General features: G+C 37.7%; 1 long non-coding RNA gene and 4 other non-coding genes across 6 annotated transcripts; 2 read left to right on the forward strand and 3 right to left on the reverse strand.

The window, feature by feature from the left end:
* Positions 1–54,451: 54,451 nt before the first annotated feature.
* Positions 54,452–58,755, reverse strand: LOC112722199 (uncharacterized). 2 transcript variants are annotated; one of them, XR_003162503.3, is made up of 10 exons: positions 58,626–58,755; positions 58,506–58,549; positions 58,256–58,336; positions 57,906–57,969; positions 57,428–57,500; positions 56,715–56,822; positions 56,130–56,261; positions 55,710–56,055; positions 54,974–55,043; positions 54,452–54,749 (listed from the first exon to the last, which is right to left on the reverse strand). It is a non-coding gene; the product is annotated as an uncharacterized lncRNA (long non-coding RNA). The 2 variants fall into 2 exon arrangements; XR_003162501.3 differs by lacking the exon at positions 58,256–58,336.
* Positions 58,756–60,224: 1,469 nt separating this feature from the next.
* LOC112724749 (small nucleolar RNA R71) lies at positions 60,225–60,331 on the forward strand. The gene has a single exon (XR_003163897.1). It is a non-coding gene; the product is annotated as a small nucleolar RNA R71 (small nucleolar RNA).
* Positions 60,332–65,626: 5,295 nt separating this feature from the next.
* LOC112724589 (small nucleolar RNA R71) lies at positions 65,627–65,734 on the reverse strand. Its single transcript, XR_003163744.1, has one exon. It is a non-coding gene; the product is annotated as a small nucleolar RNA R71 (small nucleolar RNA).
* Positions 65,735–77,662: 11,928 nt separating this feature from the next.
* On the forward strand, positions 77,663–77,770 carry LOC112724221 (small nucleolar RNA R71). Its single transcript, XR_003163395.1, has one exon. It is a non-coding gene; the product is annotated as a small nucleolar RNA R71 (small nucleolar RNA).
* A 6,779-nt stretch (positions 77,771–84,549) lies between these two features.
* LOC112725295 (small nucleolar RNA R71) lies at positions 84,550–84,656 on the reverse strand. The gene has a single exon (XR_003164412.1). It is a non-coding gene; the product is annotated as a small nucleolar RNA R71 (small nucleolar RNA).
* Positions 84,657–144,179: the final 59,523 nt, after the last annotated feature.

Here is a 144,179-nt window from a genome sequence, read left to right on the forward strand (position 1 = left end):
CTGCTGGTTGATGCTTCCTTCCCTAAAGCCAGTGGTGCATCTTTAACCCTCTAACCGTGGCGTTCTTCACTTAATATACCATTCACCGTGCACCATGAAGATGACAACTTTTGCTTCTCTTTCTTCTTCTTCTTCTCTCCCACTTTTCTCTGGCACTTGATTGTGTATATATATGTGTGTCTCGACCCTAACTAGGGTTTCATCCCCTAGTGGGTGCTTAAATAGAAAAAAATAAAAAATAAAAAAAAGAAATGGAAAAAAAGAAAAAAAAAAATGATAGACAATAATTCAAAGAATATGACATTTTAAATGAAGTTCTAAATCGCAATTTCAGTCAACATTTTCAAGGTTTGGTTGGAAATGATCCGAATTAGAAGTAGGCTTTTAGTGTTGCCATTCTCAAAAAGTCTATCGGATGGAATACTCATTTTCTCTTTTACCTTTGTCTCTATGATCATTTTGTATCAGTTATCTCATTAATACCCTATTTTCTTACTTCAATATGCTTTTTTTATTTTGATACTAAAATGTACAAATGTCACAAAAAATTCTGCACTTTTCAAAGGAAATACAACGGAGATAACATGTTCCTTTCTCAAAATAAAATTCAAGAGAAAAAGAAAAGAAATGCTCTAAGTTCATTCTTCGTTAATGTGATAAGGATGTGTATATAAAAAAAAAAAAAAGAAACAACAATAACTAACAATAATTATGCATCAATATCTTTCATGCAAAACTCACTTGAACATATTGAGTTATGTTTTTAAAACTCATCATCGTACCGTCATCCATAAGTAGTTTATTTTATTAATGGATAACCTATTTTCTCAGGCACCCGTCCTATTGACACTAAGGCCCGTTTGGAAAATTCTATAAGTAGCTTTTTTTAACTTTTGACTTATGAAAAGTGGTAGTATTAATGTCTGGTGAAATTTTCAAAATTAAATTGCAACTTTCTAAGAAGCTATTTTGGAGCTTATAGAGAAGTTAAAAAAAATGACTTCTCTCATAATACTTATACTTTTCATTACATTTTTATAAAATAAGCACTTTTAGAGTTAAAAATCCAAATACAAAATAACTTATTTATAAATTACTTTTAATAGAGTCATTTATTGTTTAAGTTATTTTATCAAAAGGAGCTTAATTAAGTTGGTTATCCAAACTGGACCTAACTCGATAGTATTTAGCCTGTCTTTTCATTTCTATGGGGGCAATTTGATGCGGACTTTAACGATCCACAATTCGAAAAATGTACTGAATTGTATCAAATAATACTATGGTAATGGATTATCGTTTCTACGAATATTAGTGGATTAAGCAACAATGATTAGTGAATTATTCTAATTGGACAATTCAAATTTTGAGTGAGATTTATTTAACATTGTAAACTAGAATTTAAATGACTTGACGATTAAGTAAATAAAACCAATCAAAATGACAAAAATCTAAATAACAGAAAACTAAATCAACTGAAAGTAGTAAATGAAACCAATCAAAATGACAAAAATCTAAATAACAGAAAACTAAATCAACTGGAAGTAGTAAAGAGCAAGAAAGTAATCAATGTAAATGTGCATCCATTAAAGACAATTATAAAGCAAGATAAAGAGAGTAATGATAGTGAGAGCATTGGGGTTCAGAGATGTTAAATTTTCAAGAGCAATAAATCTTATCTCCTCCTCAATCATGTAACTATTGATCTCTGGCAAATGATAAGTAATTGAATCTAATTTCTTAGTAATTCAATTTCTCTTAATTTAATCAATTGCCAATTTCATGTTCAACTGCTCATGAGAAGAGATAAAGTACATTCTCTGATTTAGCACTACACAATTCTTGAGATCTAAAAATGGTTGATTCAATGTCACTTATCAAATCCAATTTCATGATCATAAGAATTGAGAAAGTGTGTGTTCAAGCTTGATTCCTCTGATTCATTCTTCTAAATGATCATGAAACCCACTTCAGAGTCAAACTATTTTCCAATAGATTTGAATCCTTGAGATGAAGAACAACATTCTCCCTAAAGAAACAATTAATACAAGAATTAAAGTAGAGAATCAATCACATTAATCTCTTAAAATTCAACAGAGCTATTCTCCCAATGGAAGAGAGCTAGTGACTCATGATTCCAAAGAGAGTTACAGAAATGAGTATGAAGTAAAGTGTGTCAAAATTTTTCAGTCAAGAAAAGAGAGAAGATCCTAATTAAAAGAAAAACCTAATTTAAAAAATCACTCTTTGCCGCTTCTCCTCTGTACGCCGCCGGCCGCCGTCAATAATTCTTCTTCGCTACTTCTCGCCGGAGCTCATCGGTGGTTCGTCGGACCTCTGCCTCTTCGAGTCTTCACTTTAATTCGCGACTTTGTCTCTCTGCCTCGACCTCCCATTCTTGCCGCCGGAGTATCTCTCTTTTTTGGTTCTCTTCTTCTTTCGTCGGTGGCTCACCGGAACTCATCAATTGAGGTAAGTCTACTCTTTACCTTTGGTTCTGAGTTATGAGTTTTCTCCTGAGTTTGTTACCTGGGTTTTTTCTATTTTGTAGATTTGTTCAGTTTTTTTTCTTCATTAGTATACTTTGGACTTCTTCATTTCAATGGATTGAAAATGTGCATATTTTAAAATCTCTCAGTATTAAACTCTTCATTTCAATGGATCCTGCTGTAAGTTTCTACTTTACTGTGGTTCACTTTTTGATTGGTTAGGACTTAATTTATTTGTATGAATTGAATGGAAAATTGTTGTTCTAATTATCTGTTCTTCTTCATTGTGGTTCACTTTCTAATGTATGAATATAATCTATGGTATCTGAACTGTATTGTCAATGTCGTGGATCATACCCCTAGTACATTCAATATGTTGAGCTTTGATTGGTTTACCAAAAGAAATAATATGGATTTTTGTTCATCTCCTTTAATTTTTCTTTTGGTGTATGTGATGAGTGTTGCCACCAAAAGTTTAGAAAAGTAATTATTATTTACAATGGAAGAGATTTTATTATTTACAAATGTTACTCATATTATTTAGAAAAAAAATAATTTTTAGACTAAAAAATTTAATTTAAAAAAAAAGGTAAAAATTTGGGTTTTGTAGGTAAAAAAATTAATTTTTCTATAAAAATTGGTTTTTGGGTGTAAAAATCAAAATTTTGGTATAAAAACCAGTTTTTTGATGTAAAAATTGGGTTTTTATGTAAAAACTGATTTTTTTAATTTAAAACCGGTTTTTCTATATAAAAATCGATTTTAAATTTTATTAACCGGTTAATAACCGATTTTATCATGTAAAACTAATTTGATTAATTAACCAAGATTATATTTTCGGTTAACCAAAAAACTGGTTTGGTTTTTGGATTAAGCAAACCATGAACACCCCTACTTAAATGTCCTATATCGGTAGGGCTGGCAATGGGTAAGGTAGCTAGGGTAGGGTTTGGACCCTACCCTAACCCTAACCGCGGGTTGAAAATTTCATTAAAATTCTACCCTACCCTACTCGTAGGTTGAGAATCTCTCAACCCTAACCCTACCCGCACCCTAAAGTTCTAAACCCTACCCGCAAAAATATAAATTTTTTTCAAAACAAATATAAAATTCAATCATTCCAAATTTCATACATATTAATAAATGCTCTAAATTACTAAATTAACTAACTAGTTTAGTAGTTGATCACTTATTGCAAGTCATTATACGAGAGAGATTGTGGTTCAACTCTTACCTCCTCACTATATACCTAATTTTTATAAAATGTATGTTATATATGGAGTGCGGGTAGAATAGGATAGAGTACGGCCGTACTCTACCCTACCCGCAGATATACCCAAATCGATCTTTACCCTACTCGCAGCGGATTGGATAACCTACCCTAATCGAATGGATTAGGTATCTGCAGATAGAAATATGTATTGTGAGTCCTATATATCAGTTAGCTATGTTTGAGAAATATGAAAGGAGTCTTTAAATATGAGAACGAGTCCTAAATCAATTGGGTTAAGTTAGAAAAGCTTGAAAAGAGCGCTTATATTTAAGAGCAAGAGCAACGTGTGCTGGAAGTCCAGTGGACTTTCTTCCATGGTTACCTTCGATGTCCTGTTTTGTTTATTGGTTCGATGCGAACCGACCACTTTTCAATGAGTTTGACTGTCTTTGACTGGTTCAAGTACATAACTATCCTAATTAGAATTGATTGTCCGATATTAATAATTGTCCATAGATATCCACCTTTTCTGTGGACAATTTAATGAAGATCTATAGCAAGAATATGGAAGGATCGGGTTTTTTTTTTAAACGAAGGTGAAGAGACTCATTGTCATCCAGACATAAGACTAAAGAAATTCTTGAAGGATTATTCATTTGTTCTTGCCGTTTTAGTGAGATTAGAGAGGCTTTCGAAAAGACTACTCATTTGTCTAGACTTTTTAGATCCTAGATTTGGGTTTTGTTTTGTTTTAAAGATTTAACTAATTTGTATGGTAATAGTACATTTCAAAAATATAATAATAAAATTTTTAAATATTTTTGATGTATTTAATGTATTGAAAATATATTTAAAAAAGTTAATTTTTATAATAATTTTTGTAAAATACTTTTTTATAATATACTTAACTTATATACTTAGCACACAAATTAGCAAAATCTTTATTTTTTTATTTGGTGTCTAATAAAAAAAAAGATAAAGAAAACCCAGACCTCTCTTCACTTAGCCTAAATCACAGAATATTACCAGCATATTGCTTTGACCCCTCTTTGGCCAACCAATCAGCCACACGATTTACCTCTCTTAGAACCACCTTGAACTCGACCTCTCATTACTGTAGAAGAAGTTCATATTCATAGATTTTCAATAATACATCTCCATCAACCATTTGATTCAGATGGACTTAGTTACCATAAAAATTTTAAAATTTTACCATTATGTAATAGATATTAAATGTAAATTGCATTAAATTATGCATATTGTGGTATCATTTTCTTCATCCCTTTTTCTGTGATATTTTCTATGCACTTTATAAAACAAAACGAAATAATTTTTCCATATAATTTTCTAACAGTTTAGATTATCTTATTTTTAATTAAAAAGAAAAATCACTGATTTTAACTCCTACGTCTGACTTAACTATTATTATATCATCAGGACATCACTAATTTCAAAAGCATATTTCTCTTATTTATTAGAGAAATATTATATAAAAATCTAATTCTTTAAAACTATAATTTCAGCTAAACTACAAATAAAGAAAATATGTATTTTGAGTTTATCAAGTAAAATTTATAATACATTTCTCTTGTTTTTATATCGTTGTCATATATAATTGTTAAAATTAACTATGAATTTTTTTAAAATAAATAACAAAATAATTATTTTTTAAAATAAATTTTTTCATCTTTATTTTTTGAAATTCGTTTTTTTTTTTAAATTGGAACAAGTTTACCCATTGTATCGACGAATTTGCAGATTTTATTTAAGTTCGTCCAATGCATAGCAAACTTCATTAAAACTAACAAGTTCGTCCATTGGTACGATGAACTTGCTCCTATTTCCGTACAATTTGGATCGTATTGATATATTTTTAATATTTATAACTAATTCACAGAATTAAAATTTAAATAGATGTAATATAAATTAATAATTTAATTTAATCTGATAAAAATAAACGTAGTCGTATTATTGTACTCATATGATTAATTATGTTTATTTGATTTTGAAAAAATTTACTATTTAAAATTGATAATTTTAAATTAAAAAATAATGCATCCGCATTATTTTTAAATTAAAAAATTATCAATAAAAGTAATATTATTATTTTAAATTTTTAATTTAGATAAACATACTCATATTTTTTTAAATTATTTTAAAATTAATATGAATAGAATTTTAAATAAATATACTTGTCTTTTTTCTAAATAAATATTCTCGTATTAGTTTTTTCAAAAGGGACTTCAGCGGTCAAATATGGCGTTTAAATATCTCAACAAAAGAGATGGATGTATATAATCCTTCAAATTAATAACATTAGAGTGTATATGTATAGATAAAGGCCATATTTAAAGGATTATATATATATATATATATATCCATCTCTCTTGTTGAGATACTTAAAAGTTATATTTAACTTCCGAGATTCTCTTTTAAAAAAAATAATACGAGAACATTTGTTTAAAATAAGACGAGTACGTTTTTTTAATTTTAAAATTTTAAAATAATAAGTGTTTTTATTTATAATTTTTCAATTTAAAAATAATACGAGTACATTAATTTTTTAATTTAAAGTTACTAATTTTAAACAATTAATTATTTTGAAATCTAATAAATATAATTAATCATATGAGTATAATGATATGACTATGTTTATTTTTATCAGATTAAATTAAATCATTAATTTAATTTAGGTTTAATTACTCTGTTGGTCCCTATAGTTTCACGAAATTTTCAATTAGGTCCCTATACTTTTTTTCCTTTTAATTGGGTCCTTATACGTTAATTTTTTTTTCAATTTAGTCCCTATCGTAACAAAAACGTTTAAAATAACGGAATATTCTGTTAAATAAACGAATATTCTCATATTTAAAAAAAAACTAATCAAAGATACCATTATATTTTCAAAATTCCCAAAAAACCCTTTATTATTTTGTCCCACTCCCACACTCACCCCGTCCTAACCCAATACCCCTAACTTCTTGAGCTCCCGCTGGATCCACCATAAGGTCCCCTCTTGCGGCATCTCCTCTGCTCGGCGTCCCTCCCATGCTCGTCGCCACTAGAAGAAGGCCATTCATCCACTACCAGCAACAGTCGACGGAAAAAAGATGAATCAAGGTTGGAAGTGTTGGCGACAAATCTTGGAGCTTCGATGCCGTAACAAAAATCACTTGAGCTGTGGTTCTTTCTCCTTCAAATATCTCAGCATTCCGAACTCTCCACAAGACCCACACAGCGTTGCAATCAACGTCAGCTTTCTCTCTCCTTCTTGCCCCAAACCCATCAATGCGCACACCGCCAGCCATAGATCGGCAAAATTTTCAAATTGCTGCTGCTAGTTAATGGAGTCGAAGCCTGATTCAGCAGGGCCGCAATTAAGCAAACAGTTTCCGAAGAAATTCTGCATCTTGAACTTAGGTAGGGGCGAAATAACCTTATTTTTCCTTACTCAGAATCTATATACACTTTTTATTTTAGAAATTTTCCTTTAGATTTGTTATCAATAATACTAAGTTGTTTTTTGATGTTGCTGCACCATTGACCTGTAATTTGGAGGTCTTAGCATGTACCCCCCTAAAAAAAGCTTCATACTTGCTGATGGAAACATGCATTGGACAGATACTTTTGTTTTATCTTTTTTTTTTAAATTTTAATTCTAAGCTTTCATTTTGGGATTTGGACTGTGAATGCAAGCCTGAGAAATTAAGAGCTAACTAATAGTTTGAAAAAATGATAACATTTTGAGAATGGGGTCAGTCGGGATAAAGCTAAGAAAATTTCACCATTGCGGCATAGCACAGTATATTAGATTTTTCTTTTTTGTCTTTTGTGATGTTTGTTTCATCGTCATTGCAGTACTTCAATCAAATTCTGACAGTTGTGCTTGAGGTGCTGGATGATTCAGATTCCTCAATCAGAGAGCTTGCTCTTTCAATGGTTGTTGAAATGCTTAAAACCCAGGTTCTTACCCCCTTTTATGCACTCCACTTTGTTTCATTGTGCCCTTGCCTATATTGGTAAATGCAACCATACATATTTCTTTTATGGGCTTTTTGGAATATAATAAGAGGTTGTTATATCTTTCTGTTTATTCTTTCCAGCATTGTGATGTTCTTGTTTGTCTTCTTGTTAATTCTTCTCCTAATTTCAGCAAATTTCATCCTGTTTTCAGGTCTCAAATGAAGCAGAGCACTGCCTGAATATTGTTTTATCCCAGCATGATCCATTCAGATGTTTAAGTGTATGTATTTCTTGAATTTTTCACTTGTTGGCTCTTCTTGCTTGTAAATGTATTTCAGATGAATGGGACTTGGGTTACTTTATTAACTTAATAATGATATCAATAATTAAAATATTTCAGTTCAGGTTATTGTCCCCCTATTGGTTACTGAGGATGAGAAAACTCTTGTTACTTGCATAAATTGCTTGACAAAGGTAATGATCAAGTTTTGCTGCAAATGATGGTTTCCTATCATTGATGTCTTAAATGAATTCTACTTTGGCATACTTATTTTTTAAAGCTTCTTTCTGCTTGGACTCTTAGTAGGAGCTAGGAAGTATCCCCATCCCTATGATTTAATTTTGCTGTGAACATCGTTAGCTGTGTGCATCCAGATCATTTTGTATATACAAGCTGAAACTAAGTTGTTGCAGATTGAATGGACCAAGGGTTTTGTACAGTGTGAGGATGCATTGTATTTCCTGCTCACCTTTGGTTGTCGACGGCCTACGTCACTTGGCATCAGTTGCAATGGCAAAGATCATATCCAAGGGAGATGGAATATCTGTTTATGCTAGAGCAAGCAGCCTTTAGGGATTTCTTTCTGATGGTTCTTGTTACCATAAGGAAAATTCATTTCTTCAATATACTTGATTTTGAGTTTTTGTCAGCCAAATTTATTCTCTTGTTTGAGGAATTATATAGAACTCAATTTTTGTAAACAATTTTAGTTATTATTCTATCAATGATTCTTGTTACCATATGCCATATGCAAGTTCTTTCATTATGTTGGTCATAATAAATACTTGAGTGATGAAAATTGAATTTTATATTATACTTATTACTACTATTTCTCTATTTTATTTTATCCATTACTTTTTTTTGTATCTTCTTAAGACAAGGTATTTTGAAAGTCAAAAAAATAAAGAGACAGTATTTTTGGTACAATTTGTATATAAATAAGAAAAAAATGATAGTCATAAAATAAAAGGGATTATAGAAATATTTTTTATGTCACAATTTGTATATAAATAAGAAAAAAATGATAGTGATAAAATAAAAGGGATTATAGGAATATCTTTTATTGAATATTTATAATTTTTCTAAATTTTCAATTAGGTCCCTATATTTTTTTTCTTTTCAATTAGGTCCCTAGGGGTATACAAGTAATTTCACAATTCACTAACATTTTTTTAACGTTTAACGTTAACAAGGACTAAATTGAAAAAAAAATTAACGTATAGGGACCCAATTGAAAGGAAAAAAAGTATAGGGACCTAATTGAAAATTTTGCGAAACTATAGGGACCAACAGAGTAATTAAACCTTTAATTTATATCTGTTATGAGGGTTACCTGAAATGTTGGATTTGAACGTAAGGTCTAGACTCTTTCTGAGGCAGTGTCCGACTTGTTCTTACGCTGAGGTACCGTCGTCCGAGTTCCTCTTGAGGAGGTGGAAGGTGGTACCTGCAAGAGACTCCGATGCTTAAGTCAGTAAGGGCTTTAGGCAGGTTTTAGTAGGTTAGAACATGTATATATCTGAGGGATATCTACGTATTTATAGTAGAGTTGTTAACCACTTTTGTTGGAGTAGTTCCACCTTTATTGATGGATAATCGTTCCCTTTATCTTAGAAATTTGTTAGAATCTATATTTCGGGGAAGATAGAGATAGTTGGAGAGATTCGCGGAGGCAGTTACTTGCTTGGACAAGTAGGGCTGGGCTTCCTTTGTTGTGCCCGACTTCTTTAAAGAGGTCGAGTATGCGGTAGAGGCTGCCCTTTTAGATGGGCCTTTTATCCTTGTTGGGCCCGACCTTTATGAGTTTGGACCATGGTATGAACAGTGCCCCTACTTGAGTCCAAGCTTTACATGAGGTCGGGTTCAAGCATTTTGTGGCTTCAGTTATGACGTCGGATACACTGCCTTCAAGAGGTTGAGTACTTGATGTGTTTCTGAAATTTTGAACATTGCCTCTTTAAATGAGGGGTGAACGTTTCGTGGCAGTTCCCTTGATATTCGTGCACGTCTTTAATAGGGGGATGAAAGGACTATTTTGCCCTTTCTTTCTTATAAAATGCTCCACGTTCTTCTTCTTCTTCTTTTCTCCATTTCTGAAAAAGCTTTTGTTGCTCTCTTTTTCACAAAAAAACTTTCAATTTCTTCTATCTGTTTCTTGCTTTCCAACCACTCTCAGCTCCAAGATTTCTCCATCTTGTTCCTTCTAAAGTTTTTGTTTTTATTGTGTGGAGAGGAACGTTCATGCTTACTGCTGTTTTGACATGCCCCTTTCCTTATTCGAATTCTTCATCAAGGTTGATTTTCTTGACTTTTGGCTTCTTTTCTCATAACTGTTTGTTAGTCTTTTTGAATCTGTTTGAGGTGACCTTTTGGATAATAGTAGGGTTTTAGCTTTTCTTGTGTCTTTGAAAATTTTTTGGAAAAATGGTTGACTGCTGTTGCTTTGTTTATATAAAAAACTCTCTTTTGTTTTGAGATTGTCTGGTGTTACTGTTGCGGGTGTTTGGTTGTGTTTCTGAAATTGTTTGGAAAAACTTGTTGTCGTTTGCGTTTGCGACTTGTTGAATGGATTTGTTTTGCCCCCAATGGCATCGCTGCTATTTGTTGTAGGAGGGATACCATTTCGGCACTTTCTTGTTTTGAAGAAGATGATTTCAAATTGATTTTGTCTTTCTAGTTTGTTTTTCCTGATTTCTTTTGCTGGTGTCCGAGCTTTGTACTGACGATTTCTTTGTTGTATTTGTACGTGTAGATTTTATATCTCGATCAGTCATAAAAGATATGTCGACAAAAGTCCCCATCTCTTTTTGTAAGGAGTATTGTGAGGTGTTCCATAAACATCATAGATTATGTTAGAATAGAGAGAATGAGAGAAATTACGAGATAGTGGTACCCGATCCCGAGGAGAGGGTGTGTTTTCCTTCTTTAAATACCTCAGGACGCCTGATGCGTGAGCATCTTTTCTATATTTCTCTTAGTATTTTAGACATGGAATTATTAAGTTTTAATGAGAATTTAGTGTTTTAGACCTGTTTGTATGCTACTTTGATGCGCATTTTGGTTTTATTAATTTTAGAAAAGATTTGGGTGAGTTTGACAGAGTTCTTGCAGAAGAAGAAGGACGAATTTGGATGCTGTCAAACTTGCGCTAAATGCCGCTACCTAGAGTTTAGCGCCAAACACTTCGTACTTAGTGTAAGCTTTCTGTTGAGCTGGCGCTAAATGCCACAACTTGGTGTTTGGTGCCATCTGTCTCATAACCAGTGCCCAGAACCACACGCTGGTGGCGATAAACACCAACCCTGGCGTTTAGTGCCACTAGCATGCTGGCATTTAGTGCTAGGAAGACAACAACTCACACAATTCTCTCTGCCTCAGTGGCACTAAACTCCGAACCTGGCGTTCAGCACCTGTAGCGCGCTTTTGGGATCCAAAGAAGGGCTCGTTGGATTTAGTTTTTTTTATTATTTTATTTTTTTATTATTATTAAAACAAAACACAATATTTTAGGTTTTAGTAATTATTATTTTATTTTATTTTCAAATCAAGTAGGTTAGATATAAAAGGAGAAACAATTCAGCCATTCGGGCTCTATTTTTCTTCTTGTTCCTCATTCCGCACTGTACACAATTTTAGAACCCTAGTTTTCTCTGAGCCTTGAACAACTAAACCTCCTTTGTTAAGGTTAGGAGCTCTGTTTATTTTGATGGATTAATACTATTTTCATTCTACTTTTAATTAATTTATTTATTCAAATTCAAGGATTGCTTTTGTTCTTCATCCTAGGAATTAGATTATATTGGAAGATAACTATTTTTCTACTTGAATTCTTGTTGAATCTTGAGAAAGTTAACTCACTTGAATAACAGCTTGAAAGAATATCCTCATAATTTTCTAATTACATGGACTTAACGTGATATGTGACATATAATCATCTTATCTTTGGGTATTTAGGGTTTATGTGGCTAATAAACTAGAATTAGACTTAAACCTTTAATCTAAATTAAGTGACCAAGGAATTAGTGGTTGATTAGGTTAGAGGAGATTAAATCACTAAGGAATTAGGGTTTAATCAATTAAAGTTTGCTATGAATTGAATCTTACATGATTAAAGTAGTTGGTAAGAATTGTTAATCCAAAAAAGTAAATATCTCCAAAGCCTTAACTGTTTTCTCATATTATTCTCACAATTCGTTTACTAATTGCTTTCTTAATTTCTCTGATTACTGTTTAATGCAATTGAACTTAAAGCGCTCTTGTTTGCTTGTCTGACTAAGTTAATCACTCAATTGTTGTTGCTTGGTCCATCAATCCTCATGGGATCGACCCTCACTCACCTGAGGTATTACTTGGTATGACCCAATGCACTTGCCGGTTAGTTTGTGGTTTTTGAAATCCGCACCAACGCCCCTTTTTTCTATGCATATGATTATTTTTTCTGAAAACTGGATGTCAAGCTTCCTTTATCTGATTTTGAAACAAATGTCCTTTGGGTTTATAATGTTGCTCCCTCCCAACTTCCCCCAAACTCTTGGGCTTTTTTAAAGATTTATCAGCTCTTATGTCGAGAATTCGATGTCCGACCTTCGGTTAAGGTCTTTTTTCATCTTTTTGTTTTGACCAAACTTGGGTCTTCGAAAGGAAAAATTTCTTGGCTTTCTTTTTGTTCCATTCAAGGTAAAAAGGTTTTTTTTTTCCATTTTTGATGAGTGCTTCCACAATTTTAAGAACTATTTTTTCAAAATCCAAGCTATAGAGGAGGTCCGTCTTTTCTTTTTGGACTAGAATGACGAACCTTGCTTCCCTTTATACTAGCAAGAAAAACCCGTTATAACCAAGTATAGCATAGATACCTTAGATGAACTTGAGAATGGTATGGTAGACGTGTTGGAAGAGTGCCAGGGCCGAGCTCCTCACTTAGATACAAAGAGATTCTTAGAGGATCCCGGTCTACTCCGATCTGAGCTAGGTAGCTTTCTTTCCTTAGCTTTATGACCTTGGTTGTATCATTTATGATTAATTTGCTTTTTTGTTTATTTTGTAGAGAAAATGGCTCCCAAGTCCGCAGCAATGAAACAGCTCTGCTAAACTTGGAAAACTGTTGTAGCTCTTGGTATTCAGGAAAAAGAGATCAGGGGTGCTTCTGCCCGACCTCCGCCGAAGAAGTCAGAATCAAGTTCTTATGCTCAGAAGCAGATTATTCCCACTCCGTCAAGTCAGTTGGTCTCTCCAGACCCGCCTCCAGAGAGCTCGGTTACCCCTCCTTCTCCTTCGTCTTCAGAACCTCCTTCTAAGAAACAAAAGACTGCGAAAGAGGCAAGCATTTACGATAAAGGGTTTGATGGGATTGCCTGGAGTGAGAGAAATATTATTTCTCATAGTCGCATCAGCATGGATGATGTGGCTATTCAAAACCATCTTAACCTTATGGCCTGCAATGGTATTTGGATAGCGGGAGTGTGTGCGTCTTTAGCTAAGGAGTTGAAAAAAGCTCCCCTCAGTGTCACTCGAAGCTCACTTGAGGCTGTCCGAGCTGAAATGGAGAGGCTTAAGGAGATAAAAAAGGAGTTGGAGTGGGAGACAGACGAGCTGACGTCCGACTTAGAGAGAGCTTGGTCTCGGGTAAAGAAGGCAGAAGAAGCTGCGACCATGGTGGAGGGGATAAAGTAAAAAGTGGAGGAAAGTTATACTCGGATTTACGAGGAGAAAATTGACCTTTAGGAGGATTTAAGAAATGCCAGAGAGGAATATGCTTCTCTTCAAGGGTCCATGGTCGAGGGGATAGACGAAATGTTTAACGATATGAAGGCTCAAAAGTCCTTGCCCCCGGGGTCGATCTTTCCTTTTTTAGTCAAGACAACATAGTAGTTGATAGAAAGATCGTCCTGGCCCCTGAGGACAGAGAAGAGGATCCTTTGCCCGAATCGAAGTCCTCAGGAGCGTAAGGCGGTCCAGCATCTCAAACCCCCGAGGTCCAGCCCGAGGTCGTTAATGCTGAACTCCCTCCTTCAGCTCCTGGTGCTATCCCAGCCGTGCCGATCTCTATTTATCCTCCGACCCCTCCTGCCCGTGGTTAAGACGTCATGACAGGGGAGGACCTTAACCCTCTTCATGGCCCCTCTTTGTAGCTTTTCATAGTTTTTCCTTTTGTTGCTGAATAGCCTGACTTGTGGGTTTTGATGGACACTTTTAATATGTAATAGTTAGTGATTTTTTGAACACTTTACCTTATATCCTTTGTTGTTTTGACAACTCTTTGCAGTCGTATTCAAACAACTTTGAAATCTATAGAGCCTTTTGTGCTCCTTATATAATAGAGCTAGACCTTTTTAGAATTTAGCTTTTATACAGTTGCTTAGTTTGGTATCATACCTTAGCAACTTTTTGATGCTGTTCTTTTTGCTTAATCTAAGCAATGAGTTTATTTACATGGATTTCCTTTTCAAGATCCGATTTCGTATAGTCAGACTTTGTTAAGTTACTTCTACACTTCGCTTTTGTTCCGCCTTATGGTTGAGGTCAGTTTTCACGAGTTGTTTATATAACTTCTTACATTAATTTGTACCTCGTTTCTTTATCTTGCCAACCGTTCTAGGTTGGGGAAAGATTTTCGCGGTTTGTGGAGTTTAAATTAATGCATTTTTTTAGGAAACTTTTAAAGAAAAATAGGACTTTTATTGATAAATGAAAAATTTCATTACATAAGCCTACTTACTAAGGGTTTGAGTACCCTTAGCCCTTGCTTTGGTGCCTCATTAAAATCCCCTTTTAGAAAAAAAATCCTTTTTAGGGAAAAATCTTTAAGGTTGGAAAAAAGAGTACATCAGGAAAAAAGGCTTACTTCCTAACTGTAGTATTTCTTTAAGTTATATGCGTGCCACGACCTCGGGAGTTTCCGTTGTAAATCCTGTGAAATTAGCGAATAATTAATCAATAAATTAATTTTAATAAAATAAATTAGAAATATGAATTTTATGGTTTAATAAGATAGAGCTAATTAAAACAAGAATTTTGACACTAATTTTAATGAATTTGGCCCAAAATTGGGCCGAACGGATCGAACCGGACCCATATTGGGCCCAAGGCCCAACCCACTTTCCCTTAACACAATGAGCTGAAGCTCATTTCTTCCCCAAACCAAGGAAACACGTTCCTGGGGGGAGAGCAACGGAGGAGAGCTTCCAACCCTAACATCCAATTCAATCCTCCATAACTTCTCGCTCCGAGCTCCGATCGCTGCACCGTCTGCGGCCACGCGACTACGATGTTGAGCTCTACAAAACTCAGTCAATAATTAGGTAGGAAAACCACTTCTATATTCTAATTTCTTCCTTCCAAATTTTGAAATTTATGAGCAATTATGTTGAAAATTGTTTAATTATGGTGTTTAGGCTCGAATTAGCTTGAGAGAAATGCTTAATCTTGTTTTATTGGTGCTTGAGTAAGGTGAGAATTCTAGAACCCTAGTGGAATTCTTGAATTATTGTGTTTGGGTATTAAGTGGTTATATTTGATGTGGTAATATGGATTAGGTAGTATATATATGTATTTTGGAGCTTGATTGTGAACATTGGAGGCTTGGTGGAGCTTTGGGTGTCTTTGCCTTGGAGATTTTGGATTCTTGGGGATGAGTTTTGAACCTTTTGGTGGTACCGCTGGGTATTCGAGGAAATCAGCCAAGGTATTATTTAGGTTTCTCGTATTTAATATATAATGTTTTGTGAAAACTTAGGCTAGATGACCATAGGATAGGTTGGAATGCGTGAGTATGTTGAATGCTTAGTGCTTTTGATGATCTTGTTGTTATTGATTGAGTTTTTGGCTGGATCATTATTGTTTTTGGTGATACTAGGTTGTTAGGTGAGGAGTTGATGATGATGATAAGAATGGATAGGAATGGATGGTGGTATATTGATGATTTTTGTTGACATTATTGGGAAATTTATGCATATGGTTGCTAAATTTTGAAGAGTGGTTGTATATGGTAACATGTGATGGATGTGGTGTTGTAATTGGTGTTGGGGTGCTGAATATATGTATAGAAGGTTAAGATTGGGTTTGGTTTTTAATGAAACTTGAGGTTTGAGGTTTTTGTGTATTTTTAGCCAAACTTCGGCGAGTCATAACTTGGTTTTCGAATCCCCAAATTGTAACAAATTTATTTCATATGAAAATGGGTCTGTGAAGTTTACGCCGTTCAAAGAACGGATGAAAAATGTTTTAAAACAAAAAGTTATGCGCATTGGAAGTTTGGTATGTAAAATTAAAATTTTGCAAACTTAGCTATTTTTGATCAAGTTGCAGTGTATGCATACGCATACCCCTCATTCACGAAGGGTCATTTCTGTTTAGTGTACATGCGTACGTGGACAAGGCTATGCGTACACGAAATGGGCTAAATTGCACTCCCACGCGTACGCGTGGCCCCTGTTCCAGCAAACATGAATTTTGTGTTTTGAATCTTAATTTCAAACCTCCAAACCTCTAAACCTCTATTTTCATTCCTTTGGCCCTAGATCTTGTTAGTAAGCCTGGTAATAAGATGAAGCTAGGGGAAAGAAGGTATCTTAAGGATGAAGTAAGGTTGGAAAAGGGATGAATTAGGTATGGGAGGATAGGAGGCATAAATATATATATATATATATATATATATATATATATATATATATATATATATATATATATATATATATATATATATACTACTTAAATTATGGAACTGGCTAAAGAAAGGAATAAATGTTACATCTGAGTACTCTTTCTTGAAAGTGCAATCTCAAGAGATGGTGGAAGGTGAGGATCCCCTTCCTTGTTCCTCCTGGTATTGTAAAATCGCCCCCAGCGAGATGGTGGGAGGTTAGGATCCCCTCCTTTGTTCCTCCTGGACATATGAGAACGTACCTCCTGGGTAGATGCAAGGGTTGTAGTTTTTTCCCACTTGCTCCAGGTTGGTTAGTATAAAGGCTCTCCGGATAGACGCAAGGGTCGTGGTTTTGCCCCACTTACTCCGGGTTATGATAAGTTATGTGTAAAAGTAAAATTATATGATGTACAAGTGATATTATGGCCATAATGAATGATTATGAAATGTTTATGAATGAATATAAAATGATTATCTGAGATATGAGTTTCCCTGGATAAAGTACTGTGACTTGCTACCACGTGTTCCAGGTTAAGACTCGTTACTCTGTTGACCATACAACGAAAGAGGTGACTGGGCACTTATAAATTCTCTGGAAGGTTAACCCCATTGAGAAATTTTATATATATGAGAAAAAGCTATGCATAGAAACTTGGGGATGCGCGTCGGGGGACAGTCCAGGGTTTAGCAGCCAGACTTATCGGGTTGACTTGATAACCGACAGATGAAACCCATCAGCCATAGAACAGGCATGCATCATATGTATATTGTTTGAATTGCTTGCTTGTGCATTAATTGGGATTGCCTAAGTGATTATAATATGCTATTTGTTATATTTGCTATCTGTATTACTTGTATTCTACCTGTGTTTGCCATTGTCTACTTGTTTGTCTTTGTAATTTCACTGGAGATGGAGGAACGGAGGAAAGGATGAGAGATTTAGGGTTCTAGTTAAGTTTTAGTTAGATTTAAGAAATTGGTTAAGTTTAAAAAGTCTTAGAGGACCACCCTGATTCATGGTTTCTATTTTAGTTCTTTTAGTTTTATAATCTTAGTAACGATACTCTAGGATTGCCTATGGCTTTCCCGAGACCTTATATCTTATGTATGTGACACTTTTACCATGCTGAGAACCCCGGTTCTCATCCCATACGATATTGTTGTTTTTCAAATGCAGGTCGAGATGCACCTCGCTAGGCGTTTGGAGTTTAGCAGCGGAGTTGATTTTTGGGGCTTTATTTTTTATGTATAGTTTATATATGATCATATGTATAGAACTCTCCTGATAACTTATTTTATTTTACACCTCTTAGAGGTTTATGGAGAACCAGGATTTATTATATATGTATTTCGGGTTTTAGGGTTAAGTATATATGTATGTAAATATTCTCCGGCCAGCCTTAGCTTCGCAGGCTGAGTTAGGAGCTTGTTATTTTGTACTCTTGACCCTCTACTCTTGCTTTCTGTATTTTTATGTTTATGAACCTTAGCTTTCTTCATATGCAAGTAATCTTTTTTCTAAGCGTTGTGCTTTTAATTTTATGATTTTGCTTTACCTATTCTTCAAGGCTCCTAGTATACTCCGTTCTTTCAATTATTATATATATATATATATATTATTTTAGAGGTCGTAGCACCTCGCCACCTCTGTTTTACATCCTAGGTGTAAAGCTCTGTGTGGTAGGGTGTTATACCCGTCCTCGCAGGTCGGACACTTTGTAGTAACCTTTCCCTAAGACCTCAACAATCTCGTAGGGTCCTTTCCAATTTGCTGCTAGCTTCCCTTCACCCGACTTCTGAGCTCCGATGTCGCTTCGAATCAATATAAGGTCGTTTATGGTGAAGCTTCTTTTCATCACCTTCTAATACCTTCGGGCCATCCTTTGCTTTAGTGCCTCCTCTCTGATCCGAGCTCGTTCTCGGACTTCTAGGAGGAGGTTGAGCTCCTTTCTTTGTGCCCGAGTATTGGCCCCTTCATTATAGAATATGACCCGAGGTTATTCTTCAATGATTTCTGTGGGAATCATGGCTTCAATTTCATAAGCAAGTCGAAAAGAGGACTCCGCCGTTGTGGAATGAGGGGTTGTCCAATATGCCCATAAGACTTAAGAGAGCTTATCTGCCCATGCTCCCTTTGCTTCTTGTAGTCAGTGTTTTAGCCCGACCAATATGGCTTTGTTTGCTGCCTCATCTTGTCCATTGGCCTGATGATGCTCCACCGACGTGAATTGGTGCTTTATTTTTAAATCATCCACCAAATTTCTGAAAGTTGAGTAAGTAAACTGGGTTTCATTATCCGTGGTGATGGAGTGGGGAACTGCAAATTTTGTGATAATGTTTGGTGCGCAAAATTAGAACTAACACAACTGAACCGGCAAGTGCACCGGTTCGTCCAATTAATACCTCAGGTGAGTGAGGGTTGATCCCACGAGGATTGTTGGATTGAGCAAGCAATGATTATCTTGCAAATCTTAGTCAGACGAATAGAAGAGATAGCTATTGTTGTTGTAGGCACATAAACAAAACAATAAAAAAAATAATACTGAATTGGTGTAGAAACAATGGTGGGAAATTAGTTAAGGCCTTGGAGATGCTTATTTTTCTGGATCAACACTTCTTATTGATTACTTTAACAATGAGTGATTCATTCAATGGCAAGGTTGTAAGTGACTAACCTTGGGGCTAGTGGTCATTAATCTCTTCTGATCCAGATCACATGCCAGTGCTAATGGTCATCCAATCTGAACGACGGTGAAGCTCACGCAATTCAATCTCTGGTGATCCTACTCAAAACACCACAGACAAGGTCAGATATTCCCGATCAAAGAATAATGCTCTGTATTCTAGCCTTAACGCCACAGAGACCTCAATTACCCATGGCTAACGAGATTTCATGTCACGTATCCCAATTAGCCCAGATACTCTCTTGGAACCTGTGATATATTCTCAAGCTGTAGCTCAATACTATCCGGCTAAGGCTTCGCAGGAGCTCATGTAGAATAAGGGGTCATATTCTCGTTCCACCCTAGATTCATAAAGATGAAGAACGAAAATACATCATAGAATGGAATAAAACATGTATTAAAGTAGAAAAGTAATTATATTAATCCATAGGAATGGGTAGAGCTTCTATCCTTAACTTATGAGGTTTAGCTGCTGATGCCAGGGCATCTTGGCTAGTTTCACAAGCCATTTTTAGTTTGTTTTGGAGTAGTTTCATGCATTTCTTAGACAATAAGTAAGCTTTTGGATGAGAAATTCATGCTTGTCTTGATTCAATTAAACATTGTTAATTTTGTGCATTTTCATGAGATTTATGCAAAGAATTGTTTGATGCTATGAATGATGCATTATCTTGTGATTAAGGCAATACTTTGATGCATTTTGTTTAGTTGATGATAGATAAGAAGATGCTAAGAAAATGGAAGGCAAAGAAGCAACAAGAAAGCCATGAAAGGAAGCAAAGGGAAGCAATGTTGGAGCCAAAGTTGGTGCTCCAACGTTGCTAGAAATGTTACTCCTCACAGCCTGAAGGGGTATACTTCAAACAAGAATAACTTGAGCTAAAAAACTCCAAATAAAGTGATTATAAAAGCATTGGAAAGCAGAAATCCATAGTTTTCCAAGAATATATGGCACTACATGGTGGACACTAAAATTGAGGGAGAAAACTGCCCCAAAAAGTGCATAAACGAATATGGTACCAACCTGTAGTAAGGCCAGTTGACCTCTGCAACTTCGATGGAGTATAACTCGAGTTGCAGATGTCCATTTAAGGTGATTTTAGTTGGGTTGGAAAGATGACATTCAGATCTTTCCAACCATATATAATAGTCTATAGTGGGCATGAAATTAGCAATGTTGACAAGAGGACAAAGTAACATCTCAAGGCTTGATGTTCAACATTCAGATTTGGAATTTGAGAATTTAGCATCCACGTGCACGCGTGGATGTGCGAACGTTGGAGGTCCAACGTTGCCTCAAACACTACCTCAAACATCCGTGATAATATTTTAGAAATGGGAGTTGGGAATTTTACATCGATGCGTACGCGTCAGTGGACATACTTTTTCAGCCCAACCACGCGCACGCGTGAAATGGCAAATTTGACCATTCACGTGTACGCGTAGGTCACGCGTACGCATGACTGCAAGAACGTTGGCACTCCAACGTTGAGTTAAATGTTGATGACAGCAAGAAGAACTGAATTTTCAAAGCGGCGTTTGATTCAACGTTTGCCCTCAAACGTGATCACCAACGTTAAGGCCAATTCAATTCCAAATTGCACCTATACAGAATACGAAAGTTAGTTGCCAATGGCCATCACTAAGAATCATTCCTCATAGCTTCAATCAAGGCCAAGTCCCACATCCAAGTACAAGATCCAATTGAAGATGGGTATAAGTAGAGGATTGTTGAAGATTGAAGATGAGCTTTCGGGAGGCCCTACGGGGGCTCTGGGAGTTCAGCACTCTGTTTATTTTTCATCTGCACTTTTTCCTTTTGTTTATGTACTTTCTTTTTCTTTTACTTTCTAGCTAGGCTTTAATTTTTCTCCACTCTTCTTCTCTGTAAATTGAATTGAGCTATGACTAACTAACCCCATTTTATTGGGTTAGGGAGCTCTATTGTAATTCAATGGATCAATATTAGTTTTTATTCTTCTTCTTCTTTCTTTTTTTCTCTTGATTTTGCTAGAAAGCTTTCCTTCTTCATCCAATTGGATAGTTGTCTTAGGAAAGAAGCTATTCATAATTGGATCTCCTCTGAACCTTGGAAGAGAAATGAGGAGATCATGCTAGAAATGCTTTCTCACATTGGATTAGATTGAGATTTGGATGGATATAGTGACATGTAATGCTACCAATACTTTGATCTATGAATTTGTGTGGTATAATCAGTGACCAAACTCCATCTCTTCCCATGAGCACTTAAATCAAGGAATTTGGCAATTGTTCATGCTTAGAGAGATTAGTTTGCCAAGGAATTGGGGTCTAATCACCTAAGATTGCCAAGGAGATCAATGAATGCATTGATTGAGGAAGAGATGAAAATGATTTGATCCGAAGAATTCAATATCTCCTGAAACCCAGTGAATCCCCATCTCTGATCGACCCATTATATTTTTGCTCTTTAATTTCATGTTAATCCCCATCCCCATTTAATTTCTTGCAATTTAAGCTTTTGTCATTTAATTTCTAGCAATTTAATTTCTGTTCATTTACTTTCTTGCAATTTAAGTTTTCCGCCAATTTACTTTCTGTGATTCTCAACCAAATTTGATTTCGCTCAACTAGCATAATTCTCCAATTAACATTGATCAATCTACCAATCCCTGTGGGATTTGACTTCACTCTACAGTGAGTTTTTACTTGACGACAATTTGGTGCACTTGCCGGTAGGAAAATTGTTGAAAGGCAAATTTTTGTGAATTAAGTTTATGGCGCCGTTGCCGGGGATTGGTTTTGTATTGATAATTATTAAATTGGAGGATAACTAGATTGAGCAATTTTTATTTTCTTTTGTTAATAGTTTTTGTTTCAGTTTGTTACTGCTATTTTCTGCACTTTGAGTTATTTTTCTTTGATCCATTTACTTTTTAGCACACTAACCACTAGCTGTTTGTGATATTGCCTCACTATGGAAATTCCAATGTCTTTTGGTGATTATTGTTTGAGACAGAGCATCTTGCAAGAAAGAAGAGAGCATCCATCATATTCTGGTCAATCGAATTTCCTGGGAAGCTTTCCACCACCACAGGATGATTCATATTATTATGCTCATGGTGGGTAGGAGCATTAAGAAGCTGAAATGGGGTACTTCTCAGAGCCACAAAATAGTCCATATTTAAGTGGAATTGATCACTACTCAAGTTGTGGCTGGGAAGATCAAAATCAAAGAGATTTCACTTATCCATACCCCATTCATCAAGAGCCATCACCTTTTAATTGTCCAACCTTGCCTCCTAGTTTTATATGTCCAAGTTCTTCATCACCTGAGTATGCATCAGCGCAAAATTCCTTCCCAGACCCATAGAATTCATTCCACCATTCACAAAATTCATTCCACTACACACAAGATTCTTTTCACAGTCCACAAAACTCAGTCCATTACCCACAAGAGCCATACCACTTTCAAAACACATAACTACAAAGCAACCAATTCCATTCACAAGCCCACCCTAACCAACCATCACAACTTACACAACCCCCTTTAGATCGACTTGCTAGGATAGAACTCCTCTTTGAAGAAATGCTAAAGATAAAGGAAGAGAATAAAATAGCAGCAAGGGAGTTCATTCAATGGTCCAGAGCAAAGAGGAAAGAACAAGACAGTACCTCCAAAAACATGGAAGCAAATGCAAATTACTTTGAAGGAGAGCTTAGCAAGAAAGATGAGAACCAAATGGAGGTCACAGGAGAGGAATCAGAAGAACAAAAAAAGAGGCATTCCTACCAAGTGAGATTCCTATGAAGAAGGAGGAGGTTATAAAAATATACAAGCCCAAAGCTCCATACCTACAGAGGATACTAGGAGTGACAAAGGAACATGAAAACTCACTCCCAAAAAACTCAATGTAACATCATGTAGAAGAAGGGGAGGAAGTCAATCAAGGGAGTTCACACTCCAATGAAATAGAGAGTTGTATAAAGGGTAAGTTCTGTGAACCACCAATTCAAAAAGCTCTTGATGAAGAGGAAGCTCCAATCATCCAACAATATCCAAATGCTGAGATCAAAGATGTGAAGGCAATAGAAACAAGCACCATAAAGAGGATTGTGACCGAGCTACCATTGACCATATCAAGGAAGAAGAGAAGGTCAAAAGACAAACCAACTCCTAATCCAACAAGCAAGTTCACTCACGCCAATCACAAAAGAAAGCTTGCTGGAAGGAGGCACTCACAACAAGGGGCATCAACTGGCTCCTTTTCCCACTCGAGGTCATTTCTCTTAACAATCTGGAAGAAGAGGAAGAAATTCATGACCAAAATGTCAAGCTAATGACAATTAAAAGAGCGCTTGTTGGGAGGCAACCCAACTAGAGGGCAAGAAACTAAGTTTGGTGTTCACACACTAACTTAAGTCCAGAAAATCACAAGCATACATGTATGATAACCATCTTTCAAGTGCTTGGGGAATAAGCAACTTCCAATAACTTTGTAGAAATTCAATCAATCTCTTAGAATGACTATACACCATCATCCAAGGAGACAAAGAAGGATGCAAAAGCTATGGATGATGATGACAAGGAAGAAACAAGAAGACACCAAGAGGTTGTATTGTACTTAACTGTCTCTGATTTGTAGTGCTTAAATTGGAAGTATAATTTAATCCTGTTCTCATGAACATTCATATTCTGCTTGTTTCTCTTTATTGACGTTTTGGGGATGCTAGTCTAAGTGCCTATTTCATTGTCATCTTACTTGAATTGTATGCTTTGCACTTGAGATCAATAAAAGAGTTTATGAGAATTTGCTATGAAAGACAAGAGTGAAATCTAATGTGCAGAATTAAGTTCTAGTGTTGTGGTGATAATTGCTAGCTAAGTTGATTCATCAATAAGGTACAGGGCTAAGATATCTCTTGAATTATGAGCTTGAAGTGCATTCTATGAGATTTAAATGAATTAATAAAGATCCTAAAAAGAGAAAAAGAGAATGAAAAAGAAAGAAAAGAGCACAAATTAAAGCTGGGCACCAATAGTTTGAACCTTAAGGCATCTCTCTGTGGTGTTTCTGTGCAAGGATCTGCTTGGATGAGTAAGTTCTTAGGAGTGCTTCATCACTTGATAACTTGGGTTAACTAACCCGGGATTATCAACTGAAAGTCCACTATCAAGAGCCACTTTGTCACAAAATATTTAGCAACCCAAAGAGGTGCTGGACACCAAGGTCTAAGGAATGAATAACAAATCATATGCCTGTGGTGTGTATGTGCTGAGGAGAGACTTGGGTGATTAAGTCCTTAGGGGTGTTTCAACACCTAGCACCTTGAACCAACTGGTTCGGGAGTGTTGGCTGAAAACCTATCCTAAAGAGTTGTCTCAACACAGAACACTTAGCTACAGAAAGCAATAAGCTCTAAAGAAGGAAAGAAAAAAAACACAGAGAAGCTAAGGATAAAAAATAAGAGTCTCATAGAAGGCAATAGAGTAGGAGTTCAAGAGCATATGAGAGCCTAGAAACCAGCATGAACATGAACCTAAGTTGCCATGCATGAAACTCCATGAGCCAAGGATTTGAATTCTCTGAATAAGGACTTGTATCTCTTGTATTTTCATGTTTTATCACTTGCTTGAGGACAAGCAAGATTTAAGTTTGGTGTTGTGATGCCAGGGCATCTTGGCTAGTTTCACAAGCCATTTTTAGTTTGTTTTAGAGTAGTTTCATGTATTTCTTAGGCAATAAGTAAGTATTTGGATGAGAAATTTATGCTTGTCTTGATTCAATTAAACATTGTTAATTTTTTGCATTTTCATGAGATTTATGCAAAGAATTGTTTGATGCTATGAATGATGCATTATCTTGTGATTAAGGCAATACTTTGATGCATTTTGTTTGGTTGATGATAGGTAAGAAGAAGCTAAGAAAAGAGAACGCAAAAAAGCAACAAGAAAGCCATGAAAGGAATCAAATGGAAGCAATGTTGGAGCCAAAGTTGGTGCTCCAACATTGCTGGAAATCTTTCTCCTCACAGCCTGAAGGGGTATACTTCAAACAAGAATAACTTGAGCTACAGAGCTTCAAATATGGTGATTTCAAAAGCATTAGAAAGTAGGAATCCAGAGCTTTCCAAGCATATATGGAACTACATGGTGGACACTAAAATTAATGGAGAAACCTGCCCCGAAAAGTGCATAAACGAACATGGTACCAACCTATAGTAAGGCCAGTTGACCTCTGCAACTTCGATGGAGAATAACTCGAGTTGCAAATGTCCATTTGAGATGATTCCAGTTGGGCTAGAAAGATGACATTCAGATCTTTCCAACCATATATAATAGTTTATAGTGGGCATGAAATTAGCAATGTTGACAAGAGAACAAAGTAACATCTCAAGGCTTGATGTTCAACATTCAGATTTGGAATTTGAGAATTTAGTATCCACGCGCACGCGTAGGTGATGCGCACGCGTGGATGTGCGAACGTTGGAGGTCCAACGTTGCCTCAAATGCTTCCTCCAACATTCGTTATAATATTTCAGAAATGGGAGTTGGAAATTTTACATCGACGCGTACGTGATGAGCGGATAATTTATACGCTTTTTGGCATTGTTTTTACATAGTTTTCAGTATGATTTAGTTAGTTTTTAGTATAATTTTATTAGTTTTTAAATAAAAATCACATTTCTGGACTTTACTATGAGTTTGTGTGTTTTTCTATGATTTCAGGTATTTTCTGGCTGAAATTGAGGGACTTGAGCAAAAATCAGATTCAGAGGTTGAAAATGGACTGCAGATGCTGTTGGATTCTGACCTCCCTGCACACAAAGTAGATTTTCTGGAGCTACAGAACTCCAAATGGCGCGCTCTCAATTGCGTTGGAAAATAGACATCTAGGGCTTTCTAGCAATATATAATAGTCCATACTTTGCCCGAATTTAGATGACGCAAACTGGCGTTCAACTCCAAGAGAAGCCTCTACACGTGTAAAGCTCAATGCTCAGCCCAAGCACACACCAAGTGGGCCCCAGAAGTGAATTTCTGCATCAATTACTGATTTCTGTAAACCCTAGTAACGAGTCTGATATAAATAGGACCTTTTACTATTGTATTAGACATCTTTGATCAGTTTTATGCTACTTAGACCTTTATGGGGGCTGGCCATTCGGCCATGCTTGGACCATTATCACTTATGTATTTTCAACGGTAGAGTTTCTACACACCATAGATTAAGGTGTGGAGCTCTGCTATTCCTCTTGAATTAATGCAAAGTACTATTGTTTTTCTATTCAATTCAAGCTTATTCCTATTCTAAGATATTCATTCGCACCCAAGAACATGATGAATGTGATGATTATGTAACGCTCATCACCATTCTCACCTATGAACGCGTGCCTGACACCCACTTCCGTTCTACATGAAGATGAGATAGAATGAGTATCTCTTAGGTATCTAATACAGGGGACCGAGTCCGAGATATTAGAATCTTTGTGGTATAAGTTAGAATCCATGGACGGCCATTCCTGAGATCCGGAAAGTCTAAACCTTGTCTGTGGTATTCCGAGTAGGATCTGGGAAGGGATGGATGTGATGAGCTTCAAACTCGCGAGTGCTGGGCGTAGTGACAGATGCAAAAGGAGCACTGAATCCTATTCCAGTATGATCGAGAACCGACAGATGATTAGCCATGCAGTGACAGCGCATTGGACCATTTTCACTGATAGGACGTGATGTAGCCATTGACAACGGTGATGCCCAACATACAGCTTGCCATGGAAAAGAGTATGAAGAATTGGATGAAGACAGCAGGAAAGCAGAGGTTCAGGAGGAACAAAAGCATCTCTATACGCTTATCTGAAACTCTCACCAATGAATTACATAAGTATCTCTATCTTTATTTTACGTTTTATTTATCATTTAATTATCAAATCTCTAAAACCATTTGAATCCGCCTGACTGAGATTTACAAGGTGACCATAGCTTGCTTCAGGCCGACAATCTCCGTGGGATCGACCCTTACTCACGCAAGGTTTATTACTTGGACGACCCAGTGCACTTGCTGGTTAGTTGTGCGAAGTTGTGACAAAGTGTGATTCACGTTTGAGAGCACCAAGTCTTTGACGCCATTGTGGATGATCAAAATTTTGTGCACCAGTACGTGTCAATGACGCGTACGCGTGGACATACTTTTCATCCCAACCACACGCACGTGTACGGCACGCGCTCGCATGAAATGGAAAATTTGACCATTCACGCGTACGCATAAGTTACGCGTACGTGCGACTGCGAGAACGTTGGCACTCCAACGTTGAGTCAAACATCGATGACAGTAAGAAGAACTGAATTTTCAAAGCGGCGTTTGATTCAACGTTTGTCCTCAAACGTGATCACCAACCTTAAGGCCAATTCAATTCCAAATTTGCACCTATACAGAATATGAAAGTTAGTTTCCAATGCCCATCACTAAGAATCATTCCTCTTGGATTCGATCAAGGCCAAGGCCCACATCCAAGTACTAGATCCAATTGAAGATGGGTATAAATAGAGAATTATTGAAGATTGAAGAGGAGCTTTCGGGAGGCCCTGCGGGAGCTCTGGGAGTTCAGCACTCTGTTTATTTTTCTTCTGCACTTTTCCCTTTTGTTTATGTACTTTCTTTTTCTTTTAATTTCTAGCTAGGCTTTAATTTTCCTCCACTCTTCTTCTCTGTAAATTGAATTGAGCTATGACTAACTAACCCCATTTTATTGGGTTAGGGAGCTCTATTGTAATTCAATGGATCAATAATAGTTTTCATTCTTCTTCTTCTTTCTTTTCTCTTGATTTTGATAGAAAGCTTTCATTTTTCATCCAATTGGATAGTTGTCTTGGGAAAGAAGCTATTCATAATTGGATCTCCTTTGAACCTTGGAAGAGGAATGAGGAGATCATGCTAGAAATGCTTTCTCACATTGGATTAGATTGGGGTTTGGATGGATATAGTGATATGTAATCCTACCAATACTTTGATCTATGAATTTGTGTGGTATAATCAGTGACCAAACTCCATCTCTTCCCATGAGCACTTAAATCAAGGAATTGGGCAATTGTTCATGCTTAGAGAGATTAGATTGCGAAGGAATTGGGGTCTAATCACCTAAGATTGCCAAGGAGATCAATGAATGCATTGATTGAGAAAGAGATGAAAATGATTTGATCCGGAGAATTCAATATCTCTTGAAACTCAGTGAATCCCCATCTCTGATCTACCCATTCTATTTACTTTTTGCTCTTTAATTTCATGTTAATCCCCATCCCCATTTAATTTCTTGCAATTTAAACTTCTGTCATTTAATTTCCAGCAATTTAATTTCTGTTCATTTACTTTCTTGCAATTTAAGTTTCCCGCCAATTTACTTTCTGCGATTCTCAACCAAATCTGATTTCGCTCAACTAGCACAATTCTCCAATTAACATTGATTAATCTACTAATCCCTGTGGGATTTGACCTCACTCTACAGTGAGTTTTTACTTGACGATAATTCGGTGCACTTGCCGGTAGGAAAATTATTGAGAGGCAAATTTTTGTGAATCAGCTGCTCATAATTTACAGAAAAACAAAGAAAAAATGTATGATAGGTTCAAAGATCCTCAACAAGGTTGATCTTCCTTCTATTTATACCAATAACTAGACCTAAAAAGATATTAATAATAATTAAAAATTACAAAAATGAGATAGACTAAGCTAAAAAGTGTGAAAATCCACTTCTGGGCCCACATGGTGAGTGTTTGGGTTGAGCTTGGCGTCCAACTTAGATGAGTGGGAGTTGAACGCCCACTAAGAGGTATCCACGCTGCCTTGTGCTCCCTTGGTGGCGTTGAACGCCAGTTTTGGGCGTTCAATGCTGGCCTTGATCCTTCTTGGGCGTGAACCCCAAAAAAGGGATAAGTTGGGCATTCAACGCCTGTTTTGGGCAGTTATTTCCAAAGAAAAGTATAAACTATTATATATTTCTAGAAATCCCTAGAAATTAGCTTTCCAATGCCATTAAGAGCGCATCAATTGGACCTTTGTAGCTCAAGATATACTCGTTAGAATGCACGGAGGTCAGGATTTGACAACATCTGCTATCCTTTCTTTGCCTCTGAATCAAACTTTTGTCAAAACTTACCAATTTCACGCAAAAATCACCTAAAATCATAATAAAAATATAAAAACTCAAATTAGCATCCAAAAGGTGGATTTTGCACTAAAACCTACTAAAACTTGATAAAATGTAACTGAAAACACTAAGAAAATGGTACTAAAAAGTGTAACGACCCAATTTTCAATACGCCTAGGACATACCCGAAACTGAGTGCTACCAATTTGTCATCTTAATTATTATCTATTATTTATTATATGAGCTTGATTCGTTGTTAAAAGCGTAGTTAGTTAGTGAGGTACTTTTTTTTTTTCTGAAAACATTTGGATTAATAAATATAATCATTTATAATCAATTCACAAATAAAAACAGATAAAACAGTTATAAACAATCACACATAAATACATCACAAGCAGCTAACAACATTCAGTGATCCAGCCTTTATTAGAGTATAGACTTTTAGTTAGAACACCCCTAGATATAGCTAGATAATAACTATATACATATACATACATACAACATCCCAGGTCCTAACCTGTTCAAGAGGTCCCTAAGCTGGCACCTAGGCTAGCCTAGACTCTATACTCGCCTAGTCCCTCTAAACTACTAAAGCGAGGGAAAGTGCGTTCTAAGTCTTCAAAACTCAATTCAGGTGGAACGTCACCAAAAGATGGAACATCATCTACTATTCCTCTGCACGATCAGACGTTGCCATATGACGTCTCTCTAGTACCTCATCAGGTAGTCACACAACAGGAGTCTCGTACACATGATTTAGGCTAAAGTGCGCATACGAACGGGGTGCAGACATTGGCTGGTCTCATAGTATATACATATAAACAGATAAAGAGATTCACCCTAGACTCAGAAGACTACCTAGAGCGGAATCCTCTTTGCGAAACGGTCATCAGTAGATTACGGAAGGGTACTCCTGCTTCCATCTGAACGGGGAAGGGAGAGAGAAGGGGTAAGAACTGGGGAGTTCTTAGTAGGGCCGGGGTTATTAGTTAAGTTCATTAATTTGTGTCGCTTAGCAGATATATAGCAGAATACCGAGAAGTAGTGAACAAAAGATACAGATAAATAAAGAAAAGAGAGAAAACAGAAAGGAAAACACAAACAAAAGAATACAAGAAAACAAAACACAGATACAATGAATAGAATACAAACAAAGAAAGCATACATTCATTCAACAATCATAACAGAGGAAATGCACAACCAAGTATGATGCATGTGTGTCCTATGCAGGCCATGAGCTCACGTGTCGGTTTACACCCTGCAGCCCGACATTACCCAGGAACTAGTCCTAGATATGGCTTATTCTCTGTAGGTGAACTTCGGCCTACAGAAATAGCACTCCCATAAGTGAACTTCGGCTTACAGGAATAGTTCAATCACAACATAACAACTTTCTATAGGTGAACTTCGGCCTATAGAAATGGCTACTCTGTAAGTGAACTTCGGCTTACAGAAATGACAACTCTCTGTAGGTGAACTTTGGCCTACAGGAGCAATACCCTGAGATACACAATTGATATTCACTGCAGGTGAACTTCAGCCTATAGGAATAACAACTCACTGTAGGTGAACTTGGGCCTACAGGACCTCTAGGGCCAATGAAAAAGCAGCAGATGAACATACAACAGAACATCATGCCACAAGGCTTAACTCTTTATTCTTATACTCTTCTCCTCTATTATTTTTGTTATATTACTCTTTTCTCATTGTCTCTTTACTCTGCTCTGATTACTCTGTTCTTTGTATCTCTCTACTCTGCTCTGATTTTTCTGTTTAACGTATATATTTAAAGCTTATGTAAATTTCGGTATGAATAGTTAGCATGTCCCAAGTATAGGTTCATTAAGTCTATACTGAAACAATTTTAACTTTTCATATAATACCTAACCCTAGTCGCGACTCAAGTACTAACTAAGTTGCCCTAGTTCGTTCACTAGTCTCTGTCTGTTTTTCTGTCGTTAAAACTTTACAGACTTTTCTTTCGATTTTTATCTTTTCTTCAACTTTTTATCTTTTATTTATCTTTGCCTCACTAATATGTTTTTACCACTCCCTAAGTATTTTATGAAGGTAATTATGAGATTCTGCACTTAAAGTTGTCTTTCTAAAGTTTTTACAGAAAACTGCATTTTCCGCATTATTTTATTATTTTTATTAAAATATTATTTTTAATTAAATATTATTATTTAATATTTTATTATTATTTATTATTTTAATACTAAATTTTCGAAAATTAACTTACCTTTTACTTTTAACCTTTAAAATTCACTTTTTACCACCCGTAACTTTTAATATTTCTACTTTTACCATCCTAACTTCCAGAAATTACCATATAACCCCTTAAACACCAAAAATTTTACTTCCTTGCCCTTTCTAAGATCTAAAAGGTGGTCTTCAATGTTCTTCACCACACTCAAAGTGTTCTTCATGTTCTTCGTATATTCTTCAAATTCTTTCTCTGTTTTTACCTGTTTTTCAGTCTTTTCAGCAACCGATTTTTACCAAAATTCAAAATAAATTAGCAGCCACTAAAACCCAATCTTTTCTACATGATTTCAACACAAATTGAACCTCAATTTAAGCTTAGGTTTTCATTTTTCCAGCTGCCCCAAGAACATGAACTTTAAAGCTTGAATTTCATCAAATTTCATCAAAATTTCACCAAATTTTCACCAAGAATCAATCATATAAGCAACCAATTTTTAGCACAGCCAATTTATACAACATTCACACAACTCAAACACAAATAATCAAGATTAATTTCGTGACACCCTACCTGGTTTTGCTGCTCCTAATTCAGTTAGACTTTCAGGTGGTCCTTTAGCACTTTTTCCTCCTAAATCACATCAAGAACAACTTTAAATCCAAAAATCCTCAACTAACCAAATCTCCCTCAGCACGTTAGGAGGTGATTTATAACCTTAGACTTGCTGGAAAGTCACGTTTCTTGGCCCTCAAGTCAAGTTAAGCATGATTCCTAAGGAAGAACATCAAGAAAACACATGTTTAAGCATGTTTCCTTGAAAACCGAATTAAAAGGGGAAAGGAACAGCCATCTCACCTTATTTCCATCCTTGATAAGTTACATGGTTATGTAGAGGAAGAAGAGAGGATCATTTTGGTAAAATCAGAGTTTTGATTTGAGTTTTAGTTTAGAAGAAATCAAGCTTTGAAGATTAAGTGTTCATGAAAGTTTCTCTCTTTTCTCTCTTGTTATTTTCATCCAAAATGAAGAAATGAGATAGCCTTGGAGTGTCTTGGGGGTGTAAGGTGAGTTGTGATTGGTTGGCTTGGAGGTGGGTTAAAATAATATTAAAATATCTCAGGTGTATAACTACTAAAACTAGATGTATCGGAACACTTGTGAAAACATCTCTAAAAATTATTTTCTGAGCTACTAGAATAAATGACACTAGTAACATATTTATTATGAGAATAGAACATGTATAATGAGGCCTTAGCATTGCTAAAGTCATCAGAGAGTGCTGGTGCTAAGCTGCACCAGTAAACCGTAAATCCGGTTAAACCGATTTCCTGTTTTTAACTAAAACAGACCAGGTAACCTTATAATATCATTCAATCATCTTATAATACTAATATAATACTAATATTATCTCTCTTCTATCATGAATCGAGTCCGGTTCGTCAAACTGAGACTACTTACGAAAATCAGAATTAAAACTCCTAACTGGTACGGTTCAAAAACTAGGTTCTTCATGATTGCGTTATTGAGCTTGCCTCAGAAAAGGTTCTAGCTTAAGGATGACATAATGACAATGAGGATCGAGATACTTGTTGATATAGAAGAGGTGTTCTCTTTACTGATCTTCCAGAGAAATCCGTGCCTTTAGAAAAGTTCTCGCGTACTCGAAAATCATGGTTGTTACAAAAAGGGTATAAAATATCCACTCATCATAACACCAAACTTAAACTATTGCTTGTCCTCAAGCAACCAAAAACAAGATAGGACAATTAGAAGAGAAAAATACAATAGGTCTCAGAGTTGTCAATGAAGATCAGTTCCAAATATTGAATGGGACTATTAGCTCTTTACTTCTGAACAGCTTTGGCATCTCACATTCCCTTGAAGCTCATAAATATTGACATCCCTTGGAGTTAGAATCCAGATGATATTATTGATTCTCTTCTTTTAGCTTTTCTTGATTCTTGAACACAACTTCTTTTTGGTGCTTTGCACCTTTGAGCCTAGCCGTGACTCTAAGTGTTTTGTTTTCAAGTATTACCACCGGATACATAAACGCCACAGGCACTTAACAGGGGGAACCCTTTGGATTCCAATTTAGCTTTGCTTAAATTTCCAGAGAGTGGTGCCCAGAGTTCTTAAGCATACTCTTTAGCTTTGGATCACGACTTTAACTGCTCAGTCTCAAGCTTTTTACTTGACACCTTCACACTACAAGCATTTAGTTAGGGACAGTAACTCATTTGAGTTTTTTTGGCCAATTTTGACCCTCCTAACCATTGATGCTCAAAGCCTTAGACCCTTTTCTTGGTTTTCTTCTCGGATAAATTTTTTTTTTGCTGTTTCTTTTGCTTCAAGAATCAATAATTTGGATTTTTCTGAGAACTAATAATACTTCTCTAAATTCACTGTTCTTTCAAGAGCCAACACCCTCAATTTCAAGACAATTATGCACAGTTAATTCATACATTCAGAAAATAAATGCAAGGTCACCACTTTGTGAATTAGAAGGAATGAATTTTAATCAACTCAAGAATTCTTGTATTTTACTACTTCTAAAAAAACAAAATTTTATTCTAGTTCAATGGAATGATGAGTGAAACATCTTAAATTTAAATGACAAAAATAAAAATTAACTACTAGAAAAATGGTAAGTCCTACTAGTGATCATGCAATCTTAGAATTGAAAACCAGGAAATAAAGTATTGAAATAGGAACTGGATAGGGGGTGAAACTCAACCACCTTAATCATGGTGGTAACTGCTCTCTCCTGATGATACTTTCTGGCACTTTAGCTCTTCTAATTTTTGCCCCTGCTTCTCTTATTCTTCAGGCAGCTTATGGAGTATGTGAGATTGGCCCTTTTTCTCCTCTCTTAGTTGGTCCATGGTGGATTGCAACTGTTCAACGGATGCTGCCAATTGAGTCCAAATTCAATTGGAGGGATACTCTGTTCTTGAGGTAGCTCAGGCATCTTCCTTTTAATAGGGTTAACTGATTGCTGAATCTTGTCTGGTACTGGTCCCTTGGTATGCTACATGCTCTCTTTGGTGATTGGGCTGTCTACTGTGATGCATGTGTCTCTGTCAATCAGGACTCCTGCCTCACCACACAAGCGCGAGATGAGGTGTGAAAAAGCCATCTTGGCTTGAGTTGAGGTTTTGTTTGCGAATTTGTACATCTCACAGGGGATTAGTTGGTGGACTTCCACTTCATTGCCCATCATGATGCAATGGATCATCAAAGCTCGCCTCAAAGTAACTTCAGAACGGTTGCTAGTGGAGAGTATGGAACGCCCAATGAAGTCCAGTGGTGCGCGTGTACGCAAAACCCACACTATTTCCTACAACAACAGTAGTACCAGCAAGTGCACTGGGTCGTCCAAGTAATACCTGAGTGAGTCAGGGTCGATCTTACAAGGATTGTGGCTTGAAGCAAGCTTGTGGTTGTCTTGCACGTCTTAGTCGGGCAGAATCAGAAGGTTGTGGTTGGAACTTTGAATGATTATATGTCATAAATGCTTGGATAAAATAATAGGAATTATATGATGGGAATTGAGTTGAGAGTTGGAGTTGCTTTGTCTTTCTGAAGTAACTTTGGTACTATCATCTTCTTTGGTTGTGAATGATCTTCTTCTATGGCAGGCTGTGAGTAATCAAAGCCATTGCCTGTGGTCATCGATCTTCTCTACTATAGAATGAATGCCAGGGCCCTTGGTCATTCAATCCAATAGAGGGTGAAGCTCTAGCAAGTCATCCACTTGGCGATCCTACTCAAAACGCCACAAACAAGGTTGAATCTTTCGGACCAGAGAATGCTGCTTCCTTGGATCTAGCCTATACCACGAAGACCTTAATCTCCCCGGAGATCAGCTGAACTGGTGTCTCGAGAAGTCCCCAACGAAATCGTGGATCAACCGTCTGAGAGATGTATAAACGTAGCTATTGGGTCATGCTTGTCTTCTAGGTACTCACACGAACCCAAGTAGACGCGAGTGTTTGTTAGGCACGTTCATCTTAATATGATGAACAGAGCTAATTTGTCAGATAATCCTGTTCATCACGATGAAGATCGGATATACATCTTAGAAATAGATCAAACATGGATCGAAGAAGAAGAAATAGTACTTTTATTAATTCATAGGACTCAGCAGGGTTCCTCCCCTCAACCTAGGAGGTTTAGAAAGTCATACTGAAGGTAAAAACAATGGAAAAATGAAAATAATGAGAAAAGTGATGTAAGTTCCCAAATTACATAGATCAAATCCTTTAAATACTAAATAAATGACTAGTAAGGTAAAACAGTCTATTTAGTGCTAAAATCCACTTTTGAGGTCTACTTGGTGAGTGTTTGGGCTAAGATTTAATGAGATCCATGTGCTATGAGGCTCCTTGTGTGTGGAACACCAGCTAGGGGTTCCTCTTTGTCCTTTGGACGTTGGGCTCTGCTCTTTGGGCGCTGGACGCTTGGAATGGGGCAGGAAGTTGGCGTTGGAAGCCAATTTTGGGCCTTCTAATTCGAAGTAAAGTATGAACTATTATATTTCTGGATAGCTCTGGAAGTCAGCTTTCCATAGCCATTGAGAGCGCTCCATTTGGACTTTTGTAGCTCCAGAAAAGCTCTTCCGAATGCAGGCAGGTCAGATTTGGATAGCATTTGCAGTGCTTCCTCTGTCTTTGAATCAGACTTCTGCTCCAGCTCCTCAATTTTAGCCAGAAAATACTTGAAATTTCCCAAAAATACAAAAACTCATAATAGAATCCAAAAATGTGAATTTAACACTAAAACCTATAAAAACTTAATAAAAACTAAATAAAAACTACTAAAAACTATATGAAAGTGATGTCAAAAAGCGTATAAAATATCCACTCATCATCCAGCCATCCTCTAGCAACCAGCTGGAGATCCATTCTCCTCATTTGGTTTGGTTGACCTTTCTTGTCATTGATCCACTAAGTTCTGGACAGACATATGTCCTTTAGGACTTGATCTAGCCTCGGATTAACTTGTACTCTCCTATTAAAAGAGACAGGGTCATCCTTTTGCGGGGGTAATTTGAAAATCTCCCTTATCTTATCCAGATTAAAATGCATAGTTTTTCCTCGGATGATGGTGCGCTGGTGAGCAGAAATTGTGATTACACTTTGATTATGTAAAATTCATGGTTCACATGATGCCAATACCATGGTTCACAACTTCGCACAACTAACTAGCAAGTGCACTGGGTCGTCCAAGTAATACCTTACGTGAGTAAGGGTCGAATCCCGCGGAGATTGTTGGTATGAAGCAAGCTATGGTCACCTTGTAAATCTCAGTCAGGCGGATATAAAATAGTAATGTGGTTTTCGAAAATAATTATTAGAATAGGGATAGAAATACTTATGTAATTCATTGGTGGGAATTTCAGATAAGCGAATAGAGATGCTTTCGTTCCTCTGAACCTCTGCTTTCCTGCTATCTTCATCCAATCAGTCTTACTCCTTTCCATGGCTGGCTTTATGTGATACATCACCATTGTCAATGGCTACTTTCGGTCTTCTCTCGGGAAAATGATCCAAATGCCCTGTCACGGCACGGCTAATCGTCTGGAGGCATCACCCTTGTCAATGGTTTCATCCTATCCTCTCAGTGAAAATGGTCAACGCACCCTGTCACGGCACGGCTATTCATCTGTCGGTTCTCGATCATGCTGGAATAGGATTTACTATCCTTTTGCGTCTGTCACTACGCCCGGCAATCGCGAGTTTGAAGCTCGTCACAGTCATTCAATCATTGAATCCTACTCGGAATACCACAGACAAGGTTTAGACCTTTCGGATTCTCTTGAATGCCGCCATCATTCTAGCTTACACCACGAAGATTCTGATTAAGATATCTAAGAGACACTCATTCAGTCGAAGGTAGAACGGAAGTGGTTGTCAGGCACACGTTCATAGGGAATGATGATGATTGTCACGTTCATCACATTCAGGTTGAAGAGCGAATGAATATCTTAGAAGCGAAATAAGATGAATTGAATAGAAAACAATAGTACTTTGCATTAATCTTTGAGGAACAGCAGAGCTCCACACCTTAATCTATGGAGTGTAGAAACTCTACCGTTGAAAATACATAAGTGAAAGGTCCAGGCATGGCCGAGATGGCCAGCCCCCAAAACGTGATCACAGGATCAGAATACAATCCAGGATCCAGAATTTCAAATACAATAGTGAAATGTCCTATTTATAATAAACTAGCTACTAGGGTTTACAGAAGTAGGTAATTGAGGCATAAATCCACTTCCGGGGCCCACTTGGTGTGTGCTTGGGCTGAGCTTTGAGTGTTGCACGTGTAGAGGTCCTTCTTGGAGTTGAACACCAGCTTTTGTGCCAGTTTGGGCGTTCAACTCTGGTTTTGGCTCCTTTTCTGGCGCTGGACGCCAGATTTGGGCAGAAAGCTGGCGTTGAACGCCAGTTTGCGTCGTCTATTCTTGGCCAAAGTATGGGCTATTATACATTGCTGGGAAGCCCTGGATGTCTACTTTCCAACGCAATTGGAAGCGCGCCATTTCGAGTTCTGTAGCCCCAGAAAATCCACTTTGAGTGCAGGGAGGTCAGAATCCAACAGCATCAGCAGTCCTTCTTCAACCTCTGAATCTGATTTTTGCTCAAGTCCCTCAATTTCAGCCAGAAAATACCTGAAATCACAGAAAAACACACAAACTCATAGTAAAGTCCAGAAATATGAATTTAACATAAAAACTAATGAAAACATCCCTAAAAGTAACTAGATCCTACTAAAAACATACTAAAAACAATGCCAAAAAGCGTATAAATTATCCGCTCATCATGCGCCATGTATGGAATCCCTGTCCCTCTTTCTTTTGTTTGTCTGTCATCCACTGGTTTGCATAAAACTCTCGGACTCTTACTATTCCAACATTGGTTGCAGGGTGGTTGGCCAGAACTTTCCAACCCCTTATTCAGATTTGCTCTTGGATTTTCGGGTATTCATCATCTTTTAATTCAAACTTGACTTCTAGAATCACTATCTTCTTGCATACTACATTATAGTAGTGTTCCTCATGAAGCTCGGAATAGAACCGGTAAGGTGTATAGGCAATTGTTGGTGGAGCACTTTCTTTCTTGTTTCTTGAGGTGAGTCTTCCACTCTTTGGAGCCATGGGATGTGAATATGTGAAAGAGCGAAGCGTTTCCACCTCAAACTTAAAAGGTTTGCTCATCCCGAGCAAAAAGAAAAAGTAGAGGGGAGCGTATGCCAAATGAAGGAGGGCGTGTGAGGGAGATAGAGGTTCGAATGTTTATGCACAGGGAGGGAGGGTGGGGTGTTCAAATTTTAAATTTAAAGGAAATAGGAAAAGATAACAAGTTTTAAATTTAAAAGATAGGATTAAAGATAAGAAAGATATGATTGAAGCTCTTTTAAATTATGAAATATTTGAAGAAGATTTGAAAAAGATTTGAAGAAGATTTAAAAAGATTTGAAAAAGATTTTGTGGAATAAAAGATATCCATAAAAAGATTTGAGATGATATATAAGATATGAAAAGGATTTGATTTGAAAAGATAAGACTAGAAAGGGGTTTGTTAAAAAGATTTGAATTAAATGGGTTTAATTGAGTTAATTACAAATTAAAATAAAAGAAAATATGATATGGAAAGATCTTTGATGAAAGGATAAGGTTTAGAAAAGATATGGTTTGAAAAAGTCAACCCCTTCTTCCTCATTTGCATATTCGAATTTGCCACCTCCCCCTCCTGGGCGTTCAACACCTAGGTCTGGCGTTGAACACCAAGGGGGTCTTCTCTCTCTTTTTTTTTGTAGGTGGGCGTTCAACGCCAAGAATGGGCGTTGAACGCCCATTGGAGGATCAGAAAATGGTCCTCCTCAGCTCCATAGGGGCGTTGAGCGCCCAGCCTTGTTCCATGTCTAGCGTTCAATGCCAGCCACTACCCCTTGGTGGGCGTTGGATGCCCAGAGTGCTTTTTCTCTGTTGTTCAACGCCAGTCCTGCTCTCCTGATTGGGCGTTGAACACCCAGCTTCCTCCTTGCCTGGCGTTCAACGGCAGCAAGGGACTCTCTCCAAGATGTTCTGTTTTCAATTCTAAATGTCTCTTTCTTTATTCTATGTGCTACACATGATCACAAATGTTAAAAAGCAATGTATAACTATGAAAATTAATAGAAAATAAACTAAAAATAAAATTAAATGAGAATGAACAAAAGAAAAAAAAAACAATAGTACTCTACTTATGGTTGGATTGCCTCCTAACAAGCGCTTCTTTACCGTCATTAGCATGACCTTACTGTTGTCATGTCAACAGTAGTGTAGAGCTTTCTTGCTCAATATGGTCCCCTAGGTAGTGCTTGACTCTCTATTTATTGACTGTGAATCTTTCATCAAAATGTCTGCTTTGAAGTTTCACCTGTCTATATGGTGATATCCTTGTGACCACAAAGGATCCTGTCCATCGGGACTTGAGCTTACCAGGGAAAAACTTTATCCTGGAATTGAAAAGTAGAACTTTCTGGCCAGGCTCAAAGACTCTGGATGCTATCTTTTTGTCATGCCAGTGCTTAGTCCTTTCCTTGTACATTTTGGCGTTTTCATAGGCATTACACCAGAATTCGTCCAATGCATTTAGTTAAAGCAGCCTCTTCTCCCCGGCCGCTCTGGCATTAAAATTGAGGAACCGTGTAGCCCAGTACGCCCTGTGTTTCAGTTTCACTAGTAAATGATATGCCTTGCCATATACCAGCTGGTAAGGTGACATTCCAATAGGGGTCTTGAAAGCTGTTCTATATGCCCAAAGAGCATCATCCAGCTTCTTCGCCCAGTCTTTCTTGGAAGTGCTCACTGTTCTCTCTAGTATTCTTTTAAGTTCCCTATTGAACACCTCAGCTTGTCCACTTGTTTGTTGATGGTAGAGTGTGGCCACTCTATGACGAACACCATATCTGTGCAGAATGGCATCGAGTTGTCTATTACAGAAATGACTACCTCCGTCACTAATCAATGTCCGTAGGACACCACATCTGCTGAAGATGTATTTTTAGAGGAATTTCATAACCACTCGGGTATCTGATGCAGAAGATTTATACCGGTTCAGAATTCCACAAAATAATTCCGTTGTTAGTATAGTCCAAACCAATAGTCAATTCTCGAATCAAATTAAATTTGGTTTGGTCACATGTACAAACCCCAATGAAAATTAACCGAAGTATTTAGACTCTGAGTCGTCTCACAAGGAATTACAATGAAGTGGTCAATTATTGGCTATGAACAACAAAGGGGGGGGGGTTTGATTTTATAAAAGAGCAAGAAAGTAAATGGGCAAGAAAAGTAATTCAAACAAGCAATTAAAGAAAGCAATTAATAAAGAGAGACATTCATGGAAAGGTTTGAGATCATAGGCTTTCTATCCTAGTCATTAATCATAACAATTCTTAACAAGAATTTATCTTATTTCGTTATCCCCAATGTTGGAAGAAGGTGTAAGTTATCTTCCATTAGAGAAAGTCAAAAAAGACTAGTTAATCTCAAGTCAAAAATCCTAATCAACTCACTAATTGAATTAGCAAGAGATTAGAGTCATTGAAAATGATATTAACTAACAACTCTAGATCACCAATCCTAATTGGGTATTAATGACTCAAGATTGCCCAATCACTCTTCCCAAGCCAAGAATGCTAAAAATCTACTCTATAGTCCAACCAAGCATTTTATCAAACACTTGGAAGGCATAAAAGGAAAGCATAGTAAAAATGCAAGAATAATAAATCTACCAACTACCAATTGCAAGAAAGTAAATCGATAACTCAATTCAACAATTATAAGACATCAAACATTAAAATTCATTAGAAGAAATCTAAATCCAACATAAGCATCCATGAACATAAAAGAGAGCATAAAAGGGAAATTAACAAGAAAACTAAGAGAATCAAAGTGTAGAAGCATGAAATTGTAGAAGAAACAAGATGAAAACAATAATCAAAACCTAGATCTAAGATGAAATTAAGCCTAAGAACCCTAATTCTAGAGAGAAGAGGGAGCTTCTCTCTCTAGAAATTAAGCTACATGATGCCAGAACTCCAAAAAATTGCTCCCCCTTGCCCAAGCTTAAATTCTGCATAAAATAGCATCAGAAATGAGTTGGATTGGGCCCAAAATGAGCTAGAAATCGCCCCCAACGAGTTGCTTAAAGTGGACCCACGCTGCTCCATCGGTGCGCACGTGTACAGTGCGTGTGCGCATCCCTAGACGTCAGACAACTATGGCAAATTTTATATCATTTTGAAGCCCCAGATGTTAGCTTTCCAACACGACTAGAACCGCCTCATTTGGACCTCTGTAGCTCAAGTTATGGTCGATTGAGTGCGAAGAGGTCAGGCTTGACAGCTTTGCGGTTCCTTCATTTCTTCATGAGTTCTCCCACTTTGCATGCTTTTCTCCTCACTTCTACCATCCAATACTTGCCTTATGAACCTGAAATCACTCAACAAACATATCAAGGCATCGAATGGAATTAAAGTGATTTGAATTTAGCTATTTTAAGGCATAAAAAGCATGCTTTCACATTTAAACACAAATTAAGGGAGAATTGCAAAACCATGCTATTTCATTGAATAAATGTGGGAAAAGGTGATAAAATCCCCCAAATTAAGCACAAGATAAACCACAAAATTGGGCTATATCAAATCTCTCCACACTTAAACTAAGCATGTTCTCATGCTAAGAATAAAGAAGGACAAGAAAAGGGGCATGAACATTTATTCAATGCAAATAAACTATGTGCACCTATCTATATGAATGCAACTAAATGCAAAATGGTTCTACCTACTTGGTTAAAAGTAAATCAATCTCCAAGAACACATATGAACAAGTAGGGATAAGATCATATGACGATTCATGAATCCTACCAATTTGAATATCAAAATAAAGCACAAATAGACTTGCAAGAAGAAAAGCTCATGAAAGCCGGGAATAAGGAATTGAGCATCGAACCCTCACCGGAAGTGTATTCGCTCTAGTCGCTCAAGTGTATAGGGTCGATCACTCAATTCTCTTCTAATCATGCTTTCCATGATTTGTTTTTCATCTAACAATCGACAATTATTCAATGCATGCATACATTCATCATGAGGACTTATTCATAGGTTGTAATGGGGCTAGGGTAAAGGTAGGGATGCATATGGTCAAGTGAGCTTGAAATTTGAATCTTTGATTAACCTAAGCTCTCACCTAACCTATATAACAACCTATACAATTCTAATACACAAGCTAGCTACCCATGATTCCCACTTTTTCACATACTCATGCATTCTTTTTAATTCACATTCCATATGCATTGATTTTTATTGAACTTTACTTTGGGGCATTTTTGTCCCCTTTTTATTTCTTTTTCTCTTTTTTTCTTTTTCTATATATATATATATATGTTCTTTTTCTTTTTCCTTATCATTTTTTTTCTTTCTAAAGTATATACAAACATATCAATGCATATGGTTTTACATATAGTGCATGAATATGTACCCAATTCCCAAAAATCTTCAACAAAATACAAAAACACATTTTTCTCTCAACCAATGTCCCAAGTTTCCCATACCCAAATGATACACACTCTCACTAGCCTAAGATAATCAAAGATCCAAATTAAGGACATTTATTGCTTTTCACTTAAGGGTAGTGATGTGCTAAAATTAAGAACGAAAGGGATTAAATAGGCTCAAGTTGGCTAACAATGGTTGATGAAAGGTAGGCTATTTGAGTAAGTGAGTTAAATGAAATGATGGCCTCAATCATATAAATGCATTCATACATAGAATAATGGACATATAGAATCAAACAAATCAAAGATTACAATCATAGAAAGAGAACAATGCACACAAGAATGGAAAATAAGTGGTTATAAGATGTAACCACACAATTGGACTCAAAACTCACATGCTTGTGTTCTTAGCTCAAAAACCATGTTCCAAAATACATTCTTCATGCAAGTTTGTCACAAAAATTTTTTTTCAAATTGGTAGGGTGCCCCAAAATAATTTTTCTTGGAAAAGAAATCATCACCCTAACCAAGTAGTCCTAACATAAAAAGAAGTGGTAAAATATGTACAAATTCTAACTATTATGCAACCTATCATGCAATGCAACAACTAACTAACAAAGGAAATTAAGAATTGGTGTTGAAAAAGGAAATTGTTAACCATGGAGATCGGTCAGACGACCTCTTCACACTTAGAAATTTGTACCGTCCTTGGTGTATGCAAAGAAGAGCAAGGTGGATGGGTTGCTACAACTTGTTGAGCTTCTTCAAAAGGGTTGTGTGGGCGGACTTGTTTGTTGCCCCATTTAGAAGCTTTTCCTTTTCCTCTTTTGGTGGCCAATCTAAAAGGAAAGAAAAAGAAAGTAAACTAAGCCTACAACAAAGACATCAAAGCAAGTAGAACATAGGCAGGGCTAATGCCAAATAAGGCTAAGGTTCTCACTACATGTTAGCTACGCATGTAGGTAAGAGAGCAATATAGGCAAAGGGCATATCAACTAATACTTGATGCAAGAACAAAGTTAAAGCATGAAGAGCACTCAAAAGCATCAAGTTTAACTAGAAAGAGTGGGTCATGAAAGGCATGCAAGTTCATATCAATACATAAAGAATATAAGAGCCATACAAGATTAAGCATTGATTTAAAAGTTTCATCACCCAAAATATCAAACAAGTCAAGAAGCGCCAAGATTAACCAAGAGATTCTCAACAATTGAGTAAGAGAATTCAACACCATTATTAAAATAAGAAGCTTAAAAAAGAAAGTACAAACAAGCTATAAAAACAAAATGAAAATGCAAAGAATAAAAGTATGTGAATGCAATGGACAAAAGAAAATGGAAGTTGAGAAAAAAAAACTCTTTTTTTTTTTCGACGCGGACGCGTCATGCATGCCCACGCGCCGATGCGCAGATTGGCAGAAGGGACAAGCGACGCGGACGCACACAGTACGCGTACGCGTGCTTGATGAAGTTGGTAACCGACATGGACGCGTCACGTACGCCTGCGCGTCAGTCGCGGGCACAGAATAGGCACAAAATTGGCATAACTCTCTGGTTTTTGTACAAGAGAGGTCAGAGTGCACAACCGACGTGCGCGCACAGTGCGCTTGCGCGTCGATGGCTAAGTTACAAGGGGCGCGTAGGCGTCACGCACGCTTGCGCGTGGGTGCCTGGAATGAAGTGGGCACAAGGTGGGCATAACTCTCGGATTTTCGTACCAGGAGTGTGAAATGCACCACCGGCGCGTGCGCACACAGCATGCTCGCGCGCGGATGCCCCCTCCCCCCCCTTTTTTTTCAAAAACAGGGAACTCTCCTAATCTACAAGCATTCTAAAACAATCACAAATCAAATTTAACAAAAAATCTTTTTAGTTTTTGAAAAATTTTCAAAATCAAACAAAACTTGTACTACAAGCAAAATGCAATTCAAAAATAACTATTCTAATCAAAGCATGAATCTAATAAGCCATCAGTCAAAGCAAGACATGCAAAAGTATGGAAAGAAGAAAACTACCTAACAATGGCAACTCAATACATTCATTGATGATATATACAAGAGAATAGAAAGAGTTTACCATGGTGGGGTATCTCCCACCTAGCACTTTTAGTTTAAGTCCTTAAGTTGGACATTTGGTGGGGTCCTTGCTAGGGTGGTTTATGCTTGAATTCATCCTTGAATCCCCACCATTGTTTGCATCTCCAATGTCCACCGGGATCCCAAATTAGGCGCACAAGGCCTTCAAGTAAGCTCAAGTAAATGACAAGGTCCCAAGAGTGTTGAATGTTGAAATGGATTCCAGGGTCCCAAACCTTGTTCTTGCACTCATCTTCTCGTTGACTACCATAGTTAAAATTGGGTGACAAGGCTTGTGAATTCTCAATTGAGAATCCAAACATTCTCCTAGACCCATGCAATTTGGTTCTACACCAACCATTGCTATTTAACTTTGAGCATGCAACCATTATAAACTTAGAGTGATGTTTCCAACCATTACACAACTCTTTCTTACTCCTAACTCCACAAAAGGCTCTAAGTTGACCATCATTTTCAATCAAACCATATTCAAGTGCGAAAGTGAATCTTAGGGATAAGAATTTTACCCACTTGAATTTTTTGTTGGATGATGGTGACTTAGGAAGGGGGACCTCCCCACACTTAGCCAATGTGAGGTCTATGCCCTTGTGCTCCTTTTTGACTACCTCCACCTCTTGGCAAGCTTCTTCAACTTCAATACCTTGCCCACCAACTTCTTCTACATATTCTTCATTGGTGGAGCTTGCTTCTTGCTCAACCTCTTCCTCTTGGTAGCTTCTTTCCAATTCAATCTCTTCTTCATTGCTTACCAAGGGTATGGGAGGTGAGGTATCTTCTTCTTCACTCTTTATGTCAAGCACAATGGGGGAAGGATTCAATTGTACATAAGAATTCATTAATGATTGAATCCATCTCTTGATCAACCTCTTCAAAGTTTTCAATCATGATATGCTTTGGAGGTTGTACACCCTCCTCAACATCAACATCAAGCATCTTGGAAGAGGGCTCTCTAATGCTACATTTCCATGGACTTCCAACATCTCCTAGGTTTTCAACCACTCCTTTCGGCTCAATTGTCTTAACTTCCTCCCCTTGTGACAATTCTTGCTTCAACTCCTCTTCTTCACCTTGAAGCTCTAAACTCACTCCCTCACTAAGCTCCTTGGTTGCTTCTCCACATTCAACAATGGGAGTTCCTTGATCGCATAGGCTTAGGCGGGAGGAGACCATATTGCGAACGGTTTTCACTATGGTAGCTATCTTGGCTTCCAACTCCTTGAACTCCTTTTAGTTCTCCTTTTGCCTTCGAATGTAAGAACTAACATATTCTTGGAGAAAATCATCCATTGGAGGTGGTGTGAAAAAAGAAGGTTCATTGTTTGAGAGGAAAGTTTCATAATTGGAAGTTGATTCATCTTGGTAATTGTATATTGAGGTGGTGTATATTGAGGTAGTTCTTGAGAGTAATTGTGTTGGAATGGTGGTAGTTCCATGTGTGGTTCATATGGTTCATAAGGTGGTTGGTATGGTGGATAAGAATTAGCGTCATAATGAGGTGTTTGGTGGTAGGGGGCTTGTGATTAAGGTGGTTCAAAGTCATGTTGAGGGGGTGGTTCATAGGCATGTGGTGGTGGTTGTTGACAATCATAATAAGGGTCACCACATCCATTAGATTGATATGCATTAGGAGTGGAATTATACCTATAAGAGATCAGAGGGGGTTGTTGCCAATAAGGTTGATCAATCCCTTGAGGCTCCTCCCATCTTTGATTGTTCCATATTTGATGCATGTTGTTATTATAGTTCCCATTTTCTACAACATAATTTGAGCCAAACTCATAACCAAAGTGAGGATGAGAATTCATAATAGCAAAGAGAAACAAAAACTAATAAAAATAAGCAACAAAGTCCTAAAGCTAACAAAAACTAACAAATAAGCAAAAGGCAAACATATTCACAATATTCATAATAGCCAATAACGAAGCACCATTGCAACTCCCCGGCAACGGCGCCATTGATGCGCGGAAAACTTGTCTCGCAACAAATTTCCTTCGGCAAGTGTACTGAATTCGTCGTCAAGTAAAAACTCACAATAGAGTGAGGTCGAATCCCACAGAGATTGATTGATCAAGAAACTTTAATTAAAGGAATGTTCTAGTTGAGCGAACCAGAATTTGAGTTAGGAATTGCAGAAAATTAAATGGCGGGAAAGTAAATAGTGGAAACAGTAAATGCTGGAAATAAAGAGCTGAATGTAAATGGCGGAAAGTAAATTGCAGAATCTTAAATGGGGATGGGGCAATTGCTCATAAAAGTAAATGGCAGAAATTAAAGAGAATGGGTAAGATCAGAAATGGGGAGTTCATTGGGCTCAGGAGATGTTGCATTCTCTGGATCAAGTTCATTTTCATCTCTTCCTCAATCAATGCATTCATTGATCTCCTTGGCAATCTTAAGTGATCGAATTACAATTCCTTGTAATTCAATCTCTCAAATCTTGATCAATAGCCAATTCCTTGGTCAATTACTCATGAGAAGAGATGAAGTATGGTCACTGATTATACCACATGCATTTCCCAAATCAAGTATTGGAAGGATTATAGTCACATATCCATCCACACCCAATTTGGTCCAGCATGAGAAAGCATTTCTAGCATGATCCCTTCATTCCTCTCTCAAGTTTCAGAAGAGATCCAAGTATGAATAGCTTCTTTTCCAAGATAACTACCCAATTGGATGAAGATCGAAAGCTTTCTAGTAAAATCAAGAGAAAAGATAGAAGAAGGAGAATGAAAACTAAAATTGATCCATCAAATTACAACAGAGCTCCCTAACCCAATGAAAGGGGTTTAGTTGTTCATGGCTCTGGAAAATGAAAACAAAGATGGAGAATACATGCTGAAAGTAAACTAGAAGTGCAGAGAAAGTAAAATACAGAGAGTAGTTCTAGGCCAAAGGCTCCCTAAAGTTTCTGGCTCACTAAACTAATTCAAAGCTACTCCTATATATACTACTCTTCTGATCTTCTAATTGGCTCTTCAAGTCTTGGGTATGGGCCCTTGGATCCTGAGTTTGAAGCAGTTATCTTCATCATTGGGCTTAGCTTTGCTTGCAGAGAGAAAGTGTGAAGTAGGCAGGACCTTTTAGCTCAGGACGTTAGTGGTGTTAACGTTAAGTGAAAGTGTAGGTTCGAGAACGTTAGTGACAATCACCTTTTTCACTAACATTGCTCACCCAAGTATGAGCCACGTTAACCTTAACGTTAGTGGCACAAACGTTACCACTAATGTTGCCTCTTGGTCCTTCGCACACGTTATTGGGACTTACCTTTCCCAATAACGTTGATAAACCTCCCCCTTTCCTACGTTAGAGTCCACGTTAACTAAGTTAACGTGGCTCTTAACGTAAGCTTGCCAATCCTTCGAGAACGTTAATGACACTTACCTTTGTCACTAACGTTCCAATGTGCCCCTCTTTCTCACGTTAGAGTCCATGTTAACTAAGTTAACGTGGCTTCTAACATAGTCATGCTAGCCATCTCCAACGTTAGTGACAAAGGTGAGTGTCACTAACGTTGGCTCATTATCTCTTTATCCATGCTAGCTTCCACGTTAACTAAGTTAACGTGGGAGTTAACGTTGCTCATGGTGGCTCTTGGTGGTTCACCCCAACGTTAGTGACAAAGGTAAGTGTCACTAACGTTGGTGACCAATTGCTCTCTCCACGTTAGCTTCCACGTCAACTAAGTTAACGTGGGAGTTAACGTGGCTTATGGAAGCTTGGCCAACGTTAGTGACAAAGGTGAATGTCACTAACGTTGGCTTCCCTTTTGCTTCTTAACGTTAGAAGCCACGTTAACTAAGTTAACGTGGCAACTAACGTGGCCAATTATGAGCTTGGTCCAACGTTAGTGACAAAGGGGAGTGTCACTAACGTTGGCCTTATTGTCTTCTTCCACGTTAGAGTTCACGTTAACTAAGTTAACGTGACTCTTAACGTGGGCTATGATGGCTTCGAGGACGTTATTGACGATTACTTTTCTCATTAACTTTGCAAGTTAGCTCCCATTCCACGTTAGAGGTCACGTTAGTTAGATTAACGTGGCTGCTAACGTGGTTCTTCCTTGCTTCTTTTGTCCTGAAATCAAGCAATAAAGTGCATCAAAGTTCTAATCCAAGTCATGGGAAATGCAACATCCAATTTGTCATTAAATTCATGCAAAATCCTCATGAAATCATGTAAAGTGTACAATGTATACTTGAATCAAGATGTAAGTGAATATCTACCTAAAAAGAGCTTATTTTCTAAGAAAATGCATGAAACTACCCTAAAAATAGTAAAGAAAAGGTCAGTGAAACTGGCCAAAATGCCCTAGCATCACAACACCAAACTTAAAGCTTGCTTGTCCCTAAGAAAGTACTGGAACAAGAGAATGATGAATGGAATGCCAAGAGAAATGAGTCATTCTTGTGGAAGTCATGTTTCTGGTTTTATGGTGGTTTCATGCCTAGCAACTTAGGTTTATTCCTTCACTGGCTTTCAGACCTTTATCATGTCCTAGAATACTCACTGTGATTGCATCCCATGAGACTTTTATTCATTGATCCTTTTGTTGTCATTTCAGGGCTTATTTGTGTTCTTAGGCTAAGTGCTCTGTAAGGGGGCAACTCTTTAAAATAAGCTTTCAGTCAACACTCCCGAACCAGTTGGTTTAAGGTGCTAGGTGTTGAAGCACCCCTAAGGACTTACTTCCTCAAGTCTCTCCCCCATACATACACACCACAGGCATATGGTTTGTTTATTTTCTTTCCTTGAGGTCTTGGTGTCCAGCACCTCTTTGGGCTACTAAATATTCTGTAGCAAAGATTGCTCTTGATGGTGGACTTTCAGCTGATAATCCCAGGTTAGTTAACCCAAGTTACCAGGTGATAAAGCACCCCTAAGAGCTTAGTAATCCAAGCAGATCCTTGGTACAGGAACACCACAGACACGTTCCTCAAGGCTCAAACCCTTGGTGCCTAGCCTCTTTTCTTGCTATTTTTTTTTCTTTTATTCTTCAACTTTGATTGTTCTTTCCCTTTTTCTTATTAGGATCTTATTATTTAGCTAGTCTTATGGGTATGTTCAAAGCATAGTATTCATGACAGATAGTTGTCTTCCCACGTTGTGGTTGAACTAACTTAGCTAACTTATGACCACACCACAAACTCAGGAACTTACTCCATAGTATGAACTCCACTCTGGTCTTTTATAAAATACTCATTCTCTTTTCATTTGATTCAAAAGGACAAGCATACAAATAAGTAAGGAGATGATGCAGTAATGACATTCAGACTAGCCAACACAGCCCTAATCAACAAAAAGTTTAGAAGACAGAATTGAAAAAGGTTCAAACTATCATGGAAGCATGTTCTATCTCATACAAGATCTTCCTTATTTAAAGCATAGTAAAAGATGGACCAAAGAAGAAACTCCACCACCTTTTACTCATGTGGTTGCCCATGCTCTCCTCCTTGCGTGTCCTCTTTGTGTCCCTCTTGAGTGCTCGTACTCCCACTCCCTTTGCTCTTTCCAATCAACTTCTTCCAGAAACCACCATCTTCCATCTTCTTCTTTAGTGTTTCCTTCTGCTGTTTCACTTTCCTTTCTTCTTGTTATACAAAATCTTTTTGAACCTCATCATATGTAGGGATAGCATATTGTATATGATGCATATGACTAGACATGTAGTTCAACTTGGCTTGAGTGTTTACGTTGAACTCCTCCCTATGTAGTTGCCGTCCTTCATTAAGTACAGTGAACTCATTGAATGCTTTCATCTGAGCTATTTGCCGCTGATTGAGTTCTTGCAAGTGCTTATCTTGACGTTCTTGCCTCTCAGTAACTTGGTAGATGGCTTGAGTGAGCTGGGAGTAGTGTTCCTGTTGCTACTCCATTTGTTGTTTCTGCCACTCTTCTTGTTGGCTCATCCAGTTGGACTGAAGGTTTAGTATTTGATCTTGTCCTTCCATATGCCTCATCCCCAAATCTTCAATGGCTCTTAGAAGGTGATTCATATTCAAGTTGGCTGGGTCATGATGTTCTTCTTGTTGATATTCTTCCTGATGAGATTCCTCTTGATGAGCTCCTTCTTTCGCTTTTTGCTTTCCTATTTGGGGTCTTCTTTGTTGTTGGTCGGGAGTAGTATAGATCAGACGCTGGAGTGTAACTAGCCTTCCAGGATTCACCCAGTCTGGATTACTATCCTTGAAGACTACCTTGGCTCTTGTACACAATCTGAGAATAGTGCTGGGGTACCAAAGCCTGGCACCCGAATTAACCTTCTCAGCTGACTCTTGAATCCCCTCAGCTATGAGTTCATGTACATTGATTTCTCCACCCTGTACTAGGCAATGTACTATAGTCGCTCGATTGATATTGACCTCTGAATTATTTGCAGTTGGGAGGATAGACCTCCTTACGAGTTCAAACCATCCCTTGGCCTCCGGGCTAAGGTCTCCCCTCTTGATGAACTGGGGTCTCCCATCTGCATACCTCTCCCAGTCAGCTGCTATAACACAGATATCAGTCACGATTTCTGTGAGCCCATCATTGTCAGGGCTCTTACTTATCCTTGCATGATAACTGAGCTCATCAAAATGTGGTGATTTCAGGTGAAGAGTTATTGTTATGGCATTTGGGCTGAAGTCCACCTCCTTTCCTCTTACGTAGCATTTGAAGGTTGGGGCCTTGGTTTTGTCTTCTCTAACCATATTTGCATAGAACTCTTTGATGAGGTTTGCATTGATCTTCCCCTCTAGATTCGTGAGCCTTTGCACCCTCTTTGTTCAATTTTCTCCCGAATTTGTGGGACTCGTCTTCATTGATTTGGAAGGTTAACTCGGGCAGTATCTTTTTGAGCTTTATCCGCTCAAATTCTTGTTCATGGAATGCAGTTTTGAATCTCTTCTCATCGAAAGGAATGCTCTCCATTGGTTCCTTCCTCTTTTGACTCTTGGAGCTTGATGATGCCATGAATTTGAGTTGCTGTGTGAGGATATTGGAAGGTACGGATAGATGAGAAATTTGGTTGGTTAGGACAAGGTGTGATGAAGGAATTTTGGATGCCGGAAGTGTGAAGTGTGGAGAGTGGGAATTTGAGTGTGAGGGGTAAGTACGCACTAGGACTCACTTATATAGGGAGATGATGAGGGGATGAAAGGTATGGATTGATATGGTGGTTGTTGGATGGACGGATGGGGTTTTGCAGATCATGAGCACAAGGATCATCATCTTTATGAGGGCTATTGGTTCGGTCTTCAAGGGTCTCCTTTCTTCAATGTTGCATGGCAACATTTTCCAATGCATTCCCCTTTGGGACACGTGTGTTGTATCCTCCTTTTGTGGTGTCCAAACCTTCTTCATTTAATTGTCCAATCAATCCTCTTCAATGCTCCTTTCCTTTTTCCTATAAAAATAAAGTAAGAAAAAAAATCAATATCATAAAAAAAAATTTAAACTTTACGGCTAGAATAATAAAGAAAAAGAATTAGATTGTTTATTCATGAACACCAACTAACTAACTAACTGTGTATCCTTATATGCATATTCGTGGCACCTTGGGTGACACCAAACTTAGTTTGGAGCACTGTGATGAAAAAGTCTTTGTTCAAAGCTCCAAGACTAGCATGCTCTGAGTTGCATTCATGCTTTCTTGGCATGTTTTGAACACCAAACTTGTTCTTCACTATATACTGCATAACAAGGATTTCACCAAGTGTTAGTCAAGTTTGGGTTGGAATTCATAAAAATTGACTTATTAACTATTTTCTAAAAGCATATAAAACATGGGTTGCCTCCCATGAAGTGCTTCTTTAGCGTCACTAGCTTGACGTTTTACCTTCATCAGGGAGGTCGATAGTGCTTCAAGTCTTCTCCTCTAACAGTAGACCTATATCCAGTAGTTGTATCAATAATCTCTACATGTTCCAAGGAGAGAACTCTGTTGATAGCGAAGACCTTAGGTAGCTGAGATGGTACAGTGGGGAGATCAGGGGGGATATCTGGGAAGTAAGCTGAGATCACTTTATCCCCTGGAGAGAAGTCCTCTGTAGGGATCTTTTTGTTCCTCCACCTCCTTGGTACCTTCTTCTTTGTTCCTTGTGATGTTGTCTTACTCTTCGTGGCCTCTTCTTCTAAAGGAATTTTGATGTTGTCTTCACATGCCTCTGGTGGTTTAGGTTCCTCCAGCTTTTCCTTGAGCTGTGACAGCTGCTTGTTTCCTTGTCCATCAACCAAGGGAATCTCCGGATGAGCTTGTTGTTCTTCAGTACTCATCTCTTCCTTCAGTATCTCATTGTGATCCTTCCTTGGTTCCTTGTTCTCTTGATCTGTTTCTTGTGAGTGTTTGAAAACAGTGAAGGCGAGCTGTTCATCATGGATCCTCAAAATTAGCTCCCCTCGCTCCACATCTATGAGTGCTCTGGCTGTAGCTAGGAATGGTCTTTCCAATATGATTGGGTGAGTGTAACTCTCTTCCATGTCCAATATGACAAAGTCTGTTGGGAGAAAGTATTTCCCAACCTTTACCAACACATTTTCCACCACTCCTATTGCTTGTTTTTGAGTTTTGTCAGCCAGCCTGATGACTACATCTGTGGGCATTATCTCATTGATCTGCAGCCTCTTCACAAGGGACAAGGGCATTAAGTTGATGCTTGCTCCCAAATCGCAGAGTGCTCTATCAAACATTGTTTCTCCTATGGCACAGGGTATGTGAAAACTCCCTGGCACTACAAGAAAAATCACTTTTAGTAGCTATTTATTTTACTTTTAGCGGCAATAAAAATAGCCGCTAATACATTTACCGGCAATTAGACATTAGCCGTCTTATGCTTCGCCGCTAAAAGGTTTTAGTGGCAATTATAAGATTTGCCGGTAAAGACCTTTTTAATGGCCGCAAAAAGTATATAACTATTAGTGGTCATTTTTTTGGCAATTTATATGGCCACCAAAAGTAATTCCAAAATTACAATGTTATTTACTTTTAGCGGCTATTACTATTGCCGCCAAAATCTATTTTACCGGCAATTTATATGGCCACTAAAAATATTCTAAAATTGTAATGTTATTCACTTTTAGTTGCCATTACTATTGCCGCTAAAATCTTAAGATTTTTTTTAGTTATATTATACTCATTTTCTTAGAAACAACGAACTAATTTTTTTTTCTAGAATCTCAATTATTTGTGCCACCAATTATTATTATTATGCATAATATAAATATACTGAAATTAATTACTACAAAATGAGATATTTCATTAAACTCAAAATATTGATATACAAATTTCTCTTAAATATGCACTTGTGAGCAAGTTGCAATGAATCATAAATGCAGATCACGAATAATCAAACAAAATGAAACCCAACATAAAAATGTATTGACCATAGTAACCTGACCATGAACAAGCCTATAAATATAATCCATACTTGTGCTTCCTGGATCTTCATAGGATTTCCACTGGCCTTGGCTTCTGACAGTTTTCCCTTCCAAACCTTATTAAGGCCTTTATATTCAGATCTTCTATCTCGAAAACTTGAACCATGAACCAGATAGCACAAAACCAAGGCTTAGAAGTTATAACAGAAAGCAACCAACCAATGGAACAAGGAAAATTAAGGAGATTATGTTTGAAGTTGAAGTTTAATGTGACAATATTAAATTTATGAACTTATATAATAAATATGTTCTATAGATTAAAAGAGAGCGGCCCAAAAAAATGCACTAATGAAATAAAGATGTAAGACAGCAGTCCTTACTTCCTCCCTGGAGAATCCTGTACAACTTGGACTCATACAGCAACTGAAGATGTCTTGTGTTGACATTTTCCTGATTTAGAAGGGCATAGAGCAATAAGTAACAGACATAAAAGACCAAGAAAAAGATATCGGCAGCACTCATATATATTCAACATAAACATGTCAACAGTGCCAAGCATAGTTCGAGTGAGAGACGAGTATTGCAGATTACAGAACAGAGAAGAAAAGGAGGAAATGTCTTAATAGAGACTACTGAATCATATCCTGACACCACCCAAGACTCTATACAAATCTTCCCATCTAGTTCAGTTCTTTTGCTCTCACTTTCATCCTAACATCATTTCCTCACTCAAGATTGTCCAATTTTAGATCTTATCAAGGGGACAGAAAGTTCCCAATAGATTGATACAGAACATTTTAAGCTTATATTTGAAATCATGATGGTCTTCCAAGTATTTTAAATATTATTGAATACACAAGATATTGATAACTAGAGACAAATTATGTGTAGGTGCCTGACATCTAAAATTATTTTTCAGAATACAGGAGAAAAAGAGTCAAATTTGAAAAAATAATTAAGTCCTAAAATTAAAATCCAAAACATGATACGTGCAGATCAAAGACCATAACAGGATTTAAATGCAAAACGAAGACCACATAACTAAGTTCTAACTAAAATATATAGTAATAAATACTGTGTGATCACATGCTTTGTGGGGTAGTGAGATAAACCTACCTCTAAGCCTGGATGCCCACACTGCCGTTAGACATATAAGGATAAACCAGAAGCTTTTCATTAGGAGTAGCACAATATCCAATTAAGCGGAGTAAATTGCGATGAACTGCCAAACTGATCATCTCCAATTCTGTTCGAAATTGTGATTCACCAGAACTTCCAGTAACATCCTTCAGTCTTTTCACTGCCACCATAGAGCCGTCACCAAGTTTTTCCCTATAAACATTGCCAAAACCTCCAGCCCCAAGTATGTTCTTGGAACTGAAACTATCTATTGCCTGTTGGAGCTCTCTGAATGTGAAAGTCTTAAGATTTCCCAAGCTAACAATTCCCTCTTCCTTATATTCTGCAGCAGAGCAAAAATTATAACTAACTATTTCTCCATACATAATCTAAGAACTGTTATGTTATGCTACCTACCACCAATAAACAGGATGGCCTGGTGCTGTCGTTTATGTCTATACCAAAAGATCCCAAAGAGTAAAACCATGAGAGAAGCACAACTAAGACTAACTCCAAGTGCAACTGCTATTTTTCTGGACTTGTGTTTTCCTAAACATGGAGATGTAAAATAGGTTTAAAATGTTGTATAAATAAAACAAGAGTCACAAGACAGCTAAATGTTCAAGATAGGTACCTTTTTGGTCAAAGGACCTCAATCATTCAAAGTTCAAACTTTTTGGTCAATTAGAGATATTCACATTCACATCAATGCATAATAACAATAAGAATGTGAAAGCAAATATTGATTTCCAAGAATTGAACCAAAATTTCATTAACAACTCGTTGAGGCATATTATCGAACATTAGGCGTGCAAATACATCAAACAACTCAAATAACACAACCAAGCATTCTTTCAACATTCATTCACAAAATCAGCATCAATTATACACAAATTAGCAATATATCTTAGTAATTCAGCAATAATATCAATCAATTCAGTCCAAACCAAATAAAATTCAAACTCAAAAAATATAATAGCATTATTAATGAAATTAACTTACGATGCCAGATTTCAGTGATGAGATTTGTGGCCCTTTGGAAGTTCCACCATACAAACAAACTGACTCCACACCACAAGACTTACCAGCATCACACATAACATCTGAAATCTGCAATACAAATATATTGAACTCATCATAGTATATCTTGTCTGAAAATCTATGTTTAAAATCAATAGTAGAGTGATAAGTAGTCAATATAAGAATTAATCACCTAGATTTGTTTATATTTTCTATTTTCAGCATCTGATCTTTATGTCTTAGTATATATCTTGAGATAATTATACTAATCAAACAAATTTCAAAAGACATTGGTTAAGGCTTCCAATAAAATGAATAGGCAAGACCTTAATATTTATTCCAAATGCAGACTTTTATGTTCAAATATTAACTGATGTCCATAGTACTTTATTAGGATTTTGCAAACAAATATTAAAAGTAAAAGTGTTATAATGAAAGGATAGGTACATTTATTTATTTATTTATTTTAAAATCTTTCCACTTTTAGTTTTGTTAGCAAAAAGACCGTCGTTAGCAAAAGCTCTATAGTTTTCTCTAATAAGTCTATTTAAGAATAATAATAGTTAAATAAAAAAATATTAATTATTAAGCTTATTCTTATTTGGTACATGATACAAATAACTAATTCAACACATATAAAAATATTATTTAACAATCATGCTCGGTGTATGTGAAGATTGGAGAAATAAACGTACCTTGAGGTGATCTTGAGATTGGTAGCATGCAAAATCAACGAGGTTTCTCTGATGTGGAACCAGCTCCCTTCCTCTGCAATTCAAGGGGAAAAAAAGACTTATTTGAAACAGATTGATTATTGCAAAATAACTAATAAGAATACTTATTTGAGTTTTTTGACATTGTGAAATTTCTTTGAGTAAACTATTTACTGAATTTAGGAATAATATATCCTAATTTTGATAGGTTGATCGATTTCAGATTTAGTAATTTTTTTTGTTAAAATTAAAGAAATGATTTCCCTTGAAATGATTCCCTCACGCTGGCCTTCTAATCACTTCTACTATATAGCTGCGACTTCATTGCCTCTAAATATTAATATTGAACAAAGATTGGGCCAGATTTAAGCATACTTTATTAGATTAGGTTCAACAAAGAAAGCAAATTACATGATTAGAAAATGTATTTGGAAACAAAGAGGTATAGAAAAGAATTCACCATTAGTAGTTCCATGAGGAAGGCTCCCACTAGAAGTTCTTGTAACCTTTTCCTTCCCCTTTTGCTTTTGGACACAGAAGAAAAGATCAAGTATCAAAATAACAGCCACCAATATTGAACCTATAATAATGCCTATAATAGCCCCTATGGTCAAGCCATTATTGCTATCAGAACTTTCATTATCAGAAACCCATGTTTTGTTATGGGAACCAGATCCAGAGCGACGGTGACTATTGTGAGACCTGCTGGATGGAGGAAATTACAGGGTGGATACCAGGACTGTGATGAATTTCAAAGAAGTTTGAAATATCGAAGGGAAAAATGATATCGCCAAAAAAAAATCAAATTACCTAAATCTAAAACCGATAACATCATTGGGTGAAGAAAACACTCGAAACTTTGATTCTAAATCAATGAATTACGAGTTCAACCTGCAATAAGTGCATGCGATAGGAATCGGAACTAAGAAAAGCGAAATCCAATGTGGGAGAAAAATTAACTCAGATAAAACTAAAAATTGATAAGAGATATGGTAAAAGGATGCAATAGAATATAAATTGGGAGCACAAAAATCAGAATTGAGAGAGAATTAACTCATACCTGATTACTAGAGCGCGATTGAGTTCAATCGAAATCAGCACAACCTTGTTCGAGAAAAAGGATTTAGAGCGCGATTAAGATTGAGATGAAAACTGGAAAGAGATTTGAGCGATAAAGAACCTGGAATAATGGAGAGCGAGAGCGAGAGCGAAATCGAGAAGAAGAAGAAGGAGAAGATTGGTGTGCGATTCTCACTTCTCATTGAGAATAAGGCACTGAGAGTGGTTTTGTGTAAGGAGAGTGACGAGGCAGAGAGTCATGTTTTTGAGTTTGGGTCCTTTTATTTTTTTGTTATTTTTTAAATTTTAACTTTCTTTTAGTGGCAATAGCTAAAATGGCCATTATAATTGATAGCATTAATGGTAAATATATAATTGCCACTAAATAATAGTTTTAAAAAGAGAAATCGTGGCAATAACATTATTGTCGCTAAAATTTTGTCGCTAAAAATCTTTTTTCTTGTAGTGTGGGTCCTTTCTTTTTGTAGGCAACTCTGGTTGAATGAGGGCGCTGCACTCCTTGTTCATCACTATAGTTTGGCCTCCCTTGAGTGAGCTTTTCCTGGGAAGCAGTTCCTTCATATACTTGATGTATGCAGGCATTTGTTGGATGGTCTTGATGAATGGTATGTTTACATGCAGAGATGCAAACAAGTCAAGAAATCTTGAGTATATTCTCTTCTCCACAGCACCATTGAGTAGTTGGGGAAAGGATGCATAGAGTCTCAGCAGCTCCTGTTGTGAGATTTTTGGTTCTTGGTGATCTTTTTCTTCTCCTCTGCTGAGGTATCTCCAGGTTGTTCTGACGGCTTGTCTGGCTTGTCCTCAGTCTCCTTATCACTTATAGTGACCATCTTGCAATCTTCCCATCTTACTTTCTTTGTTTCTCCTCTCAGATTTTTCTGTGTCACTTGGGAATCCATCTGTAGGTTTGGGAATCTGCTCAGAGAGATACCCTACTTGAGATTCTAACCTCTTGATGGTGTCTCCCTGGTTCTTAAAATTTGCTCGCACTTCCTCCTTGAACGCCTTGTTGTCTTGAATCTCTTTACCTATGCCTTCAAGTAGATTCTCAATCCTTGAGAGTCTGTCATCAAATGATGGTGGATTGGGATTAGAGGTGGAAGGATGAGGAGTGTTATTTTGGTTTTGATATGGATGTGGAGAGGTGTTGTTGTGGTGGTGTTGATATGTTCTCTGTGTGAATTGTTGGTGAGCTGCATTGTTGTTGGGGTTGTGACGTCTCTGATCTTGGCCTTGATCTTGTTGATTCCCCCACCCAAAGTTTGGGTGATTCCTCCAACCAGGGTTGTAGGTCTTGGAGTATGGATCATGGTTTTGCCTAGATAAATTCCCAATGTAGTTGGCTTGCTCCTGACTACCCTATGCTTCTTCATTCACTCCTTCTTGGGTTGCTGATGAAGTGGTGATTGCTGCTACTTGGTTCCTCTCTATCTTCTTGGTGAGGTCAGCCAGCTGCTTGGTAATGAGCTTATTTTGGGCCAGCAGAGCATCTATATTATTTAGCTCCATCACTCCTCTAGTGTTCCCTCTTTTAGAAGCATAGAAATATTCATTTTCTGCTACAGTTTTAATGACATCTATGGCCTCCTCAATGGTCTTCTTCTTGTTCAAAGATCCTCCAGATGAATGGTCTACTGCCTTCTTTGATTCATAAGAAAGGCCTTCATAGAAAATGTGTAGCTTCACCCATTCATTGAACATATCTGGTGGACACCTCCTTGTCAGGTCCTTAAACCTCTCCCATGCTTCATATAGAGTCTCACCATCTTGTTGCCTGAAAGTTTGGACCTCAGTTCTCAGCCTGTTGATTCTTTGGGGAGGATAGAATCTGGCTAAAAATTTGTTCACCACATCTTTCCAAGTTGTCAAACTCTCCTTCGGAAAAGACTCCAGCCACTTGGCTGCCTTATCCTTGAGCGAGAATGGAAATAAGAGTAGTCTATAGGCGTCAGGATGAACACCATTAGACTTCACTGTGTCACATATCCTCAGGAAGGTGGTTAGATGTTGATTGGGGTCTTCTTGGACGCCTCCTCCAAATGAACAGTTGTTTTGAACAAGGGTGATGAGCTGTGGTTTTAGTTCAAAATTGTTGATGTGGATGGTTGGCTTTTGAATGCTACTTCCACAGTTTCCTGGGTTTGGATTGATGTAAGAGCCTAAAACTCTTCTATCCTCCCTATGGTTGTGAGCCTCTTCTTCATGATGGTTTTCCATGTTTTCTTCCATGTTTGGTTCAAAGTATTCCTCCTCTTCCTCAGCACCAACTACTCTTTTTCCTCTTGCTTCCCTCCTTAATCTAAGGAAGGCCCTCTCCGGTTCAGAATCAAAGAAAGTTAAAGCCCCGCTTCTTCTCCCTGTCATACAACCAACAAAGCACAAGCAAGGAAAATAGATGCAAAAAGTATTTCTGTTAGAATTACTGTTAGTGTGAGTGATGCAATATATCGAACAGTTAGTGGGTTAGTGAACTGAATTGTAAATAACTACAAAAAAAAAAGACGAAAAAGTAGGTGGAAGGGAAGAAATTAACTAAAACTGAAAGTAAATTACTCAAACAGAAAATTAAATAAAACAAACTAAAAATTCTCAATCTAGTTATCCTCCAATTTAATCATTGTTGATTCAAAATCAATCCCCGGCAACGGCGCCATAAACTTGATGCGCGGAAAACTTGTCTCGCAACAAATTTCCTTCGGCAAGTGTACCGAATTCGTCGTCAAGTAAAAACTAACAATAGAGTGAGGTCGAATCCCACAGAGATTGATTGATCAAGCAACTTTAATTAAAGGAATGTTCTAGTTGAGCGAACCAGAATTTGAGTTGGGAATTGCAGAAAATTAAATGGCGGGAAAGTAAATAGTGGAAACAGTAAATGCTGGAAATAAAGAGCTGAATGTAAATGGCGGAAAGTAAATTGCAGAATCTTAAATGGGGATAGGGCAATTTCTCATAAAAGTAAATGGCAGAAATTAAAGAGAATGGGTAAGATCAGAAATGGGGAGTTCATTGGGCTTAGAAGATGTTGCATTCTCCGGATCAAGTTCATTTTCATCTCTTCCTCAATCAATGCATTCATTGATCTCCTTGGCAATCTTAAGTGATCGAATTACAATTCCTTGTAATTCAATTTCTCAAATCTTGATCAATAGCCAATTCCTTGGTCAATTGCTCATGAGAAGAGATGAAGTATGGTCACTGATTATACCACATGCATTTCCCAAATCAAGTGTTGGAAGGATTATAGTCACATATCCATCCAAGTCAAGTGTTGGAAGGATTATAGTCACATATCCAATAAAGTGCATCAAAGTTCTAATCCAAGTCATGGGAAATGCAACATCCAATTTGTCATTAAATACATGCAAAATCCTCATGAAATCATGTATAGTGCACAATGTATGCTTGAATCAAGATGTAAGTGAATATCTACCCAAAAAGAGCTTATTTTCTAAGAAAATGCATGAAACTACCCTAAAAATAGTAAAGAAAAGGTCAGTAAAACTGGCCAAAATGCCCTGGCATCAGCCATTAGTTTGATGCAGAAGATTTATACCGATTCAGAATTTCACAAAATAATTCCGTTGTTAGTATAGTCCAAACCAATAGTCAATCCTCGAATCAAATTAAATTTGGTTTTGTCACATGTACAAACCCCAATGAAAAATAACCGAAGTATTTAGACTCCGGGTCGTTGATGAGCGGATAATTTATACGCTTTTTGGCATTGTTTTTACATAGTTTTCAGTATGATTTAGTTAGTTTTTAGTATATTTTTATTAGTTTTTAAATAAAAATCACATTTCTGGATATTACTATGAGTTTGTGTGTTTTTCTGTGATTTTAGGTAATTTCTGGCTGAAATTGAGGGACTTGAGCGAAAATCAAATTCAAAGGTTAAAGAAGGACTGCAGGTGCTGTTGGATTCTGACCTCCCTGCACTCAAAGTGGATTTTCTGGAGCTACAAGAGTCCAAATGGTGCGCTCTCAATTGCGTTGGAAAGTAGACATCTAGGGCTTTCTAGCATTATATAATAGTCCATACTTTGCCCGAGTTTAGACGACACAAACTGGCGTTCAATGCCAGCTTCCTGCCCTATTCTAGAGTTAAACGCCAGAAACAGGTTGCAAAGTGGAGTTAAACACCAGAAACAGGTTACAAACTGGCGTTCAACTCCAAGAGAAGCCTCTACACGTATAAAACTCAATGCTCAGCTCAAGCACACACCAAGTGGACCCCGGAAGAGGATTTCCGCATCAATTAATCATTTTTGTAAACCCTAGTAACTAGTTTGATATAAATAGGACCTTTTACTATTGTATTAGATGTCTTTGATCAGTTTTATGCTATCTTAGACCTTTATGGGGGCTGGCCATTCGGCCATGCCTGGACCATTATCACTTATGTATTTTCAACGGTAGAGTTTCTACACACCATAGATTAAGGTGTGAAGCTCTGCTGTTCCTCATGAATTAATGCAAAGTACTATTGTTTTTCTATTCAATTGAAGCTTATTCCTATTCTAAGATATTCATTTGCACCCAAGAACATGATGAATGTGATGATTATGTGACGCTCATCACCATTCTCACCTATGAACGCGTGCCTGACAACCACTTCCGTTCTACATGAAGATGAGATAGAATGAGTATCTCTTAGGTATCTAATACAGGGGACCGAGTCCGAGATATTATAATCTTCGTGGTATAAGTTAGAATCCATGGACGGCCATTCCTGAGATCCGGAAAGTCTAAACCTTGTCTGTGGTATTCCGAGTAGGATTTGGGAAGGGATGGCTGTGACGAGCTTCAAACTCGCGAGTGCTGGGATTTACAAGGTGACCATAGCTTGCTTCAGGCCGACAATCTCCGTGGGATCGACCCTTACTCACGTAAGGTTTATTACTTGGACGACCCAGTGCACTTGCTGGTTAGTTGTGCGAAGTTGTGATAAAGTGTGATTCACGTTTGAGAGCACCAAGTCTTTGGCGCCATTGTTGATGATCACAATTTCGTGCACCAAGTTTTTGGCGCCGTTGCCGGGGATTGTTCGAGTTTGGACAACTGACGGTTCATCTTGTTGCTCAGATTAGGTAATTTTATTTTATTTTTAAGCTTTTTATTTCTTATTTTCGAAAAAAATACAAAAAATTTTTTTTCTTCTTTTTCGTTTTTTCCAAAATAATTTTCGAAAAAAAAAACCAAAAAAATTAACAAAATCATAAAAACCAAAAATTTTTTATGTTTCTTGTTTGAGTTTAGTGTCAATTTTTAAGTTTGGTGTCAATTGCATTCTTTTATTTTTCTTAAAAATTTTTGAAAAATTCATGCATGGTGTTCTTCATGATCTTCAAGTCGTTCTTGATGATTTTCCTTATTTGATTTTTGCATTTTTATATTTTGTGTCTTTTCTTGTTTTTCATATGCATTTTAGAATCATTAGTGTCTAAATATTGAAAACTTCTAAATTTGGTGTCTTGCATGTTTTTCTTTTCTTAAAAATTTTCAAAAATAAGTTCTTGATGTTCATCTTGATCTTCAAAGTGTTCTTGGTGTTCATCTTAACATTCAAAGTGTTCTTGCATGCATTGTGTGTTTTGATTCATAATTTTTATGTCTTGTGTCTTTTTCATGTTTTTCTCTTCCATCATTAAAAATTCAAAAATAAAAAAAATGTCTTTCCCTTTTCTTCTCATAAAATTCGAATATTTGACTTGACTTTTTCAAAAATTTTTAAAATCTAGTTGTTTCTTATGAGTCAAATCAAATTTTCAATTTAAAAATTCTATCTTTTTCAAATCTTTTTCAAAAATCAAATCTTTTTCACTTTTTCTTTTATATTTTCGAAAATTTCAATTTGATTCTCAAAAATCTTTTTCTTATTTTGTTTCATAATTTCAAAATCTTTACTAACAATCAATGTGATTGATTCAAAAAAAATTTTAAGTTTGTTACTTGCCTAGTAAGAAAGGTTCAATCTTTAAATTTTTAAATCATATCTTTTTGTTTCTTGTTAGTCAAGTAATCAACTTTAATTTTCAAAATCAAATCTTTTTAAATTTCTTTTTCAAATCTTTTTTAAAAATAAATTTTAATCACATCTTTTTCAAAATTAATTTCAAAATCTTTTCTAACTTCTTATCTTTTCAAAATTTGATTTTCAAATCTTTTTCAATTAACCACTTAACTTTTTGTTTGATTCTTATCTTTTTCAAAACTACCTAACTAACTCTCTCTATTTTTTGAAAATCCCTTCCCTCTTTTTCAAAATTCAATTTTAATTTTATTTCTTTTCTTATTTTCGAATTTAACTTTAATTTTAAATTAAAAATAAAAATACTTTTATTTTAATTTATTTAATTTTCGAAATTCTCTCCCCCTCATCTCTTTCTAATTATTTTATTTATTTACTAACACTTCTCTTCATCTCAAAATTCGAACCCTCTCTTCCTCTTGGTGTTCGAATTTCTCTTCTCCTATTCCTTTCTTATTCTACTCACATAAAGGAATCTCTATACTGTGACATAGAGGATTCTATATTTTCTTTTCTGTTTTCTTCTTTTTCATATGAGCAGGAACAAGGATAAGAACATTCTTGTTGAAGCTGATCCTGAATTTGAAAGGACTCTGAAGAGGAAGCTAAGGGAAGCTAAAGCACAACTCTTTGGAGAAAATCTGACAGAAATTTTCGAAAAAGAAGGAGACATGGCCGAAAATAATAACAATGCAAGGAAGATGCTTGGCGACTTTACTGCACCAAATTCCAATTTACATGGAAGAAGCATCTCAATCCCTGCCATTGGAACAAACAATTTTGAGCTAAAACCTCAATTAGTTTCTCTGATGCAACAGAACTGCAAGTTTCATGGACTTCCATTAGAAGATCCTTTTCAGTTCTTAACTGAATTCTTGTATATCTGTAATACTATTAAGACCAATAGGATTGACTATGAGGTCTACAGGTTTATGCTTTTCCCGTTTGCTGTAAGAGACAGAGCTAGAATATGGTTGGACTCTCAACCTAAAGATAGCCTGAACTCTTGGGATAAGCTGGTCACGACTTTCTTAGCCAAGTTCTTTCCTCCTCAAAAGCTTAGCAAGCTTAGAGTGGATGTTCAAACCTTCAGACAAAAAGAAGGTGAATCCCTCTATGAAGCATGGGAGAGATACAAGGAACTGACCAAAAAGTGTCCTTCTGACATGCTTTCAGAATAGACCATCCTGGATATATTCTATGATGGTCTGTCTGAGTTATCAAAGATGTCATTAGACCATTCTGCAGGTGGATCCATTCACCTAAAGAAAACGCCTGCAAAAGCTCAAGAACTCATTGACATGGTTGCAAATAACCAGTTCATGTACACTTCTGAAAGGAATCCTATGAGTAATGGGACACCTCAGAGGAAGGAAGTTCTTGAAATTAATACTCTGAATGCCATATTGGCTCAGAATAAAATATTGACTCAGCAAGACAATATGATTTCTCAGAGTCTGAATGGATTGCAAGCTGCATCCAACAGTACTCAAGAGGCATCTTCTGAAGAAGAAGCTTATGATCCTGAGAATCCTGCAATAGCAGAGGTGAATTACATGGGGGAACCCTATGGGAATACCTATAATCCCTCATGGAGAAATCATCCAAATTTCTCATGGAAGGATCAACAAGGCTTTAATAATGGTGGAAGAAACAGGTTTAGCAATAGCAAGCCTTTTCCATCATCCACTCAGCAACAGACAGAGAATTCTGAGCAGAATCCATCTAGCTTAGCAAATATAGTCTCTGATCTATCTAAGGCCACTTTCAGTTTTATGAATGAAACAAGGTCCTCCATTAGAAATTTGGAGGCACAAGTGGGCCAGCTGAGTAAAAGGGTCACTGAAACTCCCTCTAGTACTCTCCCAAGCAATACAGAAGAAAATCCAAAGAGAGAGTGCAAGGCCATTGATTTGACCATCATGGCCGAACCTACAAGGGAGGAGAAGGACGTGAATCCTAGTGAGGAAGACCTCCTGGGACGTTCAGTGACCAATAAGGAGTTTTCCTTTGAGGAACCAAAGGAATCTGAGGCTCATCTAGAGACCATAGAGATTCCATTGAACCTCCTTCTGCCCTTCATGAGCTCTGATGAGTATTCCTCTTCCGAAGAGAATGAAGACATTACTGAAGAGCAAGTTGCTAAGTACCTTGGTGCAATCATGAAGCTGAATGCCAAATTATTTGGTAATGAGACTTGGGAAGATGAACCTCCCTTGCTCACCAATGAACTAAATGCATTGGATAGACAAAAATTACCTCAAAAGAAACAGGATCCTGGTAAATTTTTAATTCCCTGTAACATAGGCACCATGACCTTTGAGAAGGCTCTGTGTGACCTTGGGTCAGGCATAAACTTAATGCCACTCTCTGTAATGGAGAAACTTGGATCTTTGAGGTGCAAGCTGCCAGAATCTCATTGGAGATGGCAGACAACTCAAGAAAATAGGCTTATGGACAAGTAGAGGACGTGTTAGTAAAGGTTGAAGGCCTTTACATCCCTGCTGATTTCATAATCCTAGACACTGGGAAGGATGAGGATGAATCCATCATCCTTGGAAGACCCTTCCTAGCCACAGTAAAAGCTGTGATTGATGTAGACAGAGGAGAGTTGATCCCTCAACTGAATGAGGACTACCTTGTGTTTAAAACTCAAGGATCTCCTTCTGTAACCATGGAGAGGAAGCATGAAAAGCTTCGCTCACTGCAGAGTCAACCAAAGCCCCCACAGTCAAACTCTAAGTTTGGTGTTGGGAGGCCACAACCAAACTCTAAGTTTGGTGTTGAACCCCCACAATCAAACTCTAAGTTTGGTGTTGGGAGGTTCCAACAATGCTCTGAATATCTGTGAGGCTCCATGAGAGCTCACTGTCAAGATATTGACATTAAAGAAGCACTTGTTGGGAGGCAACCCAATGTTATTTAATTATATCTATTTATTTTCTATTGTTATTTTATGTTTTTCTTTAGGTTGATGATCATGTGGAGTCACAAAAACAACTAAAAAATCAAAAACAGAATGAAAAATAGCAGTAAAAATAGCTCACCCTGGAGGAAGAACTTACTGGCGTTTAAACGCTAGTAAGAAGCATCAAACTGGCGTTTAACGGCAGAAAGAAGTATCAAGCTGGCGTTAAATGCTAGAAACAAGCATCAAACTGGCATTTAATGCCAGAACAGAGCATGGAAGTGGCGTTAAATGCCATAAATAGGCTACATTTGGGCTTTTAACGCCAAAAACAGGCAGCAGTCTGGCGTTAAACGTCAGTATTGCATACAAAGGGCGTTTTACATGCCTAATTGGAGCAGGGATGTTAAGTCCTTGACCCACTGGATCTGTGGACCCCACAGGATCCCCACAGGATCTGTGGACCCCACAAAATCCCCACCTACCCTAACTCTCTCTTTTCACACCTTTTCATAACCCTCTTCCCCAAATACCCTTCACTAATTACCTCATTCTCTCTTTCCCATTACCTCTTCACCACTCTCCCCTCCCAAACCCACCCACACATGGCCGAACCACTCACCTCCCTCCATCTCCTCCATTTTCTTCTTCTTCTACTACCTTCTTCCTTCTTTTGCTCGAGGACAAGCAAACCTTTTAAGTTTGGTGTGGTAAAAGCATTGCTTTTTGTTTTTCCATAACCATTTGTGGCACCTAAGGCCGGAGAAACCTCTAGAAAGAGGAAAGGGAAGACAAAAGCTTCCACCTCTGAGTCATGGGAGATGGAGAAATTCATCTCAAGGGTCCAAAGCTCAGTAGTAGAGCATTTGCCTGCAAAACAAGAGATCATGGACCTCAACAAGAGCATGAGGAAATTCCTCACGATGAAATCTCTGAGATGCCTCAAGGGATGCATTTCCCTCCATAACACTATTGGGAGCAAATCAACACCTCCCTAGGAGAATTAAGTTCCAACATGGGACAACTTAAGATGGAGCACTAAGAGCACTCCATCATCCTCCATGAGATTAGAGAATATCAAAGAGCTATGAGGGAGGAGCAACAAAGACAAGGAAGAGACATAGAGGAGCTCAAGAGCACCATTGGTTCTTCAAGAAGAGGAAGACGCCACCCTCACTAAGGTGGACCCGTTCCTTAATCTCCTTGTTCTTATTTTCCTGTTTTTCGTTTACTATGCTTTATGTTTTATTTATGTTTGTGTCTTATTACATGATCATTAGTATTTAAGTGTCTATGTCTTAAAGTTATGAATATCCTATGAATCCATCACCTCTCTTAAATAAAAACTGTTCTAAAAACAAAAGAACAAGAAGTACATGGTTTTAAATTCATCCTTGAAATTAGTTTAATTATTTTGATATGGTGACAATACTTTTTGTTTTTTGAATGAATGCTTGAATAGTGCATATGTCTTTTGAATTTGTGGTTTATGAATGTTAAATATGTTGGCTCTTGAAAGAATGATGAAAATGGAGAAATGTTATTGATAATCTGAAAAATCATAAAATTTATTCTTGAAGCAAGAAAAAGCAGTGAATACAAAAATTTGCGAAAAAAAATAAAAAAAGAAAAGAAAAAATGGCAAAAAAAAAAGAAAGGGCAAGCAGAAAGAGTCAAAAGCTCTTTAAATCAAAAGGCAAGAGCAAAAAGCCAATTGCCCTTAAAACCAAAAGGCAAGGGTAAAAAGGATCCAAGACTTTGAGTATCAGTGGATAGGAGGGCCTAAAGGAATAAAATCCTGGCCTAAGCGGCTAAACCAAGCTGTCCCTAACCATGTGCTTGTGGCGTGAAGGTGACAAGTGAAAACTTGAGACTGAGCGGTTAAAGTCGAGGTCCAAAGCAAAAGAAGAGTGTGCTTAAGAACCCTGGACACCTCTAATTGGGGACTTTAGCAAAGCTGAGTCACAATCTAAAAAGCTTCACCCAGTTATGTGTCTGTGGTATTTATGTATCCGGTGGTAATACTGGAAAATAAAGTGCTTAGGGCCACGGCCAAGACTCATAAAGTAGTTGTGTTCAAGAATCAACATACTGAACTAGGAGAATCAATACACTATCTGAATTCTAAGTTCCTATAGATGCCAATCATTCTGAACTTCAAGGGATAAAGTGAGATGCCAAAACTATTCAAGAGGCAAAAAGCTAATAGTCCCGCTCATCTGATTGGAGTTAAGTTTCATTGATATTTTGGAATTTATAGTATATTCTCTTCTTTTTATCCTATTTGATTTTCAGTTGCTTGGGGATAAGCAACAATTTAAGTTTGGTGTTGTGATGAGCGGATAATGTATACGCTTTTTGGCATTGTTTTTACATAGTTTTTAGTATGATTTAGTTAATTTTTAGTATATTTTTTTTAGTTTTTAAATAAAAATCACATTTCTGGACTTTACTATAAGTTTGTGTGTTTTTCTGTAATTTCAGGTAATTTCTGGCTGAAATTGAGGGACTTGAGCAAAAATCAGATTCAGAGGTTGAAGAAGGACTGCAGATGCTGTTGGATTCTGACCTCCTTGCACTCAAAGTGGATTTTCTGGAGTTACAGAAGTCCAAATGGTGCGCTCTCAATTTCGTTGGAAAGTACACATCCAGGGCTTTCTAGTTATATATAATAGTACATACTTTTTCCGAGTTTAGATGACGCAAACTAGCGTTCAACGCCAGCTTTCCGCCCTATTCTGGAGTTAAACGCCAGAAACAGGTTGCAAAGTGGAGTTAAACGCCAGAAACAGGTTACAAATTGGCGTTCAACTCCAAGAGAAGCCTCTACACATGTAAAGCTCAATGCTCAGCCCAAGCACACACCAAGTGGGCCCCGAAAGTGGATTTTCGCATCAATTACTCATTTCTGTAAACCCTAGTAACTAGTCTGACATAAATAGGACTTTTTACTATTGTATTAGATATCTTTGATCAGTTTTGTACTATCTTAGACCTTTATGGGGGCTGGCCATTCGGCCATGCCTGGACCATTATCACTTATGTATTTTCAACGGTAGAGTTTCTACACACCATAGATTAAGGTGTGGAGCTCTGCTGTTCCTCATGAATTAATGCAAAGTACTATTGTTTTTCTATTCAATTCAAGCTTATTCCTATTCTAAGATATTCATTCACACCTAAGAAGATGTTGAATGTGATGATTATGTGATGCTCATCACCATTCTCACCTATGAACGCGTGCCTGACAACCACTTCCGTTCTACATGAAGATGAGATAGAATGAGTATCTCTTAGGTATCTAATACAGGGGACCGAGTCCGAGATATTAGAATCTTCGTGGTATAAGTTAGAATCCATGGACGGCCATTCCTGAGATCTGGAAAGTCTAAACCTTGTCTGTGGTATTCCGAGTAGGATCTGGGAAGGGATAGCTGTGACGAGCTTCAAACTCGCGAGTGCTGGGCGTAGTGACAGACGCAAAAGGAGCACTGAATCCTATTCCAGTATGATCGAGAACCGACAGATGATTAGCCATGCAGTGACAGCACATTGGACCATTTTCACTGAGAGGATGGGATGTAGCCATTAACAACGGTGATGCCCAACATACAGCTTGCCATGGAAAGGAGTATGAAGGATTGGATGAAGACAGCAGGAAAGCAGAGGTTCAGGAGGAACAAAAGCATCTCTATACGCTTATCTGAAATGCTCACCAATGAATTACATAAGTATCTCTATCTTTATTTTACGTTTTATTTATCGTTTAATTATCAAATCTCTAAAACCATTTGAATCCGCCTGACTGAGATTTACAAGGTGACCATAGCTTGCTTCAGGCCGACAATCTCCGTGGGATCGACCCTTACTCACGTAAGGTTTATTACTTGGACGACCCAGTGCACTTGCTGGTTTGTTGTGCGAAGTTGTGACAAAGTGTGATTCACGTTTGAGAGCACCAAGTCTTTGGCGCCATTGTTGATGATCACAATTTCGTGCGCCAGTCGTCTCACAAGGAATTGCAATGAAGTGGTCAATTATTGGCTATGAAGAACATAGGGGGGTTTGATTTTATAAAAGAGCAAGAAAGTAAATGGGCAAGAAAAGTAATTCAAACAAGCAATTAAAGAAAGTAATTAATAAAGAGAGACATTCATGGCAAGGTTTGAGATCATAAGCTTTCTATCCTAGTCATTAATCATAACAATTCTTAACAAGAATTTATCTTATTTCGTCATCCCCAATATTGGAAGAAGGTGTAAGTTATCTTCCATTAGAGAAAGTCAAACAAGACTAGTTAATCTCAAGTCAAAAATCCTATTCAACTCACTAATTGAATTAGCAAGAGATTAGAGTCATTGAAAATGATATTAACTAGCAACTCTAGATCACCAATCCTAATTGGGTATTAATGACTCAAGATTGCCCAATCACTCTTCCCAAGCCAAGAATGCTAAAAATCTACTCTAAAGCCCAACCAAGCATTTTATCAAACACTTGGAAGGCATAAAAGGAAAGCATAGTAAAAATGCAAGAATAATAAATCTACCAATTACCAATTACAAGAAAGTAAATCAACAACTCAATTCAACAATTATAAGACATCAAATATCAAAATTCATTAGAAGAGATCTAAATCCAACATAAGCATCCATGAACATAAAAGAGAGCATAAAAGGGAAACTAACAAGAAAACTAAGAGAATCAAAGTGTAGAAGCATGAAATTGTAGAAGAAACAAGATGAGAACAATAATCAAAACCTAGATCTAAGATGAAATTAAGCCTAAGAACCCTAATCCTAGAGAGAAGAGGGAGCTTCTCTCTCTAGAAATTAAGCTACATGATGCCAAAACTCCAAACAATTTCTCCCCCCTTGCCCAATCTTGAATTCTGTATGAAATAGCATCAGAAATGAGTTGGATTGGGCCCAAAATGAGCTAGAAATCGCCCCCAACGAGTTGCTTAAAGTGGACCACGCTGCTCCACCAGTGCGCATGTGTACAGTGCACGTGCGCATCCCTAGACGTCAGGCAACTATGGCAAATTTTATATCATTTTGAAGCTCCAGATGTTAGCTTTCTAACGCAACTAGAACCACCTCATTTGGACCACTGTGTGGCCGTCCATGGATTCTAACTTATACCATGAAGATTCTAATATCTCGGACTCGGTCCCCTGTATTAGATACCTAAGAGATACTCATTCTATCTCATCTTCATGTAGAACGGAAGTGGTTGTCAGGCACGCGTTCATAGGTGAGAATGGTGATGAGCGTCACATAATCATCACATTCATCATGTTCTTGGGTGCGAATGAATATCTTAGAATAGGAATAAGCTTGAATTGAATAGAAAAACAATAGTACTTTGCATTAATTCATGAGGAACAGCAGAGCTCCACACCTTAATCTATGGTGTGTAGAAACTCTACCGTTGAAAATACATAAGTGATAATGGTCCAGGCATGGCCGAATGGCCAGCCCCCATAAAGGTCTAAGATAGCATAAAACTGATCAAAGACATCTAATACAATAGTAAAAGGTCCTATTTATATCAGACTAGTTACTAGGGTTTACAAAAATGAGTAATTGATGCGGAAATCCACTTCCGGGGCCTACTTGGTGTGTGTTTGGGCTGAGCATTGAGTTTTACACGTGTAGAGGCTTCTCTTAGAGTTGAACGCCAGTTTGTAACCTATTTCTGGCATTTAACTCCACTTTGCAACCTGTTTCTGACGTTTAACTCTAGAATAGGGCAAGAAGCTGGCGTTGAACGCCAGTTTGTGTCATCTAAACTCGAGCAAAGTATGTACTATTATATATTGCTGGAAAGCCCTGGATGTCTACTTTCCAACGAAATTGAGGGCGCGCCATTTGGACTCCTGTAACTCCAGAAAATCCACTTTGAGTGCAAGGAGGTCAGAATCCAACAGCATCTGCAGTCCTTCTTCAACCTTTAAATCTGATTTTTGCTCAAGTGCCTCAATTTCAGCCAGAAATTACCTGAAATTACAAAAAAACACACAAACTTATAGTAAAGTCCAGAAATGTGATTTTTATTTAAAAAATAATAAAAATATACTAAAAACTAACTAAATCATACTGAAAACTATGTAAAAATAATGCCAAAAAGCGTATAAATTATCCGTTCATCACAACACCAAACTTAAATTGTTGCTTATCCCCAAGCAACTGAAAATCAAATAGGATAAAAAGAAGAGAATATACTATAAATTCCAAAATATCAATGAAACTTAACTCCAATCAGATGAGCGGGACTATTAGCTTTTTGCCTCTTGAATAGTTTTGGCATCTCACTTTATCCCTTGAAGTTCAGAATGATTGGCATCTATAGGAACTTAGAATTCAGATAGTGTATTGATTCTCCTATTTCAGTATGTTGATTCTTGAACACAGCTACTTTATGAGTCTTGGCCGTGGCCCTAAGCACTTTGTTTTCCAGTATTACCACCGGATACATAAATACCACAGACACATAACTGGGTGAACCTTTTTAGATTGTGACTCAGCTTTGCTAAAGTCCCCACTTAGAGGTGTCCAGGGTTCTTAAGCACACTCTTCTTTTGCTTTGGACCTCGACTTTAACAGCTCAGTCCCAAGTTTTCACTTGTCACCTTCACGCCACAAGCACATGGTTAGGGACAGCTTGGTTTAGCCGCTTAGGCCAGGATTTTATTCCTTTAGTCCCTCCTATCCACTGATGCTCAAAGTCTTAGATCCTTTTTACCCTTGCCTTTTGGTTTTAAGGGCTATTGGCTTTTTGCTCTTGCCTTTTGGTTTAAAGAGCTTTTGGCTTTTTCTGCTTGCCCTTTCTTTTTCTTTCTCTTTTTTTTCGCCATTTTTTCTTTTCTTTTTTATTTTTTTCGCAAGCTTTTGTATTCACCGCTTTTTCTTGCTTCAAGAATAAATTTTATGATTTTTCAGATTATCAATAACATTTCTCCTTTTTCATCATTCTTTCAAGAGCCAACATATTTAACATTCATAAACCACAAATTCAAAAGACATATGCACTGTTCAAGCATTCATTCAGAAAACAAAAAGTATTGTCCCCACATCAAAATAATTAAACTAATTTCAAGGATGAATTTGAAACCATGTACTTCTTGTTCTTTTATTTTTAGAACAGTTTTTATTTAAGAGAGGTGATTGATTCATAGGATATTCATAGCTTTAAGACATAGACACTTAAATACTAATGATCATGTAATAAGACACAAACATAAATAAAACATAAAGCATAGTAAATGAAAAACAGGAAAATAAGAACAAGGAGATTAAGGAATGGGTCCACCTTAGTGAGGGTGGCGTCTTCCTCTTCTTGAAGAACCAATGGTGCTCTTGAGCTCCTCTATGTCTCTTCCTTGTCTTTGTTGCTCCTCCCTCATAGCTCTTTGATCTTCTCTAATCTCATGGAGGATGATGGAGTGCTCTTAGTGCTCCATCCTTAGTTGTCCCATGTTGGAACTTAATTCTCCTAGGGAGGTGTTGATTTGCTCCCAATAGTGTTATGGAGGGAAGTGCATCCCTTGAGGCATCTCAGAGATTTCATGGTGAGGAATTTCCTCATGCACTTGTTGAGGTCCATGATCTCTTATTTTGCAGTCAAATGCTCTACTACTGAGCTATGGACCCTTGAGATGAATCTCTCCATCTCCCATGACTCGGAGGTGGAAGCTTTTGTCTTCCCTTTCCTCTTTCTAGAGGTTTCTTCGGCCTTAGGTGCCACAAATGGTTATGGAAAAATAAAAAGCAATGCTTTTATCACACCACACTTAAAAGGTTTGCTCGTCCTCGAGCAAAAGAAGGAAGAAGGTAGTAGAAGAAGAAGAAAATGGAGGAGATGGAGGGAGGTGAGTGGTTCGGCCATGTGTGGGTGGGTTTGGGAGGGGAGAGTGGTGAAGAGGTGATGGGAAAGAGAGAATGAGGTAATTAGTGAAGGGTATTTGGGGAAGAGGGTTATGAAAAGGTGTGAAAAGAGAGAGTTAGGGTAGGTTCTTGTGGGGTCCACAGATCCTGTGGGGTCAAGGACTTAACATCCCTGCTCCAATTAGGCGTGTAAAACGCCCTTTGTATGCAACGTTTAATGCCAGACTGCTGCCTGTTTTTGGCGTTAAACGCCCAAATGTAGCCTGTTTCTGGCATTTAATGCCACTTCCATGCTCTGTTCTGGCGTTAAATGCTAGTTTGATGCTTGTTTCAAGCGTTTAACGCCAGCTTGATACTTCTTTCTGCTGTTAAACGCCAGTTTGATGCTTCTTACTGGCGTTTAAACGCCAGTAAGTTCTTCCTCCAGGGTGAGCTATTTTTACTGCTATTTTTCATTCTATTTTTAATTTTTCAGTTGTTTTTGTGACTCAACATAATCATCAACCTAAAGAAAAACATAAAATAACAATAGAAAATAAATAGATATAATTAAGTAACATTGGGTTGCCTCCCAACAAGCGCTTCTTTAATGTCAATATCTTGATAGTGAGCTCTCATGGAGCCTCACAGATATTCAGAGCATTGTTGGAACCTCCCAACACCAAACTTAGAGTTTGAATGTGGGGGTTCAACACCAAACTTAGAGTTTGGTTGTGGCCTCCCAACACCAAACTTAGAGTTTGACTGTGGGGGCTTTGGTTGACTCTGCAGTGAGTGAAGCTTTTCATGCTTCCTCTCCATGGTTACAGAAGGAGATCCTTGAGTTTTAAACACAAGGTAGTCCTCATTCAGTTGAAGGATTAACTCTCCTCTGTCTACATCAATCACAGCTTTTACTGTGGCTAGGAAGGGTCTTCCAAGGATGATGGATTCATCCTCATCCTTCCAAGTGTCTAGGATTATGAAATCAGCAGGGATGTAAAGGCCTTCAACCTTTACTAACACGTCCTCTACTTGTCCATAAGCCTATTTTCTTGAGTTGTCTGCCATCTTCAATGAGATTCTGGCAGCTTGCACCTCAAAGATCCAAGTTTCTCCATTACAGAGAGTGGCATTAAGTTTATGCCTGACCCAAGGTCACATAGAGCCTTCTCAAAGGTCATGGTGCCTATGTTACAGGGAATTAAAAATTTACCAGGATCCTGTTTCTTTTGAGGTAATTTCTCCCTATCCAATGCATTTAGTTCATTAGTGAGCAAGGGAGGTTCATCTTCCCAAGTCTCATTACCAAATAATTTGGCATTCAGCTTCATGATTGCACCAAGGTACTTAGCAACTTGCTCTTCAGTAATGTCTTCATTCTCTTCGGAAGAGGAATACTCATCAGAGCTCATGAAGGGCAGAAGGAGGTTCAATGGAATCTCTATGGTGTCTAGATGAGCCTCAGATTCCTTTGATTCCTCAAAGGAAAACTCCTTATTGGTCACTGAACATCCCAGAAGGTCTTCCTCACTAGGATTCACGTCCTTCTCCTACCTTGTAGGTTCGGCCATGATGGTCAAATCAATGGCCTTACACTCTCTCTTTGGATTTTCTTCTGTATTGCTTGGGAGAGTACTAGGGGGAGTTTCAGTGACCCTTTTACTCAGCTGGCCCACTTGTGCCTCCAAATTTCTAATGGAGGACCTTGTTTCATTCATAAAACTGAAAGTGGCCTTAGATAGATCAGAGACTATATTTGCTAAGCTAGATGAATTCTGCTCAGAATTCTCTGTCTGTTGCTGAGTGGATGATGGAAAAGGGTTGCTATTGCTAAACCTGTTTCTTCCACCATTATTAAAGCCTTGTTGATCCTTCCATGAGAAATTTGGATGATTTCTCCATGAGGGATTATAGGTATTCCCATAGGGTTCCCCCATGTAATTCACCTCTGCTATTGCAGGATTCTCAGGATCATAAGCTTCTTCTTCAGAAGATGCCTCTTGAGTACTGTTGGATGCAGCTTGCAATCCATTCAGACTCTGAGAAATTATATTGTCTTGCTGAGTCAATATTTTATTCTGAGCCAATATGGCATTCAGAGTATCAATTTCAAGAACTTCCTTCCTCTGAGGTGTCCCATTACTCACAGGATTCCTTTCAAAAGTGTACATGAACTGGTTATTTGCAACCATGTCAATGAGTTCTTGAGCTTCTGCAGGTGTTTTCTTTAGGTGAATGGATCCACCTGCAGAATGGTCTAATGACATCTTTGATAACTCAGACAGACCATCATAGAATATATCCAGGATGGTCCATTCTGAAAGCATGTCAGAAGGACACTTTTTGGTCAGTTCCTTGTATCTCTCCTAAGCTTCATAGAGGGATTCACCTTCTTTTTGTCTGAAGGTTTGAACATCCACTCTAAGCTTGCTAAGCTTTTGAGGAGGAAAGAACTTGGCTAAGAAAGCTGTGACCAGCTTATCCCAAGAGTTCAGGCTATCTTTAGGTTGAGAGTCCAACCATATTCTAGATTTGTCTCTTACAGCAAACGGAAAAAGCATAAGCCTGTAGACCTCGGAGTCAATCCTATTGGTCTTAATAGTATTACAGATCTGCAAGAATTCAGTTAAGAACTGAAAAGGATCTTCTGATGGAAGTCCATGAAACTTGCAGTTCTGTTGCATCAGAGAAACTAATTGAGGTTTTAGCTCAAAATTGTTTGCTCCAATGGCAGGGATTGAGATGCTTCTTCTATGTAAATTGGAATTTGGTGCAGTAAAGTCACCAAGCATCTTCCTTGCATTGTTATTATTTTCGGCCATGTCTCCTTCTTTTTCGAAAATTTCTGTCAGATTTTCTCCAAAGAGTTATGCTTTAGCTTCCCTTAGCTTCCTCTTCAGAGTCCTTTCAGATTCAGGATCAGCTTCAACAAGAATGTTCTTATCCTTGTTCCTGCTCATATGAAAAAGAAGAAAACAGAAAAGAAAATATGGAATCCTCTATGTCACAGTATAGAGATTCCTTTATGTGAATAGAATAAGAAAAGAATATGAGAAGAGAAATTCGAACACCAACAGGAAGAGAGGGTTCGAATTTTGAGATGAAGAGAAGTGTTAGTAAATAAATAAAATAATTAGGAAGAGATGAGGGGGAGAGAATTTCGAAAATTAAATAAATTAAAATAAAAGTATTTTTATTTTTAATTTAAAATTAAAGTTAAAATTCGAAAATAAGAAAAGAAATAAAATTAAAATTGAATTTTGAAAAAGAGGGAAGGGATTTTCGAAAAATAGAGAGAGTTAGTTAGGTAGTTTTGAAAAAGATAAGAATCAAACAAAAAGTTAAGTGGTTAATTGAAAAAGATTTGAAAATCAAATTTTGAAAAGATAAGAAGTTAGAAAAGATTTTGAAATTAATTTTGAAAAAGATGTGATTAAAATTTATTTTTAAAAAAGATTTGAAAAAGAAATTTAAAAAGATTTGATTTTGAAAATTAAAGTTGATTACTTGACTAACAAGAAACAAAAAGATATGATTTAAAAATTTAAAGATTTAACCTTTCTTACTAGGCAAGTAACAAACTTAAAATTTTTTTTGAATCAATCACATTGATTGTTAGTAAAGATTTTGAAATTATGAAACAAAATAAGAAAAAGATTTTTGAGAATCAAATTGAAATTTTCGAAAATATAAAAGAAAAAGTGAAAAAGATTTGATTTTTGAAAAAGATAGAATTTTTAAATTGAAAATTTGATTTGACTCATAAGAAATAACTAGATTTTAAAATTTTTTGAAAAAGTCAAGTCAAATATTCGAATTTTATGAGAAGAAAAGGGAAAGACATTTTTTTGATTTTTGAATTTTTAATGATGGAAGAGAAAAACATGAAAAAGACACAAGACATTAAAATTATGAATCAAAACACACAATGCATGCAAGAACACTTTGAATGTTAAGATGAACACCAAGAACACTTTGAAGATCAAGATGAACATCAAGAACTTATTTTTGAAAATTTTTAAGAAAAGAAAAACATGCAAGACACCAAATTTAGAAGTTTTCAATATTTAGACACTAATGATTCTAAAATGCATATGAAAAACAAGAAAAGACACAAAACATAAAAATGCAAAAATCAAATAAGGAAAATCATCAAGAACGACTTGAAGATCATGAAGAACACCATGCATGAATTTTTCAAAAATTTTTAAGAAAAATAAAAGAATGCAATTGACACCAAACTTAAAAATTGACACTAAACTCAAACAAGAAACATAAAAATTTTTTGGTTTTTATGATTTTGTTAATTTTTTTGGTTTTTTTTTTTCGAAAATTATTTTGGAAAAAACGAAAAAGAAGAAAAAAATTTTTTTGTATTTTTTTCGAAAATAAGAAATAAAAAGCTTAAAAATAAAATAAAATTACCTAATCTGAGCAACAAGATGAACCGTCAGTTGTCCAAACTCGAACAATTCCCGGCAACGGCACCAAAAACTTGGTGCACGAAATTGTGATCATCAACAATAGCGCCAAAGACTTGGTGCTCTCAAACGTGAATCACACTTTGTCACAACTTCGCACAACTAACCAGCAAGTGCTCTGGGTCGTCCAAGTAATAAACCTTACGTGAGTAAGTGTCGATCCCATGGAGATTGTCGGCCTGAAGCAAGCTATGGTCACCTTGTAAATCCCAGCACTCACGAGTTTGAAGCTCGTCACAGCCATCCCTTCCCAAATCCTACTCGGAATACCACAGACAAGGTTTAGACTTTCCGGATCTCAGGAATGGCCGTCCATGGATTCTAACTTATACCACGAAGATTCTAATATCTCGGACTCGGTCCCCTGTATTAGATACCTAAGAGATACTCATTCTATCTCATCTTCATGTAGAACGGAAGTGGTTGTCAGGCACGCGTTCATAGGTGAGAATGGTGATGAGCGTCACATAATCATCACATTCATCATGTTCTTGGGTGCGAATGAATATCTTAGAATAGGAATAAGCTTGAATTGAATAGAAAAACAATAGTACTTTGCATTAATTCATGAGGAACAGCAGAGCTCCACACCTTAATCTATGGGGTGTAGAAACTCTACCGTTGAAAGTACATAAGTGATAATGGTCCAGGCATGGCCGAATGACCAGCCCCCATAAAGGTCTAAGATAGCATAAAACTGATCAAAGACATCTAATACAATAGTAAAAGGTCCTATTTATATCAGACGAGTTACTAGGGTTTACAAAAATGAGTAATTGATGCGGAAATCCACTTCCGGGGCCCACTTGGTGTGTGCTTGGGCTGAGCATTGAGTTTTACACATGTAGAGGCTTCTCTTGGAGTTGAACGCCAGTTTGTAACCTGTTTCTGGCGTTTAACTCCACTTTGCAACCTGTTTCTGGCGTTTAACTCTAGAATAGGGTAGGAAGCTGGCGTTGAATGCCAGTTTGTGTCGTCTAAACTCGGACAAAGTATGGACTATTATATATTGCTGAAAAGCCCTAGATGTCTACTTTCCAACGCAATTGAGAGCGCGCCATTTGGACTCTTGTAGCTCCAGAAAAGCCACTTTGAGTGCAGGGAGGTCAGAATCCAACAGCACCTGCAGTCCTTCTTTAACCTCTGAATATGATTTTTGCTCAAGTCCCTCAATTTCAGCCAGAAATTACCTAAAATCACAGAAAAACACACAAACTCATAGTAAAGTCCAAAAATGTGATTTTTATTTAAAAACTAATAAAAATATACTAAAAACTAACTAAATCATATTGAAAACTATGTAAAAACAATGCCAAAAAGCGTATAAATTATCCGCTCATCAACGACCCGGGGTCTAAATACTTCGGTTAATTTTCATTGGGGTTTGTACATGTGACAAAATGAAATTTAATTTGATTCGAGGATTGACTATTGGTTTGGACTATACTAACAACGGAATTATTTTGTGAAATTCTGAATCGGTATAAATCTTCTGCATCAAACTAATGGCTGATGTCAGGGCATTTTGGCCAGTTTTACTGACCTTTTCTTTACTGTTTTTAGGGTATTTTCATGCATTTTCTTAGAAAATAAGCTCTTTTTGGGTAGATATTCATTTACATCTTGATTCAAGTATACATTGTGCACTTTACATGATTTCATGAGGATTTTGCATGAATTTAATGACAAATTGGATGTTGCATTTCCCATGACTTGGATTAGAACTTTGATGCACTTTATTGCTTGATTTCAGGACAAAAGTAGCAAGGAAGAACCACGTTAGCAGCCACGTTAATCTAACTAACGTGACCTCTAACGTGGAATGGGAGCTAACTTGCAAAGTTAATTAGAAAAGTAATCGCCAATAACGTCCTCGAAGCCATCATAGCCCACGTTAAGAGTCACGTTAACTTAGTTAATGTGAACTCTAACGTGGAAGAAGACAATAAGGCCAACGTTAGTGACACTCCCCTTTGTCACTAACGTTGGACCAAGCTCATAATTGGTCACGTTAGTTGCCACATTAACTTAGTTAACGTGGCTTCTAACGTTAAGAAGCAAAAGGGAAGCCAACGTTAGTGACATTCACCTTTGTCACTAACGTTGGCCAAGCTTCCATAAGCCACGTTAACTCCCATGTTAACTTTGTTAACGTGGAAGCTAACGTGGAGAGAGCAATTGGTCGCCAACGTTAGTGACACTTACCTTTGTCACTAACGTTGGGGTGAACCACCAAGAGCCACCATGAGCAACGTTAACTCCCACGTTAACTTAGTTAACGTGGAAGCTAACGTGGATAAAGAGATAATGAGCCAACGTTAGTGACACTCACCTTTGTCACCTAACATTGGAGATGGCTAGCATGACTACGTTAGAAGCCACGTTAACTTAGTTAACATGGACTCTAACGTGAGAAAGAGGGGCACATTGGAACGTTAGTGACAAAGGTAAGTGTCACTAACGTTCTCGAAGGATTGGCAAGCTTACGTTAAGAGCCACGTTAACTTAGTTAACGTGGACTCTAGCGTAGGGAAGGGGAAGGTTTATCAACGTTATTGGGAAAGGTAAGTCCCAATAACGTGTGCGAAGGACCAAGAGGCAACGTTAGTGGTAACGTTTGTGCCACTAACGTTGAGGTTAATGTGGCTCATACTTGGGTGAGCAACGTTAGTGAAAAAGGTGATTGTCACTAACGTTCTCGAACCCACACTTTCACTTAACGTTAACACCACTAACGTCCTGAGCTAAAAGTCCCTGCCTACTTCACACTTTCTCTCTGCAAGCAAAGCTAAGCCCAATGATGAAGATAACTGCTTCAAACTCAGGATCCAAGGGCCCATACCCAAGACTTGAAGAGCCAATTAGAAGATCAGAAGAGTAGTATATATAGGAGTAGCTTTGAATTAGTTTAGTGAGCCGGAAACTTTAGGGAGCCTTTGGCCTAGAACTACTCTCTGTATTTTACTTTCTCTGCACTTCAAGTTTACTTTCAGCATGTATTCTCCATCTTTGTTTTCATTTTCCAGAGCTATGAACAACTAAACCCCTTTCATTGGGTTAGGAAGCTCTGTTGTAATTTGATGGATCAATTTTAGTTTTCATTCTCCTTCTTCTATCTTTTCTCTTGATTTTACTAGAAAGCTTTCGATCTTCATCCAATTGGGTAGTTATCTTAGAAAAGAAGCTATTCATACTTGGATCTCTTCTAAACCTTGAAAGAGGAATGAAGGGATCATGCTAGAAATGCTTTCTCATGCTGGACCAAATTGGTTGTGGATGGATATGTGACTATAATCCTTCCAACACTTGATTTGGGAAATGCATGTGGTATAATCAGTGACCATACTTCATCTCTTCTCATGAGCAATTGACCAAGGAATTGGCTATTGATCAAGATTTGAGAGATTGAATTACAAGGAATTGTAATTCGATCACTTAAGATTGCCAAGGAGATCAATGAATGCATTGATTGAGGAAGAGATGAAAATGAACTTGATCCGGAGAATGCAACATCTCCTGAGCCCAATGAACTCCCCATTTCTGATCTTACCCATTCTCTTTAATTTCTGCCATTTACTTTTATGAGCAGTTGCCCCATCCCCATTTAAGATTCTGCAATTTACTTTCCGCTATTTACATTCATCTCTTTATTTCCAGCATTTACTGTTTCCACTATTTACTTTCCCGCCATTTAATTTTCTGCAATTCCCAACTCAAATTCTGGTTCGCTCAACTAGAACATTCCTTTAATTAAAGTTGCTTGATCAATCAATCTCTGTGGGATTCGACCTCACTCTATTGTGAGTTTTTACTTGACGACAAATTCGGTACACTTGCCAAAGGAAATTTGTTGCGAGAAAAGTTTTCCACGCATCAAGTTTATGGCGCCGTTGCCGGGGATTGATTTTGAATCAACAATGATTAAATTGGAGGATAACTAGATTGAGCATTTTTAGTTTGTTTGATTTAATTTTCTGTTTGAGTAATTTACTTTCAGTTTTAGTTAATTTCTTCCCTTCCCCCTACTTTTTCGTTTTTTTTTAGTTATTTACAATTCAGTTCACTAATCCACTAACTGTTCAATATATTGCATCACTCACACTAACAGTAATTCTAACAGAAATACTTTTTGCATCTATTTTCCTTGCTTGTGCTTTGTTGGTTGTATGACAGGGAGAAGAAGCGGGACTTCAACTTTCTTTGATTCTGAACCGAAGAGGACCTTCCTTAGATTAAGGAGGGAAGCAAGAGGAAAAAGAGTAGTTGGTGCTGAGGAAGAGGAGGAATACTTTGAACCAAACATGGAAGAAAACATGGAAAACCATCATGAAGAAGAGGCTCACAACCATAGGGAGGATAGAAGAGTTTTAGGCTCTTACATCAATCCAAACCCAGGAAACTGTGGAAGTAGCATTCAAAAGCCAACCATCCACGCCAACAATTTTGAACTAAAACCACAACTCATCACCCTTGTTCAGAACAACTGTTCATTTGGAGGAGGCGTCCAAGAAGACCCCAATCAACATCTAACCACCTTCCTGAGGATATGTGACACAGTGAAGTCTAATGGTGTTCATCCTGATGCCTATAGACTGCTCTTATTTCCATTCTCACTCAAGGATAAGGCAGCCAAGTGGCTGGAGTCTTTTCCGAAGGAGAGTTTGACAACTTGGGAAGATGTGGTGAACAAATTTTTAGCCAGATTCTATCCTCCCCAAAGAATCAACAGGCTGAGAGCTGAGGTCCAAACTTTCAGGCAACAAGATGGTGAGACTCTATATGAAGCATGGGAGAGGTTTAAGGACCTGACAAGGAGGTGTCCACCAGATATGTTCAATGAATGGGTGCAGCTACACATTTTCTATGAAGGCCTTTCTTATGAATCAAAGAAGGCAGTAGACCATTCATCTGGAGGATCTTTGAACAAGAAGAAGACCATTGAGGAGGCCATAGATGTCATTAAAACTGTAGCAGAAAATGAATATTTCTATGCTTCTAAAAGAGGGAACACTAGAGGAGTGATGGAGCTAAACAATATAGATGCTCTGCTGGCCCAAAATAAGCTCATTACCAAGCAGCTGGCTGACCTCACCAAGAAGATGGAGAGGAACTAAGTAGCAGCAATCACCACTTCATCAGCAACCCAAGAAGGAGTGAATGAAGAAGCAGAGGGTAGTCAGGAGCAAGCCAACTACATTGGGAATTTATCTAGGCGAAACCATGATCCATACTCTAAGACCTACAACCCTGGTTGGAGGAATCACCCAAACTTTGGGTGGGGGAATCAACAAGATCAAGGCCAAGATTAGAGACGTCACAACCCCAACAACAATGCAGCTCACCAACAATTCACACAGAGAACATATCAACACCACCACAACAACACCTCTCCACATCCATATCAAAACCAAAATAACACTCCTCATCCTTCCACCTCTAATCCGAATCCACCATCATTTGATGACAGACTCTCAAGGATTGAGAATCTACTTGAAGGCATAGGCAAAGAGATTCAAGACAACAAGGCGTTCAAGGAGGAAGTGCGAGCAAATTTTAAGAACCAGGGAGACACCATCAAGAGGTTGGAATCTCAAGTAGGGTATCTCTCTGAGCAGATTCCCAAACCTACAGATAGATTCCCAAGTGATATAGAGAAAAATCTGAGAGGAAAAACAAAGAAAGTAAGATGGGAAGATTGGAAGATGGCCACTATAAGTGAAAAAGAGACTGAGGACAAGCCAAACAAGCCGTCAGAACAACCTGGAGATACCTCAGCAGAGGAGAAGGAAAAAGATCACCAAGAACCAAAAATCTCACAACAGGAGCTGCTGAGACTCTGTGCACCCTTTCCCCAACTACTCAATGGTGCTGTGGAGAAGAGAATATACTCAAGATTTCTTGACTTGTTTGCATCTCTGCATGTAAACATACCATTCATCAAGACCATCCAACAAATGCCTGCATACATCAAGTATATGAAGAAACTGCTTCCCAGGAAAAGCTCACTCAAGGGAGGCCAAACTATAGTGATGAACAAGGAGTGCAGCGCCCTCATTCAACCAGAGTTGCCTACAAAAAGAAAGGACCCAGGGAGTTTTCACATACCCTGTGCCATAGGAGAAACAATGTTTGATAGAGCACTCTGCGATTTGGGAGCAAGCATCAACTTAATGCCCTTGTCCCTTGTGAAGAGGCTGCAGATCAATGAGATAATACCCACAGATGTAGTCATTAGGCTGGCTGACAAAACTCAAAAACAAGCAATAGGAGTGGTGGAAAATGTGTTGGTAAAGGTTGGGAAATACTTCCTCCCAACAGACTTTGTCATATTGGACATGGAAGAGAGTTACACTCACCCAATCATATTGGGAAGACCATTCCTAGCTACAGCCAGAGCACTCATAAATGTGGAGCGAGGAGAGCTAATTTTGAGGATCCATGATGAACAGCTCGCCTTCACTGTTTTCAAACACTCACAAGAAACCGATCAAGAGAACAAGGAACCAAGGAAGGATCACAGTGAGATACTGAAGGAAGAGATGAGTACTGAAGAACAACAAGCTCATCCGGAGATTCCCTTGGTTGATGGACAAGGAAACAAGCAGCTGTCACAGCTCAAGGAAAAGCTGGAGGAACCTAAACCACCAGAGGCATGTGAAGACAACATCAAAATTCCTTTAGAAGAAGAGGCCACAAAGAGTAAGACAACATCACAAGGAACAAAGAAGAAGGTACCAAGGAGGTGGAGGAACAAAAAGATCCCTACAGAGGACTTCTCTCCAGGGGATAAAGTGATCTCAGCTTATTTCCAAGATATCCCCCTGATCTCTCCACTGTACCATCTCAGCTACCTAAGGTCTTTGATAAACGCATATTTTATGAGTTCTTTTGTGCTTAATTTGAGTGATTTATACAATCCTTCACCTGCTTATTCACATTAATTGCATGGTTTTACTCTCCCTTCCTTATTATGTCATATTGTGAAAAACATGTTTCCTAAGCTTTAAAAATTAATTATTTTAGTTACCTTTATTTCCATTCGATGCCGTGATCAGTGTGTTGAGTAGTTTCAGATTTTCTAAGGCAGAATGACTTAAAGGATGGAAAAGGAAACATACTAAAATGGAAGGAGAAAGCAAAATGGAGCTTTAAGGAAACTGGTATCCACGCGATCGCATGGATGACACGATCGCGTGCCAAGCACGAATCAGCAGCGACGCAGCCGCATGACTGACGCGACCGCGTGGCAAGGAAAAGCTCCAAATGACGTGACCGCGTGACCCACGCGGACGCGTGACAGAGGCCACGCATCAGAATTTACAGAATACGCCCCCAGCAAATTCTGATGCCCTTTTTGGCCCAGATCCAGGTACAGACAGCATAGACCAGAGGTTATAAAGTGTGGGAATGCACCCATTCAAAGGGAGCTCGCATATTTTACTTTTCAATGATTTAGATTTAGTTGAGAGGGAGATCTTCTCTCTCTCTCTTTTAGGATTTAGGATTTCTTCTTGTTTTAAGAGTAACTCTGGATCCCAGGTTTAATGTTCTTTTATTTTAAGTTTTACTTTTATTTATTTATTCCAACATTTGAATTGATTATTATAATTTGATTTAAGAATTCTTCCATGTTACAGACTGTTATTTGAATTAATGATAATTGAGGTATTTTCAGTTCATGATTGTTCTCTTTGATTTAAGTTACCATTGCTTCCCATCTAAGGATATTTTTATTATTCCAGCAATTTTACTTTTTCTCCTTTTGGTTCTGGTTAAGAATTTAGTAACTCAACAGTTATTAAACTCAACATAATTGATAATCGTTATCTTGCTAATTGAGCTGAACTTGAGTAATCCCAACCTTTTCTTAGGAAATAAATAGGATTCAAAGGTCAATTTAATTAGTCCCTTGACTTTCCCTTGCCCTAGTACAGGTTGATCAAGTGGAGTTTAGATTCAACTTTCATTATAGTTGAGAGAGATAACTACGTTGGACCTCCAACTTCTCTTACCTTGCCAAAAGTCTGCTTTATAGTATTTATGTATTTTAATTGCCATTTACTTTACTTGTCATTTAAATTACTTGCTTCTCATCTTCTAAACCCCGATTACAACCTTTATAGCCAATAGTAAGATCATACTTCCTCGCAGTTCCTTGAGAAGACGACCCGAGGTTTGAATACTCGGTTAACAATTTCTAAAGGGGTTTGTTACTTGTGACACCCAAAACGTTTGTATGAAGGAATTTTTGTCGGTTTAGAGACTATATCTACAACGCAACTGTTTCTATGAATCTCTTTACTGGTAAAAATCCTCTCATCAGTCTTCGCTATCAACAGAGTTCTCTCCTTGGAACATGTAGAGATTATTGATACAACTACTGGATATAGGTCTACTGCCAGAGGAGAAGACTTGAAGCACTATCGACCTCCCTAATGAAGGCGAAACGTCAAGCTAGTGACGCTAAAGAAGCGCTTCATGGGAGGCAACCCATGTTTTATATGCTTTTAGAAAATAGTTAATAAGTCAATTTTTATGAATTCCAACCCAAACTTGACTAACACTTGGTGAAATCCTTGTTATGCAGTATATAGTGAAGAACAAGTTTGGTGTTCAAAGCATGCCAAGAAAGCATGAATGCAACTCAGAGCATGCTAGTCTTGGAGCTTTGAACAAAGACTTTTTCATCATAGTGCTCCAAACTAAGTTTGGTGTCACCCAAGGTGCCACGAATATGCATATAAGGATACACAGTTAGTTAGTTAGTTGGTGTTCATGAATAAATAATCTAATTTTTTTTCTTTATTATTCTAGCCGTAAAGTTTAAATTTTTTTTATGATATTGATTTTTTTTCTTATTTTATTTTTATAGGAAAAAGGAAAGGAGCATTGAAGAGGATTGATTGGACAATTAAATGAAGAAGGTTTGGACACCACAAAAGGAGGATACAACACACGTGCCCCAAAGGGGAATGCATTGGAAAATGTTGCCATGCAACATTGAAGAAAGGAGACCCTTGAAGACCGAACCAATAGCCCTCATAAAGATGAGGATCCTTGTGCTCATGATCTGCAAAACCCCATCCGTCCATCCAACAACCACCACATCAATCCATACCTTTCATCCCCTCATCATCTCCCTATATAAGTGAGTCCTAGTGCGTACTTACCCCTCACACTCAAATTCCCACTCTCCACACTTCACACTTTCGGCATCCAAAATTCCTTCATCACACCTCGTCCTAACCAACCAAATTCCTCATCTATTTGTACCTTCCAATATCCTCACACAGCAACTCAAATTCATGGCATCATCAAGCTCCAAGAGGCAAAAGAGGAAGGAACCAATGGAGAGCATTCCTTTCGATGAGAAGAGATTCAAAACTGCGTTCCATGAACAAGAATTTGAGCGGATAAAGCTCAAAAAGATACTGCCCGAGTTAACCTTCCAAATCAATGAAGACGAGTGCCCACAAATTCGGGAGAAAATTAAACAAAGAGGGTGGCAAAGGCTCACGAATCCAGAGGGGAAGATCAATGCAAACCTCATTAAAGAGTTCTATGCAAATGTAGTTAGAGAAGACAAAACCAAGGCCTCAACCTTCAAATGCTACGTAAGAGGAAAGGAGGTGGACTTCAGCCCAAATGCTATAACAATAACTCTTCACCTAAAATCACCACATTTTGATGAGCTCAATTATCATGCAAGTATAAGTAAGAGCCCTGACAATGATGAGCTCACAGAAATCGTGACTGATATCTGTGTTATAGCAGCTGACTGGGAGAGGTATGTAGATGGGAGACCCCAGTTCATCAAGAGGGGAGACCTTATACCGGAGGCCAAGGGATGGTTTGAACTCGTAAGAGGTCTATCCTCCCAGCTGCAAATAATTCAGAGGTCAATATCAATCGAGCGACTATAGTACATTGCCTAGTACAGGGTGGAGAAATCAATGTGCATGAACTCATAGCTGAGGGGATTCAAGAGTCAGCTGAGAAGGTTGATTCAGGTGCCAGGCTTTGGTACCCCAGCACTATTCTCAGATTGTGTACAAGAGCCAAGGTAGTCTTCGAGGATAGCAATCCAGACTGGGTGAATCCTGGAAGGCTAGTTACACTCCAGCGTCTGATCTATACTACTCCCGCCCAACAACAAAGAAGACCCCAAATAGGAAAGCAAAAAGCGAAAGAAGGAGCTCATCAAGAGGAATCTCGTCAGGAAGAATATCAACAAGAAGAACATCATGACCCAGCTAACTTGAATATGAATCACCTTCTAAGAGCCATTGATGATTTGGGGATGAGACATATAGAAGGACAAGAGCAAATACTAAACTTTCAGTCCAACTAGATGAGCCAACAAGAAGAGTGGCAGAAACAACAAATGGAACAGCAACAGGAACACTACTCCCAGCTCACTCAAGCCATCCACCAAGTTACTGAGAGGCAAGAACGTTAAGATAAGCACTTGCAAGAACTCAATCAGCGGCAAATAGCTCAGATGAAAGCATTCAATGAGTTCACTGTACTTAATGAAGGACGGCAACTACATAGGGATGAGTTCAACGTAAACACTCAAGCCAAGTTGAGCTACATGTCTAGTCATATGCATCATATACACTATGCTATCCCTACATATGATGAGGTTTAAAAAGATTTTGTAGAACAAAAAGAAAGAAAAGTGAAACAGCAGAAGGAAACACTAAAGAAGAAGATGGAAGATGGTGGTTTCTGGAAGAAGTTGATTGGAAAGAGCAAAGGGAGTGGGAGTACGAGCACTCAAGAGGGACACAAAGAGGACAAGCAAGGAGGAGAGCATGGGCAACCACATGAGTAAAAGGTGGTGGAGTTCCTTCTTTGGTCCATCTTTTACTATGCTTTAAATAAGAAAGATCTTGTATGAGATAGAACATGCTTCCATGATAGTTTGAACCTTTTTTCAATTATGTCTTCTAAACTTTTTGTTGATTAGGGCTGTGTTGGCTAGTCTGAATGTCATTACTGCATCATCTCCTTACTTATTTATATGCTTGTCCTTTTGAATCAAATGAAAAGAGAATGAGTGTTTTATAAAAGACCAGAGTGGAGTTCATACTATGGAGTAAGTTCCTGAGTTTGTGGTGTGGTCATAAGTTAGCTAAGTTAGTTCAACCACAAGGTGGGAAGACAACTATCTGTCATGAATACTATGCTTTGAACATACCCATGAGACTAGCTAAATAATAAGATCCTAATAAGAAAAAGGGAATGAACAATCAAAGTTTAAGAATAAAAGAAAAAAATAGCAAGAAAAGAGGCTAGGCACCAAGGGTTTGAGCCTTGAGGGACGTGTCTGTGGTGTTCCTGTACCAAGGATCTGCTTGGATTACTAAGCTCTTAGGGGTGCTTTATCACCTGGTAAATTGGGTTAACTAACCTGGGATTATCAGCTGAAAGTCCACCATCAAGAGCAATCTTTGCTACAGAACATTTAGTAGCCCAAAGAGGTGCTGGACACCAAGACCTCAAGGAAAGAAAATAAACAAACCATATGCCTGTGGTGTGTATGTATGGGGGAGAGACTTGAGGAAGTAAGTCCTTAGGGGTGCTTCAACACCTAGCACCTTAAACCAACTGATTCCGGAGTGTTGGCTGAAAGCTTATTTTAAAGAGTTGCCCCCTTATAGAGCACTTAGCCTAAGAACACAAATAAGCCCTGAAATGACAAAAAAAGGATCAATGAATAAAAGTCTCATGGGATGCAATCACAGTGAGTATTCTAGGACATGATAAAGGTCTGAAAGCCAGTGAAGGAATGAACCTAAGTTGCTAGGCATGAAACCACCATAAAACCCGAAACATGACTTCCACAAGAATGACTCATTTCTCTTGGCATTCCATTCATCATTCTCTTGTTCCAGTACTTGCTTAGGGACAAGCAAGCTTTAAGTTTGGTGTTGTGATGCGAGGGTATTTTGGCCAGTTTCACTGACCTTTTCTTTACTATTTTTAGGGTAGTTTCATGCATTTTCTTAGAAAATAAGCTCTTTTTGGGTAGATATTCACTTACATCTTGATTCAAGTATACATTGTGCACTTTACATGATTTCATGAGGATTTTGCATGAATTTAATGACAAATTGGATGTTGCATTTCCCATGACTTGGATTAGAACTTTGATGCACTTTATTGCTTGATTTCAGGACAAAAAGAAGCAAGGAAGAACCACGTTAGCAGCCACGTTAATCTAACTAACGTGACCTCTAACGTGGAATGGGAGCTAACTTGCAAAGTTAATGAGAAAAGTAATCGCCAATAACGTCCTCGAAGCCATCATAGCCCACGTTAAGAGTCACGTTAACTTAGTTAACATGAACTCTAACATGGAAGAAGACAATAAGGCCAACATTAGTGACACTCCCCTTTGTCACTAACGTTGGACCAAGCTCATAATTGGCCACGTTAGTTGCCACGTTAACTTAGTTAACGTGGCTTCTAACATTAAGAAGCAAAAGGGAAGCCAACGTTAGTGACATTCACCTTTGTCACTAACGTTGGCCAAGCTTCCATAAGCCACGTTAACTCCCACGTTAACTTAGTTAACGTGGAAGCTAATGTGGAGAGAGCAATTGGTCGCCAACGTTAGTGACACTTACCTTTGTCACTAACGTTGGGGTGAACCACCAAGAGCCACCATGAGCAACGTTAACTCCCATGTTAACTTAGTTAACGTGGAATCTAACGTGGATAAAGAGATAATGAGCCAACGTTAGTGACACTCACCTTTGTCACTAACGTTGGAGATGGCTAGCATGACTACGTTAGAAGCCACGTTAACTTAGTTAACGTGGACTCTAACGTTAGAAAGAGGGGCACATTGAAACGTTAGTGACAAAGGTAAGTGTCACTAACGTTCTCGAAGGATTGGCAAGCTTACGTTAAGAGCCACGTTAACTTAGTTAACGTGGACTCTAACGTAGGGAAGGGGGAGGTTTATCAACGTTATTGGGAAAGGTAAGTCCCAATAACGTGTGCGAAGGACCAAGAGGCAACGTTAGTGGTAACGTTTGTGCCACTAATGTTGAGGTTAACGTGGCTCATACTTGGGTGAGCAACGTTAGTGAAAAAGGTGATTGTCACTAACGTTCTCGAACCTACACTTTCACTTAACGTTAACACCACTAACGTCCTGAGCTAAAAGTCCCTGCCTACTTCACTCTTTCTCTCTGCAAGCAAAGCTAAGCCCAATGATGAAGATAATTGCTTCAAACTCAGGATCCAAGGGCCCATACCCAAGACTTGAAGGGCTCATACATGATGCTAAGTACTATTTGGGGATGAACCTTATAGCCTTGTAATTTGCAATGTCAGCAAACCAAGGTGCTTTGCAAAGAGTTGCTCATCAGAAAAGGTCTCGGACAACTCAGTGGTGGGAGGGGACTCCTGTGCTGCAGGTTCAATCCTGGATAAACCTAATTTTCTAATCCTTTTCTGTCCCGAATCTTTATGTCGAATTCCTGAAGGAGCAATACCCATCTTATCAATCTTGGTTTGGAATCCTGCTTGGCTAGAAGGTACTTGAGAGCAGCATGGTCAGTGTAGACAATAACATTCGAGCCGATTAAATAAGAGCTGAACTTGTTAATGGCGTAGAGTACTGCAAGTAATTCTTTCTCTGTGGTGGTATAGTTCCTTTGTGCGTCATTTAGAACGCGACTGGCATAGTAAATGACGTGCATGAGCTTATCATGTCTCTGCCCCAAAACCGCGCCAATGGCATAATCACTAGCATCTCACACTAGTTTGAATGGCAGTTCCCAGTTGGGTGCAGAGACAGTAGGTGGGGAGATAGGCTTTGCCTTCAGAATTTCAAAAGCATGCAGGCAATCCTTGTCAAAAACAAAAGGAGTGTCAGTGGCTAAGAGATTGCAAAGGGGTTAGGGATGGCAACGGGTCTCCATGGGGCGGGGACATGCCCCCCACCCCCATCCTCGTCTCCCATAATCCGTCCCTGTCCCCGCCCTATCCCCACGACGGGTAACGGGGACCCCGTATCCGCTGGGAATCGGAGTCTCCACGGATATCCACGGATATTTTGAAAAACAAAAAAAAATCAGAAAAAATAAAAAATCTCAATTATCATTACAATCATAATCTCCATCACCAACAATATTTAGTCATAAGTTCACAATTTATATCCAAACAAAATCAATCAAGCACTAAAAAAATCCAAACCATAAACACTTTCATATCTATTCATCCAATTTAAAATCCACTCTAGCCAAATTCGACCATATACCAAACTAAACAATCAGCTACATCAAACACCAATTTTCATCCGACCTCACTAATTGAGAAGAAAACAAAACAAATCTAAAACTGTTACCATTGCCTTGCACAAACTAGCCATAAACCATCCAAAACTTACAGATCTTCTGCAAACCCACTTCAACCTTCACAAAAAAAACAGAAGCAGATTAAAACATAATCAAATCCTTCAAACATTCAAAAATTAATATTCAATTATCCAATGCCACATATTCTCAAAAAATAATCAACAACTTCAAACATTCAATTTCAATTTCTTTTAGTCACTGGGCATTATTAAAAAAAAAAACAAAAGCACATATATGAAGCAAAATCACAAGATAATTGTTTGGAATTCAAAGAAAATCACAAAAATTACAAAACATGAAAAAAAACAACAAATGCTTCAAGTAAATAAAAATCACAGAAATTATGAGGTTAACTTACCGGAAGGAAATGTAGCCAATGATCTTGCTGGAGGCGGCGACGGAGACCGGACAGCCTCTACCGAAGACGGTGACGCTTTAAGCTCCTCGTGATGATTCTGCATCCGGCGATGTCGGTTCTCCTAGGGCCGGGTGCTAGGCGTGTGAGTTAGAGCAGACAAAGGTAGCGGATGGCGGTGAGAGGTCTAAGTGGAGGAGTGTCGCAGAGAGAAGGAAAGGAAGAGAATCTAAGAGAATGAGGGGGACCCCATCGAGGCAGTAACAACAGTTCTTCTTTTTGCGGTAAGACAGTGACCTGAGGAGACGAGGGCGGCGGACGACGGCAAGAGTGGAGGAGGGAAGGAGAGGGAGAAGGAGAGAATCAGAGTTTTAAGGGAAGGAAAGTGAAAAGCAGCAGAGAGAAGGGGATTAGAAATTATGGTTTCAGAACTAATATATATACACTAGGGATATTTTGGTCATTTGTTTTGCGGGTCCCCATCCCCGTTCCCCATGAGTGAAAAAATATCCCCATCCCCGTTCCCTGACGGGTAAATCCCCGCGGATACCTGCCCCGTCGGGGGAAATTGCCATCCCTAACAGGGGTTTTGCAATTTTGGAAAAATCTTTTATAAACTTCCTGTAGAATCCCGAATGTCCCAAGAAACTTCTGATTGCCTTAACTTTAGTAGGTGGTGGTAATCATTTGATTACTTCCACCTTAGTCTAATCGACCTCTATTCCCTTGTTCGAAATTCGATGTCCAAGAACAATTCCTTCAATCACCATGAAGTGGCATTTTTTCTAGCGAAAACCATATTTGTTTCTTGGCTTCATTTCAGAACTTGGACTAGATGGTTGGTGCACGAAAATGACTCTACACATTTCACACAGATATACCGGAAAGTATACCGGGTCGTCCAATTAATAACTCAAGTGAGTGAGGGTCGATCCCACGGAGATTGTTGGTTTGAGCAAGCAGTGGTTATCTTGCAGATCTTAGTTAGGCGGATAGAAAATATAGTTTGTCACGGAAAAAATGCATAAAATAGATAAATAAATAAAACATTACTAGATAGGTGTGAAATCAATGGTATGGGACCGGTTGAGGCTTCGGAGATGCTTTGTCTTTCCGGATTAACTTTTCTTACTGTCTTCTTCAATAACTTTCTGATTCCTTCAATGACAACCGTAAGTGATTAACTCATGTCCTCTCATCAAGTTAAACTCATCTACTGCAGCAATCCACCATGTTGAAGTGACTCATGTCCTCTTATCAAGCCACCTCTAGGTTTTTCACTGTAGCAGAAGATGAAGCTCTAAGCAATCTACTCCCCTTCATGATCCTGCTCAAGGTGCCATAGACAAGATAGATATTCTGGATCAGAAAGTTCTGCTTCTCTGACTCTAGCCTTAACGCCATAGATACCTCACTTACCCACAGTCAACGGAATTTCATGTCACGTATCCAAAGTTGCCCAGGTACTCTATTGGAATCCGCAATACAATCTCTAGCTTTATTTCAATGCTATCCAGGTCAGGACTCACACAGAACCCAGGTAGAACAAGGGTGATTGTCACGGGTCACCCTCAATTCATAAGATGAAGAACGAGGTTGCATAAGAGAATAGAATTCGACATATTGAGATAGAACAGTAATATTATTGATCCATGAAACTCAGCAGAGCTCCTAACCTTAACCTTAGGAGGTTAGTAACTCATATTGTACAAAATTAGTGATGAATTCAAATGGGAGAGGAAGAAGATCCTAAACAAGGGTGATATTCTCCTATATATACTAATCTAATGACTAAGGATTACAGAAATATGATAGACTAGTCTTAGGGGTGTGAGAATCCACTTTCCGGGTCCACTTTGTGAGTGTTTGGGCTAAGCTTTGAGTGTCTCCACGAGCTAGTACCCCTTAGGGGTGCTGAATGCTGGCTAGGGACTCCCTTTTGGGCGTTGGACGCCAGCTGCTCCCCTGTGGGCTCTGGACGCCAGGAATGAGACTGGTGGCTGCCGTTGAACGCCAGTTTTGGGCTTTTATTTCCGAAGAAAAGTGTGGACTTTTATATATTTCTGGAAAGCCTAGATGTTAACTTTCCATATCCATTGAGATTGCGCCATTTGGATTTTTGTAGCTCACGAAAAGCTCCTTCGAGTGCATAGAGGTCAGATCTTGACAGCATCTGCAGTGCTTTCTCTGTCTCTGAATCAGATTTTTGCTCAAGCTCCTCAATTTCAGCCAGAAAATACCTGAAATCACCATAAAACACACAAACTCAAAGTAGAATCCAAAAATCTGAATTTTGTACTAAAACCTATGAAAACATAATAAAATTTAAACAAAACATAACGAAAACTATATGAAAATGATGCCAAAAAGTGTATAAAATATCCGCTCATCAGAACACCCAACTTAAACTGTTGCTTGTCCCCACGTAACCAAAAATAAGTAGAATTAAAAAGAAGAGATGGAAACAATAAATCTCAGTTTCAATTAGATGAACGGGACTAGTAGCTTTTTGCTTTTGAATAGTTTTGGCATCTCACTTTCAATTGAAGTTCAGAATGGTTAGCATCTTTAGGAACTTAGAATCCAGATGATATTATTGACTCTCCTAGTTTAGTTTTTTTTTATTCTTGAACACAGATTCTTTTGAGTCTTGGCTGTGACCCTAAGCACTTTATTTTCCAGTATTACCACCGGATACATAAATGCCACAGACACTTAACTGGGTGAACCCTTTCGGATTATGATTCAGCTTTGCTAGAATCCCCAGCCAGTGGTTTCCAGAGTTCTTAAGCACACTCTTTTTGCTTTGGATCATAACTTTAACTGCTCAGTCTCAAGCTTTTCACTTGACACCTTCACACCACAAGCATATAGGTAGGGGAGCAGCTCATTTGAACTATTTAGGCCAAGATTTTGTTTCTTTTAGGCCCTCCTAAACATTGATGTTCAAAGCCTTGGATCCTTGCTCTTGCCTTTTGATTTAAAGAGCTATTGGCTTTTTCTCTTTTTCTGCTTGCTTTTTTTTCCACATAATATATTTTTTTTCTTTTATTTCTTTTTGCTGATTTTTCTTGCTTCAAGAATCAATTTTTGGATTTTTTAGATTACCAATAACACTTCACCTTCATCATCATTCTTTCAAGAGCTAATATTCTTAACTCCAACATCAAATATGCACTGTTCATTCATGCATTCAGATAACAAAAGCAACGCCACCACATCAAATAATTGAACTATTCTTAATATATAACTCAAAATTCATGCATCTTACTTATCTTTTTCAATAAAAAAGTTTTTCTTTTAAGCAAGGTGAGAGATGCATGGAATATTTCATAGCTTTAAGACATAAAGATGTTCATGCACTAGAAATAGACAATAAGATAAAATACATGGAAAACAGAAAAAATGACATGGGCAACAAGGGATTAAGGGAACGAATCCACCTTAGTGATGGTGATTACTACTCCTTCTGGAGGATCCAATGGAGTGCTTGATTTCTTCTATGTCACGCCCCTGCCTTTGTTGTTCTTCTCTCATGGCCCTTTGATCTTCTCTTATGTCATGGAGGATGGTGGAATGTTCTTGATGTCCCATCCTTAGTTGATCCATGCTGGAGCTTAATTCTCCTAGAGAAGTATGCAATTGGTCCCAATAGCCTCGGGGAGACAAATGCCTCCCTTGAGGCATCTCAGGTATTTCTTGTTGAGGCATCTCCACATGATCTTGCTGTGGTCTATGTGTTGGATCTCTAGTTTGCTCCATCCTTCTTTTAGTGATGGGCTTGTCTTCCTTAATAGAAATGTCTCTTTCTATGAAAATTCCAACTGAATTACATAGGTGACAATATAAGGTGGGAAAATGCCAACCTTTCTAGGGTGGAAGGCTTTTCAGCTTTTTTGTATAACTCTTGAGGTATTACCTCATTTACCTCCACCTCACTTCCAATCATGATGGCTCTGTCAATGGTCACTTCTGACCGATTGCTAGTAGAGATGATAGAGCGGTGGATGAATTTCAGCCATCCTCTAGCTATGGGCTTGAGGTCAAGCCTTCTCAGTTGGATAGGCTTACTTTGAGCATCCCTCTTCCACTGAGCTCCTTCCACACAAATATCTGAAAGGACTTGGTCCAGCCTCTGATCAAAATTGACTCTCCTAGTATAAGGATGTGGGTCTCCTTGCATTACTGGCAATTGAAGCGCCAACCTTACACTTTCCGAGATGAAGTCCAAGAGACACCCTCGGACCATGGTATGCCAATTTTTGGGACTTGGGTTCACGCTTGTATGTTGTATCATGGTTCTTCGTGACCTATGCATTGGCATAGAACTCTTGCACCATCAAGATCCCAATTTTTGGGATAGGATTGGTTAGGATTTCCCAACCTCTCCTCCGGATTTCTCTTCGGATCTTTGGGTACTCATTCTTTTTTAGCTTAAAGGGGACTTTAGGAATCATCTTTTTCTTTGCCACTACTTCATAGAAGTGGTCTTGATGAGCTTTGGTGATAAATTCTTCAATCTCTCAAGATTTGGAGGTGGAAGCAACTGCTTTTCCTTTCCTCTTTCTAGAGAATTCTCCGACTTTGGGTGCCATAAGTTTGAATGGAAAACAAAAAGCAAGGCTTTTCCAACACCAAACTTAAAAGCTTTACTCGTCCTCAAGAAAAATAAGAAGAAAAGAGTATAAGAAGAAGAGGATAGAGTGGAAAAAGAGAGAAAGAGGGTTCGGTCAAGGGGGCTTAAGTGTATGAACGGTGTGTGTATGAAGGATAGGAAGAAGGGGTATTTATAGGGGTAGGATTGGGTAGGGTTTGAATTAATGGGTGGGGATTGGGTGGAAAATTTTGAATTTGAAGTGGGTGGGGTTGGTGGGAGTTATGATGATTTTGAGAAGAGATATGGATATGACTCGGTTAGGGTTTATAGGGAAGAGTATGTGGGGAGGAGTGAAAGAGAGAGAAGGTAGAGAAGTGGAGATTCTGTGGCACCCACTAATCCTAAGGGGATAGGGAATTTGAGTTCCTTGCCTCCTTGTGGGCGTTGACCGCCCAGCTCCTGCTCGTGGCTGGCGTTCAACGCCAGCAATGTACCTCTCATGGGGCGTTGAACTCCCATTGGGGGTGTTCCTACCAGGCATTCAACGTAGGTCTCTGCCTCCTGGCTGGCGTTCAATGCCAGCTAGTCCTCCCTGGCTGGTGTTCAACGCCAGCAATGCTACTCCTTATGGGTGTTGAACGCCCACTCTGGCCTCCCTGGCTGGCGTTCAACGCCAAAGGTACCTGCTCTGGCGTGTTCTATTTCCATCTTTAATTGTTTCTGTTTTTGTTCTAACTACTGCACATGATCACAAACTTAAACAAAACATGAAAATTAAACTATTAAAACTTAATTAAACTTAATGAAAAACATAAATAACTTTAATTATGGTTGGGTAGCCTCTCAACAAGCGCTTCTTGAACGTCACTAGCTTGACGGTTAGCTCCTTACGGAGATGGATAGGGGCTTAGAATTTTTCCCCTTATAGTGAACTTCTTGCCTGTGCTCTCATGGATAAGTTCCACATGTTCCAGAGATAGGATCCTATTCAAAGTGTGTGGAATGACTAGATTTTCAGTGAAGATAACTCTCATGCCAAGTGAGAGGCCTTTAGTGGGGATCTTCTTGTCCCTCCAGCCTTTAGGTACTTTCTTTTTAGTACCAGCATTTTCAGTGCTTGATAATGGCTACCCAACACTAAATTTAGAGTTGGTGTCTGGGGGCTCTATATAGCTCTGTACTGAGAGAGAGGGTTGGAATACAAAGTGTTACACATCTGTCTCTTTTTTGTCTGAGGGAGAGTTGGGGTTAGGCATCTTGAACAAGATGTGGTCCTCCTATAACTGTAAAATCAGTTCTCCCTTTGCTACATCAATGATGGCATTGGCAGTGGCTAGGAAGGGTCATCAAAAGAAGATGAATTCATCCTCTTCCTTCCCAGTGTCCAAGATTATAAAATCTGCAGGGATGTAAAGGTTCTCAACCTTTACTAAGACATCCTCTACCAGACCATATGCCTTCTTCATTGACTTGTCTGCCATCTCTAGTGAGATTCTTGCAGCTTGTACCTCAAAGATTCCCAGCCTCTCCATTAGAGAGAGAGGCATGAGGTTTATGCTTGACCATAGGTCACACAAAGCCTTCTCAAAGGTAATGGTGCCTATGGTGCAAGGAATCAGAAAGCGCTCGGGATCTGGTAGCTTCTGAGGTAGTTTCTGCTGAACCAAGGCATTGAGTTCCTTGGTGAGCACTGGAGGTTCTTCCTCCAACGGTTCTGTGCCAAACAACTTGGCATTCAGCTTCATTAGAATTTCTAGGTACCGAGCAACTTACTCCTCCCTAGTTTCCTCTTCCTCATCAGAGGAAGAATACTCTTCAGATTCTATGATCTTCAACCAAGCTTTCAAGGGAACTTCAATGGGCTCCTCATGAACCTTGGGTGTTATCAGTTCTTCAATAGGGGAGTTCTCAGTGGGCTTAGCGTTGCCAACTACCCCTATTGTAGCATTCAATGCCAAGACTTGTGTTTCTTTAGGCGTTGAACGCCCAGCTTGTGTCCCTTTGCTGGCGTTCAATGCCAGCTTTTGTGCTGCCTTGGGCGTTGAATGCCCAATAAGGGCCTCTTTACTGGCATTCAACGCCAGTGATAGTGGTTGGTAGCACAAATCCCCACACCTTCGTACCGTTGTACCAGCAAGTACACTGGGTCGTTCAAGTAATACTTGAGCGAGTCAGGGTCAATTCCACGAGGATTGTTGGCTTGAAGCAAGCTATGGTTATCCTGCAGATCTTAGTCAGGCATATCAAAAGGAGTTGTTAATTGTGAAAGGAATACTGAATTATAATAAAGTTAAAGAATTGAGTTGAAAGGGGTAAAACCAATTGGATTAAATCAGTGAGAGGAATAGAGTTGAGGAATGGAGTTTCTTTGTCTTTCTAAATTAACTCCGGTAGTTACTTGGGAGTGATTTCTTCAATGGCAGGCTGTATGTGATTGACGCCGGATGAGAGGCCGCCAATACTCGTCCAGATCTAAACCCCATGTTTAGTGCGGATCTATTCTAATTGAGGGTGAAGCTCGTACAGTTCATTCTCCTTAATGATCCTACTCAAAATGCCACAGATAAAGTTAGATCTTCCGAATCAGAGAATGATGCACCTTGGGTTCTAGCCTCTACCACAAGACCCAAATCTCCCTGAAAATTGGCTGAACGGATATCTCGAGAAGTCCCCAACGAAGTCATGGATTAGCCGTCTGAGAGACGTATATTCAAGCTGGTGGTTCATCATTGTCCGATGAAAGAGGCACTCTGAACCCATGTAGAATGTGATAACCTTATGCCAGTTCTATGCATTTATATTGATGAAGAACGAATATACATCTTAGAATTAATCAAACACGGATCGAAGAAAAATAGTAATACTTTTATTAATTTATAGGAGTCAGCAGGGCTCCTCCCCTTAACCTAAGAGGTTTAACAACTCATACTGATGTGAAAAACAAAGTAATACATGAAAATATGCTGAATGGTAGTCAAAAAGTGTTCGAATAACATGAAGCAAATCCCTTAAATATTAAACTAATGACTAGTAAAGGTAAAATAGTCTTTTTAGTGCTAAAATCCACTTCTAGGGCCCACTTGGTGAGTGTTTGGGCTGAGCTTTGATGAGATCCATGTGCTATGAGGTCTCTTAGGCGTGGAACACCAGCTAGGGGGTCCTGTTTGAGCGTTTGTACATTGGTCTCTGCTCTTTGGGCGCTGGACGCATGGAAGTGGGCAGGTAGCTAGCGTTGGACGCCAGTTTTGGGCCTTCTAATGTGAAGCAAAGTATGAACTATTATATATTACTGAAAATATCTGGAAGTCAGCTTTCCATGGCCATTGAGAGTGCTGCATTTGGACTTCTGTAGCTCTAGAAAAGCTCTTCCGAATATAGGCAAGTCAGATCCGGACAATATCTGCAGGGCTTTCTTTGTCTCTGAATCAGACTTCTACTCTAGCTCCTCAATTTCAGCCAGCAATTACCTGAAATTGTACAAAAACACAAAAACTCATAGTAGAATCCAAAAATGTGAATTTAACACTAAAACCTATAAAAACTTAATAAAAACAAAATAAAACACACTAAAAATAAAAGTGATGCCAAAAAGCGTATAAAATACCCGCTCATCACAGCACCAAACTTAAACCGTTGCTTATCCCCAAGCAACTAAAAACGCAGTAGGATAAAAAGAAAATTAAGATACAATAAATCTCTAAGTTTCAAATGAAGCTTAGTTACAATTAGATGAGCGGGACTTAGTAGCTTTTTACTTCTGAATAGTTTTGGCATCTCACTATCCATTGAAACTTAGAATGGTTGACCCCTTTGGGAACTTAGAATCCAGATGATATTATTGACTCTCTTAGTTAAGGTTATTTTGATTCTTGAACATAGCTTTCAGAGTCTTGGCCATGACCCTAAGTACCTTGTTTTCCAGTATTACCACCAGATACAATAATGCCACAGACACTTTAACTGGGTGAACATTTTCAGATTGTGACTCAGCTTTGCTAGAGTCCCCAGAGAGAGGTTTGCAGAGTTCTTAAGCACACTCTTTTTTCTTTGGACCACGACTTTAACCGCTCAGTCTTAAGCTTTTCACTTGACACCTTCACGCCACAAGCACATGGTTAGGGACAGCTTGGTTTAGCCGCTTAGGCCGGGATTTTATTCCCTTGGGCCCTCCTATCCATTAATGCTCAAGGCCTTGGGTCTTTCTACCCTTGCCTTTTGGTTTAAAGGGTTACTGAATTTTTCAATCTACCCTCCTTTTCCTGCTTTTTTGGGCAGTAATGGATTTTTTTGCTTTTTATTTTTTTCTTTTCACCATTTTTTTTCTTTCTTTTGCAACATGCTTTTCTTTTTCTTTTTGCTGCTTTTTCTTGCTTCAAGAATCAATTTTTAGATTTTTTAGATTATCAATAATATTTTTTCTTTTTCCTTATTATTTCAAGAGCCAACATTCTAAAATTTCAAATTCAAATATGCACTGTTTAATCATACATTCAGAAAACAAAAGCAAATGACACTACATCAAACTAATTAAACTAATCTTATTATTTTAAACTTGAAATTCATGTATCTCTCAATTCTTTTCAAATAAAATTTTTCTTTTAAGCAAGGTGAGAGATATATGGAACATTTTACAACTTTTAAGACATCAATGCAAATGATCATGCAACTAGCACAAGAAAACAAATAAATAAACAGACAGAAAACAGAAAAATAACAGAAAAGGGGTGTAAAGAGAACGAATCCACCGGAATGATGGTGGCTAGTGCTCCTCCTTGAGGATCCAATATAGTGCTTGATCTCTTCAATGTCATTCCTTTGTCTTTGTTGAGCGGCTGCACAGGCTCATGTGCATGCTTCCTAGTTTGCTCCATCCTCTTCTTCCATACTTAAGAGTGGTAGAAGTCAAAAAGCAAAGCTTTTGCAACACCAAGCTTAAGAGTTTTGCTCGTCCTTGAGCAAATATGAACAATGTAGAAGAAGGTGGGGGTAGGTGGAGCTTCTGTAGGACCTACTGGTCTTGAGAGGCCAGGAAATTTCAAATTCCCTGCCCTCTGCACTGGCGTTTGAATGCCCAGAGGCTGCTCCCTAGCTGGCATTCAATGCCAGCAATGCTGCCCATGAGTGGTGTTGAACGCCCAGCAAGGATACCCTGGCTGGCGTTCAACTTTAACACTCCATCCAAAGTATTCTGTTTGCACTGCTGTGAAATTCTATCTCTTGACTGATGCATATGATCATGACTCTAACAACTGGAAAAAAACAAAATGAAAGAGAATAAATATAGTTGAGTAAGGTTGGGTTGCCTCCCAACAAGCATTTTTTAGTGTCTTTAGCTGGACTTCACTGTACTTAATTTAGTAACAGTGTTGAGTCTCCTGGCTGTATATCACCTTCAAGGTAATGTTTGACCCTCTGTCCATTGATAGTGAACCTGTTTTCAGGATATTTTCCTTGAAGTTCTATGTGTCCGTAAGGTGATACTCTTGTAATCACATACGGGCCCTTCCAGCGGGATTTGAGTTTCCCAGGGAATAATCTGAGCCTTAAATTAAAGTGTAGAACTTTCTGTCCTGGTTCAAAGACTCTGGAAGCTATCTTCCTGGCACGCTACCTCTTTGCCTTTTCCTTATAGATCTTTGCATTCTCAAATGCATCTAAGCGGAATTCATCCAACTCATTTAGCTGGAGCAGCCATTTTTCTCCTGCTGTTTTAGCATCGAGGTTGAGGAATCTAGTAGCCCAATAGGCTTTGTGTTCTAGTTCCACTGGCAAATGACAGGACTTCCCATATACTAACTGATATGGTGAAGTTCCAATGGGGATTTTGAAAGCTGTTCTGTATGCCCACAGAGCATCATCAAGCTCTCTAACCCAATCCTTTCTAGAGGCACTTACTGTTCTCTCTAGGATTCGCTTTAGTTCTCTATTTGAGACTTCGGCTTGTCCATTAGTTTGGGGATGATACGGTGTTGCTACTTTATGGCGAACTCTGTAACAGCTTAAGACAGAATTCAGCTGTTTGTTGCAGAATTGAGTTCCTCCATCACTGATTAGTATCCTAGGGACACCAAACCTGCTGAAGATGTTCTTCTGATGGAACTTCATTACCACTCTAGTGTCATTAGTGGGTGTTACTATTGCTTCAACCCATTTAGACACGTAATCTACTGCCACAAGGATGTAGATGTTTGAGTATAAAGGCGGGAATGGTCCCATAAAATCTATGCCCCATACATCAAATAACTCAATCTCTAAGATTCCTTGCTGAGGCATGCTGTGTCCATGAGGAAGATTGCCAGCCCTCTGGCAACTATCATAGTTACGAACGAACTCTCTAGAATCCTTAAAGAGAGTAGGCCAGTAAAAGCCACTTTGGAGTACCTTAGTGGCTGTCTGCTCACCTCCAAAGTGTCCTCCATAGTCAGAGCCATGGAAATGCTATAAAATTTTCTGTGTCTCTTCTTCAGACACACACCGTTGGATTATTCCATCTGAGCATCTCTTAAAGACATATGGCTCATCCCATAGGTAATATTTTGCATCATGCATGAGTTTTCGGGCTTGCTGCCTGGTAAACTCCTTGGGAATGAACCATATAACCTTGTAGTTTGCAATATCTACAAATCAAGGTACTGTCTAGATGGCATAGAGTTTCTCATATGGAAAAAATTCAGATATGTCAGTGGAGGGAGAATAAGTCCCTGTAATTGGCTCAATCCAGGAAAAGTAATCAGCCACCTGATTTTCTATCCCTTTTCTGTCTCTAATTTCTATATCAAACTCTTGCAGGAGTAATACCCGTCTTATAAGTATGGGTTTAGACTCCTGCTTAGTGGGTAGATACTTTAGAGCAGCATGGTTAGTATAAATAATGACCTTAGATCCTACTAGGTAGGATTTGAACTTGTCAATGGAATAAACCACTGCAAGTAGCTCCTTTTCTGTAGTAGTGTAGTTTTTCTGCGCATTATTTAATACGCAACTAGCATAATAAATGACATGCAGAAGCATGTCATGTCTCTGACCTAGGACTGCGCCAATTGCACGATCACTTGTATCACACATTAGCTCAAATGGCAAGTCCCAGTTGGGTGCAGAGATGATAGGAGTAGTGACAAGCTTGGTTTTCAGAGTTTCAAAAGCATGCAGGCATTCTTGGTCAAAGACGAATGGAACATCAGTGGCCAAGAGATTGCACAGGAGTTTGGTGATTTTAGAAAAATCTTTTATGAATCGCCTGTAGAATCCTACATGTCCTAGGAAATTTCTGATTGCCTTGACACTAGTAGGCAGAGGCAACCGTTCTATCACTTCCACCTTAGCTTGATCCACCTCTATTCCCTTATTTGAGATCCGATGCCCAAGAACAATGCCTTTAGTTACCATGAAGCAGCATTTCTCCCAGTTTAGAACTAGGTTTGTTTCTTGGCATCTTTCAGGACCAGGGTCAGATGATCAAGACAAGAGTCAAATGAGTCTCCATAAACAGAGAAGTCATCCATGAATACTTCAAGGAATTTCTCTACCATATCAGAAAAGATGGATAACATGTATCTCTGACATGTGGCAGGCACATTACACATGCCAAATGGCATTCGTATATAGGTGAACACGCCAGATGGACATGTGAATGCTGTTGATGAGCAGATAATTTATACGCTTTTTGGCATTATTTTTACTTAGTTTTTAGTATGATTTAGTTGGTTTTTAGTATATTTTTATTAGTTTTTAATTAAAAATCACATTTCTGGACTTTACTATGAGTTTGTGTATTTTTTTGTGATTTCAGGTATTTTCTGGCTGAAATTGCGGGAGCTGAGCAAAAATCTGATTCAGGTTGAAAAAGGACTGCTGATGCTGTTAGATTCTGACCTCCCTGCACTCAAAGTGGATTTTCTGGAGCAACAGAACTCCAAATGGCGCGCTCTCAATTGCGTTGGAAAGTAGACATCCAAGTATTTCCAGCAATATATAATAGTCCATACTTTGCTCAAGGATGGATGACGTAAACTGGCGTTCAACGCCAGTTCCATGTTGTAGTCTGGCGTCCAGCGCCAGAAACAAGTTACAAGTTAGAGTTCAACGCCAGAAACAGGTTACAACCTGGCGTTGAACACCCAAAACAGCCCAGGCACGTGAGAAGCTTAAGTCTCAGCCCCAGCACACACCAAGTGGGCCCCAGAAGTAGATTTCTGCACTATCTATCATAGTTTACTCATTTTCTGTAAACCTAGGTTACTAGTTTAGTATTTAAACAACTTTTAGAGATTTATTTTGCACCTCATGACATTTTTAGATCTGAACTTTATACCTTTTGACGGCATGAGTCTCTAAACTCCATTGTTGGGGGTGAGGAGCTCTGCAGCGTCTTGATGAATTAATGTAATTATCTTTGTTTTCCATTCAAACACGCTTATTCCTATCTAAGATGTTCATTCGCACTTCACTATGAAGAAGGTGATGATCCGTGACAATCATCACCTTCCTCAATCCATGAACGTGTGCCTGACAACCACCTCCGTTCTACATCAGATTGAATGAGTATCTCTTAGATTTCTTAATCAGAATCTTCGTGGTATAAGCTAGAATTGATGGCGGCATTCATGAGAATCCGGAAAGTCTAAACCTTGTCTATGGTATTCCGAGTAGAATTCAAGGATTGAATGGCTGTGACGAGCTTCAAACTCGCGATTGTTGGGCGTAGTGACAGGCGCAAAAGAATCAAGGGATTCTATTCCGACATGATCGAGAACGAACAGATGATTAGCCATGCTGTGACAGAGCATTTGGACCATTTTCACTGAGAGGACGGGAAGTAGCCATTGACAACGGTGACACCTTACATACAGCTTGCCATGGAAGGAGCCTTGCGTGTGTGGAGAGGAGTACAAGAGAAAAGCTGAAATAAAGAGGACAAAGCATCTCCAAAACCCCAACATATTCTCCATTATTGAGTAACAAGTATTTATTTTATGCCCTTTGACTTTTTTTACAATTAAAACTAAGAATTATTATTGATATTATATCCTGACTAAGAGTTACAAGATAACCATAGCTTGCTTCAAACCAACAATCTCCGTGGGATTCGACCCTTACTCACGTAAGGTATTACTTGGACGACCCAGTGCACTTGCTGGTTAGTTGTGCGGAATTACATAGTGTGAAGTAATTTTCGTGCACCAAGTTTTTGGCGCCGTTGCCGGGGATTGTTCGAGTTTGAACAACTAAAGGTTTATTTTGTATCTTAGATTAGGAATAATTTATTTTGTTGCTATAGAGTCATCAAATCTAAGTCCTTTAATTTATTTTCAAAAAAAAAAAAATTCTTCAAAAATATTATTTTCTTTATTAATTTTTAATTTTTTTTGTGAGTTTAGTGTCATGTTTTAAAGTTTGGTGTCAACTGCATTCTTATCTTTTTCTCTTAAATTTTCGAATTTGTGTTCTTTATTCTTCCTTGATCTTCAAGTTGTTCTTGTTTATTTTTCTTGTTTGATCTTAGGTTTTTCTTGTTCTGTGTCTTTTCTTGTTTTACTTGTGCTTTCTCAAAACATTAGTTTTCAAAAAAAATTATTTTTAGTTATTAAAAACACCTCTTTAAAACAAGTGTTACATTTACTGCTCAATTGGCTAGAGCGTTGGTTTATGTTCTTGGTGATTGGGTATCTTCTTTTTAAAATCTTTTTCAAAAATAATTTTTCTTTGATTGAATCTTGTGCCAAACTTTAAGTTTGGTGTTTTCTTGTTAATCTTTTTATAATTTTCGAAAATTTTATTGAAGTTTTCTAAAAATTTTAAGTTTGGTGTTCTTTCTGTTGTTTTTGTTGTTCTTGTGAATCTTCAAAGTGTTCTTGAGTCTTCTTTGTGTTTAGATCTTAAAATTTTTAAGTTTGGTGTTCCTTGGTGTTTTCCCTCCAAAATTTTCGAAAACAAGGAGCATTAGATCTAAAAATTTTAAGTCTTGTGTCTTTTGTGTATTTTTCTCTTTCATCATTAAATTCAAAAATATCTTTTCTCTTTATTTTAAGTAATTTTCGAAATTTTTCCTTAAAAATTCAGATTTTTATTTTAAAACTTTTTGCTTCATCTTATCTTAGTTTTGAAATTTCAAAAATCATATCTTTTTCAAATCCTTATCTTATATTGTTGACTTTTTCAAAATTCAAAATTCAAATTTAAAATTTAAATTTCAAAACTTCCTAACTACTTTCTCTCTCTTCATTTTTCGAAAATCCTCACCCACATCTTTTTAATTAATTAATTTAGTTTTCAATTTTCTTTTATTTCTTTTTCTTCTAATTTTCGAAATTATACTCAATTTTTCATTTATTTTATTTTATTTTATTTTAATTTCGGTTTTCAAAAAAAAAATTTAATTTGCAATCCGCATCATCTCCCTTTTTCCATCATGGACATAAGTGGAAATGAACAGTCCAGAAGGACTCTGAGGTCATATGCTAACCCCACTTCTGCTTCATATGGGAGTAGTATCTGTATACCCTCCATCGGAGTCAGTAGCTTTGAGTTGAATCCTCAGCTCATTATCATGGTGCAACAAAGTTGCCAGTATTCTGGTCTTCCACAGGAAGAACTTACATAGTTTCTGGCATAGTTTTTACAAATTGCTGACACAGTACATGATAAGGAAGTAGATCAGGATGTCTACAGATTATTACTATTTCCATTTGCTGTAAAAGATCAAGCTAAGAGGTGGTTAAATAACCAACCTAAAGCTAGCATTAGGACATGGAAACAGCTGACAGAAAAATTCCTGAATCAATACTTCCCTCCAAAATGGATGACACAGCTAAGGCTGGACATCCAAGGCTTTAAACAAGGAGATAATGAATCTCTTTATGATGCCTGGGAGAGATACAGAGAGATGCTAAGAAAATGCCCCTCTGAAATATTTTCAGAATGGGTGCAGTTAGACATCTTCTATTATGGGCTTACAAAGAAAGCTCAGATTTCTCTAGACCACTCAGCTGGTGGATCTATACATATGAGAAAAACAATTGAAGAAGCTCAAGAGCTCATTGATATAGTTGCCAGAAATCAGCATCTGTACCTAAGCAGTGAATCTTCCATGAAAGAAGAGGCTAAAACAGTAACTGCTGAACTCAGTCCTACAGAACAAATTACAGAATTCAATCAGCAATTAGACTTTCTAACAAAACAGCTGGCCAAATTCAAGGAGATACTACAAGACACAAGAATGGCTAATCTGAATATGGAAGTACAGTTAAAGCAAACAGAACAGCAGTTATCAAAACAAATAACAGAAGAGTGCCAAGCAGTTCAATTAAGAAGTGGAAAAACATTAAATACCTCACTTCAAGGCAGCAGGAAGCCAAGAAATGAACAACCGGCTATCCAAAATCCCTCTGAGGACAGTAAGAGCCCAGAGAGGAATAACTCTGGCGTTCAAATGCCAGAAACAGGCAAGGAGTTGGCGTCAAATGCCCAATGGAAGCTCAGCTCTGGCGTTCAAACGCCAGGAACAAGTAAGTAGTTGGCGTCCAACGCCACTCCAACTTCCAACCATGGCTTTCAAATGCCAGTGAGGGATCAGACACCTGCATGTGCTGATAATAAATCCCTCAAGAAGGCTTCTCAACCTACCTTTGTAGGAAATAAACCTGCAGCAACTAAGGTTGAGGAATACAAAGCCAAGATGCCTTATCCTCAAAAACTCTGCAAAGAGGAGCAGGATAAGCAATTTGCCCACTTTGCAGACTATCTCAGGACTCTTGAAATAAAGATTCCGTTTGTAGAGTCACTTGAGCAAATACCCTCTTATGCCAAGTTCATGAAAGATATCTTGAGTCATAAGAAGGATTGGAGAGAAACTGAAAGAGTTCTCCTCACTGAAGAATGCAGTGCAATCATTTTGAAAAGCTTCCCAGAAAAGCTTAGAGATCCCGGGAGCTTTATGATACCATGCATATTAGAGGGTAACTGCACCAAGACAGCTCTATGTGATCTTGGGGCAAGCATCAACCTAATCCCTGCATCCACTATCAGAAAGCTTGGCTTGACTGAAGAGGTCAAACCAACCCGGATCTGTCTTCAACTTGCTGATGGCCCCATTAAATACCCATCAGGCATAATTGAGGACATGATTGTCAAGGTTGGGCCATTTGCCTTCCCTACTGACTTTGTAGTGCTGGAAATAGAGGAGCACAAGAGTGCAACTCTCATTCTAGGAAGACCATTCCTAGCAACTAGACGAACCCTCATTGACGTCCAAAAAGGGGAGATAACCCTGAGAGTCAATGAGGATGAGTTTAAGTTGAATGTTTTCAAAGCTATGCAACATCCAGACACATCAGACGACTGCCTGGGCGTTGATATTATTGACTCCCTGGTGGAAGAGGTCCATATGACTGAAAGTCTCGAATCAGAGCTAGAGGACATTTTTAAAGATGTTCAGCCTGATCTGGAGGAACCAGAAGAAATAAAAGAACCTCTGAAAACTCCTCAGGAAGAGGAGAAACCTCCTAAACCCGAGCTCAAACCACTACCACTATCCCTAAAATATGCATTTCTGGGAGAAGGTGACACTTTTTCTGTAATCATAAGCTCTGCTTTAGGGCCACAGGAAGAGAAAGCACTAATTCAGGTGCTAAGGACACACAAGACAGCTCTTGGGTGGTCCATAAGTGATCTTAAGGGCATTAGCCCAGCCAGATGCATGCACAAGATCCTATTGGAGGATGATGCTAAGCCAGTGGTTCAACGACAGAGGCGGCTAAATCCCGCCATGAAGGAGGTGGTGCAGAAAGAGGTCACTAAGTTACTAGAGGCTGGGATTATCTATCCTATTTCTGATAGCCCCTGGGTGAGCCCTATCCATGTTGTCCCTAAGAAGGGAGGAATGACAGTGGTTCATAATGAAAAGAATGAACTGGTTCCTACAAGAACAGTTACAGGATGGCGTATGTGTATTGACTACAGAAGGCTCAATACAGCCACCAGGAAGGATCATTTTCCTTTACCATTCATAGACCAGATGCTAGAGAGACTAGCAGGTCATGAATATTACTACTTTTTGGATGGCTATTCAGGTTACAACCAAATTGCAGTAGATCCTCAGGACCAATAGAAAATAGCATTCACATGTCCTTTTGGAGTGTTTGCCTACAGAAGGATGTCTTTTGGTCTGTGTAATGCACCTGCAACCTTTCAGAGGTTCATGCTCTTTATCTTCTCTGATATGGTAGAGAAGTTTCTGGAAGTCTTCATGGATGACTTTTCAGTATTTGGAGACTCATTCAGCTCCTGCCTTAACCATTTAGCACTTGTTCTGAAAAGATGCCAAGAGACCAACCTAGTTTTAAACTGGGAAAAATGTCACTTTATGGTGACTGAAGGGATTGTCCTTGGACATAAAATTTCAAACAAGGGAATAGAGGTGGATCAAGTTAAAGTTGAAGTAATTGAAAAATTACCACCACCTGCCAATGTTAAGGCAATCAGAAGCTTTCTGGGGCATGTAGGATTCTATAGGAGGTTTATAAAGTATTTTTCAAAAATTGCAAAACCTCTGAGCAATCTGCTAGCTGCTAACATGCCATTTGTATTTGACACAAAGTGTCTGCAGGCGTTTGAGACCCTGAAAGCTAAGCTAGTCACAACACCAGTTATTTCTGCACCAGACTGTACATTACCATTCGAACTAATGTGTGATGCCAGTGACCATACCATTGGTGCAGTATTGGGACAGAGGCATAACAAGCTTCTGCATGTCATTTATTATGCTAGCAGTGTTTTAAATGATGCCCAGAAAAATTACACAACCACAGAAAAAGAATTACTTACAGTGGTTTACGCCATTGACAAGTTTAGATCCTACTTAGTAGGATCAAAAGTGATTGTGTACACTGACCATGCTGCTCTTAAATATCTACTCACAAAGCAGGATTCAAAGCCCAGGCTCATAAGATGGGTGTTGTTTCTACAAGAGTTTGATATAGAAATAAGAGACAGAAAAGGGACAGAGAATCAAGTAGCTGATCACCTGTCCCGGATAGAACCAGTAGTAGGAGCATCCCTCCCTCCTACTGAGATCTCTGAAACCTTTCCGGATGAGCAATTGTTTGCTATTCAGGAAGCTCTGTGGTTTGCAGACATTGCAAACTATAGGACACAAGGATCTCCTTCTGTAACCATGGAGAGGAAGCATGAAAAGCTTCTCTCACTGCAGAGTCAACCAAAGCCCCCACAGTCAAACTCTAAGTTTGGTGTTGGGAGGCCACAACCAAACTCTAAGTTTGGTGTTGAACCCCCACATTCAAACTCTAAATTTGGTGTTGGAAGGTCCTAACCTTGCTCTGATTATCTGTGAGGCTCCATGAGAGCTCACTGTCAAGCTATTGACATTAAAAAAGCGCTTGTTGGGAGGCAATCCAATGTTATTTAATTATATCTATTTATTTTCAATGGCTATTTTATGTTTTCTTTAGGTTGATGATCATGTGAAGTCACAAAAACAAATGGAAAATCAAAAACAGAATGAAAAATAGCATGAAAAATAGCACACCCTAGAGGAAGATCATTCTGGCATTTAAACGCCAGAAACAAGCATCTATCTGGCGTTTAACGCCAAAAACAAGCACCAAGCTGGCGTTTAACGCCAGAAACAAGCATCAGTCTGGCGTTAAACGCCAGAAACAGGCTACATTTGGGCATTTAATGCCAGAAAGAGGCAGCAGTTTGGCGTTAAACGCCAGGATTGCACAGTAAGGGCATTTTGTACGCCTAATTGGAACAGGGATGCTAAATCCTTGACCCCACTGGATCTATGGACCCCACAGGATCCCCACCTATCTCACCATTCAAATTCAAACCATTTCCCTCCCAAACCCACCCATTCACACACTTCCATCTCCTCCATCTTCTCCACTTCTTTCTTCTTTTACTCGAGGACGAGCAAACCTTTTAAGTTTGGTGTGGTAAAAGCATTGCTTTTGTTTTTCCATAATTCAGTGGTAGAGCAATTGACTGCAGATCAAAGAGCTATGAGGAAAGAGCAACAAAGGCAAGGAAGAGACATAGAGGAACTCAAGAGCACTATTGGTTCTTCAAGAAGAGGAAGACGCCACCCTCATTAAGGTGGACCCATTCCTTAATCTCCTTGTTCTTATTTTCCTGTTTTTCGTTTACTATTCTTCATGTTTAATTATGTTTCTGTCTTTACTATATAATCACTAGTATCTAAGTGTCTATGTCTTAAAGATATGAATGTTCTATGAATCCATCACCTTTCTTAAATGAAAATTGTTTTCTGAAAAAGAAAAAGAAGTACATGAATTTCGAATTTTAAAATAGTTTAATTATTTTGATTTGGTGGCAATACTTTTTGTTTTTTGACTGAATGCTTGAACAGTGCATATGTCTTTTGAAGTTGTTGTTTATGAATGTTAAAATTGTTGGCTCTTGAAAGAATGATGAAAAAGGAGAAATGTTATTTGATAATCTGAAAAATCATAAAAATGATTCTTGAAGCAAGAAAAAGCAGTGAAGAACAAAGCTTGCAGAGAAAAAAAATGCAAAAAAAAAAAAGAGAGCAAGAAAAAGAAAAAGCAAGCAGAAAAAGCCAAAAGCTCTTTAAACCAAAAGGCAAGAGCAAAAAAGCCAATAGCCCTTAAAATCAAAAGGCAAGGGTAATAAAAAGGATCCAAGGCTTTGAGCATCAGTTGATAGGAGGGCCTAAAGGAATAAAATCCTAGCCTTAGCGGCTAAACCAAGTTGTCCCTAACCATGTGCTTGTGGCGTGAAGGTGTCAAGTGAAAACTTGAGACTGAGTGGTTAAAGTCGAGGTCCAAAGCAAAAAATAGAGTGTGCTTAAGAACCCTGGACACCTCTAATTGGGGACTTTAGCAAAGCTGAGTCACAATCTGAAAAGGTTCACCCAGTTATGTGTCTGTGGCATGTATGTATCCGGTGGTAATACTGGAAAACAGAGTGCTTAGGGCCACGGCCAAGACTCATAAAGTAGCTGTGTTCAAGAATCAACATACTGAACTAGGAGAATCAATAACACTATCTAAATTCTGAGTTCCTATAGATGCCAATCATTCTGAACTTCAAAGGATAAAGTGAGATGCCAAAACTGTTCAGAAGCAAAAAGCTAATAGCCCCGCTCATCTAATTAACACTGATCTTCATAGATGTTTTTGGAATTCATTGTATATTCTCTTCTTTTTATCCTACTTTGTTTTTAGTTGCTTGGGGACAAGCAACAATTTAAGTTTGGTGTTGTGATGAGCGGATAATTTATACGCTTTTTGGCATTGTTTTTACTTAGTTTTTAGTATGATTTAGTTGGTTTTTAGTATATTTTTATTAGTTTTTAATAAAAAATCACATTTCTGGACTTTAATATGAGTTTGTGTGTTTTTCTGTGATTTCAGGTATTTTTTGGCTGAAATTGAGGGAGCTGAGCAAAAATCTGATTCAGGCTGAAAAAGGACTGCTGATGCTGTTGGATTCTGACCTCCCTGCACTCAAAGTAGATTTTATGGAGTTACAGAACTCCAAATGGTGCGCTCTTAATTGCGTTAGAAAGTAGACATCCAGGGCTTTCCAGCAATATATAATAGTCCATATTTTTCTCAAGGATAGATGACGTAAACTGGCGTTCAACGCCAATTCCATGTTGCAGTCTGGCGTCCAGCGCCAGAAACAAGTTACAAGTTGGAGTTCAACGCCAGAAACAGGTTACAACCTGGCGTTGAATGCCCAAAATAGCCCAGGCACGTGAGAAGCTTAAGTCTCAGCCCCAGCACACACCAAGTGGGCCCCAGAAGTAGATTTCTGCACTATCTATCATAATTTACTCATTTTCTATAAACCTAGGTTACTAGTTTAGTATTTAAACAACTTTTAGAGATTTATTTTGCACCTCATGACATTTTTAGATCTGAACTTTATACCTTTTGACGGCATGAGTCTCTAAACTCCATTTTTGGGGTTGAGGAGCTCTGCAGCGTCTTGATGAATTAATGCAATTATCTCTATTTTCCATTTAAACACGCTTGTTCCTATCTAAGATGTTAATTCGCGCTTCACTATGAAGAAGGTGATGATCCGTGACACTCATCACCTTCCTCAATCCATGAACGTGTGCCTGACAACCACCTCCGTTCTACATCAGATTGAATGAGTATCTCTTAGATTTCTTAATCAGAATCTTCGTGGTATAAGATAGAATTGATGGCGGCATTCATGAGAATCCGGAAAGTCTAAACCTTGTCTGTGGTATTCCGAGTAGGATTCAAGGATTGAATGGCTGTGACGAGCTTCAAACACGCGATTGTTGGGCGTAGTGACAGACGCAAAAGAATCAAGGGATTCTATTCCGACATGATCGAGAACCAACAGATGATTAGCCGTGCTGTGTCAGGGCATTTGGACCATTTTCACTGAGAGGACGGGAAGTAGCCATTGACAATGGTGACACCTTGCATACAGCTTGCCATGGAAGGAGCCTTGCGTGTGTGGAGAGGAGTACAAGAGAAAAGCTAAAATAAAGAGGACAAAGCATCTCCAAAACCCCAACATATTCTCCATTATTGAGTAACAGGTATTTATTTTATGCCCTTTGACTTTTTTTACAATTAAAACTAAGAATTATTATTGATATTTTATCCTGACTAAGAGTTACAAGATAACCATAGCTTGCTTCAAACTAACAATCTCCGTGGGATTCGACCCTTACTCACGTAAGGTATTACTTGGACGACCTAGTGCACTTGCTGGTTAGTTGTGCGGAATTACATAGTGTGAAGTAATTTTCGTGCACTAGCTGTCTTCTCTTGATCTTGTGGATCTACTGCTATTTGATTGTACCCGGAATATCCATCCAGGAAACAATAAAAAGCATGACCTGTCAGTCTTTCTAGCATTTGGTCAATGAAGGGTAAAGGAAAGCGATCTTTCCTGGTGGCGTCATTGAGTCTTCGGTAATCAATGCACTTACGCCACCCTATAACTATCCTTTTTGGGATTAGCTCATTCTTTTCATTGTGAACCACTGCCATTCCTCCCTTCTTAGGAACAACCTGAACAGGGCTCACCCATGGGTTGTCAGAAATTGGAAAAATAATCCCAACCTCACAGAGCTTAGTGATTTTCTTCTGCACTACTTCCTTTATAGCTGGATTCAAACGCTTCTGTGGTTGCACCATTGGTTTGGCATTATCCTCCAACAGGATTTTATGCATGCATCGGGCTTGGCTAATGACCTTAAGATCACTTATAGTCCACCCAAGGGCGGTCCTATGTGTTTTGAGCACTTTAATTAGTGCTTCTTCTTTCTGTGGCTCTAGGGAAGAGCTTATGATCACAGGATATGTGTCTCCTTCTCCCAGAAATGCATATTTCAGGGAGGAAGGTAATGGCTTAAGCTCAAGCTTTGGAGACTTCTCCTTTTCCTCAGAGGTTTCCTCTGAATCAGGATGGATATCATCAAGGATATCATCTAGCCCTTCCTTGAGGCTTTCGGCCATGTTGACCTCTTCCACCAGGGAATCAATAAGGTCAATGCTCATGCATTCCTCAGGAATGTCTGGATGCTGCATAGCTTTGACAGTATTTAGTACAAACTTTTTCTCATTGACTCTTAGGGTTACTTCCCCTTTCTCAACATCAATGAGGGTCTATCTTGTAACTAGAAAGGGTCTTCCTAGGATAAGGGATACACTCTTGTACCCCTCCATGTCCAACAGCACAAAGTCAGTGGGGAAGGCAAAGGGTCCAACCCTGACAATCATGTCTTCAATTACTCCTGATGGTATCCTAATAGAACCATCAGAAAGTTGAAGGTATATGCGGGTTGGTTTGACTTCATCAGTCAAACAGAGATTCTTTATCAAAGAAGCAGGTATTAGGTTGATGCTTGCCCGAAGGTCACATAGAGCTGTCCTTGTACAAGTATTACCTAGAGTGCATGGTATCATAAAGCTTCTAGGATCCTTAAGCTTCTCTAGTAAGCTGTTCTGAATGATTGCACTGCATTCCTCAGTGAGGAGGACTATTTGAGTCTCTCTCTAATCCTTCTTATGACTTAGAATGTCTTTCATAAACTTCTCATAAGAAGGTATCTGTTCAAGAGCTTCTACAAAAAGGATCTTTATCTCTAATGTTCTGAGATACTCCGCAAAGTGTGCAAACTGTTTATCCCTTTCCTCTTGATAGAGTTTCTGAGGAAATGGAATTTTAGCCTTATAATCATCAACCTTGGTTGATGGAGGCCTAATGCCATGTGTGTTAGAGGGGGGAGGGGGTTAATACCTTGTTTAGCAGGGTTGTTGTCATTAGGTGACTGACTTCCCTTGCTTGGGTGTTCAACGCCCAAGCTGCTGTCCCCCTGGGCGTTTGAATACCCAGTCTCTGCCCTTTCCTGGCGTTCAATGCCAAGAGGGATACCTCTCTGAGTGTTTGAATGCCCATTCTCTGTTCTTTCCTGGCGTTCAACGCCAAGAGGGATACCTCTCTGGGTGTTTGAACGCCTAGAGTCATCGTGTGCAGAGACTTGGTTATCCTTTATGGGCTTTTCATTTTTATTGTACTGAGGTTGGGTGCTTAAGATTTTTCCACTCCTCAGTTGAATAGCCTGGCATTCATCTGTTATCTGCTTAGATAACTGCTGCCTTGTTTGACTCAACTGGGCTTCTACATTCCTGTTAAAAGCTTGAGTTTCTCACAGAGCCTCTTGCAGTTCCAGCAGTTGCTGGGCAAGGGCTTGCAGTTGCTGAGTCAATGGGCCATCCTGCTCTGGAGGGTTAGATTCAGTAACTACTGCCTTAACCTCTCCTTTTATAGAAGGCTCAGGAGATGAGTACATATGCTGATTAGTGGCAACTGTCTCAATAAGCTCTTGAGCTTCTCCTATGGTCTTTTTCATGTGTATAGAGCCACCAGTAGAGTGGTCTAAAGACATTCTAACCATGTCTGAAAGTCCATAGTAGAAGATGTCTAATTGTACCCATTCTGAAAATATTTCAGTGGGATATTTTCTTAACATCTTTCTATACATTTCCCAGGCATCATAAAGAGATTCATTATCTCCTTGTCTAAAGCCTTGGATGTCCAATCTCAGCTGGGTCATCTTTCTTGGGGGAAAGTATTGGTTTAAAACCTTGTCTACTAACTGTTTCCAAGGTTTTAAACTAGCTCTAGGCTGGTTATCCAACCACCTTTTTGTTTGGTCCTTTACAGTAAAAAGAAAAAGCAATAATCTGTAGATATCTTGGTCTACTCCTTCACTGTGTACTGTGTCAGCAATCTTTAAAAAATCTTCCAGGAACTCTATAGGTTCCTCCTGAGGAAGCCCATAATACTGGCAGTTTTGCTGCACTAGGATAACAAGTTGAGGGTTCATTTCAAAGCTACTAGCTCTGATGTGAGGTATACTGATAGGAGAGTTGAATAAGAAAGGTAGAAGGAAAGGAAGAAGAAATAGAGATAGGAGAGTTGAATAAGAATTAAAATATTTTTATTTTTATTTTATTTATTTATTTAAGCCAAAATTAAAATTGATTAATTTAAAAGGAATTTAAAATTTTACTATTAAATTTTGAAGATAAAAGAGAGAAGAAGGAAAGAATTTTCGAAAATTAGAGAGAAGAAGTTAGTTAGGAAGTTTTAAAAAAGAAGAAAGAGAAGATAAGCAATTAATTAAAAAGAGATTTGAATTTAAGATTTGAAATTTGAAATTTGAAATAAGATAAGATTTTGAATTTTGAATTTAAAAAGATATGATTTTTAAAATTTGAAATTTGAAAAAGATAAGATAAGATTTTTGAAAAAAAATATGATTTTTTATTTTGAAAAGATTTGATTGTGAAAACTTGACAACTAAGATATGATAAGATAAAAATTTAAAAGTGAAATCTGAATTTTTATTTTAAATTTTCGAAAATTTAAAAGTGAAATCTGATAAGATATTTTTTTATTTTTGAATTTAATGATGAAAGAGAAAAACACACAAAAGACACAAAACTTAAAATTTTTAGATCTAATGCTCCTTATTTTCGAAAATTTTGGAGGAAAACACAAAGGAACACCAAACTTAAAAATTTTAAGATCAAAATACATAAAAGACTCAAGAACACTTTGAAGACTCACAAGAACACAAAGAACAAAATTCAAAGACTTAAAAAGCACAAGAACATAAAAAGAATACCAAACTTAAAATTTTTAGAAAACCAAAGTTAAATTTTCGAAAATTTGAAGAAAAATAACAAGAAAATACCAAACTTAAAGACTTGACATAAGATTTAAACAAGAAAATGTTTTTGAAAAAATTTTTAGAAAGAAAGACTCAAAGAAGACGAAAATTTTACCAAGAAAAAAAAAAGACTCAAACCAAAAATAAAGATTCAACAAAGAGAAGACAAATATTTCTTATAAAAGGTTTAAGAAGAAGTTTTAAAATTTTTGTAATTGAAAAACAGAAAGTAAGAACATGCAAGACTCACTACCAAGAACAAGGCTTACACAAAGAAAAGAAAAAAAAATAATTTTTTAAAAAAAGATTTTTAAGTTTTTCAAAAATAAGAGAAGAAGAGAACAAAAATTAAAAGACTCAATCAAAATCAAAGATCAAACAAAGGAAAGAAAAATATTTTTGAAAAAAAGTTTTCTAAATTTTTTGAAAAATAAAGAAAAGGAAAATAAAAATAAAAGACTCAATTGAAAATTATCAAGAAATAAAGTACCTGATCTAGGGAGCAAGACAATTCGTCAGTTTGTCCAAACTTGAACAATTCCCGGCAACGGCGCCAAAAACTTGGTAGCACGATTCCCCACACCTTCGTACTGTTGTACCAGCAAGTGCACTGGGTCGTCCAAATAATACCTGAGCGAGTCAGGGTCGATCCCACGATGATTATTGGCTTGAAGCAAGCTATGGTTATCCTGCAGATCTTAGTCAAGCAGATCAAAAGGAGTTGTTGATTGTGAAAGGAATACCGAATTGTAATAAAGTTACAGAATTGAGTTGAAAGGGGTAAAACCAATTGGGTTAAATCAGTGACAGGAATAGAGTTGAGGATTAGAGTTGCTTTGTCTTTTTGAATTAACTTCGATATTACTGCTCTCTTTGCTTGTGAGTGATTTCTTCAATGGCAGGCCATATGTGATTGACGCTGGTTGAGAGGCCGCCAATACTCCTCCAGATCTGAACCCCAGGTTTAGTACGGATCCATTCTGATTGAGGGTGAAGCTCGTACAGTTCATTCTTCTTAATGATCCTACTCAAAATACCATAGACAAGGTCAGATCTTCCGGATCAGAGAATGTTGCACCTTGGGTTCTAGCCTCTACCACAGAGACCCTAATCTCCCCGAAAATTGGTTGAACTGATGTCTCAGGAAGTCCCCAACGAAGTCGTGGATTAGCCGTCTGAGAGACGTATATTCAAGCTGGTGGTTCATCATTGTCCGATGAAAGACACACTCTGAACCCATCTAAAATGTGATAACCTTATGCCAGTTCTACGCATTCATATTGATGAAGAACGAATATACATCTTAGAATTAATCAAACACGGATCGAAGAGAAACAGTAATACTTTTATTAATTCATAGGACTCAGCAGGGCTCCTCCCCTCAACCTAGGTGGTTTAGAAACTCATACTGATGTGAAAAACAAAGTAATACACAAAAATATGCTGAATGGTAGTCAAAAAGTGTTCGAATAACATGAAGCAAATCCCTTAAATACTAAACTAATGACTAGTAAGGGTTAAACAGTCTTTTTGGCGCTAAAATCCACTTCTAGGGCCCGCTTGGTGAGTGTTTGGGCTAAGCTTTGATGAGATCCACGTGCTATGAGGTCTCTTGGGCGTGGAACGCCAGCTAGGCGGTCCTCTTTAGGCGTTTGTGCATTGGTCTCTGCTCTTTGGGCACTGGACGCTTGGAAGGGGCAGGTAGCTGGCGTTGGACGCCATCTTTGGGCCTTCTAATCCGAAACAAAGAATAGACTATTATATATTGCTGGAAATCTCTGGAAACCAGCTTTTTATAGCCGTTGAGAGTGCTCCATTTGAACTTCTGTAGCTCCAGAAAAGCTCTTCCAAATGCAGGAAGGTCAGATCCGAACAGCATCTGCAGTGCTTTCTCTGTCTCTGAATCAAACTTCTGCTCCAGCTCCTCAATTTCAGCCAGCAATTACCTGAAATTGTACAAAAACACGAAAACTCATAGTAGAATCCAAAAATGTGAATTTAACACTAAAACCTATAAAAACTTAATAAAAACTAAATAACACACACTAAAAACTATATGAAAGTGATGCCAAAAAGCGTATAAAATATCCGCTCATCAGTGGCTTTTTGGGCGTTGAACACCCAATAAGTACCTCCTTACTGGCGTTCAATGCTAGTGACGGTGGGTTTTTGGGCGTTGAACGCCCAGTAAGGACTTCCTCCCTGAAGTTCAACTCCAATGCATCCCCTTCAAATTTGGCCTCAGTTTCTAAAGTGATGGCCTTACATTCTTCTCTTGGGTTAACTTCAGTGTTACTAGGAAAAGTGTTAGAAAGGGTCTCTGGGATCCTCTTGCTCAGTTGACCAACTTGTACCTCTAGATTTCTGATGGAAGACCTTGTTTCTGTTATGAAACTATGAGTGGTCTTAGAGAGTTCAGAGACTATGGTTGCTAAGTTAGAGAGGTTCTGCTTAGAAGTCTCCATCTGTTGCTGAGAAGATAGATATGGTGGTCTGTTGTTGAACTTATTCTGGGTTCTTCTACCTTGATTGTTGTTGAAGCCTTGCTGAAGCTTCTGTTGATCCTTCCATAAGAAGTCCTCCCATTTAAGGTGGAAAGAACTTGGCCAAGAATACATTGACCAATTTTTTTCAAGAGTCCAGGCTTTCCTTAGGTTGAGAATCCAACAATATCCTAGCTCTGTCTCTAACAGGAAAAGGGAAAAGCATAAGCCTGTAGACCTCAGGATCCACTCCATTGGTCTTAATAATATCACAGATTTATAAGAATTCAGATAAGAATTGATGTGGATCTTCCAGTAGAAGTCCATAGAATTTACAATTCTGTTTCATTAGAGAGACTAACTGAGGCTTGAGCTCAAAGTTATTTGCTCTAATGGCAGGAATGGAGATACTTCTACCATAGAAGTCAGACGTTGGTGCAGTGAAGTAACCAAGGACCTTCCTCGCATCTCCTTCATTATTTGGTTCAGCTTCCATGTCTGTACGTTCGGTTTCTTGTTCAAAAATTTCTATGAGATCTCTTCCGGAGTGTTGTGATTTAACTTGTTGCAAACGCTTTCTTAGAGTTCGCTCAGGTTCAGGATCAAGATTAAAGAGAGGTTTTTTATCTGTGTTCCTACTCATAAACAAGAAAAAGAAAGCAGGAAAAAAAAAGAATGGGAGCTCTATGTCAAAGGATAGAGGACTCCCTGTGAGATGTTGATGCGTGAGTATCTATCCTATCTTATCCTAGTGGATTTGCATTCAAATTGTTGAGTTTAATCAAGAATTAATCATCTTCTAGCCACTATGAATGCTACTTTGAGTTGTATGCAATTCTATTTATTTCAGGTAACATTCGGATGCATTTGACGGAGTTTTGTAGCAGAAAAGGGAGAAAGTGAATGATGTTGTCGATCCTGACCTTCTTGCACTCAAACAAGAATAACTTGTGCTACAGAAGTCCAATTAACGTGATTTCAGCGGCATTGGAAAGCTAACTTCTAGAATTTTCCAACGATATATAATAATTTACACCTTTTCATATGGAATTACTGCCTTGGTGGCGCCAAACTTGGGAAATTTCAAGTTTGGCGCCATGATCATCACAACGCCTTCCTTGCTTGCTGCCTTGGTGGTGCCAAACTTGAGAAACTCCAAGTTGGGTGCCATGATCATCTCAACACCTTCCTTGCTTTCTGCCTTGGTGGCACCAAACTTGAGAAACTCCATGTTTGGTGCCAGTTCAATGAATCAAAGTTTGAGAAACTCCAAGATCCTCATTGATTTTGATTAAACTTTTATTTTATTTATAAATAGGAAAAGATATTATTTATTTTTAGGAAACATAATTTATATTAATTAGCATTAAATATAAAAGGGAAAAGAATCAGCCCTTTGAGCTCATCTTCTCTTCTCTGCTCTTCTACCTCATTCCGCACTTTACATTTTTTCTGAATCCTAGTTTTCTCTCTGAACCATGAGCAACTAAACCTCCACCGTTAAGGTTAAGAGCTCTGTCTAATGTATAGATTGATACTATTATTTCTCTATTTTAATTCATGTACTAATTTCTATTTCAAGAATAGTTTTCGTCTTTATCTTATGAATCTGGGTGGAACAGAAGTATGACCCTTGTTCTAATTGAGTTCTTGTATAACTTGGAAAAGCTCTTTACTTGAACAACAGCTTGAAAACGATTTCTCCTAAATTTCTAATTATTTGGACTTAACGGGATACGTGACATATAATCCTCTTATATTTGGGTAATTAGAGTTTCTGTGTTATATAAACTAGAATTGAACTTCACCCTCTAGTTAGAATTAAGTGACCAAGGAATTGGCAATTGATGAAGGTTAGAGGAGACTAAAAAGGTCTAAGAAATTATGGTTTAGTCACATATAGTTTGCCATGAATTGAATCTTGCATGATTAAAATAGTTAGTAAGAAAAATCAATTCGGAAGATAGATATCTCTGAAGTCTTAACTATTTTCTCCATATATATTTCACCTCAATTTACTGCTTGTTTTCTGATTCTCTGAATTACTGTTTGATGCATTTGAACTCTCAAAACTCTTTTTTGCTTGTCTAACTAAGCAAATCACTTGACCATTGTTGCTTAATCCATCAATTCTCGTGGGATCGACCTTCACTCATGATGACAAGTCATCTTATCCTAGTTTTTCAAGCAATTTTTCACTTGTTTTATAGGTTTTATACACTTTCTTGAGTTACAAATAAGCCATTTGGGTGGAAATTCATGTGTATTTGGATTCAATCAACCATGAGTAAATTGATGCATTTTCATGAGGTTTTGTGCTATAATTGCTTATATATCAAGGATGAGAAGAAGTCTCATGATTTTAGCATAGCTTTGATGCATTTGTTGATTGATGACAGGTGACCAAAAGGCTCGAAGAAAGGATGAAGAAAGGGGATGGCAGCAATGGAAATGAAGGCAGCAAAACCACCATGGGAAGAGCTCAAGTTTGTGCCAACGTTTATCTCAAACTTGAGGTCAAATGTTGCCTAAAGAAGAACCCAAAAGATGCCAAAGTTTGCGCCAACGTTTGCCTCAAACTTGAGGTCAAACGTTGGTTCAAAAATATACCCTAGAGAAGCCAAAGTTTGTGCCAACGTTTGCCTCAAACTTGAGGTCAAACGTTGGTTCAATAACAAGCCCTGGAGAAGCCAAAGTATGCGCCAACGTTTGCCTCAAACTTGAGGTCAAACGTTGGTTCAGCAACAAGCCCTGGAGAAGCCAAAGTTTGCGCCAACGTTTGCCTCAAACTTGAGGTCAAACGTTGGCTCACAAATACACCAGGGGGGACTTAACGTTTGCGCTAACGTTTGCCTCAAACTTGAGGTCAAATGTTGGCACAATTACTACACCAGGGGGACTTTAAGTTTGCGCCAACGTTTGCCTCAAACTTGAGGTCAAACGTTGGCTGCAAAATGGCCTTGGAGAGAGCACGTTTGAGCTCACGTTTGACCTCAAACGTGAGTGATAGAAAGAGCACCGTTCTGCATAATTTTTAACACGCAAACCTTTGAGTTAAAGTTTGCCTCAAACGTTAACTCAAACGTAAATGCTTCAAAGTCCAAATTGCAAACGGATTTCTTCTCAAGTCCAAGAGCAATCAACTGAGGCTATCTTCAATCCAATTCCATCAAGGCCAAGCCCCAAATTCAAGTCTTAATGATCAAAAGAAGGAAGTGTATAAATAGAAGTTAGTTTGATTTAGAATAGACCGAAACTTTTACTTTAAATATTTGTACCTCTTTTAGAATTTTTCTTTTTGTAACTTTGATTTTGGATCTTGGAGGAGAATTGAATTATCTTCCTCTCTAGGTTTCTTATTTTCTTTTCTGCAAATCTTGCTTGAGTCTTGGGTGTTGAGAATTGAGGAAATTCTGTCTCAATCTCACCTTGAGATCTCTCTCTGTTTTCTTTCACTGCACCATTAGAGTAATTGAGATTTGAATCTATTTCTTCTACTGTTTGATTTTAAATTCACTTGCAATTGATTTCTGAATTGGATCAAGGAAGGTAGTGAGATCTAGACTTAGTTTTCTAGTCTCTTGACTCCTAAGATCTTGCACTTTCTTTTCTGTTCATCTGCTGAGGCTTCTTTAAGCCAAATTACTTTTCTATTTGAGATTTACTTCAGTTTAGTTCATCCTTTACTCTTCTGTCCATTGAAATTTTACTTTCTCTTGTTTGATTTCTACAATCCCAATTCCCAATTCCTTTTATAAATCAAGCAATTTACATTTCTTGCACTTTAAGTTTCAGTCATTTATATTTCTTGCAATCTAAGTTTCTGCAATTTATATTACTTGCACTTTAAGATTCAGCTCTTTTAATTCTTCTGCACTTTAAGTTCTTGTCAATTATCCATCTCCCTTTAATTTCATGAAATTTAGCTTCTGTTGGATACAAATCACTCAAATCAACTCTTGTTCGCTTGACTAATTCAACTACTAAACTAAAATTGCTCAATCCTTCAATCCTGTGGGATCGACCTCACTCATGTGAGTTATTATTACTTGATGCGACCCGGTACACTTGCCGGTGAGTTTTGTGTTGGATTGTTTTCCACACATCAAGTTTTTGGCGCTGTTGCCGGGATTGATTATGTTGACAATGATAAAGTGAGGTGGTGGTCTAGATCAAGCACTGTTTCTTTTCTATTTCTTTAATTTTTGACTAACACACTAACTGTTTGAATTTTTGCTTTTGTCAACTAAAATCTCACTTTAGCAATAGAGTGAAGGTTTCCTAGTGTTGCTGGTTCTGTACATTCCTTGTGTTCTTGCTTGCTGAGTATATGACAGAAGCAATATTCTTCTATTAATCTTTTAAGCCTATCAACTGTTTGACACATTGTGTCAACTAACCCTCTAACCACATTGTGGCATGAGTTTATTCAATCTTCATTTGGATTAGTTGTGATTGTGCAGATCATGGAGGAAAACCCAACGAATCCCAGTCATTATGGGAGTAGTGTCCTCACCCCAGATGACAATACAACCTATTAATTGGAGCATCCACTCATCACCATGAATGATGTTGCTCAATGGCTTGAAGCCTTCCCACAAGGAAGCATCACCAGATGAGAAGATCTAGTGAGTGAATTCCTGGCCAAGTTGAAACCACCCCAGGAAATTGGTCAGCTAGAGGCAGAAGTGCAACCATCCACACAAGAGAAGGGAGTGATGGAAATTGAAGGCGTAAGTGCAATCATGGCTCAAAACAAGCAGATGCACCTACAACTTCAGCAACAAATAGAGCTGATGGTCAGAAAAATCAATGAGCTGCGAACTGCTGTAGTAAATGCACACAACCTACCTCAAAATTCACATGGTTGGAATCAATCTAAAAAAGGTTTTGGAGCAAGTAACTATGAGCAACAAAGTCTTGAGCGATTACACTCTCCAAACAATACCTCAAGCCTGTTCCAACACAATTCTCAGGGTGATGTGTACAACCCACCCTGGAGGACTCATTCCAACTGGAGGAGGAGTGAGTACCAAAATCAAGGACCAAGGGACCTCAATTACAACAACCCCAACTTCATAACCCAGCAAAAACATCACCATACCAACAACAACCACTACACACCACCGTAACACACATCCTTCCAACCCATCACACTTCACAATTTTCCCAAAATAACTTTCCATAACCATCTCATTTTACACAACCACAACCAAATCCAGACTCTCAAAGAATCTCTAGTTTGGAGATGATGATGGAGAAACTCATGAAAAATCAAGAGATGGTAAGCAAAAACCAAAAAGCCTCAATCAGAAAACTTGAGAGACAAATGGAACAAATAGCTAAACACATTGCAGAAATGGGGGAGAAAAGGGAAAATACCCTCCCCAGAACCACTGAAGATGACCTGAAAGACAATGAAAAAGCTGCTAGGTGGGAGAAATGGAAAGTAATCATAGAGGAAAGTGAGAGGGCTATGGAAAAAAAGACAATTATCCCAGAAAAGCACCACAGAGAAGTTCCACAAGAAGAAACAGAGGAAATGAAGCCCACAGCAAGAGGAGAAAATCAAAGACAACAAGACTTTCAACTTCTATGATCAAAGAATGGAGGATGTCAAGCTAATGACAATAAAGAAGCGCTTGTTGGGAGGCAACCCAACCTGAGATAGTTTTCTTTCTATTCAATAAAAAGGCTAAGTAACTTTCTCTATATTGCAAGGAGCTAAGTTTGGTGTTGCACACCAAAACAATTTAAGGGAGAATGAAGAATGCTAAGTTTGGTGTTCCACCAAAAATCTCATTTAAAAACACATTCTAACCTTCTGCATAAATGGTTGCTAGCTCCAAGCAAGCAGAGAAACTACCTAACCAATGTCTGTTTTATAGTTTTTAGTCTTATTACCTTTAGCAAAGAAAAAAAAAAGAGTTCCACATATGGTCAATCTGATGTATGAGAACCATTGGCAAGGTACTAAGCTTGGTGTTACCACACCAAAGTAAGTTCAAAAGCCCACAAATAATTCATGCATGCTAACCATTTCTTCTTTCAAGTGTTTGGGGAACAAGCAACTTTTAATATCATTGCAGAGGTTTATTCAAGTTTTTGGGAGGATTAAGCATCATCAATCAAAGAGATAAAGAGGAATGTAAAGACCAGCGATGATGATGATAAGGAGTAAAGCAAGTAAACCCTAAAAGGTTGTATTGTTAAGTGATTATTTTGCATCAGACACTGCTATGATTGAAAGTGATATTGTACCCCTGTTTGTCTATCTGTCTGTCTAAGTATAGTTTCTCTGTAATTCAATAATTAAGATGCTTGATCATTTACAACCCTATACTCTCCAAACTTGTTTGCACTCAATGTCTTAAAAAGGCATCACATGACAGTTCTTTGAAAAGAAGGATTGAAGAATTAAACCGTTTTGAGGCAAGCAAAAGATTAGGAGAAGTGGTGGTTCTAGTTGTATGATTATGCATTGATGGTTGCATGCTTATGAAAACTTGCATGGGAGCTCATAGGCAGGACATAGAGTTCAAAGAAGTATTGTGGAGATTCTCAAACATTTATTGATCCAAGAAGTAGCAAACAAAAGAAAATAAAGAAAATACAAAAATAAAAAGAACATGGCCCAAGGTTCTGAGCATCAATTACTAGACAGAAAAGAAGGAAGAAACAAAAACTCAAAGAGTTGTTATCCTAGTAAATGCTTGTGGTCTAATTGTGTCAAAGAGAGAGGCTTGAGCAAGTAAATCCTTAGGGGTGCTTTAACACCTAATACCTTAAAACCAACTGGTTTAGGAGTATTGATTGAAAGCTTATCTAAAGAGCCACTTTGAGACATGACACTTAGAATCAAGGCCAAAACACAGAAATTATAAGCTGCTTCAAGGTGATTAACTATAGAGAGATCTCCATGATATCATTTGGATAACAGTCCTAGGACCTAAGACTTCCAAAATGTAGGGACTAGTAAGCACTGAAGCCCTTGCATAAGCATATAATTTAGAGTTCACCGCACTGTCACTTAATCACTTCACTTACAGGATATGACAATTTATTCTTCAATCCACTTCTAATTGAAAGAACCTTCGAGCATAATTCTTTTCTTGCTTGGGGACAAGCAAGATTTAGGTTTGGTGTTATGATGACAAGTCATCTTATCCTAGTTTTTCAAGTAATTTTTCACTTGTTTTATAGGTTTTATACACTTTCTTGAGTTACAAGTAAGCCATTTGGGTGGAAATTCATGTGTATTTGGATTCAATCAACCATGAGTAAATTGATGCATTTTCATGAGGTTTTGTGATATAATTACTTATATGTCAAGGATGAGAAGAAGTCTCATGATTTTAGCATAGCTTTGATGCATTTGTTGATTGATGACAGGTGACCAAAAGGCTCGAAGGAAGGACGAAGAAAGGGGATGGCAGCAATGGAAATGAAGGCAGCAAAACCACCCTGGGAAAAGCTCAAGTTTGTGCCAACGTTTGCCTCAAACTTGAGGTCAAACGTTGGCTAAAGAAGAACCCAGAAGATGCCAAAGTTTGCGCCAACGTTTGCCTCAAACTTGAGGTTAAACGTTGGTTCAAAAATATACCCTAGAGAAGCCAAAGTTTGCGCCAACGTTTGCCTCAAACTTGAGGTCAAACGTTGGTTCAACAACAAGCCCTGGAGAAGCTAATGTTTGCGCCAACGTTTGCCTCAAACTTGAGGTCAAACGTTGGTTCAGCAACAAGCCCTGGAAAAGCCAAAGTTTGCGCCAACGTTTGCCTCAAACTTGAGGTCAAACGTTGGCTCACAAATATACCAGGGGGACTTAACGTTTGCGCCAACGTTTGCCTCAAAGTTGAGGTCAAACGTTGGCACAATTACTACACCAGGGGGACTTAAAGTTTGCGCCAACGTTCCTCAAACTTGAGGTCAAACGTTGGCTGCAAAATGGCCTTGGAGAGAGCACGTTTGAACTCACATTTGACCTCAAACGTGAACTCAAACGTGAGTGACAGAAAGAGCACCGTTCTGCATAATTTTTAACACGCAAACATTTGAGTTAAAGTTTGCCTCAAACGTTAACTCAAACGTAAATGCTTCAAAGTCCAAATTGCAAACGGATTTCTTCTCAAGTCCAAGAGCAATCAACTGAGGCTATCTTCAATCTAATTCCATCAAGGCCAAGCCCCAAATTCAAGGCTTAATGATCAAAAGAAAGAAGTGTATAAATAGAAGTTAGTTTGATTTAGAATAGACCGGAACTTTTACTTTGAACATTTGTACCTCTTTTAGAACTTTTCTTTCTGTAACTTTGATTTTGGATCTTGGAGGAGAATTGAATTCTCTTCCTCTCTAGGTTTCTTATTTTCTTTTCTGCAAATCTTGCTTGAGTCTTGGGTGTTGAGAATTGAGGAAATTCTGTCACAATCTCACCTTGAGATCTCTCCCTGTTTTCTTTCACTACACCATTGGAGAAATTGAGATTTGAATCTATTTCTTCTACTGTTTGATTTTAAATTCACTTGTAATTGATTTCTAAATTGGATCAAGGAAGGTAGTGAGATCTAGACTTAGTTTTCTAGTCTCTTGACTCCTGAGATCTTGCACTTTCCTTTCTGTTCATCTGTTGAGGCTTCTTCAAGCCAAATTACTTTTCTATTTGAGATTTACTTTAGTTTAATTCATCCTTTACTCTTCTGTCCATTGAAATTTTACTTTCTGTTGTTTAATTTCTGCAATCCCAATTCCCAATTCTTTTTATAATTCAAGCAATTTACATTTCTTGAACTTTAAGTTTCAGTCATTTACATTTCTTGCAATCTAAGTTTCTGCAATTTATATTACTTGCACTTTAATATTCAGCTCTTTTAATTCTTCTGCACTTTAAGTTCTTGTCAATTATCCCTCTCCCTTTAATTTCATGAAATTTAGCTTCTGTTGGATACAAATCACTCAAATCAATTCTTGTTCGCTTGACTAAATCAACCACTAAAATAAAATTGCTCAATCCTTCAATCCCTGTGGGATCGACCTCACTCACGTGAGTTATTATTACTTGATGCGACCCGGTACACTTTCTGGTGAGTTTTGTGTTGGATCGTTTTCCACACATCAACTTACCTGAAGTATTACTTGGTACGACCCGGTGCACTTACCGGTTAGTTTGTGGATTGTAAATTCCGCACCAAGTTTTTGGCGCCGTTGCCGGGGATTGACTGTGATTGACAACTACTGGTTGTTTGATTTCTTAGATTAGGCATTTTTGCTTTAATTTTATTTAATTTATTTCTTTAAATTTTCAAAAAAAAATGATTTATTTTATTTAAAAATTTTTTCTCTTAATTTCTAAAATTAAGTTTGGTGTCCCCTTAGTTGTTTTATTCTTCCGAGTTATTTTACTTATTGAGTTTAAATTTTGTACTCCTTTCTGCTTATTAGTTATTTTATTTTCTTAATTATTCAGTTTATTTTCTTTATTTTATTTTTCTTTTATTTTCATTTTCTTTTATATTTTATTTTATTTTCCTTTATGTTCTTTCTTCTTTGCTTCCCTATTTACCACATGCTGCATTTAATTCTGTTTGGTACTTTGTGCTAAGAAAAAATAATGGAGAGAGATCACATAGGTTATTACTCACACCCAAGGGGTGATTCTTATTATTGTGGATGTAGGAACTACCCAAATTTTGGTTGGCAAAGTCAAAACCAAAGAAACTTCAGTGCTCCATGTTCCAACTATTAAGAATCGCCATCTCTATATTCATACCAAGAACCACCACCTCTCTATCCATATCAAGAACCATTATCTTTCTACCCATATCAAGAGCCATCATCTCCCTATCCATAGCAAAAACCATCCTCTTTTTACTCTTATCAAGACCATCATCTCCTTCTTATTCATATCAAGAACCATCAGCTCTTGAGCTTCTTATGAAAGAATTCATACATGATATGAAGATGAGTGTAAAAAATATAGAGAAATATGTGGAGTTGATTATTAAGCCCTAGGAAGAGGAACAAGCAAATTCCTTCCAAAGAGATACAATGCAAGATCCTATAGAAGAAAGTGAGAAAATCAATCAAAGGAGTTCATATTTCAGTGAATTAGAGAACTCTCCATCCTCACACATGGAAGAAGAGAAAGATGCAAAAATAAAGGAGGAAGATGCACAAACAAAAGAGGACGATACACAAACAAAGGAGGAAGCCATGCACACTCCATGCTTGCACATTCCAATAATTCTGGAGAAAGCCATACAAGTCCCTATAATTCTATACATGCAAGCTCCTGAGAAGAAAAATATGAATGCACTGCCCATATTTAAATTGAAGTCTTCTCCCCCAACACTTGAATATGCTTTCCTTAGTCCTAATGAAGCAGAGAGTGGCATAGAGGGTGAGTTTATTGAACCACCAATTTAAGAAATTCTTAATGAAGGGTACACTTCAATCATCACACAACACCCAAATTTTAAAATCAAATAAGTGAAGGCAACCAAAGAAAGCACTGAAAAAAGGATTTTGACTAAGAAACAGAAGAAAATATCCATGAAAAAGAGAAGGTCAGCAAAAAACAATCCAACCTCTACCCCAACAAGCAAGGTGAATCAAGTTAACCACAATAAAAGAAAGTTTGTTAGGAGGACTTTATATCAGGGGCACTAATTTTCACCTCTCCCCCCTTGGAGACATTTTTTTTAACCAACTAGAAGAAGATGAAGAAAATTCAACAATCAAGTGTCAAGCTAGTGATATTTAAGAAGCACTTGTTGGGAGGCAACCCAACCACTAGTATCCTTGGTTTTGCAGTTACTTTGGTTTTAATTTTATAGTTATTTTGATTTTAGCAGTATAGTTATTTTAGTTCTGGTTTTAAATTACTTCATCTCAATTTTTTTTAGAATTTTTCTTGTTTTACATGTGTTTTGGTCAAGCAAAGTGGTTAGAACAGGAACAGGAGCAATTAAAAGGAATTTTTGACACCCTAGAGTTTTTCTTTGCTTGGGGACAAGCAAACTTTTAAGTTTGGTACTGTAGAGTGCGCCCTTTGTTTACCTTATCATCAGTGGCACCATAGGGAGATGAATATTCTTCATGGAGGAGCACAGCCGGAGGAATGAGATGGTCACCAGCATAACTGAGGTGGTTGAGTTCCTTTCATTCTATTTCCCCTTCCGTTCTTATTTTGTTGTCTTATGTTTTCTGTTGCTTTGATTGCCTGTATGATCTTTAGTACTTTCAGTTCTTAGATTTAGGTTCATTCTGTTATTTGCTTTTAGATAAAAAAAATTATCTCATGTACCGCTCACTGAGCTTGAATCTAAAAAGAAAAGAAAAAAAGTGATATATTGCATGAGAAATTGAGTTTATATTTAAGAGTAGTCTTATTTACTTAAATGTGGTGGTGTTATCTATGATTTTAAATACATGATATGAACAGTGCATAGTTGAATTTGAATCAAAGGATGTTGGTGCATAAGGAATAGGAATTTAGAGAACTATTATGAATTCTCTGAAGTAAACAAAAGCTTAATCCTTAAAGCAAAAGAAACAGCAAAAGAAAAATAAAAGCAAGGTCTAAGGCTCTGAGCATCAATGACTAGGGAGGTCAGACATGATTAAAAGCTCAAAGAGTTGTTTCCCTAGTCATATGCTTGTGGTGTAAATGTGTCAAGTAATCCTTGAGACAGAGCACTAAGAGTCAAAATCAAGTGCATTTAGCAGAGTATGCCTAAGGCTTTGAGCACCACTGTCTGGGAGTAACTGAAAGAAAAATCAGAATTTAAAGAGAGTACACCAGTCAAGTGCTTGTGGTGTTTTTGTGTCAAGTAAAGCTTGAGACAAAGCATTTAAAGTCACGGCTAGGCTCAAGGTGCAAAGCAACAAAGAAAAGAGAATGAAAGAAAATTTGCAGTGTTCAAGGATTAAACTGAATTATAAAATATTAGAGAATTCATAAAATTATCCGGATTCTAATTCCGAATGACAGTGACATTCCTCTGATTCAAAGGAGAGTGAGATGCCAAAATTATTCAGGATTGTAGTGTGTAAAACCCACTTTAAGAGGAGACATGAGCTTAATTGAACACTCACTTCTCATGCAAATTCACATCCTAAGCCTATATTAGTTTTGGTTGCTTGAGGACAAGCAACAATTCAAGTTTGGTGTTGTGATGCGTGAGCATCTATCCTATCTTTTCTTAGTAAATTTGCATTCAAATTGTTGAGTTTAATCAAGAATTAATCATCTTCTAGCCACTATGAATGCTACTATGAGTTGTGTATAATTCTGTTTATTTCAGGTAGCATTCGGATGGATTTGACGGAGTTTTGTAGCAAAAAAGGGAGAAAGTGAATGATGTTGTCAACCCTGACCTTCTTGCACTCAAATAGGAATAACTTGAGCTATAGAGGTTCAGTTGACGTGATTCTAGTGGCACTAGAAAGTCAACTTCTAGAGCTTTTCAAATGATATATAATAGTCTGCACCTTTCATATGGAATTACTACCCTGGTGGCGCCAAACTTGGGAAATCCCAAGTTTGGCGCCATGATCATCACAACGCCTTCCTTGCTTGCTGCCTTGGTGGCGCCAAACTTGAGAAACTCCAAGTTTGGTGCCATGATCATCACAACGCCTTCCTTGCTTGCTGCCTTGGTGGCAGCAAACTTGAGAAACTCCAAGTTTGGCACCATTTCAATGAATCAAAGTGGTCCCAGCGGGTGATCAAGGCCTACACGAAGATCCTCATTGATTTTGATTAAACTTTTATTTTATTTATAAATAGGAAAATATGTTATTTAGTTTTAGGAAATATAATTTACATTAATTAGGATTAGATATAAAAGGGAAAAGAATCAGCCCTTCGGGCTCATCTTCTCTTCTCTACTCTTCTACCTCATTCCGCACTTTACAGTTTTTCTGAATCCTAGTTTTCTCTCTGAACCATGAGCAAATAAACCTCCACCGTTAAGGTTAGGAGCTCTGTCTATTGTATGGATTGATACTATTATTTCTTTATTTTAATTCATGTACTGATTTCTATTTCAAGAATTGTTTTTGTTCTTTATCTTATGAATCTGGGTGGAACAGAAGTATTTTGTTCTAATTGAGTTCTTGTATAACTTGGAAAAGCTCTTTACTTGAACAACAACTTGAAAATAATTTCTCCTAAATTTCTAACTATCTGGACTTAACGGGATACGTGACATATAATCCTCTTATATTTGAGTAATTAGGGTTTCTGTGGCATATAAACTAGAATTGAACTTTACCCTCTAATTGGAATTAAGTGACCAAGGAATTGGCAGTTGATGAAGGTTAGAGGAGACTAAAAAGGTCTAAGGAATTAGGGTTTAGTCACATATAGTGTGCCATGAATTGAATGTTGAATGATTAAAGTAGTTAGTAAGAAAAGTCAATCCGAAAGATAGATATCTCTGAAGCCTTAACTGTCTTCTCCATATATATTTCACCTTAATTTACTACTTGTTTTCTGATTCTCTGAATTACTGTTTGATGCATTTGAACTCTCAACACTCTTTTCTGTTTGTCTAACTAAGCAAATCACTTGACCATTGTTGCTTAATCCATCAATCCTCGTGTGATCGACCCTCACTCACCTGAGGTATTTGATGCGGCTGCATCATTGCCTATTTTAGTTATTATTTTAATATATTTTAGTTTAGTTTTCATACAAATTTTGTTAATAAATAAGTAATAGCATGAAATATCTCTGCATGAAATAAAATCTTAAGCATAGGTGAATTTTAGCTAATATACAGGATAAATATGATAAAATAGATCACACTAAGTGATGTTTTGATTTTGAGTATTATTAACACACTTAGTATATAAAGATCGTCTTGTATATTACCTTGATGCACTTATTTACTTGATGATAGGTAAAGGCTGAAGCAGAGAGGAGAAGAATCAGCACAGCGCCTTTGGCGCTACGCTCGCCTTCAAGAGCGCTACGTTCTTCACCAAGAGTGCCTACGGTAGAAGAGGGAAAAAACAGCTGGCGACGCGTATGCGTGGGTGACGCCTACGCGTGAGAATGTATTTTTGAAAATTGACGCGTACGCATAGAAGACGTGTACGCATGAAAGTGGCATTTTTAAAGGACCACGCGTACGCGTGGATGACGCGCACGCGTAGATGATGCGTACGCGCCACAAGTGCCAAAATGCAGAATAATGCGCACGCATGGGTGACGCGTACACGTGGGTATAAGAGCTCTTCGCTCTCCTAAAACTTGCTATGCTCGCCTGGAAGCCTCATTTTTGCTCAATAAACTTCACACCATGTCCATTTAAACTTCAAGCAAGCAGAGCCCATTAACATCTCTCAATCAAAGGCACAAGAAGCATCTAGAATAGGAATTTTCATTTAATTGTAATTTGCTTTTCATTTTAGTTTGTATTTTAGGAAAGCCTATATAAAGGCCTTATTTCATAGAATTGGGGATTCTGGAATAACAGAGAATGAAAAGAAGGGGAAGAGAGTGAAGACCAATTTGAAATTCTGTGAATTGGCACACTCCAAGGGGAGTGGGTCTTCGGACCCCTCCCCCCATACACTCTTCTTCCCTTTCTCTTCTTTTCTTTCTTAGCAGTAGCTTAGTTTTTAGTTTGTAACTTTCATTTACGAATTCTTGAATTTTCATTTTAGTTTTGAATTCTTAATCTTCATCTTTATTTTTATGCACTTTAGTTTCATGCAATTTGGTTTTTATTTGAGAGCAATGACCACTTAATTCTCTCTGCATTTGGGAAAGGAGTTCTATTTCAATTTTGATTGAATTAATGCTTATCTCTTCTTCTCTTCTTCATTCTATTTTCATACTTGGATATCTATTAGAATTCTTGCAAGAGAGTTTTGTTCTTCAAAGATCCTTGGATCTATTAGAATCCTATTGTGAGCCTCTAGGGAGGGATCATAGGTTTCAGTTTGAGCTCTCTTGGCATAATAAAGTTGATTCTTGATTTAGAGTTGGTACATGACATATAACCACTCTAATATTGGGGTCTTTGGATTTATGTAGTATCAAATTAGAAATCATGGTTATTTTTTCTAAGAAAGAGCTTTTGTGCTTCAAAGATTTAATCACCATCGAGAGAGGGATTAAGTCTATTAGAATTTCATGTGAGCCTCGAGAGAGGGATCATGGAATTCATTTTGAGGCTCTTATCACATAATTCTCTTGATCAATACACTCTTAGTTGGTATGTGAGATGTAACCTCTTTGAGTTGTGTTCTTGAGGGTTGTGTGGCTTTTGGATTAGAAATTGAACTTCACCTCTTCTCATGAGCAATTAGATCAAGAGATTGGCAATTGATTATGTGAAGAGAAATTAAATTACCAAGAGATTGGGATTTAATTACTCACAGTCCGCCATGGATCTATCTTACATGATTGAGAAGGAGTGAGACCCATTGATTCAAGAGGAATCAACATCTCCAATCCCTTATGTTTGCCATCTTTACTTCCCATCATTTACTTTCTTGCAATTTATTTCCTTGTACTTCACTTTCCTTAGTGTGATCTATTTTATCATATTTATCCTGTATATTAGCTAAAATTTACCTATGCTTGAGATTTGTATTTCATGCAGAGATATTTCATGCTATTACTTATTTATTAACAAAATTTGTATGAAAACTAAACTAAAATCTACTAAAATAACAACTAAAATAGGCAATGATGCACCCGTATCAATATTACTTGGTATGACTCGGTGTACTTGTCAATTAGTTTGTGGATTGTAAATTCCGCACCAGATGTGAAGAAGAAAGAAGAATGAAGATAGAAGTGTAAGAAGAAGAATTTGAATAAAGGGGATAAAGAATTCAAAAATTAAGAAGTAAAAAAAGAAACTAGAATTAAAATATTTTTGTTTTTAATTTTTTTTATTAATTAAATTTCGAAAATAAAATCTAATTAACTAAAAATATTTGAAAATTAAATGATGATTTTCGAAAAAGAAGAGAGAAAGAGATGAGAAGTTTTCGAAAATCGAAGAGAGAGGAATTAGTTATGAAATTTTGAAAAAGAAGGAAGAGAAAACAAGTAACTAATTAAGAAAAATTTGAAAATAAAATAAGATTTGAAAAAGATTTTATTTTAAAATTTGAATTTTGAATTTTGAATTTTTGAATTTTTAAATTTTGAATTTTAAAAATTTGAAATTGAATTAGGATAAGATAAGATTTTGAGTTTTGAATTTTGAAAAGATTTGAATTTTGAAAAGACTTGATTTTAAACTTTTTTGAATTTAAAAACAAGATAAGAATTGAAAAGATTTGAAAAAGATTTTATTTTGAAATTTGAAATTGAAACAAGATAAGATAAGGATTTAAAAATAAGTTGAAAATATAAGATTTGAAATTTAATTTTTGAAAAAGATTTAATTTTGAAATTTGAAATTAAGATAAGATAAGATAAGATAATGATTTGAAATTTTTTTTGAATTTTCGAAAATATATTTGAAATAAAGATAAATAAGATAATTTTTTGAATTAATGAAGAAAGAGAAAAACAACCAAAAGACACCAAACTTAAAATTTTTAGATCAAAGAGTACTAATGTTCGAAAATTAAGAAAACAAACACTAAAAGACACCAAACCTAAAAAATTTTCAGATCAAAACAAGAAAAGAAATAAGAACAACCTGAATACCAAGAAAGACCAATAAGAACAAATTCGAAAATTCAAAGGAAACAAAGAACACACAAAGGACACCAAACTTAAGAATTGACACTAGACTCAAACAAAAGATACTATTTTTGAAAAATTTTGGAAAAGAAAACAAGAAAGTTTAAAACTTTAACAAAAACAAGAACAAAAAGACTCAAACAAAAGATAAAGATAAAAAAGAAAAGTAAAGATTTTTGAAAAATTTTTGAATTTTTGAAAAAGAAAATAAAAGACTCAAAAAAAATAGTAAAAAGTACATAATCTAAACCACAAGATAAACCGGTTGTTTGTCAAATCCGAACAATCCTCGGCAATGGCACCAAAAACTTGGTGCACAAAACTGACTCTGCACGTTTCGCACAGATAGACCGGCAAGTATACCAGGTCGTCCAAGTAATACCTCAGGTGAGTGAGGGTCGATCCCACGGAGATTGTTGGTTTGAGTAAGTAGTGGTTATCTTGCAGATCATAGTTAGGCGGATAAAAAATATAGTTTGTCATGGAAAAAATGCATAAAAGAGATAAATAAATAAAACGTTACTAGATAGGTGTGAAATCAATGGTTTGAGACCGGTTGAGGCTTCGGAGATGCTTTGTCTTTCCAGATTAACTTTTCTTACTGTCTTCTTCAATAACTTTCTAATTCCTTGAATGGCAGCCGTAAGTGATTAACTCATATCCTCTCATCAAGTTAACCTCCTCTACTGCAGCAATCCACCATGTTGAATTGACTCATGTCCTCTCATCAAGCCACCTCTAGATATCTTACTGTTGCAAAAGATGAAGCTCTAAGCAATCCACTCCCCTTCACGATCCTACTCAAGGTGCCACAGACAAGGCAGATCTTCTGGATCAGAAAGTGCTGCTTCTCTGACTCTAGCCTTAATGCCACAGAGACCTCACTTACCCATGGTCAACGGGATTTCATATCACGTATCCAAAGTTGTCCAGGTACTCTATTGGAATCTGCAATGCAATCTCTAGCTTTGGTTCAACGCTATCCGGGTCAGGACTTGCACGGAACCCAGGTAGAACAAGGGTCATTGTCACGGGTCACCCTCAATTCATAAGATGAAGAACGAGGTTGTATAAGAGAATAGAATCAGACATATTGAGATAGAACAGTAATATTATTGATCCATGAAACTCAGGAGAGTTCCTAACCTTAAACTTAGGAGGTTGATGCACCACTATTTAGTGGTGCATTTTATGCTAAATTGAGTAGATTTTATCTATTATTCTCACACTTATGCATATAAATTGCATGTTTTACATTTCCCTTCCTAATTCTGTGCTTTGATTGAAAACATGCTTGTTTGGCCTTAAAATTGATAATTATTAATCCTCTCTTATTACCATTCAATGCCGTGATATGTGTGTTAAGTGTTTTTAGGGTTTATAGGGCAGAAATGGCTTAGAGGATGGAAAGAAAGCATGCAAAAGTGGAAGGAATATAAGAAATTGAAGGAATTGCTAAGCTGTCAAGCCTGACCTCTTCGTACTAAATCAATCATAACTTGAGCTACAGAGGTTCAAATGAGGCGGTTCTAGTTGCGTTGAAAAGCTAACATCCAGGGCTTCGAAATGATATGCAATTTCTCATAGTTGCCATGCTGTTAGGCAATGCGCATGCGTGATGTACGCGTACGCGTGACACGTGCAGAAGACCATCGATGCGCACGCGTGACGTACGCATATACGTGACATGCGCCACGTGCAGAAATTGCAGAAAATGCTGGGAGTGATTTCTGGGCTGTTTTTGGCCCAGTTTCAAGCCCGAAAAACATAGATTAGAGGCTGCAGAGTGGGAGAATCACATTGATTCATTAATACAACTTTCATTCACATAATTTTCGGTTTTAGAGGTAGTTTTCTAGAGAGAGAGAGAGATGCTCAATCCTCTCTCTAGATTTTAGGATTCTTAGGTTTAGCTATTTTCAATTTTAGATTTCTACTTTGCTTTAATTTAGTTTCTCTTCTACTATTATTTATTCTAGCACTTGAGTTTCTCTTCTCTTGGTGATTTTTTTATTTATCCACTTTAGTTTATGAATTCTCATGTTAGATTTGATTTTCTATTTAATGCAATTTGAGGTATTTCATATTTATGATTGCTTTCTTCAATTTATGCTATTGATGCTTTCAATTGGTTGTTTAGATTTGATATTCCTAGTCAGTTTCTATGCTTTTATGTTGTACCTTCCAAGTGTTTGATTAAATGCTTGGTAGGATTTTAATTTAGATTTTTCTCCTATTGGCTTTGGTTGAGTAATTGGAGACTCTTGAGTTATCAAACTCCTTTGTTGATTGATAATTGAAAGTTGCTAGTTGATTTGGATCCCTCTAAAGCTAGTCTTTCCTTAGGAGTTAACTAGGATTTGAGGAATCAAATTGATTCATCCACTTGACTTTCCTTCATAGTTAGAGGTTAACTAAGTGGGAGCAATTGATAATTGATGTCACAATTGATAAGGATAGCTAGGATAGGTCTTTTAATTCTCATACCTTGCCAAGAGCTTTATTAGCTATTAGTTTAATTCTTGCAATTTACTTTTCTTGTTCCTTATTCAAAACCCCAAAAAGATACAATCTCATAACCAATTATAAGTACACTTCCCTGCAATTTCTTGAGAGACGACCAGAGGTTTAAATACTTCGGTTTAATTTTATTAGGTTTGTTTTAGTGACAACCAAATTTTTTTTGCATGAAAGGATTATTTGTTGGTTTAGAAACTATACTTGCAACAAGAATTTATTTGTGAAATTCTAGACCACACAAAAATCCATTCGTCAAAATGGCGCCGTTGCCGGGAAATTGCAAATGTGTGCCTTATTATTGGTTATTGTGAATATTGTGAATAATTTTGCTTTTTCGTTTCTTTGTTAGTGTTTCTAGTTTTAGGAGTTTATTTTCATTAATTCTTATTACTTTTTGTTTTTACTTGCTACTATGAATTCTCATCCCTTTGACTACGAGTTTGGTTCAAATTATGTTGTAGGGAATGGAAGCTATAATGAGAACATGCATCAAGGTCGGGACAATCAAAGATGGGAGGAGCCACAAGGATTTCATCAATCCTTTTGGCAACAACCTCCTCCAATGCACTATGAGCAACAACCATTCTATGATGCATCCCAAGACAATGGTTATGGTGGACCTTTTCGTGACAACCAACCTCCACCAATTTACTATGAGCAAAGCCATTATCAAGACAATGGATGTGGTGGACCCCCTTGTAGTTACCAACAAGGCCCACCATATGCCTATGAACCCCTCCTCAACATAGCTTTGAACCACCATACTCACAAGCCCCTTTCCACCATTCACCTCTATATGACCCTAACCCTTATTCACCACCTCAATATACACCATCTCCATACCCTTATCAAGATGAACCACCTCCGTATTATGAGCCTTTTCTTCCAACAGATGAACCCTCCTATCCACTCCAAGCTCCCATAGATGATACCTTTAATGTTATTTGCCAAGGGCAAAGAAAGCTTTAAACCACACTTACCTCTGCTCTCACTGGTCTCACCTCTACTCTCCAAGCTCTTATATCCCGTGTGGATCCATCCTTTACCACCAATACTCAACCCTCAAGCTCTGGTGTACCTACTTTTCACTCATATCCATCAATCCAAGAGCAACATGATCCCAATTACGCTATTGACATGGAACAAGAGAGAAGAGATTGTCTTAGGGACGTAATGGATCGGGTTCACGCATACAAACTTCAAGAGAAGCAAGAGGAGGCCTAAAAAGTGGAGGTAGAAGAGACCCTTGAAGATGAAGGAGTAGTTGAAGAATTAGGGGGAATTAAAGAAAGTTGTCAAGAGGTGGAAGTTATCAAGGAGGAGTCAGATTTTGTACTAGAGCAAGTGGAGAAAACCGAAATTATCGAAGAAGAGGAAGTGGTTGAGGACTTAGTAGATGCGGAACCTCCATGGGAAACTCAAGTCATAGAGCCTCCTTCCAAGACCTTTGAATTTGATGTTGAGGAGAGTGTATAACCTCCAACGCATATCATGGTTGAAGACTTTGAGGAGGTTGATCATGAGATGGGTTCAATAATTAATGAGTTTTTACCTACAATTGAACCCTCTCCTATTGAACTAGAGGAAGAGGTTAATGTTGCAGAAGCTTGTCAAGAGGTGGAGATCATCAAAGAGGAGCCCAAGAGAGTGAAGGATACATTGGCAAGGCCGCCATTGGAGATACCTCCCCCCAATCCATTACCAACCAACACAACATTCAAGTGGGTAAAATTCTTATCCTTAAACTCTACCTTCCCACTTGAATATGGTCTGCTTGAAACAGATGGACAACTTAGAGCTATCTGCAGTTTTAAGAGAAAAAGGGAGATGGTTAGTGGTTGGCAACACCATCCTAGGTTCGTTATGGTTGGAAACTTAAGGCCTAATTACAGGGGTTGGTATAATTCTCGATTGATTGGGTCTAGAAGGATGTTTGGGTGCTTAAATGAGAATTCCAAGGCTAAATCACCCGGATGGAATCATGATGATCAACTTAAAGACGGGTGTAGAAATAAGGTTTGGGATTCGGAAATATATGAGGATCAATTTTGGGAGCTCAGAGCTTGTGAAGAACTCCA

This window comes from Arachis hypogaea, chromosome 11, assembly GCF_003086295.3.
Source record: "Arachis hypogaea cultivar Tifrunner chromosome 11, arahy.Tifrunner.gnm2.J5K5, whole genome shotgun sequence".
Taxonomy (NCBI): Eukaryota; Viridiplantae; Streptophyta; class Magnoliopsida; order Fabales; family Fabaceae; genus Arachis; species Arachis hypogaea.